Below are 141163 nucleotides of genomic sequence, written 5' to 3'. Positions count from 1 at the left end.
GATTGAGTGATGGCGTGTGTCTTTGTGGCTATGCTGTGTGCACATAGCCAAATGTACTTCTCAACGCTCACTCTCTCCCTACTCCTCAGCTCAGGCATCCGAGCTGGTTGCTTGGATTCGTTCGCGTACACAAGGATAACGTTCAAGGACAATCCTGTCACTATTTACACAGATAATCAATATGCGTTCGGTGCGCCCCCGGACTTCGGACAATCTGGTCACGGAGAAGGTTTAAGGCGGCAAGACCATGTCATGTGTCACTCTCATTGCAAGCTTACTGCAGGCATGTACGCTTCCCAATCATTTAGCAATTGTCAAGGAAAAGGGACATGACACCCCAACTGTGAGCGACGAAGCAGCGGGTAACAATCTAGCTGATTCAGCAGTGAAGCGTGCTGCTATAGAGTGCTCAGTCTGTCCTTATCTGTCTGAGAATAGCTGCATGTACTCACTGTTTTTGCATGAGCTCAGTGAGACTTTCAGTGACCTTGTTGTGCTACAATCGTCTGCATCAGGGGAAGATAAGGCACTTTGGGACTCACAGCATTGTAACAAGGGCACAAACGAGTTGATCAGATGTCCACAAGGCTGGCTTGCTCTGCCTAAATCCTCGCTCCCTTTTCTTGCAAACCATTTTCATAGGGTGTCCTCATGTTGCACAGGGTGGATGGATTTCTGTAATACTGTCATATGAAAATGCATGAATTGTGGGTCTAAGAATTTTGTCAAAGGAAATCTTTCTGAGATATGGAATACCAACTTCAATAACCAAGGCCTTTACTTCAAAGCTCAGCAGTTATTGACTGGAAGTTCCACATTCCTTATCACCCACAATCCTCAGGTACTGCACAGTGCAGTAATTGCACACTAAAGTACAGACCGAGCAAAGCGGCTCAAGAAATGGGAAAGAAACGGGTCGACTTGTTGCCCGCTGTCCTCGGTGAAACACACACGACTCCCCGCGCAACCACAAAAATGTCCCCATTTTGATTGGTTTCCCAGCCCATAGGTGAAGGACTAGCATAGAACATGAGTCTCCAACTGAAGAGTTTAATAAAAAAAAGCAAAAAAAGAACATAACCACACACAAGACTAAAGACTAAAGACAGCCAAAATAAAACAGCGGCAAATAAGACTCGACCGGCGCCACGTGAGGAGGGTGTGGCACGGAACCAAAACATACAATGCGTGCATTCAACACATAAAACACATAAAGAACAGCAGGCCTTGTGGACGCCATCACCACGAGATGGCAGCTGCAGGTGGGAGCGGCACGGAAACGAAGTGGAAGTGTGTTATGACTGCATGGAACAGATCAGTAAGCTGCTTGTTGCCAACATTGTTACAGACAAACTTCCATTTGCAAATATACTATTATTATTATTATGTCCTTTATTAAAGCCTCATGATTTTAAGAAAGATATGTAGTTCAGGTAGGCAGGTGGAATTCGGATGTTTATTTCTACTCTAGACATTGTACTGAAATTTAATTTTAATGAGTATATCAGTAAATAACATTAAATACATAGATGAATGGATATTTGTCCACATTAAACGCTCTGTTGGGGGTGAATTCAAGGGTCTTCCACATCACTGTCTGGAGACTCTGGTTCAGATGTTATCAGTTGTGGTCTTGTTTCTTCCTCATTTTTTTGGGCCTGAATTGTTTGTTCCGAGGTCACAGGCGTTGGAGTTTTTTGCGTTGGAATTTCTCGTTCAGTAGTTTCTTCCGGCGGAGATGCTTGCTCTGGATTTTCTCGTTCTAGAATTTCTTGCGCTTGAGGTTCTTCCTCTGGACTTTGCTGCTGAGCTTCTTGTTCTGGATCTTCTAGATCGGCAGGTGCTTGTTCTAGACTTTCTTCTGCCTTCATATTTCCCGCCATGGTCTGCTCAGGGGTCTTCGGCGCACTTGCGGTTGTGAACATGCCTTTATATTTCAGTCTGTCCTCCTCTTTCTTCTCATCCATTCTCATGGCGAGAACCGCCAGGTCCTTCTTGACGATCTTCTTCATGCCTGGGTCCAGGTCCAGCACCCGGTGAAAGTCAGCTCTGGCTTCCGCCTCGTTCCACACCTCCATGTGGGCTTTCCCCCGCAGGTAGAAACCCTTCATCAGTCCTACACAGCATTAACCATTTTATACCGGAGTGCTTAGTATGCCATTCTGAAAACACCCAGAGTGTCACTGTTACTCCACACGATGCCTCAGCCAAAATTACTGTGATCAGCCATCAAAATTAGTAAAGAGTGTACATTTGTATGCTTTTGTACACTTCATTTCATTTCAGGGCAGTGGTTAAAGTGCTTGACTTGTAATGGGAAGGTTGCTGGTTCAAACCCCACCACTGCCAAGTTGCCACTGCTGGGCCCCTGAGCAAGACCCTTAACCTTCAATTGCTCAAGTTGTACTCACTCATAATTGTAAGTCGCTTTGGATAAAAGTGTCAGATAAATGTATAGTTTGATATTATAGGCTGGGAATAAAATTCACCAGGATGCTGGTTAACGATGTCAGATGTGTGCTCGATGACCTCATAGTATTCGGCCATGCGCAGCAGACACTGGCAGTAGTTCAGCGTGAGAGTGTTGGCCATTTTCTCAAGCTTCAGCCATGGGGCCTCCCAGGCCTTTTCCTGCGAGAAGACACACACGTACACACACAAGCAGATACATACAAAAATACATCTGAATGCACGGCTGGAGTCAATAAACTGTGCCAGTGTCTTCTGGAGAGAATTTAGTTTGAAAACAACATATCCACAAGTGCTGAAAGTGCATATTGTATTCCATGGCTATTACTACAAACTGATCTGAACTTGACTGCTAGACATAAAGGTTTTTAAGAGCACTCATCACCTTTCTTCCAGTTATGTCCAGTTACCGGCTGGTTTACCTTTGACTGCACATTCTTGATGCAAAAGATGGCTTCCTTGTACTTCAGGGTGGCCTCCTCAAAGCGTCCCTGTTTGTAGAGCTTGTTGCCCTGGTCGTGGCGTACAGGAACAGCTTTCAGCCTCTCCTCATCACTCAGAGCCCACGATTCCCTCTCATACTCACTCGGCTGCTGCACCTGAACGCCGCACGCAGTCAGGCGCGTTAAACAAACCTCACGCTCGAGCAGTCTCGGGGGAGCCCGAGACGCCTGGTGTGTGCGCTCTCAGTGGATCTTGCTCTTGGGGACTGAAAACAATTCCATAGCTCGACCTAGTGGCCGTTCGTGGGAAGTTTCACCGTTGTTATTACTGGGATATTCTTTAGCTTTTTTTTTTTCCTTAGCACACCACTTCCTTCTACTTTTATTATAGTGTGTGTGTGTGTGTGTGTGTGTATGTGTATTTTTACGCATGACTGCGCATGTGACAGATTGTACTGGAGGGAAATGAGTCACACGCGCCCTCTAACCTTCAGTAGCTCCAGCAGAAAAATGAGTGGCTGGGGTTCCTTCTGGAGCTCGTCCAGGTCTTCGTAGCCAAGACTGTGGTAGGCGAACATGTTGGCCATGCCGCACGCGTGTACGTGCCAGTCTACTGGGTCTTTGCCCTCAGCAATGCGTCGCAGACTCTTTGCAACCATGGGGTACAGGCCAGTGTGCTGGGCAGCGACAGAAACAGCCCACCTTTACACAGGCAACGCTAAAGACACGAGCGGGTACAAACCCGTGCAACAGTGAAACAGTACAGTCAGACAAAAGCTGCACTCAGAGTTCACTATTCTCGGGCGAACTGAGATACTGGTATGGTTCGCACTGGTAGTGTTGCTAGGATATTTTGGAACTGAGAGTGAAAAAAGGAGATGTGATGGACTCCCTGTTGCTAGGGGAGGTAATGTGCCTCAGGACGTGCAGGTCAGGTGTACAGGAGTACATAACAATTGTTACATGGAGGTGGAGCAGGTTCTTTAATCCACCTTTAAGTCACTCAAGTTGTCAGTCTGGGTAACCCTCAGACGGCCCCCACCGGTGTTGAATAACGCTGACATTAGCTGATTAGACCTGCGTCCTGGCTCATGCGTAAGGAAAGCTGATTGAAATGGTAGCTGTCCTCTGTTGCCATAGCACCTGCACTGAAGCTGCACAAATGTTAGTGCGTTTCCTTTTTGGCTTTAATTCAGTGCAGAGAGATCAGCACCATAAGGAACTCATACATGAACAGAATCGCCATGCCCCTGTTGGCACACAATGAACATGATGACAAATCTGTTTGTGCAGAGACTTTGGCCCTGGAACTGGTTTTTGGGGAGGCTAGAGTTAGTCAGCTGGTATTTTGTGTTTGCCAAAGGTGGGCCTAGTGTTACTGGTAAAGCCCACCTGGCACCTGCAGAATCAATGTGATCGCAGTTACACAGTGCTGTTCGCTTAGACCTCACCAGTGCTACTTCACAGCTGAGGATACTCACGATGACATCGCACCAGAACTCAGCCACCTCTCCTACACGCATGGATCTGAGTAGCGTTTCCCAAACGTCCAGCTTGAACATGTTCCCGATCACCAGCTCCATGGGCATGCCCACCTTTCGGCTGTCATCCAGTGCTGTGCGGTCGTCGTTGCACAGCATGGTCCGGAAGTGGAATGTTACCTGTGTGCCACAGGGGAAGGATACAAGCGGGCACCTGGCGCAGTGGGCACCTGGCACCTGGCGCAGTGGGCACCTGGCACCTGGTGCAGTGGGCACCTGGTACCTGGTGCAGTGGGCACCTGGCACCTGGCGCAGTGCTTGTCAGTCGATATCTTGCTTGCAGGTCATTACAATTTGGAAACCGCTGGCAGTGTAAGATGAGTGAGATGCTTTAAGCTGGGGTATGAGAGCCTCTCAGTGTATCAGTGCAGGTCACCTTATTCTAACACACAGGTCACGAAGGGCTTGCTAATAAGATGGCTGAGTTAAAAACAGAGGTGTTAAATCAGGCCACTTAGCAAACTGCGCAGGACTGTGGCTTACGAGGACTGGAGTCTGATATTCCACATGCATCACAGGTTTGTGTTGCACAGGAAAAAATAGTAGTTAAATTAGTCTGATGTACAGTCATCTATTTAACAGTGCTAATTTTACCATGCAGAATAAATTTGATTTGATCAGTTCATTTGTTGTCACATTTAAGAGTTAAATTTATATATTTTCTCTGAGCTAAGAGCTGAATGAAAACATGATCATTAGTTAAGATTATGTAGGTAGTACATTCTTCCTGCAGGGTTCATTCAAAGAGATCAGTACATCCGATGCAACAAAATTCTATAAACAGTTGGATGTCTGTGACAATATATAAATATGCTCTGTGGCAATATATGGATTCCATGGAAATAAGAGCATGACAGAATTGCCTGTATACCCGTCCGAAAGCGAAGCCATACCTTCGATCCTGTGATGAATTTGGGAATGTCGTTTGTTCCTCCGTACAAGATATTTTTTTTGATCCCTTCTGTGCCATGCAGCAAACTGTTCTCCATGTCAGCTCTTAATATGTATGTGTTTGCACACGTGTGGCTGAATGTGTCTGGATAAGTACGTCGGTAGACCCAGCAGGCAGCGTCGATGTGCCGCTGATGGTTACTGCTCACGTCTTATAAAACAGGGATGACAGGATTAAAGCAGACAGCCCCGTCCTTGTCATCAAAACAAGGGATTTCCTCAGCACCATTAACCCCCATCTGCGTCAACCCAAAAACGTCCGCAGCGTGTCTGAACGCGCCGCCCCACACCAAGCGCTCGCGCGCGTCCCCTCCGTCGTTAATTGCCTCGAGCAGAGACGCCGCACAAGGGCGCGCGCGTGCACTCATCGACCCCGCCGCGCACATGTGGCCGACAGCTGCAGAGCGTGCCGGGCCTGCGCAGCTCCCGCTGAGAAAAGCGCTCCAAACAACACATCTGCTTTACGGTTCCCCAGTATCGTCTCCGGATCACAAAGAAGGGCCGCGGCAATTAGATCCGTGCAGTTATACTGGTTGGGCTTTGACGCTGCGTACAAGCCAGCAATTGAACTGATCTTTTTCAGAGATATTATTAGAACAATACATTTTGAACAGGGAAAAAAGACGCAGCAGTGTGTGGAGGGAACAAAGAAGGATCCTTCCTTTGAAAGAAGGTCTACAACGCTTACTAAGTTTACAAAGTATACTAAAAATTCCTGAAATCATGTGGCCATTGGGATTGCACAACCGTTCCCAGTGAGAACAATGAGGACTTGGATCTGGGCCAACCAGAAATTTGCTGCAGCGTTGATCGCCCTCTGGTGGCAGTTATTTGAAACTGCTATTATCACTACCTCAGTTTGTAATTTGCCCAGTTTCATACACAAATAAGACATTTAAAGAGGATGAAGCAGTGTAAATGTACACAGGACACACTAGACTCCATTTTGACTCATGAGCTACCTAGATTGATGTGACAGAGCTCTGCCTTTTAAATGGCTTTTTACTTCCCTAATTATTTTTGTCCTATTCTAATATTCTATTCAATCTCCTTTCCTTTCCATGTCTTTTATGCAGAGGATGAACCTAAGACCTATTATGAGACACTTTCTGTAGTTGTACATATGAGATCAAAGTTGCTGGTCTACTTTCAAAAGACACTTCAAAAGCCAACTTTTTTCATCATCAGAATGTTGCCATGGGTACAGCAATAAAAAAGCATATTTGGTACCACTTGTTTGACAAAATGTCTAATATGCCTGCTATATTTCAATAATGTAACCCACACTGTACCAACACAGGACAAATGAATTGCTCTATTCATTCTGGGCTGAGGGATTCACATGTAGTAACACTTCAGTCCTCGAGCTAGTGCTTAAAAGAACATTTAATCATCAGGAACATTAAGAGATTCTGCTTAAACGTCAGGCATGGTATTACAGTACGAACATCAAACACACTTCCCTACCCATCCAGGGAGATATTTAATGGCCTGAATGATCTGGCGAAGGCGCTGCCAGCTCCAGGAACGGAGCCTTTATATAGAGCAGCTGCGGTAGAACGGCCGTGAGCGGGTCCGTGTCCGTGTCTGGGTCCTGGGCCAGAGCGACACGCCACCTGTGATACACGCAAAAGGATGCAAACCATCCTGTAAGTCAGCTCTGGTGTCAGAGTGACTCATGGAGACTGCGTCAGCATGCCCACGTCAGCGGATCCGCGTGCCTCTGAGCGTGTGTGTGTGTGTGTGTGTGTGTGCGCGTGCATGCAGTTTGTGCATGTATTTATCAGACAGGGAGCACATTTTCGAGGAACATCCTTCACATGATGTCACGGAACTCTGACTAATAATAATAATGCCTTGCGGTGTGTTTGCGGAACGTGATAGTTGCTAGGCTTTCCAGTCACGGCTGGGCTTGAGCACAGCAAAGCTCTCTCATTCATAAAGTAATGAAGCTACACCCCAGGAACACACAGGTGCTACAGGGACGTGGTGTTGGAAACTGAGCTGAGGTGACATGTTCCTGTGGTGCATGAAGGTATCTGTGTGTGAGAGTATGAGAGAGAGAGAGAACCCACACTCATGCTGTCCATTTCCAAACTGTTCTGCTCATTGGCATGTATGTAGTGTGCCGCTATACACACTAACGTGTTTCGTGATAGAACACAAGAAATTACATCTCGTTCCAGTGTACACAAACTCTATGGGGGAATACCAAGAAAACCTGACCTGACTTGAATTTGTCGTGTGTTGTCCAAATGTGTGCCTCTGTACTGTCCCAACACTGCGAGGCGGTGCAGGTCAGGCAGGGACCTGGGCCATCCTGCCGGGAGCTGCTCCTCCCTGCAGTCACACAGCAGGACACGGGTGCTCATCCATGCCCCGTCTGCCTGGGCAGCCCTGGAGCTACAGACAAGGCTTTCAACCAATCACAGTGGAGCTGGACACACCCATCCCCTCCCACCCCACCTATCCAGAGCACGGCCAGCCTGCTGTACGCAGCCCGCTTGCCACAGGCTACACACACGCGGAATGAATGTGTTGTGTTGTGTTGTGTTGTGTTGTGTTGTGTTGATCTGACGGTAGATAAAGTGTGCAGTGTTTTAGATCAATTGTGCCATCTGCATAGAGGTCTACATGGTCTGAACCTGTGACTGTGCACTGATGTGATTCACTTCCAGCTAAATCTAGATGTTTCTTTCTATCTAGATGATGTAAGATGTTTTTCTGAACAAATTATTTTATGCATTATAATATCTATAATACTAATGATGACGATGATGGTGGTGCCTTATTGTGATTTACTATTATTATTATTATTATTATTATTTGCACATTGGGGCATTTTTCTGATCTTTTCTATTTCAAACTTTCCCCAGCAGTCCGGCCCATTGGTAACAGTCTCTATTAGCCTGGCAGGGCATTTGAGAAATTATGATTATTATTACAGATTGAGCAAGCAGCCTGCAGTGCTGAGTACTCGCTGTCCTTCCAGGAAACCGGCAGCATGTCGAAGAGCTTTAACGCAGTTGTTTCAGCCCTGCAAAATGGTCAGAAAAACCCAAGTAAAGCACATGAGGATTCTGAAGTTTTTGAAGGTTCCAGGACCAGGGCGGGGCAGGGCGGGGCAGCAACATAGCAGACAGACAATCTACCACAAAAACTACAAGCGCCTCCGAGTATGGCTTCTGACACAGGATCAGTCATGATCCTAAAAGATTATGTGGTGTGTGGTGAGAGCTGACTTCAGACCAGCTCTCTCCCTCTCAGGGGTTACCCTTAGAGACTTAATACTCACAGCCCCAAAGCTTCCGGGTCATCTGGAGGAGACGCTGGTTCAGGGCAGATGTCTCCAGCCCGGCCTTCCTCGAGTGCACGGGACCTGCAGCTGAACGCACGGGAGCGCAGTGAGCAACAAAAACTGGATGAGCTGAAAGACGACCGAAAGCACCAGCAGGCAGAGAGCTTGACAAACAGAACCCCTGTCAAACAGCCCAGTGGTGTGCCACAAGGTGCATAGCCAGGAGCTCGAAGCCCTTTGCCATCAGCAAGGAACAGAGCGTTTGGAACAGGCTGCACGGGTGACCTTCGGCCACAGATCTCCCTGCAGGAGCCTCATGTTCCGCCTCTCCCCTGACCTTTAGTTACGTACCAGTCCACATAGCAAGCAGTACAAAGGGCATATGCGCACTCTCTCTCTCTCACACACACACAAACACAGTCACATGCACACAGATAAATACACATGCACATTCACACACCTACACAGACACACACAAAGACATATGCACATTTGCACACAAACAAAGACTCACACACAGACAAATACACACACACAAATACTAAAACAAATGTACACACACAGGCACACACATACATGCGCCTGCTGACACAGCCACAATCACACAGTCATATGGTCCAGGCTATTGTATAAGGTCCGTCACCCAGGGAGACAGTCCAGGTCAGAGTACTGATCACTGTTTAACCTCTCTGGAACTTCAGCCTGTAAGAGAAAACTGAAGACACCTCCAGGATCTTAGCACTGAGTCTGGCAAACAACAAGAACAACATCAACAACAACAAATTTAAAGCCTGCCATTACTTTGCACAAAGCCACGATGAGAGACTGATGTAGACACACAGCCCATTTCGCACACGGAGCCCTCCCACCCCATACACTTCAGATGGAACTTGTCTGCCAAGAATTCTTAACTAGCTGCAGTGACTGGCTTATTTACAAAATGTCACCAGTCGTGTGTTAGGGCGTAGACAATGGGAGGGAGGCATCAGAAAAACAAAAAAAATACCTGTACACTGAATAAAAAATACGATAAACCGAAAACAAATAATTTATACAAAATAAACCTAAATGAGGAAACATACTCAGCTCAAGTTTAAAACGGGGGGAAAATACCTTGTAACTACTTATAAGCGAAAATATTTGTGCTAATTAGACATTGTAATCCAGCACGTACTACTTTCAGTTTCAGCAGGGCAGAGATTGCTCATTTTGTCTATGCAATGTCTGTGCAACGATGCAGTCCCGCTGCCTGAGCCCTGGCAATCGTCGGCCAGCAAGCAAATCCCATCTCCAGCCCCAGAGGAGGCGTCACTTGCACTCGTCAGCCAGCCGCTGGAGCCAAAGCAAGGACGCTGGATGGGCGATCTGGCCCCGAGACCCTCCGAGGGCAGCACGGCGCTGACGTGGAAGGACAAGGTGGGGAGGTGGCCTCCAGAGCAAAGCCACATGTCGGAGGCTGTCAGCCCCGGAGGCTTAGCCAAGGCTGGGCCACATTACCAAATTCCTCCCTGCAGAGAGGCAGACACAGAGGGCCATCAGGCAGACTCTCATGGGGATCTGGGCAGCTGTGGAAAAACACGGCATCTCGAGTTGTTGGGTGTCTTGGTGTATTTTAGAATGTGGGATGCGGACCTTTCGTCCAACCTTGAACCTGACACTGGTGTGATGTCCAAGTGGCTAAGTTTAGCAATGACGAACATGTGAAATGATGAGGTCATGCTGGCATCAGTTCTCTCGTTACATAGCAACGGGAGGGACGCTGTAAGTGCCTCGTGACGCAGGGAGCTGAGAAGGACCCGAAGCGACCCTCCGCTCTGCTGGAATTTCAGGTGCGCCTCGGATCGCTGCCAGGATTAGAGGACGTTTTCTACGAAGAATTTGGAGCTGCTGCTCTGGCTTCCGCTGCGCCTTCCTGACCGGTTGCCGTCCCCCCCGGGGGACGTCACTTTCCTCTCACCCTTCCTGCCTCCTCCGTGGGAGCGGGTAAGGGGCCCGCTGGGCTGCACTAACGCTCTGGGCTGCTCTGATCGCCAAGAGGCAGAGCCCTGGCACGCTCGCGTCTGCATGTCGACAAGCAGAACGGCCCCCGGAGACACTCACTGAGCCCATCCAGCTTCATTCCTGAGCTCGGACCTGGGGGGATCTGACCTGTGACTTTGTCGAGCAGGGACGGAATTTCCTCCAGGATGCACACGCGCCATCGCTGCAGGTGTCTGGCAACAACGAAGCAGCCGAACGTCCAGTTACACAAAAGGTGGGCTGCTCCCACGAGGAAGAAAACGCGTCAGGGTTTACTCCAGGACAGCAGTGAAGCTCCGCCCCCAAGGAGACAGAGGGGAGAGAGCCAGATTTCCTGACCTCTTGCTAAGCTCGCTCAGTCGCCATGGACACGATTACATGGGCATGAACAGCTCCTGACAGGAACATCCTACACACAATATCCCCTGGTCACGGCGCTGTAGCCACACAAGCATGTGTGTTGTGTCTGTGTGTGGCTCCTTGACAGCAACATAAAAGAGTAAACATCAGATGTGTGTGTGTGTGGGCAGGTCAAGAAAGTATGAGTGTCGGTAAGCATGTGGACTTGCGTTACATGTCCATAAGAATTTGTGAATCCGACTTCGCACAGGCATGCTGAGTCGCCTTCCTGACAGAAGTCTCCGTATTCAGAAGAGGATGAGAACTGTCAGGTTACGCTGCTCACTTAGCCACTGAAGCCAACAATGCCTCGAAAAGTGCGGGAGGCTAATTTTATCTCCGCTGAGTAATGTTAGCCTCTGCTTAACAAAGCTGGCACCAAACGTTACCATGACAGACTGGAAAGTCTCTAAACATGGCCACATAAGGCAGATACAGTAGCTAATTAGGCTCAGTCCTTTTGAAAAAAAAAAAAAAAAAAGTCTTTGAAAGCGTATTTCGATATGTCGGACTGAGCTGTATTGTGCTCCTGGCGAGTTCTGAAAAGGCTGGACTGAGCTGTGCAGGCCTGCGTGCGGTGGCTTTGGAGACAGGCGTGTGCTGGGCACTGTGCCCTTTCAATGAGACTGTCTGGCTCGTTCGTTTCTCCACTCAGACTTTCCGTGGAATTACATAATCCGACTTCGGCGGTGGAAGGGGAACGTGCCGCCTGACAGGTCTCATCCCGCCGTTGCCGGTATGATCAAGTAGGGAGAGAGAGGTGGCACATTTATGGCGAACCCTATTTGCTTCCGGCTTCGTCCCCCGCCCCGCCCCGCCCCGCCCCGCCCCCACTTCCTTCCTCCTGCTGCCCTATGGCCCTTAAGCGCTACAATTTCTCACCTTTTCATAATTTCTCACCGTTTCTCTTAATGTCCTGCCTTGCAGTAACGACCCCTCATCTGTCTCCAAGCCGTACGAGTCTTGCAGCTTGGAAGGCGCTTGGCTCAAACAGGAGGCTGGTTAGTCATTCCGACATGGCCAGAGAGGTGTGCAGGCTGAGTGTCACCAGACAGCCTGCACACATCCACACACGGGATTTTCCAGCAGTAATTCTAATGAATTGGCCCGACTGAGGGAGAGTGCTGCTATAGCCCCGGAACCGTGAGCACAGCCACGGCGGAGGTGGAATCCCTCATTTAGCCCAGGTCTCAAATGACCTGGACTCAAAGCAAAAAAACAGGCCAGATTTACACTAGTACTGCACCATATTGGCCCTGCATTCAGAATTTAATAAACTACAATAGTCCAGACAATGTGACTCCACAATTTGCTGGTGCTACTAAACTTGTATGTTGAAGTAACAGAGTGAAGGACACACAATATCTGCTTTAATTTGCAAATAGCTGGTTTGAATCAAAACCCAGAGGTGTTAGAAAAGAGGTGGTCTGGCCCACCTACACGCTGTGTGTGTGTGAGTGAGAGGGCGAAAATAAACGAGTCCCGTGTTCCTGCTCCTTCCCTCCTTTGTAGACTGCAGTTCTCCCAAATCAGCCTTAACCCAAATCAATCGCTTTATCGCTGTAAAGACTGCAGACTTCGCCAGAAGCTTTTCCGCATCACTTGTTGCTTCTCCTAGCAGACACGTCTCCTCGGCCACAAGTGTCGGGTCCAATCAGCAGCCTCGAGTCGTAAGCGGAACGCTGTGCGCCATACCACTACGCACATCCACCCAGGTGAGGGAGAGAAGCAGGACCACAGCTGAGTTTCCTCAGTGGTTGGGGGGGGGGGGGGTTTCAGGAACAGTATTGCAACATTGACGCTTCATCCGCTACAATGATCTCCTGCTGGCTGGAACTCTGGGTGATCCAGGTAAGCAGCCTTAACCCGATTCAGGGAGTGTTTTGCCTGATCAGAAAGCGCCTGGGTTCCGGGGCTCCCAGCTCTGCCTCCAGCCCAGCATGACAACACACATCAAGCCAAGTGGCGTGATCAGATCTGAGTGTGTGTAGACACAGTGTATGTATGTATATATATGTGTGTGTGTGTGTGTGTGTGTGTGTGTGTATATACACACACACACTATATAAACTACAGAGAAAAAAATTTAATAATAAAAAATTATTTTTTTTCTCCCATGGCCAGTCTAATCTACCTTCCAAAAATAAAGGAAATCATCACTTACATGACATCAACACCCTGGCAAGCCGCCTTATCAGTTCTGACTACATCCAGCGGCATCACTGCATGTGTGCCTTGGGGTTCACGACTCCTTTCAGTGTGAATATTATCTAATGTGTTGAAAGCAAGGGCTTTGAAATGGCCCCACGCTCTGTGCTGGGAGCGATCGATAGGAGCCTTCACTGGGGCAGGATCTGACCCTTGCCATTAGGAGTTATATTGCCCTTCCTTGTGACAACATGAAGTGCTTTTAACCTTTGGTTAACCTTTAGTTCAACCCAGAGCTTTAGAAGTCTACTCTACTGCTGCCTCATGGACTTTTTTGGTATCATTCAGGTTGTATTTTTCATAATTAAAAAAATGTTTTGACCTGTGAATGAAAAAATATGAATGACTAATTACAGAGTCATTACAATCGAAATGCTAATACATTTACAATTTAAAAAAAAACCACACCCTCTCAGTAATTTTATTATTAATTAATATTTATTAATATACACTTAAATGAACATCAAATCATATTTTGTACATAGACAAAAAAATAAGTCAAAAGCACACAAATATCTGGAGTAAATTGTGTAAATATCTCTGTCAGCATTACAACTTCCGACCTCACGGACATAACCCACACTCCATGTACACACTCCAACACAGTGATTCTCACCTGGGCGTGTCAGAAAGGGTTGCTTCTGGGACTGGCCTGACCAAGTCAAATTCTCAAAATATTTGTTCATTATGCTGGCATTTGACTCAGAGTATTCAAGTCCATAAGAGCTATAATTACTAACATTATAACCATGAATAAAACAAAACTAATTCTAGACTAATTCATCATAAATGCATGGGGTATCTCCAAGTACCCTCGAGTCCAGATGCCTCACAGTTGTCCAGTCCACATGGCCGCTGAAGCTTGAAGAGCCAGTGACACCTCGACAAGATGGATTATGCAACATGGATTACGCAAAACAAGTGGTCCTTATCCAAGCAGACTCCACACAAACGACATTATGACGACAAATTAGAATGTGGAGCATACTTATAGCGACTTATGAAATGTAAATTATTTTTAATGCCTCTTAGAAAGGTGTAAAACGGCATTCTATGTTAACGCAGGTTGCCATGGGAACTAGGGCTCGGCCTCACGTCCCAGCAGAGCTTCTTATGGGCTTGCAGTTTGCATGCCCCGTCTTTAAGAGGCACAGGCTACCCTCTCCCTTTGTCTTTTGTTTCACAGGGGGCCTGCTGAGAGCCGAGCAGGCAGGCCGTTTCTGTGCCTGAAGCCACCATGAAACTCCAGCCAGACAAAAACAGGAGGCTCGTTACATTAAGTTGCATCACATCCTTGTACCTGCCATTCGAGGTTCGGACATGTTTAAGTGCATATACAAGGTTAACAACCAGCGGCGCCGTCTCCATGCTGGCCCAGAGACAGGGCCCAGACGCTGGGTGGAGGGGGCACTGGTGCTTTTCGGGCCTCGGGTTCCATGCACTTCCTGCATCTGGTTCTGCATTAGTTTTCATCTGGCTGGGAGGTTTAAGCGCGACACATTTACATATCCCGTTTTTGGCACCGCTGCCGCCCTTGAAGTGAGATTTATTGCTTGCTGAGGATGTGAGTGAGTGAGTGAGTGTGTGTGTGAGAGATTGAGTGAGTGAGAGAGAGAATGAATATATATATACACACACACACACACACACACACACACACACACACACACACACACACACACACACCAAAATGTGATGGTGGTCAGACTCATGCACAGTATGCGTAAGCTGAACAAATAAAACAAATCTGCCATCTCATCTCGCAGCATGGCCTGGGGGAGCGCCGAGGAGACGCAGACTCAAGTCCAGCCCGCATTCTCTGGAAGAACCCGATGACTTATTCATAAACAAAAAACACATGCAACAGTCTGGGCCTCTCCAGAGGACGCAGGGAACTGGAGGAATTAATAGTTCCTCTCCCCGAGCCCTCCACACAGCTCATTTCTGGTTCTCTGCCGGCCCGTCCCAGATGCCGGGCTGTGGCCCCTCCCCTCTGCCCAGCGAGCGCTGTACTGGTGGGGTTGTGGCTGGATGGGGGAGGGGAGAGAGCAGCGCCACACCAACTCCACACCCAAATAAGGGCAGGAGGACCTCACCGGGCCAGGAATGTTGCTGAGTCAGCACAAGTCCTGCCAGGAGCCTTTGTTTATGCCTGAAGAGAATGTGCAGCTAGGCTCGGACATCTCACATGCACGAGCCTTCCAGGGGAAGGGGTGGGGGGGTGGGGGGGGAGGGGCAGAGCATTTGAATAAATCTGAATAAAAGTGAATAGACCGGACCTGTCTGACCTGAGATTGGCTGGGACAGGCGTAGCACGAGTCTCGTGCCACCACCCGTCTGAATCTTCTCCTTGGCGCCTGAGCTGGGGTAGGGCACCCAGGAAAGAGCCAGCCACAACAGTTCTTCAGCTGGCAGCTTTAGCTGATGCACTAGGACATAAAGCTTGCCAGTGAAGAACTGCTGCGGGTCAGCCAGTGGGCTACTGGGCGCACTCTGCAGCCTCTGCCGGTGGAGCGAAGGGGGTCAGACGGGTATTAACCTGCAGAAAAAGAGAAAAAGAAAGAGAGAGAGAGAGAAATATATTAGCACTGGGGTAGCCCAAGTTCTAGTCTGAGAAGCAGGTCCAATTCCACTTCCTCCCAGTACTTGTGCTGAAAGGGTGAGCACAAGTACAGTTGCCTCTGTAAGAGCTGGACTGGCGCTTAACACTAAAACGCCAGCGTTGCTAATAAAGACCGAAGACTAGTTGACCAGACCCCTTCAGGCATGAACAGTTGAAGTTACACATTTAGAATATTATGTATTAAATGTCATGTTTTAATTTTAGCCATCACTTTCATGAACTTTCTAGCAATTTAAATGCTCTTCATCACCAAGACAAAAGAGCTCTTGTACAGGCATCTCTGTGTCCCAAGTAGATTTATAAACACTATAAGGGCTTGTGTATCAAAAAGGTATAGTTCTGCATCCATATTTTGAACACAGCACTAGTTGCATCCTTGTGACAGAAACCTCAAATAGGCCAGAGAACGAACACACACACACACACACACACACACACACACACCCCGTGTGCCTTTGTTGCACTGCACTCTTCCAGCAGTACAAGCAGGAGAGTGGTAAAAGTTCGACTGTGGCCTCAGCAGAGCAATGAGCCCTGCAGCCCTGTAGGCAGAGGCAGTCTGCAAGGGCCTGACACCCACACACATTTACTACACCTCTCAAACACTCTATATGCTGATCCCCCCCACACACACACACACGCACACCCCTGCCCCAACCACTCACAAACATATATTTTCCACATCACACCCACACAATCATTCTACATGCTCATCCACACAACACACATCCTCCCAAACACACGCACACACATACCATGACACGGAAACAGCAAGACCTTTCTAATCTGGCCATGTCCGTTTAACTCGCGGAGGTGAGAAAGCAAGCAGGCTGTCAGGCACCGGAAATCTCACACGGCCGCCAACCCCTCCAATGGCTCTTAAGCAACTCAGACACCTCGGCAGTTCAGTCACAGTTTGAAAGCGCAGACGAGATCGCTCTGCATGCAGAGCAATGCTGGCAGAGAGAGGGGGATAGTTGGTGGGGGAGAGTGCGAGACTCAGCGCGCGAGAGAAAGCACACACGGGTTACCAGCACAGGACACACTTTGGTTAATAACGTGAAAATACAAGGTCTCACTAAGTGCAGGCCAGCTCCTGACCAAGTCTGGGCACCAGTGATAATAAGGTAACCCCCTGCTGTCAGAGCTAAAGGCTTTGTTCACAAGTGGTCTGCCCTGGAGACAAAAGGATTGTGTTTAATCATAGGCCACGCCTCCTGTCTGTCTTGCACTGTGACTCATTGACAGCTCAAAACCCCATCGTGTGGAACACTGTGTTCACGGAGAGCGATTTACTACACGGCAGTGGATGTTTCCCAGAAAAATTACGGCCGAGCTGTTCTGCTGACTAGAGGGGACGGAGTGTGTACCCTCATAACTCTTGACAACACACGCACACACACGGCCCTCTCTGTTTGTGCACCAGCTCATCCGTCTCAGGCCAGGTAACCAGTTACCAAAAGAAGCCATTAATCACCAGCCAGACTGTCTAAAGGAAAGCAAACACACTTCCTGCACTTCACCCTCCTGGGGTCATTAGGCAGCTGTGGCCTGACTGACACCAGGTGTGCTGGGATGTCTTCCAGGAGTGCTACAATTCGCCCATGTCTCTATAAAGCCCTGACAGCACACACACGAGGGGAGACTAATGCAGAGGTGCCTCAGGTAAGGGTGCAGTGGAGGAGAATGGTGTGTTGACTCCCAAGGATCAAAACCTATGCACAAGCGCCTAAGAAAAACAAACAAACAAACAAACAAACAAACAAACAAACAAACAAACAAACATCGCCACTGTAGGCCCGCTACACGCCCACTACATGCCTGCTCCAAGTTGGCCATGTTTCTTTCCCGTGTCTATCGATTGTTAACAGCCTCTACACACCGTCCTGCCATAGTGATGGATGCCCCACATAAACTGCTATCAGAATGAGCTACAGATCGATGCGGAGATCATTCCCTTCGACAGGCTTGTGGGGGGAGAGGGCACAGATAGTTGGAGGGATTTTCTAATTAAATTCCAGGTCTGCCCTTGCTGTTGTTATCTAAACAGGAGGTCTCAGCTGACCCAACAACATAACGATTGTCAAGAGTGGACGTGTTGGCAGAGGCGAAACCCTGAACTCCCCCCCTTAGTGAAGGGCACAGGTGGAGATGGTACGTTCCAGCCATATTTGGCTCGTTAGGAATGGGGGAAGCGAGGGGGGGGGGGAGAGAGAGCGCGAGAGAGGACACACCCAGTGGTTGAAAAGCTGGAACTGTGCTTCCTCTTTTGGTACTCTGAAAAATGTGAGGTTCTCTCCAGAATGCAGCACAGACCACCAAGCAAGAGAGCCTCCCATTTAGTTCTGAAAAGCCCACTCCATGCAGCACACGAGACAGAGGCACTGGCAGAAGAACTTCTTTAAATTCAGAAGTGAGAGCTCAACCACCACCAGATTATACATACAAAGCATTATATCCAAATTGTTCTCAGTAAACAAAATGCTTTCCTTAGCCAAAGGCAACTCTGTACCAAATCTCTAGCCTCACAGAGCTTGCAAGGAGTCACAAGGACGCACAGAAGACTCCACATGGTATTGATCTTTCAACATCCGGCCAAGAGATAAAGCTTGACCCTCTCCCTCAGTCTGTCCTATCGCACACGTGCCGCTGTGTCAAGCAGCACCGAGGTCATGCATTATTCAAGACTCATACATATGCATGAAGTGGTGGGTCCACTTACAGCCCAGCCCCTGCCTTAATTGCACAGAGAGTCACACGCGCATCGTTTTCACCGAGCCGAGCCGGTTGAACTCGGACGCAAAGCGACTCCAGCTGCTTCTGAGTCATGGCACAACGTGGAGAGACGAGGGGGAGAGGGCAGGAAGTGCCATAGCACACTCAGGGCATTCACAGAGAGGAGGGGAGCTACAGGGAAACAGGAAGCGGACCGTTATGCAGAAGGATGAGAACTTAAAAAAGAAGCTGCATAGGATGAGAGAGGCTTAAGCTCAAATGGTGTGTTGGTGAATGGGATTGTGTACGCTGAGGGTAGGTAAACAAGAAGACGAACAGTGTGCTCATCCGGCATGCCCACGCGCGCGCGCGCACACACATACACATACCCCTACCTCATCCCGCCAGCCTAATGATCTGTGCTGTGAGCTTCCATTCAGCTGCGGGGCGGGACATGGACTAACAGCTGTCTGTACAGCCCCTGTATGGCCACACTGGTCCTCCAAACTCCTGCCACCATCTCCTCACCAAATCCAGCTGCTACGTTCTCCGGATTCTGTACTATGGAATTTCATAGAGCAAACCCGACTGGTCGCGTATGCCGCAATCATTAGAAAGAAGAACCTGGGCTGGCAGCACCGAATGCCTCCTCCTCAGGCTTCCACAGCTGCTGGGATTCTACTAATAAGATCTGGAGCATGCTCTCCTGTGAGCAGAAGTAAGACTAAAAGGGCCTTTACACATAAGAGTCGCCAGATCTAGTCCCCTCAGGATCTCCCAATCCCAGGTTTTAGCTACAGAGGCACAATAAGCTGAAATGCCATCTACACTGCACAATGAAGGCCAGGAAAACCGAAGGACGAGAGGAAGTTGGAGGAGAAAAAGCCAAGAGCCCTGTCGCAACACAGGCGCTCACTGGAGCCCCCCCCCCGCCAGTCATGGCTTCCCCAAACTGGGGTATACGTGTGTGCATGCGTGCGTGAATAAAGACTTTTATTGTGCAGGCTGTCGTTTTGACGTGCCAGCCCCTCACACTCGCCTCTCTGTAGCCCTACTCTCCGGGAGTGAACTTTGCCCCCAATGCTACACGCATTCCTTCTGCTGCTTGCTAAACAGACAAGCAAGCAAACAAAACAGTTTGACAGAAAAGAGGAAATTCCATCCGGCTTATACAATGGAAATGACTGAGTTGGGACGGAAGTAGCAAAGCCATTTCAGGAATTCGTCTGATCTCACGCTAATATTGGAGCTGGGGGGGGGGGGGTGTCGTCTATCAACCACTGCAGAGATCTCCTCAGACCCAGGTATGTCCACAGACATCGCAAATTTATATAAAAGGCATGAGAGGAATGACTCACACACATGCACACACGTACAGGCTTAAAATAAAAACTAACCTACACGAAGGAAGCAAACAAGGGACCAGTTGCTTTATTAAGCAAAAAGCATAAACCCTTCATTAAGCCTACAGTATAAACCCTCATAAACCCTTCATTAAGCCAACAGTATAAACCCTCATCCCTGAATGCTCCCCTCAGCCTCACCAAGGAAAGGGTTCAGATCCCATGGTACTAAAATCAGGTCATTACTTAAGCAGATAAGGAAGACAAATTTATGTGGCATTCTCTGAAGCTACTGGAGGGATGGTTGTCTCGACGTTAGTCCGTTCACAGTAGAACATGCATCACTACAATATGATCACTACACACCATCAGTATGATGATTAAAAAAAAAAAAAAAAACTCCAAAAGCTTTGGAATAATTGTCTGGATTCGTTTTTATCATAAACCATTTTAAAAAGGTTTTTACCTGTGTATATTTGTTATTTGTGAGAGGGTGATAAGGATCTAAATTACTCATCTCTGAATATTATAGCATGAAACACTCAGGTAGAAACCTGCTATATGGCATTGTCGAGTTTATTGGCCATTTACTGAATACCCCCTTTGTACCCAACAAACCTAAAGCCTTTTATAAACCCCTAAGTATCCTCCAAAAATGAAATAAATACACAAAACTCTGGTTTTCCTTCTCATCCGGCAGTAGCATTTTCAGGTCATTCACTGAAAAGGGGAGACTGGTCAGGAGCAAGACCACACTGGTCAGTGCTCTTAATGAGAAACCTCAGTTCTGTGCCACAGCTTTGCTACCATGGCTCTTGAGCTTCAGTCTGTAATTGTGTATGGATAAGAAGCTCCTCACCTAAACAGTCTCTGAATAACAGATTATAACAGATTTCTCTCATAGGTTCCTAGCAGACCAACATGCAAATTTCAGCCCATGCACACACAATGTAGGACAAGCTGGCAAGAATCTAAACATTTTAAGATCAATAACCTCTGTAACTGACGCCAATCTCATTATTTCTTATATGCACTAAGGGGAGATGTTCCTTACCTACTGCTGATCCTGAGAGAGCCTCTGCTTACAGGGAAAAATTGCAAACAACCTGAGCAGAGATCAATGCCATCTCAAATTTGGGAGTCTTGGACAACGGTGTTAAAAACATGCACAGGTGAACACACACAAAGCGTAACAAAATGTGAGCTAGAAAATACAGTAACCAGGTAACCCTGCATACACTGTGAGGAAGCCCACCCTTTAAAGGAGTGCAACAGTCAAGATACAATAACAAGGACAGTATCTAGTCTCATAAAGGCAGCTATGTGCAATGTTATCCTCACACACATCAATTAGTACTTGCTTACTTGGATTATATAACGCCAACACACCGATTTGTCTCTTTGAAAATCCAAATCTTGCCAGGCTTTTTTTAAATGTCACTGTGACAATTTAGTGTAGAATTATAAGGATAAGAGTACAACTGCATTGTGTAATACAATGTACCAAGCCATTACCCATCTGTACCGTTCACTAACGAACGCTAAGCAGACTCGGGCACGGGCCAGCTCCGGAGCAATCATGCCGTCCTCAGTTTGTGCTGTAGAAATGCAGAGATCAGCACCAAGGAATGCAGAAGCTTTGGTCAGCTTTAATATTGGCTTTCAGTTTAGCGTTCAGCACAGCTGATGCGGCACAGCCGGAGGAGCAGAGCACCGAGAACGGCTACACCGGCTCGCGAGGCACGGGCAGTCGCTCGAGCGACCGTGCTGCAGGCTGAAGAAAATCTCAGCTATACAAACTTAGACACGTGCGATCACAGTGCAGCTTAGCAATGGTGGTGGAGGTGGGAATTGCTTCAGAACCCCCCCAAAAAAAAAATTTACTCGAGCATTTATAAGTAACAGTTAAAATTTTAACTATTAACATATTAACTAATTCGTTAGGTGACTTGTCCACGCTCGGGGCGGCGCGCGTGCGTTTGCTTGGACGCGACCTCACGCCTTTCTTCTGCTTTAATCATGGAATGCGCTGGCTGTGAGCGCAGAGCTACAGCGCAGTCCAGAAGTAACAGAGCTGTGATGATTATATATGTATGTGTGTGTTATTTATTTATTTATTTTTTTGTTTTTTGAAAGGAAATAAAGATTAGTGAAACTGCTGTTGCATGTCAGCTTTGATTTTAGCGCATTGTGACTAAAAGCCTAGCGTGTTAGCATTACACATGGGTCTGCCATGTTGTTTGCTATTGTTAAACTGGCCAGTGGATTCTTGCTTTTAAAATGGCTGAGAATGAGCCAAGCTGCCAACTGTCCTGTTACTTATGGTCCCTTGAGAAGGAGGAAGCACTAGGTATTAAAACAGGGGGTCACCCCATATGCGTTTACAGTCTGACATTACCTCTTTAGTTTGTAGTCCAGTGTAGAGGCATCACAAGCTAAGAGTGTTGCAGTGGTTTAAATGTATAGAGTATTTATCTAAGCCTGTTTAATGACCTTCATTTCTGTATTGAGGGAATTACGCCTTTTCCTTTCTCCCCATCCCATTCCTTTTTAGATCCCTGTTCCCCTCGCTCTTGCCCTCTTCTCCTTCTCTCTGGTGAATCGTTAGCTGTGTGTACAAGGCACAGAAGCAAGAGCTCCCACAGAAGCAGAGGAAGTGAAAGATTTACTGACCCGATCGTGCTGTGCATAGCGACGGAGGCTGAAATACAACTGAGAAGGGAGGCCTCTAAATATCAGTGCAGCAACAGTTAAAACAAATGTACAAATGTCTAGACTGCAGTGATTCCCCTTCATTCCGTGATTCACACGGCAGCAGAACACTACTACTAATCAAATTAATAAATTGGCCACTGCTGCAACAACATTGGCATTGCACAATATCATCTGGTACTGTTTTTCTTTGTTTTATGTGTGTGTGCGTGTGTTTTTATGAAACATCCACAACTCAACTTCTTTACCCTAAAGGCTAAATTCTTCATTGGAAACCAATCATGGAATTATACACCACAGAGCTGTTCCTATAATCCCCCTCCCCCAGTACCAAACCAACCAACACTCCCTCACCACCTTTCCATTCCTCTTAATTTGGATCTTTCCATTGGTCAGGTTACTCTTCCAAAAATTCCAGAGATGCCTGGTACATATGGTACAAATTCCATTTAGTCTGCAGAAGCCTTCCACACGTTTTGAGCTACTCTGCACTGGGCTGACTCCACCCTGCCTCAGAGTCAGGCCAGTGCACCCTCCCTCCTTTTTCCCCTCCGTACTCCTGCTGAGAGGCAGAAGGGAGCTGAGAGAGTTCCATAGAGAACCGCTGCTGAGAAGTCAAGAGGTTTCCTCCACATGGAATGAACAGAGCTGGGCTTTGGCCCAAGTGGACAAGTTCTCTGCACAAACTGCATATGCACAGGTCACGTCCCATGTTGATATATATTGAAGAACCACAGGACAAGATCCTCAGGCGGGTCAGTTAAATACCTGTGTAATACACAAACCCTAGAGACCATTTAATCAAACAGGAGACTACACCGGCTTCTGAGGGATAGTGCTGTGGGCATGTTCACGCTGGAAGGTCCATAAGCAACTGACACCAGCACAAACTGCTAGGCAGTAGTCAGTTCCAAGACCAGATAATTACATTGTTGGAGATAATTGGACAACTTCCTGTTCATATTCACCATATGTTGCAAACGTGTCGAAGTGCAACAGAAGAATGTAGACCGAGGTTAAGAACTAGCTCTGCTGTGGATCTGGGCTTCTGAAGAGATCAGGGCTCACTTCCAGGCCAAGGCTGTCTGAGCGTCCACGCTCGGACCCACGGGACCTCGCGGCTGCGCTGACAGAAAGCTTCGCCATCCCGGATGCAGCAGAGTGGCCAGCAACCATGCGGCTGGCCTCCCACACGGACCCGGCAGAACAGACATCAGCCAATCATGGAGGGAAATTATTTTTTTTCCTTTTAAATCACAAATAAAGGCTCACCCCCACAAGGCCCACTCACAGTCTGTTACAGCACACAGGATACAGGAACGGAAGGGAGGCAAGGATTCCGTGCTGAAATCCCATGCAGGAACCCCTCTAAACCCACTCTCAGACCCTTGCAGAATTTTCATTCCTGACAGCAAGACGGTGAGAGGACTCCACAGGTGTGCGCTCAGAAAAACCCTGCAGACTTGCTCTTCTCCTCACAGGCCAACCAAGGCTAGCCGCCATTAGAAGCTCATTCCCAGCGTTCGCGCCGAAAGCCGTGCCGTCGTGTCCTGGGCAAGGTTTCCAGATGCTCCGTGGCTCTGCTCATGCGAGCATGACAGGACCTGCACATTTCGTTTTGGAGGGGGATCAATAGCGCTGTTGGAAACAAACGTTGAAAATGTCTGGAGTGCTCACAGAGCAGGTCTCTGTGCTGAAGGAAACTCACCTCCGGTAAAAACCAGACGGAGGAGAGCAAGCACTGGTCGAGTGTGGACCTTGAAAAACAGACATAACGTCTCTTCACTGATTTCTCCATTCAGCCGACAGGCTGTCTGGGGACCAGGATAAAAAGGCACAGAGACATCGCAGCTAGATGTCTGCATCAAGCTTTCTAGGCATGCTGGGATTTCAAACTAAGAGTATCTGGTGAACTTAACTGCATGGCCAGACAATAGGATCACCCTGCAAACATTTATTGAACACAGAAGATGAAGAAAAGAAAAGAAAAAAAAAAGTACTTCAGCCTCCTTAGAGAGGAATTTTTTTGAAGCCTGCCACCATCTTGGAAATCCGGGAAGAAATTCCTCTCCAGTTTGCTTCAGTATATGGCAAACAATGTAAGGCTCACACACAGACGTTTAATGAATCAGTCCAGTTAGCATAGATGGGAGATGACCACTCTCCTGTGACTACCAGAGGCTGCTGAACAGATGTGCTCCGTTAAAATGCTCTGTGCTCTGCCTGCTTTCTCCACTTCTCTAATGAATTTTAGTAGAAGGTTCCCCAACTCAAGAACATTCTTATTATACGTTGCGCACATAAAAGATGTTTTATGTGTCATTTTTTTCAAGCCTGAGAAAGGGCCCACTTCTCATTTGCTCAGTAATAAAGCAATAAACAAACATAACACTCCCCTGATATTTCTCAATACCAGCATCTCATCGGTTATTTTATTATGTGAAAAAATTCCAATTTGCACAACTTCAAAGGAGACTATATCATCCTAAATAAGAGTAATTAGCAAACCAGCTCAGTCGCATGGGTTTTTCTCATCTCGCAAAGAGGATTTTAAGGTCCATCACCTGTGTTGGTCAACTCTCCATAATAGCAACTCGGAAACGTTTAAGTTGAAGTCAGACTGTGTCTTATTCTTCCCCAGGTTCCTCTGCTCCAGCACTTCAATTCCTCGTAATAAGAGTAATGCGTCCAGGTCACAAGGATGGATGAGACACCGGTCGGCTGATGCTTGGAGGCGCAGAGGTCATTTTAGAAGGCCTGTATTTGAAATTAACCACGAGTGCTCGACTCAGAGAGACACTTGTCACTGGAGTACTTTGGCTATACATAGGAATTCAGGCTCATTGTGTTTGTTCACCGGCGTAATTCCTAAAATCAGAGGACTCTCCACGTCCGAGCTCTGGCAGCCATATTTTTAAGCAACGTTTTTGAGTGTCGAAATACTTAAAGAACAGTTGCATAAGATCGTGTCGGGAGGCCTTGTAAACACCATCACTTAGCCTGCATAGCTCAAGCATAAGCAAAACCCCCCATGGAAACCGGCACTAGTGATTTGTTTATCGTAAAGATGGCTGAACCGAAGTTCATAATTCAATACTACGTGATTTAATGTCACTACTGCGTCCACTACATAGCTGGATCTTCAAATATTTTGGTGTACAAGAGAAGGTTCTCTTTTTTATACGGATATATTTCGATTTTAAAAATACCATTTTAAATCTTGTCATTTCTGAAGCATCAATACATAATTTATACACCGATTCTGTGTTATCTACTTAGCTTAGTAGAGTTTATTTTTCCACTTTTAAGCACTTTAACCAAATCACATTTCATACCTTTGCTTGTTGGACGTCATTCGGACGCAAGTAGAAATCCATCAAGCGGTACGCAGTTGAAAAGGGAAACACCGACGAGCATTTCCTAAACAGCCGATACTATGTAGGAGGAAAAAAAAGTAAGTAAGACCGAACGGACGCGGAAAAAGTTGACAAGACATGTAATAGGAAAAACCTTGCTCGTCCATATCGCAATGTACAGGGTGGGGCCATGTGAAATTATACCGTGTACACGCCCTATAGGAATCAGTGAGAATGCATAGGCAATTGATTATGTCGCACGCACTGTACCATAAAAGGAATCAGTTTACACTGCAAGTAAAAATCCTAAACCATTAAATCAGTGCGAGCTATATAAAATATTCTTCCCCCCACCCTTTTTTTTGCGACTGCAAACATCGGGAACAGTCATAACCTTTCAAGGCCTGGTTCTCATTCCTGTGTTCCTTACCTACTGAAAGCTCAAAAGGGCTGATCATACGCAACCATTAGTAAACAAGAAACAGGAATGAACTGCTGTTACATTTTGATTGCCCTAGTCGGTATCAGGTGGAAAAGACATGGGCTTGGCTGAATAGCTGTACCCCGGTGGGTTTTCTTTTCGTCATTTTCTTCAGAATAGGAAGTGTTTATATCTGTCTGGCATTTACGAAAGCAGTCTACTGTACTTTATAAATAGCGCAAAATCGATAATGGTGCAGTGCAACTTATTGGCAAGTATTTTCAAAACTACAACACGTCGTTCAAGATGAACCAATAACATTCGAGTTTTCCGGCCAACACTCCTGGCTGTAAAGTTCCCTCGAACATAGTCTGAATAGGGGAGTGACCGACAGCTACTTACTTTCACAAGCGGAATTTGACGATTTATCGGTCTTCGCGATTGATTCTCACGTTGACATTGGTGCAGGTCCAACTTCAAGACTTCACCTAAATATAGACTTTTAGTATCCTTAATTTAGGCAGCGAGATTTTCACCCACACACATCCGAAATGACTAGGCAACTCGACTACAAGCTCACGCCCTGTGTCGTTCAACTCTGAACTGTTCCGACTTTTAAGTCGCATTTCCGAAAGAACAGAACGATTTCACATACTTCCGAAAACGTTACAACCTTATCCTATATTGCTCAGCAACATTTTAACACTGATTACATTGTGTAATCGATTGCATTTTAAAAATAGCTCTTCCGAATCTACCCATAACAAGCGTCTCACATCCTCAAAACCCAAAATGAACCTTTCATAAAAACTATTCCGAATATAACTACAGTTCAGATAAAAATCGTCTTTTGCAGAAAGCCACACCTTAACCCTAAGTCAACGGTGACAGTTCAAATAGCTACGATTAAAACAAAATTATATGGAATTCAAATTTATCTAAAATGCAGTGACAGCGATAGTCCCAACACTACCTTGTAATTAAATCGATTAACTATGAAATGATCCCATTAGCCTATCGCCTTCAATTTGTCAGTCCTGCCCGAATAACATCGCCTCCCGAGTCTCCGCTTCAACTCCCCTCATACCGGCTTCTCCTCCCGATCAGCTGGCAGCGCAATGACGCCAAACGCAACAGCTGACCAATCAAACACTCACGTCAAAGAGCAGTTATGACGCCCACCTCGTATTGATGTTGAATGTCAGGTCTGCGCACCAATGCAGCGCTCTGAGGCAGACGGATAGAAAACATATTGTCCAATTAGGTTAACGCTCTCCGACAAGGCATTACGCACTTAATCTATGGAGTAAAGTACAGACCACCTCGCAAAGTAGCAAGGTAATAGTGTAAACTGGTTCGGATAAACTTTTTGTTATATTAGTTTTTGTTTTTACATAAATGGAACACGCGTAACTTATGAAATAGTCGGAGCAACAGAACAATACTATGGAAACAAATAAATAATAAATAAATCTAGTAAAATGCTAGAGAAGAGTACCATGTTTCGTCACTAAATGGATAATTGACAGTTGTGGTAAAATGTAAATATAAACTGCTATTTGTGGACAGAAACCTTATTTGGTAACGAGCTGGAATTATACGAATGTATATTTTTGAAAGAAATCCAGTGCTATGAAGATACAAGCTTTTATCTTAGATTTAAAATACAGGTTTATTCTTATGCTGGAATAAACTTATGTTGGCGTTATAGAGAGACCTCACCATAGGAAGCCATATGAACTAATCTAATATAGGCTCTCTCTCTGTCTCTCTCTGTCTCTCTCTCTCTCTCTCTCTCTCTCTCTCACACACACACACACACACACACACACACGTGTGTGTGTGTGTGTGTGTGCCATTGCTGGGTTATTGAGAAGAGACTGCTGCGTGCCATAAGCACCCGAGCGTCTCAGACTGTTAAGACAGGTGCGCTCAACACACTGGTTCATCCCCTCCACTTACTCCAGTTATATTGAGACAACTAGCAACCCCAAAACTGGCCACGCTACGTAACAAAAAATGTGTCAGCACGACGAAAAAGCGCTTACGATTCATAACGTATTTTAAGGATGCATAAGTCAGGAAGTGAAAACCAACAGAGTTTTAGCCATAAACCTCGCCACTGGCTGCGCAATTGCAACATAACGGCAGACTTTGGAGCGAGTGGGTGGTCGATCGTGTGTGCGTGTCAGAGCGCGACCGTAGGGACTAATGTTTGCTTCTTGAAGATAGGCCAGAGTTACATTACATTCTGCTGCATCTCGCGTTCCAGTGCAGATATGTGTAGCAGCGCCCATCCTTGCTGTAGCCTGCAGTCTGGGAATGGCCTACATGTTAACCGGTGCTTCCACGCGAACCCGCCGCCCTTCACGGTCGGGTAGGAAGGCAATGCACTTATTCGGTGCGCGTTCCGTAATGCTGCTCCGCCGTTGCTTCAGGAATGCGAAATATTTGCCGCTCTGAGGGTTCATAATTGAACACAGGAGGCTATAATTCTAGAGTCACAGCGGAGGCCCAGGCCCAGCCGAGAGGACTCTGGCTTAGGTTTATGCCTGAACTCGGACTGGGGAAGAAAAAAAAGTGGAATGATGGAGGTGTAGCTGTTGTGCCAACGCCCACATTTTGGGTAGGCTCCTGACTCTACCTGCTATGGGGTGTGAGATTCAGTCACATGTTCCAAATATTTGACAGCTACAGAGATGGGTATAATCTACAAAATGAAGGTCTTTGAAAGAGTGGCATAAACAAACAGTTTGGGAGAGGGCAGGGAATTAATTGTTTTGTTTGTTTGATGAAAATGACTTAACACATTTTTAAAGAAAGCAGTCCTACATGCAGTGTGATGCCAATTTTGCTTTGCTCACTGATGTACTTTTCAATACATCTACAATAATATTTGCAATACATAACAAAAAAGAGACACAGCTCACAAACAAAACAAATAAATATTTTTTTCCTTCACTGTCAAGAATTCAATTAAAAAATATTACAACATATGAACTTATCTAATTTCTATTACCTACCTAAAATCATAATGTTTTAATAAGGAAACCATTTTCTGAAAAAAAGTACTATAACAATTTTTAAGGCCTCAGTCCATCCATCACCTGTGAGACCTCAACTAGTTACTAGTTACTAACTAGTTACTAGTTACTTCAACTAGTTACTAAAGAGAGACTAAACATGTGTTTTATCGTGCCTTAGTGTGGGAGAGGAGTCTGATTAAGTTAATGCTGCATAGACTAACCAATAAACTGAACACAATTCATATCAGGTTTGATTTCAGTTTTTAATTCGTCTGCCATTTTGAACACTGAATGCAGATGTAGATATTTAGCAGCTCTTACACACAGAGCTGAGGACACATTAATCTGGCTCTTAAATGGATTCCAGGAATCTATCACTCCACTCTAGGCAAGTGCCGTCCTGCACGAGTGCAGAGAGGCACCTCTGCTGGGGGGGCACTTCATGTCAACGACTTTGCAGAGCAAGGGGATTTGTCTTCTCCCTGGTCTTTTGTGCTGGTCAGCCAAGTCTTTGTAAAGCTCTCTAATCAGTCATTTTCGTGTGGTATCTGCTGGAGAGACTTTTTTAGTTTATTTGCTTGTTTGTTTTTACACTTTATATATAAAAGTTGTGAATGTAATTATTTATATTTGTAATCCGCAATACGATTCACTAACTTAAATGCAACGTCTTTACTTTAAAATGGTCACATAATGCCTGATGACTAGTTCAGCCAGAGTTCAGTCAGTTCTTTTCGTATCATTTTTCAAGCAAGCTGTCATCACACATCACAATATAAATATGTTTTATTTTCAGGGGTTAAGCTGAACATAATGTTCATGGAACAGGGGGTGTAAAACTTTGACTGTTTGTGTTTTCTCATCTCACATCTCTTCATCCCTCAGCCCTTTTTCTTTCCTCTTTTCGTGGAAAGAAACTGGCCCTGCTCTGGCTGCTCTCGCCGCACCCTGTTTACTTGGCAGACAGGAGCATCCAGCAAAGGCAGCGTTAGCGTTCTGTTTCTTTAAAAGCTGCCTTATTCTGCAGAACAGAACTGATTAGTGGTTCTGGCAGCCAATCACACACACTGCTGCGTGAAGGCTAGGGCCAATGAGAGCTCCCGCTGGGCGGAGGTTACAAAACCAGCCTGAACCCAATGACTCAGCAGAGGCGAGTGCGTGCGAGATGACACTTAACAATGATTTAAAGAGCTAGCACTTGCTGTTTGAAAAGTAGGTGCGGATCGGAAAAAAGGCCAGGTTTCTCAGCAGCTATAGGTAGGGAGCAGAGCCTGGTGACACTGCAGAAGAGGGGAAGTTTGGGTTTTTGGAGCACTGGAACATTTTCAGAGAGGGCCACACCTTTGCAGTCTCAGACAGCATGACTCAGCATTGACATTATGACACGGGCCCACATGACTGATGGTGATGACTATATGAAAGCACAGACAAAGCAGTTTCGATGCCTTTTTGATTTCATAATATTTCAATAACATATTAACAGACACAGAAAGCACGGAGGTTTAACCTGTAGTTGAAGTTCAAAATAGGTACAAAGTCCCTTATCGTGCACAGCAGAAATTTCTCTTTTTTTTTTTTGTTGTTGTTGGTTTGTTTTGGTTTTTTGGCCAAAGTCACCGTCATCAAGGCGACACCTCAGTGACAAGGTCCCAGCTCTGTATGCATCATGCTGCATTGGGTCACAGTGCACATACTGGCCTGGCTGATGGGAGGGCGTTTAAGAAATGCCTCTTTGTTCAGCTGTGAGTCTTGGTCAGTCTGCTTCCTGCTTCGGCTGCCAGCAGGCCAGGATGTGAGAATCATATGTGCTTAGAGCAGTTCCTTTATACGTGTGGAGGGAGACGTTAAAATATCTCTCCTCTTACTCACCAGAACATTTCAGACGGATTTAGAGCCCCACTGAAAGTGTAGCTAAGTGCATCAACCCCCACGGTCCCTCCCTGTTATTTTATTTTAAAATTTGGCTAAAATAAACATGTCACTTGGTGCGTTCCCATCAAATGCATGCCAAACCCTGATTTCTATGCCTAGGAGATGTTAGCACTGGTACATTTTTGTTTTGTAACATTTAGAGAGCAGAGCCGGAGCAGTTGGTGTACTTGTCCGACTACAGCTGTGAATCCATCAGGACCTGCTGCTTCGAGCAGTGACGACTGTTAAAACAAACTGGTGACGACATTTCCCACTCCACTTACTCACGTCCTGCGCAGATTATATGGCTCAGGACAAGCTGACCTGTTCCGACAGTCTATCCACTCAGAGCTATGACTAGGAAATACTTGAAAAGTTCGGATATGTTAAATGTACTACTTCTGACTCCTCAGGTCCAAAACAATTTGATAATTGCATAAATAGTCCAATAGCTTCAACGGTACTGGCGCTGGACCATCTGGAACGCTGGGTCAAAATGATGCTTACTGTGGGCCAGGCTCGGAAGCCGCTGCGCCGAGCCAGCCGGAGCCCGGACGCAGACGTCTGGGCGCATGCAGTTTCATCTACAGCTGAACAAATCGCGCTATAAGGCAGACCCGAAACGGAATGAAATAAAAGACAAAACTTCATGCACATTGGTCTGAAACGTGGATTCCCTGAAGCTTGTCCTTGCTGCTCACTGGGAACCGCTGAGACAGGCAGACTAGAAATCGTCCTCAAGCTTTCAGCGAAGGCTCCGGCGGAGCTGCTGTGAAGCTGAGAGGAGATGTCACAGAATGTCAAAATGTCCGAGCCGACGGCTCACGTCACTCTGAATGGCCCATGCAACTCGCTGTGCAGCACCGTCCAGACTCACACGTGTTTTATGCTGCTGAGCTCGTTGCGTCGCACTTTTAATGATTGTTAGATTCTCTGTTGGGATGCCTACTGCATTGCCTGTGATGTCTTTAAGCATGTGTGGATAATCACACTGTGCGCACACACACACACATACACATCGAATGACCTATTTTAAGATACATTATTAATTGGAACTCAATACAGCATGTATTGCCTATATGGTATTTATAAAAATTCCATTGTACATTATTTTTTGAAAATATTCTACATTTTTATACTATTCATTACATTTCAATAGTAGTGATATATCTAATACTTTTACAACAAAAATAGCAAGTAATTTTTCTGGTTTTTCTTTATTGTAATTCCAGATAATTAAATGTTGTTTTATAAAACTTTAATTTATAATATATAACTAGTCATTTGTATAAAACTCACCATAATAACATAGAGGTTCCATATTGAAAAAGTCAGTAGCTCTAGTCTTCCAGTGTGTTGTCTTAAGACTGTGTTATCTGTGTTTGTGGTTAGTATGCCATCACATTTGCCCCAGTTGGAGCTCTAGTGCCAGGCGGGTGAACTATTGCCCTGAGCATATGACCAGGCCTGCCCCGCTGGCAGTGGGGATGAAGGTTTGAGGGGCATTTAGCTGCATTTTTTCCACATGCAAGGCCAAGGCCGAGTTACAGATATGATTAGCCTGGCTCACAGAATGGAACACTCTCTCCTTGGGTATGCGGAGGGACACTTGGTGCAGCCCTGCTCGAATGCAGTCTGCACCAGCTGTAGCACGTGCTCGCGAGACGTCCCCTTCCTGGATTTCATTATCAGGGCGTCAGCTTGATGTTAACTGAGGCAGACAACCCAAAAGAAATGTAGCTAGCACAAGCGACGATACGTAGGCCCAATGATAAAGCGCAGTGCAGCCCGGGGAGTGGAGCCGGGACAACGTGATCTGCCCTGACAGCTTATTTCCTGTCGGTTAGGACTACAGCAGTGCATTATGTTTTCAGTTCCATCCAGCGCACAGTGAAACGGTATTGATTAATCTACCATGAGTGATTTCACTGTCTGCATGAATGTGCGGACGCTGCAGGGGAGAGGAAAAATGAACCCGAGGAATCAGATCCGACCCCTGAGATCGCCCGGGCCATGTAGACCACCCTTTAACTGGCACCCTGAGGGGTTACAGGCCAGCGCTGGTACTAGGCAAACCATGAGCTGCGGATTCTGGCATCAAGGAAAAATAATCAACATGTTATGTAATGGCCCTGATTGCTGGAGGTGTGGTAGGAGCTGGCAGGGAGTGTGGTAATGGCGCCGATGTGTGTGAGCCACATTCCTCTACCCAGCATGTTCAACCCGGTCACAGCAATCTGTCGGGCAAGCCTGTGCTTATCTCTCTCTCTCTCTCTCTCTCTCTCTCTCTCTCTCTCTCTCTATCTCTCTCTCTCTCTCTCTCTCTCTCTCTTTCTCTCTCTCTCTCTCCATGAGTGTGTGATTGTCTGTATGTGTGTGACAGCAAATCCTGAAAGCATTTCAGCTTTTTTTTTTGAATAAAACTGACACTTGCCTCGTGCAAGGTGTCTTGTGCCAGTTTCATGCACATTCATTTTCGTTTAATTTGAGTAAAAATGATGTTTTGGTAATCTGAGATCCGAGATGACCTCGGAAGTGTCACAGGCACTGCGTCAGGCTACAGCACTGCTTAACCCCCCCCCCCCCCCCCCCCCCCAAGCTGGAGAAAGAACCCACTCTGCCTCTCACACCTGTCTGAAAACAGAAGCCCCCCCCCCGTCCTCTCAACACACACAGCTGACAATCTTACAGTCTGACACAGATCCAGCAGTGAAGCCAGCTGATTTTCCACAAATAGAACCCACTGCTGTAGCTATAGCACAGTGCTCCACTTCACACTGCACATTTATATAACCTGGTATGCAGGTGTAGGTGTGTGTGTATTAACTAATTCTCTCCTCCTACTGCTCACAATCACATCTGTTCCTTTCACTTGGGTTTCACTGCCCTGCTACAACCTACACAGCTTACACATGCAGCCTGTGATTGCTATGTAGGGTTACGGTGAAGTCACCGTTTCCTGGGTTAAGCCAAAGACTCTAGGAGTTCTGCCAAGTCATGACCTTTTGGTCCACATACCAAGCCAATATAAGGACCATATCGGTGTTCCTCTTCCTGTACTGGTCATGTGACTGACCCTGCAATGCGATCTGCTCCACCAGTGTGGCTGCTGATGGCTTATATGTGTAGCAGGATGTGAAAGCACTTTCTCCCCAAGGCGAAACTCAACCCAGGATGAATGCAAGCAAGTGCTCACAGAGATGCAAACCATTCGGTTCAGACTGCACCACACCGTAACAGTGAGAAGACTAAGGAGACTTTGTTCCCCTTTCAGTTAAGTAATCGTGACATAGTAGCAGAGCAATGCCATATGAGGGAACGTGAAACTCATATAATTCAACCATTTACCAATCAAGATTATGGCCAAAGAGTGGAGACCAGACCAGGAGGAACTATAAACTATGAGATTACCAGTATATGACAAAGCCATTTAAATAGCTGAGGCTTTGGCAGAGGCCGGCCGGTTCATTCCGGCATTCATATTGCTCTGAGGGTTTTTCTTTCAATTTTTTTTTTTTTTTTTTAAGAGCATGAAAGACAGGAATCTGGCAGCTTCTTGGTACTGCAGCAGGAGAAAGTTACACACCACAACAGTTGTACAAGAATTCAGTCACTCAACTGTTCAGTACATACTGTTTCTTTTGTTGCATCATCAGTTACTTAATACAAAGCTAGCACTCGAAGTTTTGCTGGTATTCTGACAATTTCCCATAGTAACCAGGTTGCCTTTATGTGCATGTTATAGATGATAAATAAAATGTATTAAAAGATCTGGGAGTCATAATGCAGTTCTTCTTCTGATGAATGTAAAACACTAGTTTATGATTGTAATTGTTACCTAGAGTTACAAAGATGACATTCTAAGGCCCTGTCAAATCTGGTCCTGGAAATGAAGTAATGCTAGATTAGAGAGAGGACATTGCAAGAGCCTCACAGAGCAGCACGGCAAAACCAAAAGGTTCGGCTCTGTCCTGTGGATTTAGCGCTTCTTGCCCTCCCATTTTTGGATTTGACGAGAGTCTGTGGGCCCTGAAAGGATTTGTGACCTATTGGTACAAAATTAAAACGATCTGAATGGCATCCATTAGCGAAATGATTGTGCCCTGTTTTCGCTGCAGCCCTGGTCTGAGGACTGCTGGAATGGTGTTGGGTTACACTGCAGTGGTTTTTGCAGGTTGCAGAGTGAACCGCCATTACCCTTGACTGTCTACAACACAACATTCTGTGGGAAGCACTGAACTCACATGGAGACATTTGTAATGAACATCATGAGGAGAATATGACAACTATCAATTGTCTCTGTTCCAAGAATGTGTTCCTTACATTTTTGCAGCAACTGGTGGACTGTTGTTTTTTATGATACAACCCTGGAAAAGAGAAGTGGTCTCAGTGGTCTGTCCCCTAATAAAGCAAATTACAATCACATGTATGAAGCTGGGCTTACCAACAGTTTGCTCAAGACCAGCACTCTCTATGTTGAAGGCTGCTATATCCGTAGTGTGTCAGAGAGGCTCCTGTATGGTGTTAACGGGAATAAGAATAGTAATATTTTCAGATTCCCAAGCTAGGTGGTTTCATTGTTTAGATTAAAACACCACCTCCCATTCTCAAGTCACCCAATCCCTCCCACCCTCCTGGATTTGTGCATGTCTACATGACATGCCGGGACCGGGGGAGTGAGGCAGAGTGCCGTCGGGCCCAGGTCATCTCACGTGCACACGATCGGCCAGGCCGCACTCCGTCCCAGGAAGAGGGCTACGAGGTGGCAGGTCTGCGGACCAAAGGCTGCAGGTGCCTCTGTGAGTTGAAGGTGGCCGAGAGCAGTTTCTTCTTCCAACAATTCCTCCCCGCAACAGGGCTCATGAAGCACTTTTTCTTAAGAACGCGAGGCAGGAGCCATGCAGGTCCCTGCATGCGCTTGAGTTTATTACCCAGATCAGAAGTGGGCTGATGAGTGAAATCTTCACGTTCTCACCTACTAAGACGACACACTAAAAGCGCATGTTAACGTGCGCCTCTGTTAAGTATCTGAAATGATGCTTCTGCAGTGGAGGCCTCTATGCTGCAGTCCTCCAGCATTCATACAGAAAAACCTGGTGAGCAGAGGGCACGGCATACCTGCGCGTTCTCTAATCTGTCAGCATAACCAACAGGCTGATCGTTAGGGCTAATTACCCAGGTGCGTCAGGGCAGGAGCAATGGGAGAGAGAGCCTAGGGTCCCCATGGCTCGCAGGCATCTCGGCCCCTGCCAGGCGTTTCTTGACCTCTAGCCCGGTGCCAGCCATGGCACTGCACAGTGGAAAAAAAGAAATGGCTCTGATGCAAACCTCTGCCAGAGCGAGGAACCCCCCCCTTCTCCCCACCGAGCGCGCCCCGAGCAGGGCGGATTGTTGAAGCTTCTGCGGGTCCTTCTTCTTCTCCCTCACTCACACTTGACAATCGCAAAGAACTCGATTCATCTGCTCCCCGCGGCAGTCAGAGGACGAATGTAAGATTCCAGCGCCAATTTGTCCACCGATCTGGACCCCTTATACCCAGCCAGACATGTCACATTAGATTAGGTCTCCTACTGTCTGTTTAACTCAAGTCGGAGTTCTGCCCAGGGGAAAGGAGTCAACCAGTTCTTCCAAAACATGAGAAAGGAAAGAGAGAGAGAAAGAGAGAGAAAGAGGGAGAGAGGAGAAATTTTAAGATGACCCCACCTATTATGCCCACGTCATGTTTGTGATGAGAATTTGCCGAAGGCCACAGCAAATATTTGTTGCTTCAGCTGAAAATGGTCACATCTGGAGAGTGGAACTACAGAGCAGGATGTGCAGCAAGTCAAATCGCTTAGGAGCAGTCAATGATCTGCACCTTAGACTCCAGAGCACACCCACACGGCAGGGAAGAAACCTGCAAACGCTCGCTCACACACACACTTATCTGTTTTGCTCATTTGTCATATACTTTTTAATAACACTTTTCTACGTTTTACATAAGTGTAATCATTTGATCAGTCTAGAGATTTTATAGCTCAAGTGGAAAGGCCAGATACACTCTCTATAAGCTTCTCTGCTGTTGATCCGAGGTTGATACTACATACAGAAGTTGACACGTCACCAAATCGGTGTAATTGTTAGCCAGATCCCTGAGGTGGGGTGACGTTATCTGCTGTAACATGCGGCAACTGAGCTCGCGATATCATGATAATGAAGTCGTACGACGAGCACGGAAACTCTGCAGCTGTGAGAAATTGCAGTCTTTCAGGCATGTCGTGACATTCGCCGCACGCGTTTAGAGCTAGTGTAGGGTTTCCACTCAAAATAGGTGCTAAATATAATCTTAAGTTTCCAAGCCAAAGGGAGAGAGGACTGCATCACTGCGCCTGTACCATGTTGGTTGGTTTCCCTCAGTCATACAGTGGCCTGCCATACTGCCCTCTACTGAGCCGTCCTGCAGTATCACCAACCATATTCAATACACAGCAATTTGCTAAAACCTTAGAACCATAAAAGTGATTTTCACTAAGTTGACTGGAGTAATCCACAGTAATTCATTTACATGAACTCACATATTGAATTGGTGTGTTTGTCCAGTATTTTAATATTTAGGTCAGTTTAGCCTATGAAGCCTGTCACATTTACTATATACCACCATTTTAAAAAGTCATTTACTCAGTCTGTGAGCGTCCTTCAAGGACAGGGAGCGGAAGTTTGCCGTCTCCCAAAAACGAGTGTCTGGAAAACAAAGAAAGTACAGCCAATAAGATACGGGATAGCATGTTATTTGATAATACGCTAGTTGTTTGGGTTTTTAAATATAACATAAAATATTCAAAATATAAACTAAACATAATATTAAAAATAAAATACAATAAAGCAAATCCCGGATTGTGATGATTTATATTGTTCATCACATTCTCTGGGGCCATGAGTAATACCACGACAGTATAAATTACAAATAAGGTCTGCCACGGCTTGTATAAATGGGTCTGATTATCCGCCGTATGCAAATGTTCCGCTACACACATTGCAGAGTTATCGCTCGGGGCATAAGTCTTCCTAACACGTGGATATTTCCGTCAAAGTAAATTTAACGCCCCTGGTTCGTCCTTTTTTCTGCTTTTATTAGTCCACTCTAGATTTCCACTAGATGGCGCTATTGGAGTTTCACATGATGCAAACGTAGTTTAGTGTTATTTATACCTTCTTTATCTATAAAACTTCTTAACGATGTGATTCATCAAGGCTGTGTCTGCCTACTTCAAAATTGCAGTCGGGATGGAGTTTGCAAATTAGCAAACTTATGTCAAAGGACGAGATAACGTTCAGTGTCTTTAGCTCCCAATGAAACTAGAACTGGAATATGAAAGTAAGCAATCACGTCTTGTTAGGAATTACGTGAACGTTACCTCAAATCAATGGAGATTTAACAATTACTTCTGGAAAAAAAAAAGAACACTGGGTTTACTTTAAAGGGCAATTCAATTGCACCAATCAAATTAGTGTGCTGATTTCAAAGACCTGTTTTTTTCCCCCCATTAAACTCCAGACCATGCCCAGTAAACCAGATTTAGGATTCTTACATAACAAATCCTTCAGTTATGAGTTGTGTTTATCATTACTATATCATTGACATACCAAATACTGCATGCCAAAGCATTGGAGGTGTCACATTCACAACATTTGGCAGAACAACCAGCATGTTCATGGGTACGAGTGTGTGTGTGCTCACTGGGACCTTTGCTTTACTGGCATCCTGCACTAGCTGCTCTGCCAGGTGAGCTACAGAAGTGTTCGGCAAACAGACAGCAGGAGCTGGGAAAGCAGAGGCGTGCGTGTGCCACAGCGTCGCCTCCACGTCCTCCAGTGCTGTGTCTCTGGCTAAACGTCACAGAAAATGTGTGTACAGACACACGTGTACATGCACGCGTGCACAGAGACTGTCACATCTACTCAGACACCCACACACTCGCCAGGCTCTGGCTGCAGGCTACGGCTATATTGGGGAATGTCCAATTAAAAAAAAAAAAGTTATGCCTGTAATGAATGCTGAAACAAAAAAACAACAAAAAAATGATGCAGCAGTGCAACCGTTATTTAATATCCAAATGTGTTCTGTTTTGAGTTTGATTAAAGAAACTCCATCTATTTAGGGTGCAGTTTGTAAGTAAATGCAAAACTCAAACTTCAAATACATTCTTTTAATTGTATACTTCATGTAGATAATTTAACAAATAATCATTGTAGCAGGCGTACCATCCATCCTGTGTTTTCAGTGAAAAGCCAAAGCATCCAGCCCCCACCACAAGAGAGCCATTTCCCTGCAACCTCGGTGTGGTACAAAAAAAACCCACAAAAAAAACCTCCCAACAGTTCAGACAACTTGCACACAACACACTCCATCATACAGCAAGGAGGCAGCCTTGCTCTACTTTGCAAATGCCTCTCAGACACTAAAGAGTATTACCTCATGGAAACTTCACGTCTATGGTCCCTGGGATCTTCTTTGTCTATTACACTGCGTGCAGGACATTTTTAAATGGCAAAAAGAACAACTCAAGACTGCAGGAGCTTTCCAGATGAACGTGAGGTCTTATGGAATGAGATACTGGAAGCACCACTTAAGGAACCTGGAAATCCGGGGTCCTTTTCAATGAACCCGGAATCCTGGAATTAAGCGCTCAGCTCGTCCATAGCTGACTAAATCAAATATGAAAAACCAAGACTGCTGGTACCGCAATACTGCACCATCGGACAGCTGCTCATGTGATCAATGCCTAGTCTGGTGGTCGACGCGCCCTTTCCATCTGAAGCCCACGAGGGGCCATGCCATCATCTGGTGTAGGACCTCTGCCAGTTGTAGATGGCATGGATGTTGTGTGAGCAGACGGGCAGCTTCTTGCATGTGCTGACGCTCCGGTGCCGGAACGCTTTGCCTCCCCCGCCCAGGCCCCTGCGCCGGGCCGTCTGCTTGGCCCGCTCCTCGGCGGCGAAGAAGTCGCTGGTGGCCCTGAAGAACTCCAGAAGGGCCCGGTGGCTCCAGAGTACAGGCCCCTCGTCCGGCGTGGCGAAGCCACAATGGCCCCCATGGCTGCTGAGAAGCAGGAAGAAGTGGGGGTTGCCCTCAAAGAGCTCCAGGGGCAACGTGGCTCGAGGATCGCCGCGCACAGGGTCGTCTCGGCTGCAAATGCACAGCACGGGGATGGCCACCTCGTCCACGTCCCTCAGCGGGTCGTTGCGCTCCCAGTAGGCCTCCCAGGCGCCCTCTGCTGGCGGGCCCTTTGGACCGGCCTGACAAAACAGCACCTCCTCCATGGATCTGAGCGAGGGGCTGGAGAACAGGCTGTCTGTGTGGACCAGCTCCGTCAGCACGGTCTTGTACCTGCAGGAATATCAGCATTGATCCTTTCCCGCAGAGACGCAGCTTATGCACAGTCGTTCCGACATAAGCTCCACGAGCCATCCCAACCAGTTACAAAAATCGATAGTCCTTAGACAAACACAGCCCGTCAACGCAGTAAGTATTGTATTTCAATTTGAAGAGCTTTAGGTTAATGCGTCTGAAAAGTGCTTTTGTCTGAAGAGTCTATTTTGTGTGTGTCTGTACCTGCTGAGGCAGAACTTCTGGTAGAGCAGCAGGGCTCGGTGGAAGAGCCAGGTGGGGCCGCTCTCGAACCAGCTCTGGCAACGGAACACAGGCGACAGGCAGGCGGCAGCGGTGACGTAGCTGGAGGAGCCGCACTCGCCCAGGTAGGAGAGGAGCAGGCCCGAGCCGGTGCTCTCGCTCACGGCATAGAGGCGGCCGGCCGGCTGGCGGTAGCGGATGTAGCGCACCGCCTCGCGCAGGTCGGCCGGGTCTCCGAACTCCTGCAGCTTGAGCGTGCAGAGGGGCGTGCCATTCTGGCTGCGGCGGTTGAACACCACGGGGAGGTAGCCGTGTCCCAGGGCCGCCTCACAGAGCTGCGGGGAGAGAGAGAGCGCGCACACACCACTATCTAGTGCCAATCACAGCACACAAGGGGTCAACTGGGTCACGACTGGGTCACGACTGACAAACAGAGATGTTTAATGAGCCTTTTCAACACACTCCAACTGTTTTATGCCCCATCCCCAAAAAAGAAACGCGTTGTTCTGGACAGCATATATCCACACCCCAAACGTTCCACTGCATTCTGAAGCACGTCAGTGACCCTGATCTTTTCATAATTGCAGCTCTGTATTTTTTCGCTTTTAAACGGCAGAGATGTGTGGAATTCCATCACAGGATCTCGCCGGGAGAAAACCAGCCCTGCTGCCATCCTCCACATTCCACACATGTTCGAGGAGCCCTCGCGACCAAGAGCTCGGCCTCGGGGGTCAGAATGAGGGCAGGGCAGGGCGGGGCAGGGCAGGGCGGGGCAACCATCTTTCCTCATTACTGGATAAGACAAACTGCTATTAGACTGAGAGGAAATGGCTGCACTGGTGGTTGATGCATCGCAGTCAAACAAAACCAATCTTGTCTCAGCTTCTTCCGTGACATCATGCGTCATATGGTAACGGCGTGTACGTCAGCAGCGTACAGTGCTGCTTTGGCCGACCCCTTTCTGGCACGCATCATTACTTTCGCATGCGTCACATGGTCCTGGGTTCTGGCTGGGGTTGGAGGGCACAGCTCTGACTCATGCACTGTCCAAGACAACTATGAAATAATATGAGCACAGAGGTTTTCATGCAAAAGCAGCCAACACTGATGTAAGTGTGTGCAGCAGCAAGGTAGTGCAGCGACAGGCATCAAGAACCTCGTACCTGCTTCACCACTGCAAAAGTCCCCCCTGGAGACCAGAATCAATGCAGTAAATCCCTCTGCCTTATGCTCAGTACAATATTTTCCATTTTATACTTTTTCTCATTATGTAAAGCACTTTGTCAACTTACTTTAAAAAGTACTTTACAAATCAAATGCATTAGTATTAAGTTCAGAGTGACTTGTGAATGCATTATTATTTTTCAGGTTTATCAGAATTCTGAAGTTTTTCCATGTCTTGTTTTGTCAAATGACCATAAAAACACGAAGAACTGAGATTTACGTCTTTGTTCCTGTGGTGCGTGCAGACAGCTAGCCTCGGCCGCTTTCCCCAGGGAAACCAAGCTGAATTCAGACATCACAGCCGAACCCGTGGTGGCTAGAATTTATGCACACAACACCAAATCTGTGAGGCTTATCTACTGAGCTGCAAGAATACTTTTAATGTCCTAAATTAATTAGCGTTTAACAAAAAACAAAAAATAAATCCACCACAACTGATCTGCTGAGGAACTGTGTCAAATCAGATGCAATGGTCATTGGGCCATTGGGCCAATACTTTTATATTTATCTTGTGGGCCCATATACTATAAGCATCCTCTGGAATATTTCTGCTGAAGTCATAATGTGCGGGCCGCCCAGGTGACAAAACCCCAAAGTCTTTCTAAATTCAGCCACCTGTAGTACATTGGGGATTTACCCAAAAACAGCGCAGTGTTTTGGTTAGAAGCTAAATGCTCCATGACCCCTATGAGCCAGCAGACATGAACCCGCAGCTCAGCAGGGCTGTGTGGGAAAGCTGTGGTCCGACAGGAGATGATTGGCCTCGAGACCTTTGTGCAGCAGTGCAAAGCACCCACACGCTGCACAGAAGCTCCATCGTCATCGTCATGAGATCATCAACATGCTCCAGCTCATGCAACATGCCTGCCACCCCAAGAATATAAGGACCCACAGCCCCATGTGAGTGAAAGCACAGCTCATCTCTGCAGCTTCATTCTTTAGAGGAAGACGGTGGGGCAGAGAGATCATTCTTCATAGACCAGAGCTTTAAGACAAAAGTCTTGTGTTGATATAAAAATATCAAATTAAGCTTTACACAGTCTCAAACACACATACATCTCATTATAGATAGATAGATAGATATTCAAAAATTCTAGCTACCTTGAATGTGTTTATATATTTATAGATATTTTAATTTAGAGGACTGTGCGTTGTAATGTCACACAACAGACAAGATTCTCTTCGTTATGACTACATGTCAACGACGTGCAGTGCCATTTGATTAACAAATGACACTGTCAATGAAATATTAAAAGAGCGATTCCTCCCTGTCAGGGGATAACAGACACTACTCACGCAATAGGCCTCAGAGCGTGTTTGGATAGCATTATCGATCTCTTGACCCGGATGATATTATTAAATACATTCTGTGCCACCAAAAATAAGACAGTAATGATACCACGCTAATGTAAAAAAAAAAAAAAAAAAAAAAAAAAAAAAAAAAAAAAAAGTATTACCTTTCGTACGTTCCGGGTGATTTTTCCAAAAGAGTTTGGGATTATTAAAAGAATGGGGCTGGTGGAATTACTGGAAGTCCTCCTCTTGTGCTGTGCTGCACCAACAGCAGCCCAGTCTAAAGCGATCAGTCCGTCGTCACTTAGCTGCAAATGATCTCGGACGAAATGAACGGCAGAGTCATGTGGCCAGAAAGCCCCGACAACAGTCTGCGCACACGGACTCGCTCGCCAGTCCCATGCCGGCGTCGACTCGCTTTTGCAGAAACTCGGGCAGTGTCTGAGGAGATAGTTTGCCAGTGCGGAGGGTTTGCATATCATCGCGACGGTAGGCGATTCAGCGGGTCCCTCCGGTGGCCCCTCCGGTGGCCTCTCCGTCCCCGTGCCGCGGTCTGACGCGCACCTCTTGCTCTTGCGCCGCGGAACTTCAAGCTCGCGGCACAGCGGAGGGGACCGATTCTCCGCTCCCAAATATTTCAGGACCGACCAGATTGTGGCCACCGAGACGAGGACGCAAACAACGCCAGTCCATTCCAGCATTTGGACCAGAATGTGAGAAGACCAGCAGTGGTGAATGAGGACGGTTTTTGTTTGTTTGTTTGTTTTTTAGCGGTCAGTTAAAATAGATCAGCTCGAAAAGAAAACAGACTAAATGAACAGAAGACGTCCTCTTGAAAGCGCACACCGTGCGCGCAAACCGCGCAAACATTTCTGGGAAGAGACGTGAACGCACCAACACCGGCCATTCAAAGTTCAAAGTAGTTTTAAAGACTGATGCCTTTTTGCTCTGGTCCAGCTGACCGCCGAAATCGTACAATCACGCTTGTTCATTTCTGGAGAAAATTATATTGGCAGATATGTCCGGTTAAAATTGCGTTTTAAAATGAAAGACAATATCCTGCCAGGGCGCCATTAGTTTTGAAATAAAGCGCTCCCACTTGCCTCTTTGTGAGCAGTGTGCTGCAGGTTATGCAATACCTCCCCTCTCGCCGGTCCCTTTGAAACGCCAGCAGCAGACACTGGGCAGTCCCTCCAGTACGCAGCAAGAACGGAGCGTTGTAAATACGTACGCCCGTGCCGTACAAGTGTCGGGTCGTTGTGTTGAGTACCATCCAAGCTCAGCTCATGGGTTTGCTAAAACGAGTCAGCACGCCCACCTGAATGGGGCTTTTGCTCTTCCGCGCAAAGTAGTGTCACTGAGTCAGTGGAAGACCTCTCGGATGAATTCGGCTCTGACTGTTGCCTGATGATTTAGTAGATGTTAGTTCCAAGTCGCTTCTGTATGTCGCTTGTGTTCAAACATCACAGTATTTATGTGCTTTGAAAATATCTATACCCTATTTTTTCTGTCAATTTTATATTTGTATGTAATGCCTCTCCAACGATTTGGTAAATATATGTATTTACACTAAAGTACAAGCACGCCCTTTACGCATTACTAATTTTCTAAAAAACTCGCGGACATGCTGCCATGGATTAATGCTAGAACCTGTTTGCTCTCCTTCAGTCATATCACAAAGGATATTTTACTCATAAATGCTAAACTGACACTGAACTGTAAACAGGGCTTTTAGTAGAAGTTCAAGCACATGCTATGATTTCAGTAACAAGCCTGCAGTGAGCTATTGCTAACATTTTCTAACTACTACACTAATAAATCTTCTCGCATGCATGTTTAAATAACTCTTAACAGTCAGGACACATATTGTATGTCAGGACATATATTGTATGTTTGTACACATATTGCATGTTTGACACATATTGTATGTTTGTACACTGCATTCAATCCTATGAAAAGCTTTTTAATCTGTGGGAATAGGCAGAGATTCACATTTCAATGTAAGAAATCAATTATTTAGTTAAATGTTCTGTACTGAATTATGACAGAATTTATACAAATGTACATTTATAAGAAAACAATATTACCTGGAAGGTAAAATTTTTGGACTGCCTATATGATATACTCTGCTTTATTTTGTGAAGAGAGAGTTGTGTGTGTGTGTGTGTGTGTGTGTGTGTGTGTGTGTGTGTGTGTGTGTGTGTGTGTGTGCGTGCATGCATGCATGCAGAATGCAGTGCTACCTGCTGTGTAGCCATAGCAAGTGATGCCCAATCAAAGCAAACCAAACTGTTTTCCTGAGTTTACTAAAATTACCATAATAAGCACCTGTGCAAACCTGAGCATGTATATGGTTGCAGTGTGGCTTGTCTTTTCAAATGAGTTGTGTATGCATGCTATTGTAGAGCTCTTTGTCTTACATTAGTCTTTTTTGTCAGTCAGAAATCTTACTTGTTCACTTGATTATCTGACTCTTGAAACTATATTTGCAGACACGGGATTTAATGTAAAAGAATTCTGCCATGGAAGGAGTTGCAGAAATGTGAAAATTGCAGTGTTTAATTCCACTGAAGCAGGTGAAAGCACAAATGAGAAAGTGAAATGTTTTGTTGCATTAATGCAGGCACCTCCATGCTAACGTGGAACAAACAGAAACCCTTTGTGCATTTAAATCTGTAACACTATGATCTGAAGTCCAAGTTCAGAAATACGTTTTCACAGACCTGCCTCCACCCTGCCTCCACCCTTCTTTAGCTTTAAATAAGTGTTTCTGTTTTTGTTTTTTGTTTTTTCTCTCTCTAATGTAATAAAAAGTTGCTTATGGGTGGGACTGGGCCAGACAGCTTTGTTGCAGAGTCCGAGCTGTTTGGCAGCCTCATTGCTATTGTTCTCCATGTATTATAAACACTTATAGAATAGATACCAAAATACCTCATATTCCCTCCCAGTCATTGTCTAGTACTAGTCAGGCAGTGGGATTGCTGAAATGGCATGTGACACTTGGCATTGTTCACTGGAAATTAGAGTTTAATATTAAAACTTGGTGGCGGGCGTTTTCTACATCTCTAATGGACACAGCATAACTTGCTCCTGTCGTTTTCGTGCAGAAAAGCATGAATGTGTATTAAAGATAATTGAAGACCCCGTGTTTGAGGTCTGTGTGGAGCGCTTGTTTGGATGTGGGACATGGATTTTTCATGGGGTCAGGGAGGGAGAGAGTCTTTGACTTATCGCGGTCATCATTATCCTTCACCAAACAGCCCTTAAGGGACCACAGCAGGAAATCTAAAATCAAACACGAGCCATTGTATTTTGGGGTGATTCAGTGACAAATATGGCTAGGCTGCACAGGAAAGGCTTAAGAATCGTCTTTGATTTAGGCTGGGCCTCTACAGACGACCTCGGGAGAAAAGTCAGGATAAACAAAGGTATCGAAAGACAAATGAGGAGAAAGGTCATCCAGAGGCCCTGACCATGAGGGTGACTGTGCAAATCCCAACGATTGGGAGTCCAGTGTCCTTTCCATCCACATCGAGAGAGAGCCTTTGGTACGCCCGTGACGTCTCGGGAACCCGCACGGCATACTAGGTCAGCTGGCCTACACCAGCTGGAAATTCAAAACAAATTTACCCCGAATCTACGTAATCATTCAAATGGTGGAGTGTAAGTATCACTGCATGCATTATAAATGAAGGCTGTCCAGGGCAACTGACCCGTCGTTCCAGAAAGTCATGCAGCTTTAATCGGCAGCGCTCTAGATTCTAGCTGCAGGCGCGGTCAGTGCTCCGTCTTTAAACTTCAACAAGCCTGAACATGTGCCCACCGACAAATGCCAGAAAGCCCTACAAAATTCTGCTTTCAGCCTTCACAGGGTTCAGTGTAGGCCGCTTGGAGAACACAGATTAAAGGTCGTAAAACGTATAGGGGTCTGAGCACCGCTGACGTACAGTACTTAAACCTGCACTTTTGGCGTGCGTAAAGGCCTGGCTTTTGATAGGTCTCAGAGCCTCCTGACTCCAAATGGAAACCAGCTGTTGCTGTCAGGATTAGTCAGGGGCCGTGAATGCATGGAGTGGACTCCTGCATCTGGGTTTACAGTAACTCACTAAGACCGCTCGCTCTCACCTTCTCTTGGCCTCAGTCACTCGCGTTCTCACTCGCTAGTCTTCGCAAAATGCTGCATCGACCGGGAAGTCAGTAGATTGTGCAGATTAAGAGAGGATAGTGCCCTTCTCTTTCACTCTCTCTGTCTCTCTCTGTCTCTCTCTGTCTCGCTTTAGCTCAGTCGCTGTGACTGTTACTGTACACTACAGACCTCGACACGGCGCACCATGTCAGCACGTAAGCCCGTCGTGCTTTCCTATAGCACAGCAGATCCTCGATCATCTTTCTCCTGCATCGGTCCCTAATGCTGCAGCTCTTTCTGTGCACACACCACCACTGTTTAAGCAGATTAGACAAAGCAGTTGCATAAACCTGCGAGGAAGGATGCATCTGTTCTGCTCCTGGCAGTCGTCTCCACTGCACACCTGACACTGCGTGGTTGGAAGCGCGAGGCCATCCACCAGACACTTGTCGACACATGAGAGAACCCTAAATCAACTAAACCCTACTGAAGCGCTGAGCAGAGGCACATTCGCCTCTGGCCCAAAGACCAGGCTGTGCAGAGCCCCACAGCTGCAGCCTTTGGTAACGCAACAGGCGCATGCACGAACGCACGGCTGGAGCATGGCATGTCATTGGCCAAACTGGCTCTGAGTGTGAAAAGTGACGCCGTGACTCATGAAGTGGCATGCTTTAATGCAGTCGACCGCATCCTCTGTGGTAGTCTTCCTGTCCCCCTTAAACTTCCTGTTTTAGAGGGTTTGCACTGCAAAAGATGGGCCGTGAGCTGAGCGTGAGTTTGGTTGTTGTTTTTCCCCACCTTTACCTGCTGTCTCACATCAAAGTCCAACTCCTCAAGTTCCTTTTTGATTCCCCAGCAGTGGGGCAATGAGGTTTAGCAATCTGCCTTTACACGGTTATGTTAATCATTACTAATGTTCCACAAGTCTATAATTCCTATGAGGCCTGTGAACATGTTCAGCGCTACAGGTCGATGGGAGACCTTCACGTCTGGAGCATTTCCTCCACTGTTTTCCTCTATAGGACTTTTGTTTTCCTTCTCATTACGCTCATTATCTCAGCTATTAGCAAATACTGAAATAGATCACAAACCAAAGAAGTTACACACTGATTAACAGAGGGGCAAGAACATTTGAACCTTAAACCTAAAATAGATCTACTTTATATTCAAATTTAGGTTGAATTCAAATCATTTTTTGGAATTTTTCTATAAGGCATTGTTTTTAAGTGACAGGGCAATTGTGTTTTACATTAGTAAATAAGGCTATTATTAAACTTAAAATATCACTTCTAATATGTACAATGTATGATTTGGCCTGATTTGGCCTCAGGAACTTTCCTCATCAGTGTGCAGCAGTAGTCTGTTAACATAGATGGGATCCACTTTCCTTGGTACAACTTTTCCAACCCTACATAATAACATGCAAGTGCAACAAAAAACTATGGGTGATAGAAAAATGTTGAAAATATATTTGGATTCAGCTTGCAAAAATACATATAATAACAGGTTTCAGGCTTTTAGATTTTTTTTTGTTTGTTTTGCGGAAGGCAAAATTATTGTTGACTAGTTTAATATGCAGCTCTAATCAAGAAGTCTTTAAATAAGATGTTGTATTTAACAGGTCAAGGTTACCATCATCATTCTCAGATATTAGCTTCATTAAATGAAACAGGATGGCTGTAGCTATAGGAATTCACAGTTAAAGGCTCCAACCAACTGCCAAGCATGTTCAATAAATCTGTCACTGTTCTCCTGCTCTGTGTCAGGTGCTTTTAAGAGGTGTGATGGATTACCCCTCGTGCACGGTGTCCCCGCCCAGAGCTCTGCACAGCCTGGGCTGCGCGTCAGCGCCAGCGTGCAGGAGAGATTGATTATGCCGCCTCCTGCTTTCCTTAATGAAATAGAAAGTGTTGCCATGACAAACCGCTGCAGTAGATTAAACAGGGATTAAGGGATCTTGGCAGAGTGAGCAGTGTGAAGGCCGCAGTGGTCTGTCTCCTCAGCGAACGCTGTCATGGGGGTCGCGCTGGCCCTTTGGGGTTCCTGGATGTCAGGTAGCCCTGTAAATTCTCGTACCTCCAGCAATGCAGTGTAGGCAGCTGCCCTGGGGTATTACTAGGGCCATGCGGTCTTGATAGATTCACATTCATAGCTGGAGGACGAGTGACTGATTCAGTGTCTGTGGTTTCTTAACGTTAATTTTAAATGAAGCTGGCTATGGTGCAGTAGCGTAGCTTTGGGAAAGCGGAGACGTGCTCTTGACAGCTCAGGGAAAGAGATACTGAAATAACCCACAACGGCTACTACTGCCCTGGCTCCTTCCGACTCATATTCCCACAATGCATTTCAATTCATCCCAGGACCTCTCTGTACTCCGTGGCTTCTAAATGTTTAAGCCAGCAGGGAAATGATGAACGCTCGCACCACGAAACAGCAAGGACGGACAAGGGAAATATTCTCGTCAGAATCGATCCACGGCGCCTTCAAAAGTCTGTGATTAGCACATGAACAAGTGCGCATTTTGCACGACACGCTAGACACTGGAGGCCATGAATGGTCCGCCGGCATTTTTACGAGACCACCAACTGAGCTTTATCTAATGCCAACGGCGAGTCACGGTGGCTGAGGAAACCCGGCCAAACCTCGCTGCCAGCTGGCCTGCCAGAAGAGGATGAGCTGCTGCACTCAAGCCTGTGTCCTCCAGTTCAGCGTGAGAAAATGAGGCACGAATAGACCTGAACAGAATAATCTGTCGTAGCCACCTAGCAATTTCTCATTGGATGTTTGACACCTACAATACAGGTAGCACAAAAGAGTTGAGCGCTGGACAGCCCATGCTAACCAGAGCAGGACCTAAGAGAGACAAGGGAACCAGTCAACTGGAACCATTTTAGACTTCAAAAACATCTCCCTGTGTGTTCTGATATGTTGCCGCTGTGTTCCTTTCGCTCTCTTTTTACCTTTATTATGAAGCTTTTAGAGGTGTGCAACTCAGGGTCTGCTGACATCTAAAGCTGACCAGTTAAACCCCCGATAGCCGCGAAGTACTGGCATAATGAAGGGGCAGGCAGGGCACACACTGCTTGGGGACTTTAAGATGAAAGTGCCACCCCCCCAAAAAAGGGATTGTAAAGGTAAAACATTTTAAAATTTTCAAAAGGATCTTCATCCTCGTTCTTGCTGATGGCACTAGGCAATGCTTTGACTGAGTGCGCTTGAATGCTTGTTTGGGTCTCATCTTTCTGTCATTAGATAAGTACGGGCATTTAACTCTCCCTCTCAATCGGAACCTGCTACTCTGAGAATGACCTGCTACTTCTGCGGGTTTAGCTGACCAGTTCACTCAAGGCCAAGGTCAACCTGCTATATTCTCTTGTACAGCTTAGCCCCGTTAATCTGCAAACACACTTTCAAGCCCGATGAACTCAAAGTAATGATCTTTTCTGACACGCCGATCTGCATGCCCAATAATGTCTCTTCATGCTGTCGTTTGTCTCTAGCAGACCAGAGACAAACAATGATATTGCGTGACGTGAAAGGAACAAATCAGATTTCGGTGGAGCAACCAATCATCTGCAGTCATTCCTCCCCCAATACAAACAAGCACATCCAAAGCTGTTCTTACCACAACCCAATGTCAAAGAAAAGAACTCCTTTTGGGTGTTAAAACAGAATCTGAGTTTAATGGCAATACTGAAACCATTTGCAGTGATGTACCTGACACAAACTCAACGAAGAGACATGCTATTACTATTCCATGTCTCAGCATAGCCATAGACTGCTGCCTCGGTGGAGTAGCTCAAGGTCATTCATCTTAGCTCCTGACTCTCTTTCTCTCTCTCTTTTTCAGAATACACAGAAAACCTTGCATGTCTACACTGTAGCCAAGAAAAAAAAATTGTTTTGGTTTGACCCGATCAAATCAACTTCACCATGTTTACACTTATGATTTTTTGGCTTCAGAGCTGCATGCTCCCATGAGGGATTACAGTAGAGTGTCAGCATTTAATTTATGATTAGATTAAGCATTAAAACTGTCAAGATTAAGAATTAAAACAGTTTTCTTGCAGCACAAACAATATGATTAATAGCATGTGCCTAACATATCTCTTCAGTGAATTTTTTTGAGCTGTCTTGAAAATAAATTTTCTGGGACTTGTGGCATATACCATATATCGTTTAGAACACGGGTCAGTTTCGCGTCACTTTCCCTGAGACCTGGAGCCAGCCCAGTCTCCTGAGAGACACAGCCTGACCTGGCTGGCTGCAAGCACTAAGGACATTGCTCAGTGGACCCACGTAGCTGGGCCTCTTCTGAGAGCCATCCCCTCTGCTCCAGAAAACAGACCCACCCACACCACAAAAACCAGTCCAGCAGGACATCATGGAATGAGAATAGCAGAGATGACCCTTACCCTTATAGCAGAGCACATCCTCAACGGAGAACGGTTTATAGTTTGCCATAATGAACACAGCCCACATCATTTACATCATCAAATCTGCAGGCCGAGCATTGTGCTTTGCACAATCTGGTGCACTGAAATCCCTGGGGAGCTCTGTGCTGTTGGAAGGAAACTGGTGAACTTCAGCTACAGGGCATGGTGCCTCCAGCTGGATACGTAATCTCTCCGTCCATCTCCCTGGCCTTTCTGTGGACTCTCAGACTGACGTCACAGCTGAGCTGCACTCCCCACCCTACTCATGGTAAGGCGTGTCTCTAAAAATAGCCTCTGCCCTGAGGAGCCACATGGGTTTACTCCAGTTTTTAAGGCAGCGTGTCCAGTGGAGCTGCCTGCTGAGGGGGCTCCTGCCTGCAGCCCAGTACATGGCTCATGGTCTCAGCACTGTCCCAGCATCTTCTCAACACCGTCTCAACACTGTCTCAGTTTTGTCTCAGCACTGTCTCACATGCAACCCCCACTGTCACATACGGCTTACAGTGGTGAGGCACAGCCATTACAGTGTGAACCCCCTCACCCCTCCCACACCATCTAATACCATAAGAATATTACTAAAAGGTGAATTATTTTTTATTTATTTATTGGATTTTGATTTCTTTTTGTTGTTGTTGTTTATCATAAATGATCATACATCTGTAAGCACAAGTACCATCTCGCACCTACACACGTGCACACACACTAAACGAGCTCCTGTTCTTCTGACTCTCCACCCATCAGCCCCTTGCCCTCTGCCAGAGTGTGTGACACACATGTGGGAGTGTGCCACGTCATCACACCAGAGCCACGCTTCTCACACACACACGGCAGCTGCTGCAGGACCCCCTGTGCCTTGACCAAGTAGAGAGCACAGAGTGGAAAAAAAACAGCCTCAGCTAATTTGGGTCTTAATTACAAGTGAAAAAAAGAACATTGAGTACGTTCGGCCGCACAAGACCCTTCCGGTCACGCCGGCCAGGTGTTTAGCCGCTTTTAGCTTGTTTTGTTCCGTTCGCAGCAGCTTTCTGACTAAGGGACAGTATGTTCGAACATGAGAGTAATCGTGTGAGCGCAGGGGTCATTGTTTCATGCTGTCATTATGAGAAAAGGAGCTTTAGGAAGTCCATAAAGCTTGGTTGAGCCCTCCGTATGACTTCAATTGATCTCTGTCTTCAGTAGAATCAGTCATGTTTACATGCAGAGGGTTAGCCAACCATCTACACCTGTGGACCATGCTGAATAATTACAGCATGCCAATAAACGCGCTGGTACGACCCGCTTAAAACGAGCTTGTGAGTATTAATAGTACAGAGACTTATACCTGTGAAAAAGGCACTGTGGTCCATCACCATGCTGCCTGCTTAGATCATGCTCCCATGACAGCTTTGCAAATTGTACTTCTGACCAAGCATTTCTGAGGTCCTGACCCTGAAAGGAAAGTGTTTGTCAGGCAGAAGATGCTTTGGCCAAGCAGTGATTCCATTACAAAGCTTTCACAGACAAGGACTTGGAAATAGAAGTCCATCTGTTTTTATTCATTCAAAAATTACATTTCCTTTGCATTATAATAGCCAGAGCTGGTTTACATTCTGCTAAAAATAGAGAATAATTACATATCCTTCTGTGTTGCAGGTGACAGTAGTCAAGATCAAGAGAGAGACAAAGTAACAGAAAGAGAAAGAGAGAGACACAAAGAGAGAGAGAGACAGGAAAAGACAGACAGATAGAGAGAGACACAGAGAGATACCCAAAGGGGCATTTCCCCTTTACGCTTGGCTGAAGACAAGACAAAGGCCCTCTAATGATGAGAAAAACAAGTCTCCTATTGATCTGGAGTGAAAAAACCCTGTGAGCATACCAGTAAGGTGGCCAGTATTCTCCTCTTCTGTGCTCATTAACTTTCCTCCACTGTTTCTAACCTGTGTCCTCCCTGGTTTGGACCAACTCATTACTGTGAGACTGAACAGGCGTTATCCCACTGACTCGTGACCTCCTTAATGAGCATGGAGTCCATTTGCACAGTGGGACACTAACATGGCCATTTGACAGTCCTGCCACACATGCTCACTATGGAATACTGTTTCATTAACTCGCCAAACATATCAATAGATTCATCAACGAGATTTCTTTATTGATCGCTCTCCAGCACGCAGATGAGTGCACCCACGCAGAAACATCTGCGGACAGAGAGGAAAATGTGACGTGTTTTTATCGTGCCATCAGCAGAAGGTGCCTTAGCTGCCTTCTCCACGTTAATCAGGGCTATTTTGGCGCTCACTAATGGGCTCTCCGGCAGAGACCGCAGGTGCTGCTCTCCCTGCCTCCAGCAGGTGGCACTTTCCCCGTCTCCAACACAGAATGACTAACAGCCCCTGGTGTTTTGTTTTGTTTTGTTTTTTTCCATCTCCACAAAGCACGAATTAGGTGGACCTCAAAGAAGTGCAGCAGAAAGCCTGCGGTAATATCCTAATTAAATAGCAGGAGAGGTGATCTGAACTGGTGCAGGGCTCCTGGTACTGAGCAGCTACTACAGGCTACTATAGCGAGGCCACTGGCAGATTTTCCCTTGTCTGCACTAATCCTTGAAACAAAGGAAGAATTCCCCTGTTAGAGCTTAGCAGGTAGTAGTGAAACTTAAAAGCCAGGTCTGTTCTGTGTAGTGCTTTTGTAGTGTGAGCACTGCTTATTATACATCTGTAGTCTCAGAGATGTGTATCTCTGACCTTAAAAATAAAGTCAGCCATTGTATTTTTGAGCTGCTCACGTGTCCCGATTTGCATGAACTTAGACAGCTGTTTGTGCTTTTAGAGGCATTATATCATAGCTGTGACCAAATATTTTCATCAATGATAAATTAATTTAACCGTGTCACAGTGCATTATCTTACAAAGGACAGTATACTTTGTCTGTCATCTCTTGTGGTATATGTAGTATATAACAGTCACTAATCACATCCTGTCAGAAGATTACAGTGAGTCACCCTCAACTCCCATAATATTTTAGGAAAATGAATTCATGTATGAATAGAAAAATATATTGAACACTTGTATAGTAAAAGAGTGGATATTGGCATTATTGTGTTTGCAGAAGAGCCCCTACCATTCTGAACACTAACATTTACAATCATGATTACTCCTCTGGCAGACACTGTTATCCGAGGCGACTACCAACCCGGTCAAAGTGCAAGGCAACAGTACAGCTAAGCTCAGGTCTCATGCTGAGGTTTTGTTGTTGTTGTTTTGTCATATGACTGATCTCAGCATGAGGTTGTGGCTGGCTGGAGGTCGTGGACCTCAGAGCCAGGGAATTTCTCCAGTTCAAGCCTGGGAGCTCACGGCTGGCTGCTCCCCAGGGGCCTGGACAGCAGAGTGGTGTGGGGATCTCTTTCTCTGCCTTACCGACTGGATGGCTGCATTATTATAAGGTCCAGCCTGACAACCACTTTGCCCCATTTGCTTGATTCGGTGTAGCAGTTTTATTTACTCCCCTTCCAAGGACTTGGGTCACATGCTTCTTAACCTTAAGAGCAGCTCATTCTCTTGTATTCAATAAATATTCCCAAAGGACCATGGAAAACTGTTGTTGCCATCGGTATGTCAACAGGATGAATTTAGCAGCTGGGATTAATGTATTAAATAATAATCCAAGACAGCACCATCCATTCAACCAACAAATTTCTGATAAGGATATCAACAGCTCCAATGCCAACATTTTGAAATCTACACAATTCACTTTACTATCTACCCCCACTTATATGAGTGATCACTTTGAGCATCAATCAAACTGTCCCCTGTGCACATTCCTTACCTTCACGCCACATTCTTTTTTCCAGGTAGATAGGTAGTATAAGACTGAATGGTGTTTGTAAATTGCATGTTTCCACGACGATTACGTTCGGCAGGAAGTGAGCTTTCAGACCATCAGCAAAGAGGACAAATAGTGTGTGAATGAGCTAAAGCCATTACCGTGGGCCGACCTGTCCGCACGGCAGGTAAGCGAGTGTTTGCGGAGGGTGTGGGTGAGGTGCCGGAGCCATATTCTGGCAGCCATGTGAGCCTACGACCTTTTAGGAGGCCCAGAGGAGAGGGTCATTAGTGCCCGAGAGCCTTCATTAGCGCGGCTGGATCGCGAGGCCTCCTGTTCCAACTGGCGAGGAGGCAACGAGGCTTTTTTTCCTTCTCTAACAGAGTGCAAACAGTGCAGGGGCCATTCTTGACTTATGGAGCCATAGATTTGCGTTGTTCCACCTCAACAGTGTGCCAGCAATGCCGCCTCTGACACTCCCTCTGCTGGATGTAGTGGGAGTCAGAGAAGAGCAGATCAGATACGGCAGGTTGGAGCAGAGGCCAGGCTACCAAAGCACTGAGCTGTTTCTTTCATGCGTTGATGCTTTATTCTATAGGCCAGTGTACAAAATGCCAATATACAGAAGACGATGTAGCCAACGTAGCAAAGCACTTATCTCTTTCTTTCATGTGTTTTATGCTTTATTTTATTTTATATTCTTTTTATGTGGGAGGCTTTACAGAGCTACATGCTAAATTAAATTATTACACTTACATTTCATCTTAATCACAACTGTTCACTGGAGCATTATCACCATCTAAGGTCATTCCCACATCCTACCAAAGATTGTCTGCAAATATATTATAGAGAAGCATGTTAACCTCAGTGTTTCAATTAAATTTATTACTTGAGTGCTTTTCCCTAAGCGTAGTCCCAGAAAGACTGTGATGAAGTAACAATATTTATGCTTTATAGTTCCTCAGTACACCACTGTGTTTATGGTATTGGTTTGGCCTTGAATGCATAGGATAAATGGCACACAGAAAGGAGTGTCTGTATCCTGTCCTTGTATGTCTGAGGCCAACAAAACAACACTAAACAGAGCACCTGTTTGAGCACCTGTTTACCGTCACTGTAGCTCACATCAGCTCAAACCCATACATCGTGATGTATTTTCTGGTCTTTATTACCTCACCCCCAAAAACCCCAACCCCTAGCCCAATTCAGCACTCTGTTTGGGAAATGAGCAAACTGATTTGGAGTGTTCATGTCTGTGCGATTGGACTGCAGATGATCAGTGTCCAGTGGGAATCTGCGAGGAGTGTTTTAATTGCCGGGCACGTGATGTGTTCAGCCCCTCTGTGTCCCAATAGTTATGAGAACATACTCTACAGGCCTGCACTGTGACACAACAGCGTTACACAACACGCTCCATCAAACACAGCAACATCGCACAACAGCGTTACACAACACGCTCCATCAAACACTGCAACATCGCACAACAGCGTTACACAACACGCTCCATCAAACACTGCAACATCGCACAACAGCGTTACACAACACGCTCCATCAAACACTGCAACATCGCACAACAGCGTTACACAACACGCTCCATCAAACACTGCAACATCGCACAACAGCGTTACACAACACGCTCCATCAAACACTGCAACATCGCACAACAGCGTTACACAACACGCTCCATCAAACACTGCAACATCGCACAACAGCGTTACACAACACGCTCCATCAAACACTGCAACATCGCACAACAGCGTTACACAACACGCTCCATCAAACACTGCAACATCGCACAACAGCGTTACACAACACGCTCCATCAAACACTGCAACATCGCACAACAGCGTTACACAACACGCTCCATCAAACACTGCAACATCGCACAACAGCGTTACACAACACGCTCCATCAAACACTGCAACATCGCACAACAGCGTTACACAACACGCTCCATCAAACACTGCAACATCGCACAACAGCGTTACACAACACGCTCCATCAAACACTGCAACATCGCACAACAGCGTTACACAACACGCTCCATCAAACACTGCAACATCGCACAACAGCGTTACACAACACGCTCCATCAAACACTGCAACATCGCACAACAGTTACACAACCTGCTCCATCAAACACTGCAACATCGCACAAGTTACACAACCTGCTCCATCAAACACTGCAACATCACACAACAGCGTTACACAACCTGCTCCATCAAACACTGCAACATCGCACAACAGCGTTACACAACCTGCTCCATCAAACACTGCAACATCGCACAACAGTTACACAACCTGCTCCATCAAACACTGCAACATCGCACAAGTTACACAACCTGCTCCATCAAACACTGCAACATCACACAACAGCGTTACACAACCTGCTCCATCAAACACTGCAACATCACACAACAGCGTTACACAACCTGCTCCATCAAACACTGCAACATCACACAACAGCGTTACACAACCTGCTCCATCAAACACTGCAACATCACACAACAGCGTTACACAACACGCTCCATCAAACACTGCAACATCGCACAACAGCGTTACACAACACGCTCCATCAAACACTGCAACATCGCACAACAGCGTTACACAACCTGCTCCATCAAACACTGCAACATCGCACAACAGTTACACAACACGCTCCATCAAACACTGCAACATCACACAACAGCGTTACACAACACGCTCCATCAAACACTGCAACATCACACAACAGCGTTACACAACACGCTCCATCAAACACTGCAACATCACACAACAGTTACACAACACGCTCCATCAAACACTGCAACATCACACAAGTTACACAACACGCTCCATCAAACACTGCAACATCACACAACAGTGACCCTCAATCAAGCTTTACAACACTGACTACCAGCTCAAATATACACTGTCTGCACCCCCCTCTCCAACAGACAGCGACACTCTGGCCCTCAAAGCCGCAGCTGCCATCACAGTAAACATGTGAGACTTATTGTTTAAGAGGAATTTAATGTTAGCAGTAAATGTCACACAAAATCAATTTTGAGAACCTTTCCAAAGACATAATTCTACAGGGATAGATACAATAATGAACCCATATGTAGTCATCTCAGAAGGCAGGAATGCTGTGGGTTGTGTAATATCACAGCATCTTATTTGTCAAAGAGTTATATGTAGGGAAAAACCTAAACAAAAACATTAGCCCCATCTAAAGGATAACATTGGCCCAGTACTAACACATAAATAGTGAAAACAAAGAAATGTCCTAAAGGAATATAGATTTGAATTTTTTAAAAGAAGAACAAACAATCCATAGCATACATTTCTTTTTGATTTTTAGCACATTATTTCACAGTTATATTCTGGAATGCTGATCATTGTAAAGTGTTATTTGAATCATAAGAAGCACCATAAACAGATCATTATGAAGTCTTTTACGTAAAAACAGTAGTGTAGCATATTACAAAGTATATCATCATAAAATAATAAAAGTCAGTCATCTATAACACACATTATTTCACACTCATATTAGATAAGTGAGAGTTCATTTTTTAAGAAGCTTTTGCTACTGTCATTAGACACAGAGACAATTTCATATAAAAATATATGTGTGTGTGTGTATATTTGGGGTTTTTTTGTTTTACTTTTTTTTTAAAAGATTATAAAGTTTTTAAACTTTTACTAATTTTTAGTTAAACTTCCAAAGATCATTATGATTTTATTCTTTTTTGCCTTTGCTGTTCCTAACCTGAGTTATCATGCACTTATAATCCCTTCTTATCTAGAAATATGCAGTATCTAAGGACAATTAAAATTGTTCAGGCATAACTGATTATGCTTGTTAAGAGTAAAAATAAATAAATAGATGGGAACTATTGATTAAAAAAATGATATATAAAACAATTAAAAACCATAAACATACGCTAGTGCTATTAGCATAGCATATGAGCACAGCTCAAAACAACAAATCATGGTGTGTCAGTTAATTTGCTTCTTTTACTGGCATGAGGAGTGTCAGGGAGTTGGTATCCACTCTTTCTCCAGGCACAGATCTCCCTGTGAAGGCAAAACCTGCATTTCCAGGCCTCCTCTATATCCACTCCCCTGGACTCCCTCTGGCCTCTCCAGTAGGCCAGGTAGTCCCGGAGATCGGCCCGCAGCTTTGTTGCATCGAAGGAGGCCACCCTTGTCCCGATGAGGCCACAGGAGGCCTGATGCCTGTATTCCACCTGGAGGAGGTCAATGCATGGGAGTACAGAGGCAGACAGGCTCTGCAGGAAAGCATCTACCATCTCACCGAAGGTTGCTACCCGGAGCCCAGCTTTAGCGGTGTGTGCGAGGACTCCGTCCCCGAGTCCCCGAGAACCACACAGCTGGGGGTTGTCCACCAAGTGCTCCCTCCTCAGCTCCCCTCGGACCATCGCGTCAAACAGAAGCTTATACAAGCCCACCTGACAGACAGATTTAGAGAGGAAAGACGTGAAACACAGCAAAGCCGAGTGATGTAAGCAACGCAAAGTTTGTGCGTTTACCTGAAAGTTGTGGCATTCCGTCTGGGCAGTTCTGGGCAGAGAGTCGTCCCTACGGGTCTTCAGCTCGTTCAACACCAGCTCCCCCTTCAGGTTATAACTCAACTCGTCAATGACACCCATTACATGCACACCTTCCAGGACACCAAACACTGGAAACTCACGCACACACTCACCTGTAACCACAAAAAGATACAACACAAATAATATCGAGCAGGTAGAGCATGGTGCTATTAACACCAAGGTCATGGGTACGATTCCCATACAGCACAGCCATGGCTCTGAGTGTAAGGTTCTCTGAATAAGAGCAACTGACAAGTGCTGTAAATATAAACACTTCTGTATTGACATACCTGCCTCTAATAGTGGAATCATGTGCAACATATTGAGAAGTGCAACGGCAACAAAATCTTCTCTACTCTGGGTATTAATGGAGATGACTTCTTGGATTTCCAACTCTGTGTGGGAAGAGGCATAATAACATGCAGTATGATTTTACAAAAAAAACAAAACAAAAACTAGGGCAGTGAATTTCAGAAAAGCAGACTGGACCCAAATTCAGGAAGAAGAAAGCTGAATACTGGCAGATGACCTCACCTCTGACCAAGTGAATGGTCGCGCCAGTCTGCACCTCGGTACGCTTCTGCTCCTCCCTCCTGATGTGAGGCTTTTGAAAGTCATACTCAAGCTTCATCTCACACCAAGCCTGTTGACACAGTGTGGTTACGCTCAGGTGGCGCTTCCAAAAGCGCAGCTGACGCCTACGACCGCCCTCGGGACGGCACTTCCTCTTCAGGCCCCTCTCCTCGTCCATTTTAAAAGGACTCTGCTCTGATCTTTCCTCGGTCTTGCAAGCCCTGACAGAGACCCACCAAATGCTATATTAGTACTGCACATTGTAGCCCTATTCTTTAGCCGTCATCCCACACCAGCCAGTATATGTAGATCAAACTGTAAAAGTGCATTTTTAAAATAAGGTGGACTTGCCTATGCAAAGACTCTGGGACTGTAACTTGATTACTATTCCTCGTGTCATCTTTCTGACATGTGACCGACTCATAGGGCTCTTCTGAAATGATTAAAACACACACAATCATACGTGAAAGGCGGATTCACGTCATAGTGACGGATTTCAAATCAGCCGATATTAATACTGTTATTTACTATGTAAATTGTTATATTTCTTTTTAAATTATATTCAGTGCTGTCTGTTTTATATGGCTTGATTCTATACTAAATCTATTTTAAAACATGGACACCTCCATGTGAGGGACCCACTCTAAGGACCATACACTTCATTCGAGGACTTTACAGAACACTTTATAGGGGAAAACAAGGTAAAAATGAAAATATTTCATATATATTGCTTGCTACTTTATGGTGGTAAAAATTAATGTATTCCTATTAGAGGACAAGGTCCCGTTAGACCCTATCTGTCTACAATCAGGTAATTAGTTTCACAAAACAATGCAGCAGTGCCACCTAGCGGGATTTAAAAGTCTATTCAAACACATGATCTATTAGCAAACTATTTAGCCAGAAAAGCCATAGAGCCTGTTAAATAGCTGAATTAGACTCTTATTAAATGTTATGATCCGTATCTTAAGAGTCCTCTTACGTTTCTCTACTTGTGCAGCGGAGTAGAGGAGGTCGGAGTCGCTGATGTCGCCCCAGTCCTCAAACGCCCGCTCCATGAGCGAAGGGCAAGAAACGCAGTATTCACGGAAATGCGTCGTATGACATGTTCGTGAAGCTCCTCACATCCAAATTGCTTTATTTATGGCGACGAGTAAGATGTGGTCAGCAGGTTGAGAGGCATTAAAGAAGCATGAACCATCTCGCGTTTTCAGCGTTTCTCCTCTTCGTTGTTTATGGAATTTGCCCGAACTTGTCCGCATTTAGGCCACGCCCTCGACTCATTTCCTCCAAGGGATCCGGTCGCATTTCCATTTACTGTTTGTATAGCCTAACCCATATTTATCATGCTTCACTGTTTGTTGCTGCCGATTGACTCTTAAAATAAGATTTCCTACTACACTGAAATGAGTTAATTCGCAGCTTTCTATTCATTTGGCTATTCCCAGGTGCGTAGTCGAAACTACCAAGAGTAAAAACATGCTGTTAGACCGCAGCTTGTAACTGAGAAATTCACCTGTAGCCTACTTGTGAGGTAGTTATACCACCAAGCAGTATGAATACCATCAAACGTGACGCTAGAGCTGTCTTTTCAGAGGTTAAAGTCCCTCAACATTTATTACTAGATTAAAAAAAAAAAAAACCTAAAATAAATACAACGAAAAAAAAACATTACGTCAAGACTACTGAACGGAACTCATATCAGACCATCACAGTCTGATCATTCAGGTTTGTAGGCGTCTATAATGTCCTATGCAGAAGGAACCCGGGCAATGAAGAGAATATAGTGAAACACATTGAATTTTCATGACACAACAGAATCCACTGAATAAAAATCAGCTCAAGGTCACACTGTCACCCAGGTATCCAAGGAAGATTATCCCCCGTACGTTGTTCATCAAAGCATTACACAAAGTCCAGACCCTGTGGTATCTGACTCACCCAGGGGGTAAAATTGAGGACATTAACTACAATATACGTTCAAAAGCAGCAGCTAGTAAATTGAAAATAAATGAGCAACCAAAGACAATTCTGAGTCAGAATGCTCAGTGCATGTTATTAAACTACTGACAGCATATATAATTAAAATGTTATGTTCTGTTTGAACTAAAAGCGTAAGAGGTTAATTCTTTAATATGTACGTTAGGAACGCATTTGTAGGCCTAGTACCAGGAGAAGCTCTAGCAGGGCTTTACAGTATAGAGGAGTGTTTTCCTCACCTGAAGGGGGCCTTTGAAAACCACGAATAAGTTCAGAGCTTGTAAAATTGTCCTTTTGTTGGCTTGGTTATTAATCTCTGCAGAGGTGGATACAGTAGCGAAAAATTGCACTGAAGTAAAAGTATTGTTGATTTAAAATAATGATTACTCTAGTAGAGGTAAAAGTAGTCATTTAAATGACTTAAAAGTAAGAAAATATCTAGTAAAAAAAACTACTCAAGTAGGAAGTTGCTTCATTGGAACTCATTTAATAACACTGGGCAAAAAAAAAAAAATTTGTCCCACCTGTAAGCCTTTTAGTACTTTTTTTTTTACGCTGAATTCGAATCGGTTTTTAGATTTAAAAAAAAATCTATTATGTATACGTGGAAGTAACAGCAATTAAATTTGATAAGTACATATTACTTATTCACAAATAAGGATATTATACAAAGTAGGTTCAAATATACAGGTGTATGATTTTGCCAAGTTTTAAAACATTTCAGTGCATAATTTGAGGCATATTTAATCATAATAAAACATTTAAAAAACAGCTATCAACATTTGTTTAAAAAGACAGTCCATGTTTATTTAAATCTGAAACTGCAATACCTATAGGTATCCAACTTGACATCAAATCAAAAGCAGTGGACTTAAATGCAGCACAACTGTATTTCAGTTGAAAAAAAGGCATGAAATAAATATACTGCACCAGTGATTTTCCTAAGAAGGCTCACTGTGGCTAAGGTGAAGTGTCTTTGGAAAGCTAAATTAGGTTATTACATAAAAACAATGTACTGCCCTACAAGTGCTGACACCAGTACACAGACATTCACAGTTCCTACTCTCAGAAGCACACTGTATCTTACTTATTCTGTTTACAGCACTGTTTTATAGTTATATTTTTATTTGGTATAAAAAAGAAATTTGATATTCTTGGCACAAGAACAAAATGTCTGAAAGAACAAAGTGGGGGAAAAGTTGTGGCTTATGCCCAAATGTGGACTTACAGTAGTACACATAGTATGCAAAGAGAATCCGCCTCCGCCATTCTAGTTGGTCTTGTGTTTCAGGAACCCATATCCATATGGTCTTTTCTCGTCATCACTGTGCAAAATATCCAGCACTTCCCTGTTTCATAGCGCTGTTACCAACCTCAAAGTGAGCACGCAGATTTTTGAGCCCTGCGATATGTCAATTGGAAATTGGCTATCCGTCAAAGAAGCCAGAATGAAAGTCCTCCAACTTAAATCCTGAATTTGGCTCATTTATCCTTTTCACCAGTGCTGCATAAAACCAGCTTGCCTCCATCGGTTGTGTCTGCGCGGTGTAACATATGTAACATGCAGCTGTATGCTGTTACAGAGACAACACAACCAATAACTCCTTCAGTCAGCACAGACGAACGTCGTTGTGCAGAATCTTAAACTCGTTAAAACCACAGCAACCAAACATCTGCGACAGCATTTAAGAACCCACAGCAATACAGTCTGACAGATCTCGAGTCACTGAGGAGGCTGCAGGACTTACTTAGAGAATATGATACACTGGTGCACCAACATCATTACAAACGGCCCAAACTTCCAGACACTTGCTAAAACTAATCTCTACACCAGAGCAGTACGACACTCCATCTCTGCTAAAACAAACATAAAAGCATGCTTTAAAAAAAAAAAAAAAAAAAAAAAAAAAAAAAAAAAAAAAAAAGTTAGGAAACCCACCCACTTGCATTGAACCAGATCTGATCAGCCTCACTGTGGGCAGTGGTCCATAATGGGTAACGCGGACATTTTGTCGTAGGGATTCTCTGATGGGCCAATTCCCCTTCAACACTGAGTGGCCCTACAGTCAGACGCCTCTAGCTCCACACTGGACAGGAAGCGTTTGGCCAGCTTCCGTCCATCATAACTGAGCTGGGTCGTGTAGAGGGTCTGAGCGTATTTGGGGTACACTATGGTGGTGCTCCGGTACCGCTGCACCCGCTGACGAGGCTGGAACTCCAGCTGGGTCTTATATCGTCTCCAGGTGCTCTGAGACAGAGCCAAGACGGTCTGGCTGCACGACTCCAGACCCAAACCCTTCGGCTGCAGAGCCACGTCCTGGATGAAGTGGCGCTCCGAGTCATAGCGCACGGAAGACGTGTATCTGCCGCAATTACACGTAACACTTTAATGTGTTTAACTGGTAACAGCAAAACAACGTGCAAAAACGAAACGTGTGGCGAACATCAACATTTAACTTGAACAAACATTACCTTATTTCTTTTGGTGGTAGAGGATCGAGTTCAATTCCCTCGCCGTAGGAGAACGGGTGCAGCTGGGGAATACCTTTAACCTGCTTAAAAGGAACCTGCAATAAAAAAAGATTAGAATTTGTTTCGCCAGTTGGTAAAGGCAAACGTTAAGTACTTCCAGATAAACAGATACAGTTAACTATTGGTAAACTACAACCAAACATATACATGTGGTTCTTATCATTTTTCAAGCTCCACTGTCAACCTAAGATACATTTGAAGTTCGTTCACAGCCCAGATTACTTTTGCCTCTTACGTTCAGGGTAACTGTCAGCTACAGATAATGAATAAGGCAGCGCCTTTACACACAGTTGAGCAGCTTCTCCCCTCGTCCTCCGAGACAGCGCTCCCGATGCCCTTCTCACTGCTGACCGGCAGGAGCCAGGGACTTGGACTTGGACTAGGTGGCAGACCGGAGTCTGGGCTGTCAAGCGCTCGCTCAGCTGTGAAATTCATATCCAGCAGATGGTCGTCAGACACATTGTGCAAATTCAGTCTTCCCACCATGTCCCCACAGCGCAGCTTGAGGAACTGTAGGTCCTTATATATATATGCAGCAAGTGTCCCAATCAAGAGTGCCAATCAGTCGCCTAAACGCGACTCTGTTTGCAGCTCGACAACACAGGTTACGATCGTCCGGAATCCGCTAAACGGCACTGCATCACTGCTGTCCGTCATGGTCCTTTTCTATTTCATGCAAAATTGAAATGAATTTCTTGATATCAGTCTGTTTAGACGCCGTCTGTTCATAAAAACGTGAACGAGAGTAAGTTCATTTCGCTTTGCTCTAGAGCAAACCTAGTAAAGCGACAGAGTCGCCGCCGAGCGAGGCAACTAAACTGCCTGCTCGCCTGAATTTAAAACGGTCTTCAGTCAAAGACGTTCATTGTTTTACAAGAAACTAGAAAAAAGCAAAGCCTTTATTACTGCCTAACCCACTGCTGATTGGAGTGAACTTTAGAAAAAGTGCTCCGGTCATGAGTACTGACTCCTCCTCCTCCGAAATATATTCGCTTAAAGACTACATTACTACATTTGCTAGTGCTGCAAGGTTTTTCGAGCGACATTTTTATTGAAAGAACTGCATGATATTCGGGGCAACAGATGTCGTATTAACAGAAGGCAAGAAGATATACAGCAAGTCAAACAACAAATTAATCACGAATAAGCAGAACTGCAAGATAGCAGCCCCACACCAACCACTCCTTCAAAAATAGTACTTCACACATCCACATCCTGCATAACGAACCCAGAGTAGCGTCAAAGCACGAACAGAGACAAAAACTAAATTTCACCGTCTTTTTTAGATAAAGGTCAAAACCGATAACCTTACAGTTCATCCAGAGCCCCTCCTGAAGCTCTTTAGGACACAATGAGACACACCATTGTTAAGGTCTAACCACACAATGAAAAACGTCTCCAACATTCAAAATATGTTTTCTAGTTGTACCCACTCAGAGGGTATGTTTAAAAATACCCAAGGCAACTGGTTTTGTCAGACAGCTGAACAGGAAAGTCCATGTTCCTGTGTGGTACAGTGTGCCCGAGGCTTCACTGATGAACCTGGAGAGTGAGTTACAGACCTAACCCACTTACTCCCTGACTTCCCCTCACAAACACACTTCAGAGAGTTTCCATACAGCCATTTACTGTAATGGTGAGGGGGACATTCGGAGAAACTGCTGCTCCTAAATCATTCGGATGTTCTGACTCCCAAGGCGGAAGAATTTGTGCCAAAGCAGCAGCAGGTTATCTTTATGGATCATTCTGCCATCCATTTCACTTCAAGTGCAAACATTATTTTTTTTGAGGGAAACGTGCAAAGTAAATGGCATGCAATCAGATTATTGGGAGCCAGAATATTAGTGTTACAAAGAAAAAAGGAAATAAAAGGCAGCAGCACGCAGGGGAAATGTGTTACAGTCGCAGAAATTTCATCACCGTCTTAACAACCCTACAACCATGAGGTTCGCATTAATCCACTGAAGAAAAGCTTCATCCGTTTGAAGCAGCTGGTGCAAGACAACTGATTCATATTAGTAACTGGCGTGTTCTCTTTTGCCATATTTTACATGTGCGTTCGGCACTGATCTCTGAACGGGTGATGGGGTGGGGACATCACAGGAGGGCCGAAGCACAAGTCCCACGCGTCACGCTGATGGTGGAAAAGTCCACAGTGAGGTCACTGAATTCTCTTCTTGATGAGCTTCTCCAGTTTGCGGATGCGCGAGGACTCTTGCTCAGGGGTAGGGGCACTGAAGGACAGTGAGGGCGCGCTGTCTGGCCCGGACGGGGGAGTGGGCAGCCTCTGTCTGAAGAGCTCCAGCATGCTGTTCTGCTCACTGCGCTTCAGACCCTGAGGATAAGTGCACACACGTCTTACTTTGCATATCCTCAATACACCAGTAAGGAAAATGTAGGTAATACAAAACTAGACAATGAAGACATTGAATAACTAGACAATAAACTAAAAACTATGACACCTGTAGAGACCTACCGTACAGCAATGCATAAACAGGGGTAAAAGTGACATCTGCATGGCTTACCTTCATGTCTAGAATCTTCTGGAAAGTCTCAGGGTTGCCATCAGCAAGGAGCTTGATGTAGTTATCCACAAAGACCACCAATGGCTCATGAGGGGCCATGACCACCTGAGGGGTTGAGAGAACTAGGTCATTCAAACTCTAGCACAGACCTTATTCCATCACCTAAATACTCCCACATGAGGCTACATTAGTGAGCAGGGGCGCATTAGACAGTCACCAAACGGCTGAAGCTGCAAACAAAGACCAACACTCGAGGCTTATATTCAGGCCCATGCTTTAACAGAGCAATTAGTGCATGCTCCAATGGAGCGCTACCTTTATCTTGAATTACCTTCACCACTAATTACTTCTGCTATAATGAGAGTCTGAGCAAATCAGCAGTCGAAGAGACTAAATGGGCCGTGGGCCCATATTGTGGACAGTTTTTGAAACTTCTGTGTGGGATTGAAAAAACAAAATCTGCAGTTTGTGACTATTCATATTTCTAACAGAGCAGGAGAACACATGGTTGACAGACGCAGCTGGAAAGAAGAAGAAAAGAGAAAAAAGGAGATGGATGAGTACCACCAACATTTCTCCTCTTCTCCACACACACACACACACACACACACCACACCCACACCCACACCCACACCACACACACACACACACACACACACACACACACACACACACACACACACACACACACACACACAGGTCCTATCCCCCACCTTGAGAGACAGGGCTCTATGATACGCATGAGTCAAAGATGGAAAAGCAGCCTGTTACGCCGTGGATTGTCTGGAATTTTAATGACAATCCCTCCCTTCAACAAAGTGATTTATTTAGCGACGGCCTGGACAAAGGCCAATGAAAAGCTTCGAGGGGCCCTTGTAGTCAGCATGTTGTAGAAGAGCAGGATGGAGAGAAAGTGAGAAAAAGAAAGTGAGAGTGAGACAGCACCAAGAGAGACAGAAAGACAAAGTGAGAGAGGCCTTAGGACTGCCTTTCCATGTATTTTCCAGAAAGCGCCACAACAGGATGGAGAGAAGGGGAGTCAGTGTGGAAAACATCCACGTCTCACGGGCTGTGTGCATGGCCTGCCTGAGCTCCTTTTAGCTTCACATCTCTCCTAGGTGAGGAGTGAGCCAATTCCCAGCAAAGATAAATGAGGACACCTTTAACAAATTGTTCTCCATGTTTGCTCTGTAATGAACGTCATGCGGACAACCAAACGTTAGCCTCCTTCCGCACGAGAGGTCACATTTGACTTGTAAACCAATGAACGTGTTACGGAAATAATATTTTGCAAAAGTAACTGACAGGAAGGATTCTGACACTGTTTGCAAAATAAAGAAAGGAAATGACCCTGACAGCAGTCCACCAAGCACAATATAAACATCAACCAAGCTAACTCCTTGGGTTTTCGAAGTGAACTTGACTAAAGGGCACTAGCACAGGGCCCAAGCGCCAGTTTATCACACGCTCATCTTGCTCTTCCGAGGGGCTCGCCAAGGGGTCTGCAAAAGCAACGTTGTGCTAAAACATGGAAGCAATTATCTGAGCAGCACCTGGGGGCAATGTCAAATACTACATGCTAACCGGGACTAAAGACCCACTGTATGCAATCGTTCAGCCCAAGGCCAGGTATTATGCAGCCCTTTGTATGGGCCCTGAGCAGATAATGCCCATGAACACATCTGACACATTGCGGCAGCTGGCCAAGGCGTGCAGTGTCCACACACGTGCCCATAAGTGCAGACCTGGGCATCAATAGCTTCAACTGTGACCTGTTCATATTTTAAGTGTAATAATAGCCTCATTTATAATATACACTTATTGTTAAATTAAATTGCTTTGTCACTAAAAAACATGCCTGATTCGAATTCAGTACAAACTTTAGTTTGTGGGACCAAAAAAAAAAAAAAAAATCTCACCTTGTATAACCTATAAATATATGAGAAATTGGCTTAAATTTAAAGTATGAATTGCAATGCAAAATAAGCTGCAGAGAAGATAGCATTATTGTCCAATGTTTACTTCAAAATCAAGGCATCCTTATGTCACAAAAAACCTGACGCGTTAGGAAATAACCTTCGCTGCGGTCTTGCGTGATTAGAGTTGGTCCCAGTTTGAACATCAGTGAAATTAAGGCTGAATACCAGGCAGCTAAGAACAAAAGCAGGAAGGTCCTGGGGAATCTGGGAGCGTTGCTGGAGGAGCAGGGCTGGGGTGTGCACAGTCACCTCCTGCACTACACCCACCCACCAACCGAGGAACTCTGCCTTTCCACCACACCTTCCGTTTACGCAAAGGGGTAAAAGCACAGTGTGCGCACGAGTGTTTACGATGCAGAGTTGGGGCTGGTGTGAGAAGCTGCTCCCCTTCTAGCAGAGCAGTGCTTCCTGCCGTGGGGACAGACCTCATCAAAACAGAAGGGAAGAGCTCGGCTAGGTGCTTCTAATCCGCACACATTTAGCTGCTCATAATAACATTTCCTGCACAGGTTCGAGCAGGCAGCCTGCAGGGTACACTAGGTAAAGGGGAAATCTTATAAACTGTACGTTATGGTTGGATGGACGGACGCCAAACAGATGGTGTGCCCACCTTCAGGATCATCTCTGCTCGTGTCATCCCTTTGACCACAATTTTAGTGTAGCTTGCTGGAGCCTTGCGTAGCACCTGCGAACCGATGGAGGGGAGGTCTAGCAGAACCGTCTTCAGAGAGTGTGTGTCCAGCAGAAGCTACACGCACGCACACACACACACGAAATGGAGAAAAATGAAAATTACTAAAAGACACCTATCTGACTTACTTAAAAATGCCTGTAGGTAAGCATGAATAAACTATCAATCATTACATGCAGGTGATTATAATCACGTGTTTATGCAACAACCAATATAGATGAAAAGCAATGCATCGGTCAGAAAGCCACCACGCGCCTCGCGGAGCTTCAGCGCCACGGTGCCCTTGTGCTTACCTGCTCAGCTCCCACCATACTGATGGGTTTGCACCTGAACAGGTGGTTGATGAACTTTGGGATGAAGGAGCTGAAGACACAACAGAGAACAGCAGGAGAGTTAGAAACGCTCAGAGCACCTGGGTGGAAGGAAAAAGCCACACGGTAAAGTCTACAGGTAAAGCTGGTTGGGAAAGGCTCTAGGACAGACTTGGTGAACTTGATGCAGAACTGGGTGAAATATTTGCGAGTGGCAGCTAGGTTGTCTCTGATGATGGGTACGTTCTGTTTGATGTGCATGATGACAGAGGTGACGTAGGGGCTCTGGTCACCCACGTGCTCGACACTCTGCCATGGCATCTGCAGGAGTGCGCATGCGCACACACACACACACACACACACACACACACACACACACACACACACACACACACACACACACAAAATCAAACTGATAAAAATGCAGCCATTACTACATGTTACACAGCTATAGCAAAAATAATCTTCAGCACATGTCATGGTATGAGTCAGGGGACTTTCAATGGAAGCCACCCACCTTGCTCATAGCAGTGAGGGCTGGGTCGCAAGCTGAGTCCAGGTCCTGAACCAGAAGTTGGATGCTGTTGGAGATCACACTGCCACAAAGCAGTTCACACAGAGAGTTGGGCAGTTAAAGGCTGAGAAAAGACTTGAAGAGATTAACAGCAATATCTACAGGGGAATGAACATCAAACAAACATGCTACTGCCTGCCAAAACTGATTTGCAGAGACTGTGGTGTGCGGCGGGGAGGCTGAGAGTTACGTGCTAAACGTGTCCATCTCCCCGGTTAGGTTGATCCTTTCCATGAGGGATGCGTCCACCTTCTCCTTCAGCTTCTCCTCCAGCTGTGGGCAAACAGCAAAACAGAAGAAACTATTGCCAGTAAAAAAAAACTATTTTTAAATAGTGCACATATGAATAAAAGTGCTCTGTGTGTGCGTGTGTGTGTGTGTAATGACCTGCTGTGTGGTAGCAAGGCAATATTCTGCTGTGCTGAGGACACTACAGATGAGACAGAGCTCATCCATGGTGAACTTGGCCACCTCCGAACCCTCTTTTTCCTTCAACAGGCTGGTGATGGTCAGGCCTCCACTGTTAGTGCTGGTTCTGCAACAAACACACACAAGGACGCACATTTACCATAACGATCCCTAAACTGAGGAGTCCCCAAACAAACTCCCTTGTTTAAAAGTTGGGGAAACCAGAGAAGCCACAACAGCCACTCCAAAAAAAAGCCCCCCTTTAGTTTAAAAGAGCAAGGCCCTTAACCCTAAATTGCCCTTGTTGTACTTAGTCATAATTGTAAGTCACTCTGGATAAAAGTGTCAGCTAAATGTCATAAATGCAAGTCAGCGAAATACTGTAAATATAAGACAATACAGAGCAAGCCACCCAAGATGGCGGGTGGTGCTTTTTCTTTTCCAGCAGAACGCAACGGAGAAACTCTCTGAAACGGGGCCGCACAGAGAAGACTTCTCCAGCGATTGCGAGGATCAAAAGGCGAGTCACTGAGGGGTGGTGGTGGGATTGAGAGGAATGAAAAGCCCCTAGAAGTCAAACCACATGGGGGCGGGGGCGGCTGCAGGGCCGTGGGGCTACACTCACTTGGGCAGGTTCCCAGAGAGGATCTTCCAGGCGTACTCGCGCAGGTACTTCTGGAAAATGGTGGCGAGGGCGATCATGGGTTCGCCTGTGCTCAGCTGAGAACACTGTACCATGCACTTCTTGTAGTACACAAAGAGATCGGCGCAGCTGGGCAGCACGGCTCCTCCCTCCTCCGTACCCGACTTGGGGGGACCCTGCGCTCGGAAATCGGCCACGAAGCGGTCGATCAGCTCACCGAGGTTCCTGCGGCAGCGGTGCAAACGTCATCCGTTAGCCATGGCGGCCCAGCACTGAAATGATACTTAGGAATGCGATTGGCAACATACAGAGGTGTGAGAACTATTTGGGACTGGGTGCGCGCTGTGTGTGCCACCGCAGAAGGTCTTCCCTTTCTGCAGTCAGTCACCAGATACCAAACGCCCAAGTGAAGAATGTGGGCACTTTCATGCCAAACAGGTCATGTTGGACTGGAATAAAGGAAGCCATTGTCAGGAAAAGGTCAGTCTACTTTAGCCAATGGGCCATTACAAGACTGGAGTAGACCCTCTTCAGAGCCCCAGTTTAAAGAAAGCAGGAGAGGCAGAACGAGAGAGAAGAAGGGAGGGGAAAAGGAAGAAAGAGAGAGACAGACACAGAGCATTAAGGGAAAAACAGGAGAGCAAAGGGTTTTGCTGCTCTAGCATTTTTTAAGCCATCTGCAGACTGCAGAGGCTGTGGTTAGTGCAGCTAATGGGAAACATTTCTGCCTCACTGGAGTGATAGAAAGGGATAGAGATCAAGACAGAGAAGCAACTGATGGGGCTGTGCTGTAGGAGACACCCACAAACCACGTGCACGCCACGCACACAGAACTGGATACACCAATCACGCACACGCGTATGGACACACACACACACACACACACACACACACACACACACACACACACACACACGCACACACGCATCAAAGTGAATCTCTTTCATCACTTCCCATGGTTGCCATGTTCACACTGTCAGAATGGTCCCCTGTGGTGGGTGTTTTTGATCTCTGTCTTTGTGATTGTGTAATTACACAAACATTCCACTCACTTGTCCTGCGATTCGATGTACACGTAGAGATGAGGTTCAAAGCATTTGGAAATGATGCCGTGGAATGGGTTATCCGGGGCCTTAGGCTTCTTTGGCTAAAACAGGAAATCATTAGTCAACTAACGCTTTCTTAAGAAGTTTCTTCTTTGAGCTTCACAGAAGATCTGATGAGACACACAAAGGGGAAGGAAATTTCAGTTAAAACTCATTTGCAACTTTTCTCTGTTTTGCCATACCCAAACATGACATTTAAGAAGGTGAAACTCAGAAAAAAAGGTAAAAACCATCTATTCTGAATTTACATATTTACATTCAAGTGATAGTATAAACACAGGATTCACAGCCCAAATGAATATAAATTGTAAAACCAATGTATTTAAAATGAGCTACATAGACTAAGTGAACTGTTAGCGAACTTTGAGCTGTGAAATTAAACAGGCCTGCATAAAAATGTTTATTGCACAACACAGTGGTAATGAAAAAGAGTATCAAGTTCTATCACGCTTTGGGTGGGGTAAGACTGATCCACATATGGGGTCACTGGCTGTGGCAGGGTTTTTTTTTTTCAGTACATTCCTCAGCTCCATCTGCCCTTCACATAAATGTTTTAACAACCCTTGTGAAACTGCTTCAGCTCTCTCTCAGAACCTTCACTCAGGCTTAAAAAGCACCCAAAATGGCTTGGGATGTGAGAATGTGGACAAAACCCTGTCCAGATCTTCCCACCCTGTCCAGATCTTCATCTTTCTCAGAAGCATTGTCGTCCCCGGACTCATCCTCCAGAAACGGGTTAGTAGGCTCCAAGGGCGTCTCGGGTCTCTTCTGTGCACAAAAGAAAGTCGCTGGAAGTGGGTAGGGCTAAAAGGTCCTGACATTTTCACCTTGCAGCTTTGTATACGGGCACAAAGCGCCCAGCTGCCCTTACCCCGGGAGAGGCTCTGCTTCCCTTACCCCAGGGCTGTCACTCAAGGTGCTGCCAGTGAAGCGCTTAGCCAGCAATCCTTCAAAATTGGTGGTCCTCTGAATAGCGAAGAGAAGGAGCTTGACCTCAATCTCCCTGGCTCGGGTTCGCATCAGCTTGGCCAGCTCTGTCCTGATGAGCACACAGACATGCACACAGAGGTCAGCGAGACCTCACAGGCGTGGTAGGAGGCAGGGCCGAGGCTGGGAATTTAAAGGGGTTAGCACACACGTGCCGTCATGAAAAGCACAACGGGCCACATTTGTTTTCAAAGGTTCCGATCGATCAGGTCAAAATGACCTCCACCTACTGTGTGCACAAGAATGCAGGGCTAACTAAGACAGAAATAAAAAGATCCAGGATATAAAGACTCATCGTAGAATCCTGTTTGGCTCAGATAGTCAATCCTTCAGCTTATGATGAACCACAATAAGATTTATCTGTCATCTTACTCAGCCTGGAAGGTTGCACAAACTTTAAAGAAGTATTAAAGAAATACTGCAGCACATAGCAGTTGAGTAATTCCAGTTAAATTACAAGGTATTTAATCAATCGGTTTGTTAGGTCACAATATAAAATTGAATTAATGTTACATTTCTACATTAGAAGTATATTAGAAAATAGCCTTAGATTGCATTAGCAGTACATTTGCTTCTAAAATAATATTGAAATTATCGCCTGTGGAGGTTCATGGGAGGTTTTTTTGGCATTATCAGCAGTTCTACAACAAAGTATTTGACTAATAAACACTGAAAACCAATTTTAAATGACCATGTATGCAAAATAATTTTTAGGTGGTCATTTGAATAGTGCTTAATATTGTTTTCAATGCAAGATTACACTGGTTTTGATGGTTTGTCAGAGGTTAGAAATACAGGAGCAGGCCTGAACAAAAATACCACACTGGGACCAAGACTGGGCCCCAACCCCAAAGTTGCTCCTGGATTTTACAATCATTGGTAGTTAACTGAGCAGTAAATGTGACTGGCGGGCCTCTGTGTTTAGCACTCATGACTCCTAGGTAGAAGGAGGGCGGAAAATCAAAAAGAACTGGACGATGAAATAACAGAACTGTGGTTTTAAAAGAGGACTGTGGTTTTTAGAGGATGGCTGAACCTACAAGATGTTTCTGATGAAGTGGCTGATGAGTGTAAAGCATAGCGCTAAAGTAAACTAAAGGACCATTTTTAACCACTGGAACAAATGCAATGTAAAACCATGCATTGAAGTACACGCGCTGGCACCTGGTGATATGGCAGAACTCCACGGCGATGCGCTCCGTCATGCACCACTCCTCGGGAAACATGCGACCATACTTCTCCTCGTAGTCCACCAGTTGCCGTTTGATCCACGCATAGCGCCGGTCTATCTTATCCAACCATGCCACCTGCATTCAAAACGCACGCAGCACTTCAGCACCACTCTGACAAGGCCGATACACCACAGTCCCAAGCCTGGGTTTCTAAAAAAACTTACATCCTGGTTCTCCTGAAAGAGCACAAGGTACTCAGAGAGGTGCTGTCTTATGAATTTCTTGATGATTTCCTGTTTGATGCGAGGATCCAGGACATTGGCCACCAGACAGGCATCTCTGAGGACAATACTGGGGCCTCCAGTCCTCTGTTAAAAACGCACAGCCAAGCATAGCAGCAGCTTTATTGCTATGGTACCTTCTATACATGCAGTCTGAAATCCATCACAACGAGCTTACTAATACAGATCATGTTACTAAGAAACACAGTACCACAGACTTTTGGGACTTTTTTTTTTTTAAATAGTGCTTCACCTTGGACCCCTGTGAAGGAAACGCCTCTTCAAAGTCAGCCAAGATCTGAGTGCCAAGCTCACTCTGTGCTGCTTTCACTCTGAGGGAGGTGGAGGAGAAAAAAAAGAAAAGAAAAGATGTGCAGTGATGAGTATCTAGAGGGTTAGGGTAGGGCAGCTGGGGTGAGTTTTTCACTCACCATTACCAGCCACTTTATTACAAACATCATGTAGGTATGCTGGAAGTGTACAGTAGTATATAGCTTTTCCGTTGCAACGTGGTTTGCGTTAGCCACCCGCTAGGCCCCCATCCGTGGTGGTGCCTGACCGCAGGACTGCTGCTGACTGGAGGATTTTCTGTGATGGACCCTGGAAACGCCAGGAGCAGCACAGACAGATGTAAAATCCACCCAGCAACCGTGCTGTGCCTGATGAGCTTGTACCAGCTCAAGATGTGTGACCATCGGAGTTAAAGCTGTATTGAAAGTGCTCCGCCACCCATATACCTGGTCACGAACTGAGCAGCGACGAACAGGGTAGAGTTGAACTGTGTACTACAACAAACAGGTTACTTACTGTAAAATGTACACCTGTAAATCACCCCTGAGAGTGGTGTGGAAATTAAGTGAAGGGACAAGGAAAGTGTTTCCTTTAAGTTGGCTGGTAAATGATACAGCACTTTTGTAAGTGGCAATGGGTAAGAGCGTCGGCTAAATGCCGTAAATGCAAATGTAAATGAGGGTGCATACAAATATTCATGTTGTTAGCAAAGTAAGAACAGGGACATATTTAGCAGACTTTTTTGGGTCCTGGCACTCAGTAAAGTAAATCTTGACCAATAGTCACAGAATACGAGTCACGCTGTGATTGGTAATATTTGTATTAAAAATCACCCAGCCCTGCTAATACCCATTTATTACCCAGGCAAAGGGATAAATAATGTCCTTTGCCCCTCCCTCTACTTTTCACTGCAACCCATAAAACAAATTACTATAAGTATGAATAATGTGCAAAAACACCAAAAAACAGATGGGTGCAATAACCTTGCTATGACACTGTTTATATATCAGCGTCTTCGCATTCGCGGCTTCTGTTAAGTTTCGCAGCTCCCACCAGCGAGCAGGTTCATGGCAAGTTGAGGGCGACACTAAAGAGATGCGGGAGCATCACTCCACAGTAGACGTGGGGATCCGATTTCATTTCTAAATTCACAGTTGGTGTGAGATGCAGCCAGATCTCATCACTGGAACAACAAGTGCCTTCCAGATTAAATAAGGATGGTCAGAGGAAGAGAGGAGCCCACACAAGCTTGCCAGACGACCACCAGACTCCAACTGGGCACAAGACTGCTCGTGCAAGCCTCTCTCGTGCACTCTAAAGACCTAACGGTTTCTGAACTGTGGCTGCACCCTCAGCTGCTGTCTCTGATCAAATGTCTTTGCCACACCTCCCTAACTGAGCAGATATTTCTATTTAGGACGGTCACACCTAAATGTGAAAACATTTCACTTCTCCTGTGCTTGGCATGAGCTAAAATGACACACTGTGGTGTCCAATCAGATATGATCAACACAGTGTTTCAATATGCTTCTGTGTCTCCACAATGCTCAAAATAGGAAGTCCTCATTGTGTTAAAACAAAATAGCCCACCCAAACTCCAAAGGGGTCCAACATGTTTACGCACCAAATTCCAAAGCTTCCAAGGCCCACAGTCTTTTTCCACAGCTCTAGAAGAAGTGAGTCAGACCAAGGTCAGAAAGAGACAGGCAGTATTTGAGAAATGCCTGGATGATTAGCCTAATTTGCACAAGTGCATAAAGCATTTTGGCAATCATTGTTCCATGGTGCTGCTTCAGTTCCAAATCAGGTCTGTGCAAAGATGTGAATTCCACTTAGCTGAAGACTCCTGAGAGAGGATGGGATGGAAAGGCCCACTGGGAGCAGAGAAATGTAACCGCCGCCACAGGCCCTTCCAGATAAACATTAAGGCCCTGGAACAATCTGGGGAATAGTTTTCCACATCAAAACACACCCTTCCTTGCCCTTTTCATATGAACCACCAACTTGATTGGAGATTCCAATATAAATAAGAGGTGGGAAGAACAGTTATGGGGACACGCCAAGTGAGACTGAGGGCCTCTCTCAGGCCTTACAAAGAAACCAGTCTGTGAGCCTGCAGGGACAGGGACTATCCTATGCAGCAAGAGACAGAGCTCCACTGCTGGGGACAGAACAGGACAAAGAGCCCCTCTCTGTTGGAGGAATGTGCCTGAAAAAGCACTTGAATGGAGAAGAGGTTCCTCGGCACAGATTTCCTTCCTGTGTTGCATCTGTGGTAAACATAAACAGGATCCTCATCTCCTCAGCGTTATTCAATTTGGGGAATTACTGCAGAGAATTAGTCATATAAACACTGTCTGCGCTTATGCAGTTCATTCAGGCAACAGGCAGACCGCCCGACTATACAGTTGGGCCACGGATCACTTCACATGCAGAAACATACATGAAGGGTCTAGACAGTTATGATTCAAGCCAGACTGCAGCATTTTGTGTGTGCATCGGGGTATGAGGAGGGCCTTTGGAGTCTAAAAGAGGTTGAGAAGAGTTGGAAGGGATCGTGGGGGGGGGGTGCGATCACCTCTCGGAGAGCTGCCGTATCTGAGGGATGCCCATATATTTCTGGAAGTGCTCCAACACGTTCACCACACCCTGGAGCAAGTTGGCCACCTCCCCGTACTGCCTCTTGCGTGTCATGGCCCTGAAAGGGAGCTTTATCAATAAACAAACAAAAATACCAAAACACTCCTAACATTTCCTAATGTACTAAGCCAATTACCATGCCATTACCATTACCACGCCTTCATAACCAATCCCGCTGGACTGAGTTGACTGACTGCAACTATCTCTGCTCATCAGATACCGAGAGGGGTGGCCACTTACTCCAGGGAGTCCACGCCGCCAGCCAGCATATGCAGGTGATTGAGAGTTGTGATGGATGTGGTCAGGTGACGCTTAGCATGGTCCAGCTGCTTGATGTCCCGGGTGATCTCTTTTACCTGTGCAGGGAAACAAACCTCTCAGGTTGGCTAATGGTTCCAGCGGACCGAGTTGGGGGAGGTTCTGCATTGTTCCCAACATTGTCCCACTGCTCCAGCCAGCCAGCCCCTGCCCTTCCTGTGACCCGCCCGGCACCGCTAGCGTGCAGATGACTAGCGCATTACCATGGGCTTAAAGGGCTACGGTGCATGAACACCACAGGATGTCACAATTTCCTCCTGCCCAGTTAGCTGGCATTGAGGAGTTTGTTCAGGGGAGTGGAGACTCCTATTTGCACTTGTTCCGACTTTCAGGCTCTAAATGACAAGGTTCGTGTCTGGACAGCTTATTTTTACTCACCATTTGCTCGGATTTCTCCGCTTTGTCCTTGATGTCTTTAATTTTGCCGAACAGTTGCTGGATGGCTTTCTGTGCCTCCTCCAGAGCCTGGAATAGAGGCAAAAGTTCAGAAATGCTGCATCTGTGTTCAGCCTCACAGACTCGCTATAACACTCTCATACCGCTGTCAGCAAGATCTCAGAATTAATAACTCACCCAACTACTCTAACAATAGCCTCCACAGTTTATAGACTTTCAGACAGTTTATAGGATCGCTGGTCATAGAAGAAAATAGATCCTTTACTTGACATTTGAACTTTTTTTTTTTTTTTTACCAACATTCCTCTCACCAATTAAGTGCCTCTAATGTCAGACAGTAAACTTAATCTCAATATAAAATCAAAGCAGTGTGAAATTTTAGCAATAGCAATTTAAGTGAATATGAAAACATGGGACGGGTCAAAGGTCGGCAAAATAAAAACAAGATGATATTCTCTCTGGCATGCGTTTCTCCCTCATTCTGTATTATTTCTACTAAGTGTATGTCTGTGCCTCTCTCTTGATCAGAAAAATGAAAACCAAATGGGTGGGCTCAGCGCATAACCCTCGCCCACTGCTCACCCTCGCATTCCAGCTAAGTGCACAGCAGCTGTACTGAGGCCTGCCACGTTCGCCCACCTGACCCCCATCGCGGCGGCCCGGTTCTGGCCGTGACCCCAAAGTGACTCGAGGATCATGGGCACTGTCAGATGCTGCTAATGTGATGGCGGTAGTGAAGGTCCTCTCAATTTTTTTTGATACTGCATAACAGCCATGCAGTGCGTCTTGCGGCTGCAGGCGGTAGACTCTTCAGGGCTCAGGGCTACGCCGAGCGAATGCAGGAAGGCTGGCTCACACTCCCTTTCACGGGAAGATGGAATGCTAACAGCCGGCACCAGCTGCCGCATGGAATTTACCACTTTTACAAGCCTCCTCAAAACACAGGAGGACGCTCACCGGCTCCATCAATCTGAGGCGCAAACACACCGACTGTGACACACAAATCCTTACGCGTCTGAGAGAACTTTCCAAAGAGAGCCACTGCAAACCAAATTTTACCCAAATTCTGAATTGGCCCTGGGCCTCTCCTGGGCCTCTGCATGCATTTCCTGAGCAGTGTTGTAAGGACATGGTTCTGTGCTTACGCTGAGAGACCATTTAGCAAAAATGGCTGGGAAAACACTTGATAGGGTTTAGCAATGCAGATATGCAGATAGTGGCATGAGGAGTGGTTAGGCATTCCAAATGGTTCACTTCCGGAGTTCCGAGGAGTAAGAGGCTAAACGCTGGAGGAACAGCTCCCTGCGTTATCTCTCTCCCTTCCCTCCCGGTCGGGGAAAAGGGGCCCAGTCTGGCTTTGGTGGAGAGGTGTATGGCTACCACACATGTGGACTCCATTTGTAGAGTGGGTATGTCTCCTCTCAGACATTTATAGCAGGCCACAGACAGCAGGACGACACAGGAGATGTTGACAAGGTAGCATTTCTGCTGCACTTCCTTGTCTTTGGCCAAAATTAGAGACTGAAAACAGTTTTACTGGAGAAGTGAAAACTGAGGATTTTGGTTAGATTATAATATCAGTTTATATGATTCCAAATAGCAAACTGCAACTTACAGACTACAGAAATATGACAAGCTCCTCCTCAGATAGATCTGCAGTTTTTGCTGTTTACAATTAGTTTTGCAATGTTATTACTTCAGGGAGCTTCAACTCTTAATTCTTTCTGATTTCCTTGGGCAGTTAATAATGCCAGCATGCTACGTAAACTGAATTATATACCAACTCCCGAGCAAATTGTGACCCCTTCACACAGAAAACTATAAGCAAGAACATCACAAGTGTTAAGTGCAACTCCAAAAAAAAAAATGTAAAGGACACGTGTGCAAAGAAGCATTGAAAGCCACACAAGCTGCAAACTTCCCTTCCTGTATATAGATTAAATATTTATGCTCGATTCTTAGGGAGGTTCCTTCTAAGCGTTCCTAATAAGCAGCTCCAGATGCCAAAAACTCCACGAGACATCCTGATCCCAACTGCCTCCCTGACAGCCATAAAACGTTCATCTGAACTCCCATCCCCCTACTCCATCTGGCAACCCAATATGGCAAAGCTTTTTATATGGAAGTTTTAGCTGCATCAAAGAAAATAATATACATTACAGCGAGAGTGACCCGGAACACTGATAAATGGTACCAAACGGTTTGGCCCATTATTGACTTTCCGCTCTATTCTATGTCGAATAATGTTTAGCATATTGTAAATCTCTTTTCGCACTACAGAAAATATTCTGAAAAGGACTGTATCAGTCAGTCCATATAGGCCATACCCACCTCTTTAAATTCTGGAAAAGTGCTGAAAAATTCTTAAAAAATATATATGTGTGAAGGAAAAGACTCATCAGGGACAGGACGACACATGGCCTTTCACAGGAGGGAAGAAAATAACATGGCAGTGCAATTTGACAGATCAAAGGAGAGATTCCTCCAAAACAAGGTGCTGACCTGGGCAATGACCCAGCCTCCTCCTGGGCTCCATTCCTGTCCACGAGTGGATCCACTCAGCAGACGTCAACAATGCTTTTCTATTTTGGGTTGTGTTTTGTTTTGATTTTTTTTTGGGGGGGGGGGGGGGGCTAGCGCAGATTTTTGTCTGCAGGGCATTTTAGCAGAGCAAACGTGTGCACCATGACTGCTGTGCAAAGTAGGAGACAATGCAGCTTATCTGAAACATCAAAGGCCGCTGGCTGACACACTCTCAGCCCAACAGGACAAAAAGCTAACCCAGTGAGGAACACTACCTTTAGAAGTTCCCAAAACACGAGTGAGCTAGCGAGCGAGAAGACACTAGATAAAAACACCAAACCTCCAAACAGCTAATCATCATCACGCACAAGGCCCTGACACAGGCCCAAAGTCGCATTCCTCCACCCTAATGATAAATACTACTCAGACATAAAGCACAAGCGGTACGTTTTCCAGCGTTAGCTGTCACTCCTCCATCAGCCCCCCAGCCTCTACATCTTTAACCCACACCTCCCAGCAATTCCATCTGCAGAAAGGATTTTCCTTCGATCCATGGAAATATCTCAGAGGGAATTACAGGCCGCGAGACTCCCAGCCTCAGCCTGGCTGCAGCCGCTCTGCCCTGTTCCAGGGTAAACTGGTTAGGGGAGGGGCCACAGGACCCCTCTGAGCCCTTGCTAGCTCCAGACTCGCAGCTCGCAATTAGGTGTCACATTTCACCTCTGCTTGCCGCCCTGATTGAGCATGGATCTGTGTTGAATCAAGGTTTTCCACCAGCTCCAAGAAGCAGCAGGACACCAAACCACAACGCCGAATGGCACCACAGCCGAAAAGAGGGAAATCCAGGGGAATGTGCCGTCTTTTCCAGAGTGAGAGAGGGGGACAGTCTGGGGCTGAGGAGGCGATGGCTCGGACTAATCCCAGCCTGTTCCACAGCAGTAAATTGGAGGAAGAACACATATTGGAGGAAGAACACATATTGGACATAATGGACCGTTCTTACATGTTGCTGAGAGGCTGGTGAACAAATTGCAGTGACTGCATTTGTGAATGGCCAGTATGATCTGATTGGTTAGGTATGAAAGCCCAGGAAAGATTTGTTTTTTTCTACGCAGGCAAACCGTGATGGAGTACAGCCCCCACAGGGTCTGGTGCCACATCAATCACAAGAGAGTCATTCTAAAACACCTTACTCCGCCATCGTGCTGCGGCCCTGGGGCCAGGCCTCACTGACAGTATGCTACTACTCTAAATCTTCTCACTCCGGTACCACACATCACGCCCACACTTGCCCTGCACATCCGCCCAGAGACTCGCTCAAATTATGGTGAAAGTGCACCTGTACATGAATACAGCATATATTTTCACCATTCAGGAAACATGCACACAGTCTTTCATGTCTTACAGGAATGTGAGGCACCGTGCAACAGGAGACTTGGTACACTCACCTGCCTGCCATCCTGTCCAACGTTAGTCTGTCCTCTCACCACAGTTCTGATGTTGTCATCAAGTCGTCTGATATAAATAAGTAAACAAGAAGAAAAAAAAACAGCATTTAAAAATGTTCAAACTTATTTAAACCAATGTTCAAACCATTCTAACCAATGTGCAATGCAGCATAAAATGATATTTATATATCAGAGGCTCACCTGATTTTTAATCGTATTTTGTTCACTACTTCATCTATGTTTGCCAGCGACTGTTAAAAACAAGATGTAATTTATATCATGACTTGCAGTAAATGATCATTCCAACACGTTCTCTCCCAATTTCCACGGGCCTTCGTTAAGCCTAGTGTTTAAAATAGGGCGCTGGTGCTTCATTAAAGAGAAACGGCACTACCAAGTGGTCAACAAGGGAAATGCAATGCTAAGATGGTACAACGATGAATAGTAAAAATGACAATTATTGCAGTTTTATGAGTAAACTTGCAGAATAACTCATTTTCAATACCTTTTCAATCAAATATTTATCAGAATACATTTTCTGCTCCAAAGCTTATGAGCGATTTAATTTCATGAAGTGTTCATCGATGCATTTAACATTAAATGTTAAATGGTAACCTCTCGTGAAATTTACTGCTAAAGAAGTGGAACTTCAGTGTCATGTTGCTTTTCGCTTAGATTATTGATAAATAATCGGTTATTGATAAATAACCCAAGTACCGGTTACTGAAGGACACGCCTGGGATACTGACACTGAGAATATGATGCTTAAGGCGAGATAAAGACGCATTGAAGATTCTGTATATTTCAAGTATGCAAAACAATATGTTGAAATTACATTACAACGTATTAAAATAAAATATATTTCAATACATTCCATTTTCACATTGGCTTTAGTCCTTAGCATGTACAATCGAAGCTGCCACTTGACCCACCTGCTCAGTTGGAAACAAAGTGTTGATATATTCAACAGCATTAAAATCAGCTCGATCAAGTGGATCTTGACTGGGGAAAACCTGAAGGTGACGAGATCATGGAAAGACAAAAGAAAAGCAGAGCCTTGTGTCAACAAACAAATACTTGCTAACGAAGCTACAACAAACAAACACTACAACAAACAAACAAACAAACATGAGCTAACCTAGCTACAACAAACAAATACTACAACAAATACTAGCTAACGGAGCTACAACAAACAAAACACTACAACAAACAAACAAACATGAGCTAGCCTAGCTACAACAAACAAATACTACAACAAATACTAGCTAACGAAGCTACAACAAACAAAACACTACAACAAACAAACATGAGCTAACCTAGCTACAACAAACAAATACTACACAAATACTAGCTAACGAAGCTACAACAAATACTACAACAAACAACTACCAGCTAACCTAGCTAACAAAGCTATCTGTCTAGCTATGATACGTAGGTTAGGTTAGGTTGGCTGAGCTAGCTGAGATAGCTAACGAGCTCACAATTTAACTTAAGCTAGCTAACCTAGTTGTCTCGTAATCAACAGCATTTCGAGTATGTTTTGTCTAATTTTCTGTCTTGGTTTCCATGTAGCCTTCACAGCCAGATACCTCGGTTATAGTTTATTTCGTATTTTGTTTGGGGGCCGGTCTAACTGTAGCCAGTTAAAGTAGCACTGAGGAACGTCTCACACTACCTAGTTAGCTATCTTAGCTAACGTAATATGCACATCGTGCAATTTTATTAACACTCGACTACTTTTTTTCAAATGAATAGTCAATACACTGTAGTATAGCTGTATAATGGAAAATGACAGATTGATCAAACTTGCGGAGGCTAATCTAGCTATCTAACACTAGCCAAGTAGCGATAGCTATTGCAGCCAATGACTGTGCTAACAGCTAACCAGCTAACCAAGCTTAGCCAGACAGTAGTTAACTAGTGTCAATTCCCGATCAAATAACTAAATACCTGCTCAATAGCGAGTTGTACTTCGGGGCTAAGGTGTAAAATGGCGTCCAAATCCTCCACAAATTCTAATTCATCCTCTTCCATCATGGTACCAAAACACCCAGTTGACAGTGGACTGGTACTCCACGCTGACGACACCCAAATCCCTTTGTGCAGAGAGCAACAGCAGCCTTTACCACCACCACCTGGACTGGAGCACCAGCAAGCTCTCACCGTTAAGTCGCAAGCACATTTGAACGAATAAATGCATTAATTTAATTAATAAAAAACTAAAAGATCGATCGATCGATCTCTCTCTCTCTCTCTCTCTCTCTCTCTCTCTCTCTCTCTCTCTCTCAGAGATCATAAATGTGCACAGAGAGAGTCGGGCTATGTAACATTAATATCCATCCATCACCATGTGTTATTCATTAACAATGCTTTACACAGTGCGGTCTTTTAATATATTACAGCATTGTAAAATGTGAACATCTTTCCGTGCTTTCATCTTTCACACCCCCCCCCCCCCCTTACACACACAAACTTGCAGGCAATGTTGTTTCGCAAACTGTCAAACTGTAAATGATTGACCTCCTTGGTTAAGATGTATAGTTTGAACCATTTCATCGTATTCAGAGGAACACTGGCTAGCTGTATATCAGTTCGGATGAGGAAGAATGAGACATAACAAGAGAGAAACGGCGACATGAGTCATGTCCAACGCGAATCCTTTTGCGGGAAAGTATCCCAGAGACTGCGCCGCTTCAAAGCGGGAGATGTTTTCACATGGTAAGTGAAGAAATGCCTACCACCGATGCCTTAGGTCTGTGGCCTGTTGAGCACGTTTACTGTTTCAAATGTCTAGTAACCTGCAATGCCATATGTGAACAACCAAGTCGTTGGACAAAAGAAGGAAAATGTACAGGACCAGGGAAAAGTGGTACAGACTTTTTTCTTATAGCTTTAGTGGATGAAGGAGTAGCATGAGTAGACATAGGATGTGTAGTCTTGGTTGTTCTCAATGGAACTCATTCTGCGTGTTTGTCTTAGGTCATTACTCAAAACTGTGGTGATGGGTCAAGTCCTGTCAGCACTGATCTGTGGCACCGCGGTCACATCCCAGTACCTGGCTTCAGACTACCGCCTAGACGTGCCCATGCTACAGAGCTTTCTGAATTATGCTCTGCTGTGTGGCACCTATACTACGGTGCTCATTTTCAGAACAGGTCACCAGCCCAATTTAATGCCCAAAGTTTCATCATTTTCATTAATAAAGAGTAATTACTGTATGGTAAACTTGTAATGATCATTTAGTAAAAACATAATCCTACACAGTTTACAATGTATATTTCAAATACTTTGATAATATATAATGTTTGAAGTGAATATCACTATCTGTATTTCTTATATGTAACATTCAGGATGCCTCTTTTTTAATATAGGTGATGGAAATATTTTGCAGATATTAAAGAAAAAATGGTGGAAATATTTCTTGCTCGGAATCGTGGATGTGGAGGCAAATTATGCAGTGGTGAAAGCCTATCAGTACACCACGTTAACCAGTATACAGGTGAAAGCCTTTTCTCCAGACACGAATGAATCAGATACAAAGCAATGTGAGAAGCTTTTGCTGCTGCAGATGACCAACTTGACTAAATGACTGTGTTCCAGCTGTTGGACTGTTCTGTTATCCCTGTGCTCATGATGCTATCCTGGTTCTTCCTGAAGACGCGATACAGAATAATTCACTACGTGGCCGTGTGTGTGTGTTTGGCCGGCGTCGGAACCATGGTTGGAGCAGATCTCCTCGCAGGCCGCGATCAAGGATCGAGTGAGGACACCATGCTTGTCTTGGACTTATCTTCCAGATAAAAATATATTGACTTCCTTAGATTCCTCTAAGCAAGGAATCGATGTTAAAAGGCAAAACCCAACCAATGAATAACTTTTTGGCATTCTTTAGAAATGCAAAAGGACCTGTAATGAACTGTAATGAAAAAAATACAGTTAATTATTGCAGTATTTCATTACACTATAACTGTATAATAAAAATTCTACATAGAATGACTTTCCTTCACTCTTATGTCAACAGCCAGTAACATCCTGTTGGGAGACGGCCTGGTTATCCTCAGTGCAGCTTTATATGCCATCTCCAATGTGTGTCAGGAGTACACAGTGAAGAACAGGAGTAGAGTGGAATTCCTGGGAATGCTGGGTCTCTTCGGAACACTGGTCAGCGGAATACAGCTGTAAGATTCTCTCATGTGTATATCGGTTTGCATGTCGATTTGCATGTTGTGTGTCTTTCAGCTGCACCTGCTGGAGCTGTCACTTTTTTTTTTATTACAGAGCTGCTTTAGAGCACAAGGCTGTGGCAAAAATCCAGTGGAGATGGGAAGTTGGTAAGGCAACCTACACTGAGTGAGCATGTGTTTGTAATTCACTGTTATCATGGCACTGTCAGCGAGACATCGATGTTGGAATGTCACGCCCATGGTTTGAATGGCGTTTGCGTCCCTCCACAGCCCTACTCCTGTGCACGTTCGCCGTGTGCATGTATGTGCTGTATAGCTGCATGCCCGTTGTCGTGAAGCTGAGCAGCGCCACGGCCGTCAACCTCTCCCTGCTCACGGCCGATCTCTTCAGCCTGTTCTGTGGTCTCTTCCTCTTCCAGTACTCGGTGAGTTGTTGTGGTGACACTGACCATGGTGGACAGTGGCACTCAGGCAGTGTGTCTTCAGGGTGGATGAGGGAACGATCGGATATGTTCATGGAGAGACGGATTTTAATGGTGGCGGGAACAATAAGAACAGTGTGCTTGCATTCTTTTCAGACTACTTTTTTATTTTAAGCCAACCTCCCAACTCCGTGTCAGGACATTGTGTCCTGCTTGCTGCTGATTAAATGTTAATGTATAATCTCTTTTCTGAGTATCTCTTTTTATCTTAAGGACCAGTGTCCCGACTTTGAACTTTCGCATAAAATTACTGAACTTTATCTGTGCTGTGTCTGTACCACAGTGATTGTATGAAAGGGCATGCTGACACTTCTCTGAATGTCTTCTTTCGCAGTTCTCGGGTCTTTACGTTGTGTCATTAGTTGTGATCATGGTGGGCTTTGTCACGTTCAACGCAATCCCTTCGCCACTACCACCTCTGACTACTGAAATGCAGTCGGAAGAAGGGGGGTATGACAACCAGGCTGCTGAACTCGACCACGAGGGCCAAGCAGGTTCAGTGGCTGACATCATTTGTGAGAAAGAAAAGGACGAAACTCAAGGACATTCAAGGAAAGCCATGACTGTAAACGGTCAAGGACGTGTTATAAGCAGTGCTAGGGTGTAGTTTGCAAACACCAAGGCAACATTCATACGACTTTCCGTTTTAACTCACTGTGACACTGATGTTGCCTTTGATGTCTACATCTTTAAAGCAGCGGTAAGTAGTTTTGCGGTTTTTCGTAACTTCTGCCAGCTACCGCTGGCTTCAGCTACCTCCCTTCAATCCCATGCCCTCCATCCAACACTGCATCTAAATCTCTGAACTGCAGACTCCTGCGCGCCGGTCTCACGGACTTTGGACTTATGCTGTGTGACGTTTACTGAAGTGACCGATGTCATGTCAAATTTGCGAGGCCTCCTGGCTGGAAGTATATAAAAATGTAAGGAGACTTCAACATGACTGATAACATTGATGCCACTATATGATATCGGAAGCAAGATGAATGCAGCTGACACTGTTGCTGTTGTTTATGTTCTTGTTGCTTCGATAACCACTTGCACTTAGAGGCAGAGGAGGTTATTTCCCTATACTATCCTTCAGACTAGCCCTCCATTGGTATGTCATGTATCTTAATAGATTACTGAATAAGTTACAAAACTTAAAAGTTACAATTAAACACACCTATCATCCTATATGGAAAATCTTTTAATTAATAAATCTGCGATCAAATCATTCCTTTTTTTATTTATGTCATCACATCCGTGTCTGAGTAATTCCACAAGCAAAGTGTCGGTGCACAGACCCTCCCTTTGCATAACACTCTATGTGTCTCTGGGCACATGAGAATCCTGGACAGACAGGCACATCCGTCCCCTCACTCTACCTATATTTATTTATCAAGACAGATAAGCCAGAAAAGACAGCTTCAAATTTGAGTGTAAGAGCATTTTGTTGGTTAAAACTGTAGTAGGATTAGAATTTCAAGTAAAATTTAAAGCAATTCTTAGCAGACTTGGTTTATATTGAATATATATATATATATATATATATATATATATATATATATATATATATATATATATATATATATAATTTATTTATTTTTTTAATATAGGAGAGTAAATTTTATAATCATGTGCTTTATTTCAAGCACATACAGGGGGTATGACAATAGTAGAAATACAAACAAGCTCATATCAGGAATGGCCTAAATGTTTTAGTTGTGGTATGTGTTTGTATAATGCAATAAATTAATGTACAATCATAGTTAACCTTGTAGCCTTTATTTCACTAAGAAACACTTTGTAGTACTAACCTTTTGTTTTAGCCATTTGACTATCTTTCTTTTTTTTAACTTGCGTTACAGAATAATTTACCGTGTGTTCGTGTGATTAGGGGAAGTCTCCAGGTATAATGGACACCACACTTGCTGAATATAAGGCCGCCCTCTCTCTGAGGATCTGCTGCCATCTGCTGGACATAGTGTTAGTTACATCATTGTGAGAGGAACGAAAGAGAGAAAATTCCACCGCTTCAAAAAGCGAATAGTGAGTGAATGCAGCTAATGCAACAACATGAAATCTTAATACTAATAAAATAAGCTTAAAAAAATATCATTTACTCGTTCCCCTACTTTGGCTCTAATGAGAATGACTGTATGGTTGAAATGAAAAAGAATGAAAAACATGGAAAGACAGGTGTAAGCGTGCTAGTAGTGAAAAGGTTGGAAACTTTTTTCTTTAGCATTTTAGAAGGACAGCGATGGTATCAAAACAAGACATAACACGTAAATATTCAGTGGCAAAAAAATATTATATACTTACCCTCTATTTTGGTGAAAACTTTGGATACTTTTCCATCAGTCTTGAAGGAATTTTTTGTGTGCTTCTGATTTGTATTTGAAATTAATTCAAACATAGGCTATCAACAAATTAAAAGCATAACCCATTAGATTAAAATGACGTTAAGACTATGAAAAACATACATTCAGTCAGGAGTTTCCAAACGTTTGACTGGTAGTGTATATAGCCAATAAACTGTCACTCTGGTACAAGATTTTTGTAAGCACTGGTAATTATCAGTTACTGTAACTGGCCAGATTGTTTTGACACCTGACTAAGGAAACATGGGAGATCTGCCAGTGTAAACACACCAGACGCCTTTCCATACACCGTTTTCTCCACTGTTCTTCCCAGCACTAGATTTTGTGTTGCTGACAGTTCCTCGGTGACCACTCTACCTGGCTGGCATGCTTAATGCAGGCCAATTCACTTTCCTAATGACCACATGCGGAGAGCACTAAAGCTGCTTTGTGAAGACACCTACAGTGCAAAGCACTGCATCAAACAGGACACTTCATAGTGAGGAAACAGCAAGCAAAGACTGCACACGACACAGAGCTCTGCACTCTGGGTAACGGTTAAACCTGATTGTCGCACATTTCCTTTTCATTGCTGTTTTTATTCGGTAATATATTACACAGTCTGTTCATATCTAAGGAGTTTCAGCAGTGTGACGGAGAAACACACACACACACACCATGAAGGAGACACCTTCTGTTTAACACTGAAGTTATTGGAATGATTTGATCATTATACTGCAGTGCACACCACAAAGACAAAAGACGACTACAGGTAACAATGTAACAAGGATTTATTTATTTATTATTTGTTTTCCCACCTCATTTATATACCTTTAACACCATGGACAGTTAGATCTCTGCAGCCCCAGATTTACAGGCTATGTACAACATAAACTTTCTCCATAGGGAAAACACACTTTTTGTATATATAATATCAATGTGGAAAGAGGTCTGAAAGTTTGTCCCATAGTATCCACTAGTGAACATGTGGACCCCTAACGTTAAAACAAGAATCGTTCATCTACATGCAAAACCAGACCCGGCGAACTGGGCAACGTGTACTGAGGTGAAGATGATGTTTACCTTTAACTAAATCAGCTACTTCAGCGCGAGCGAAGTAACGTTCTTCTCACACACAACAAGTGGGAGGGTGCTGCTCGCTGGGGTGGTCAAACGGTCCGTGTGGACCGTTCTGTAAACTTGGGTGACCTCGAGGAGTGTGAGCAGTACCACAGTGACGGATGTTTTTCAGATCAATCCTGACTGGAGGTGGGGGCCGGATCCATCTGCCAGCCCCCCGGACCAGTCGCTGCGTGCTGCTAAAAGGGTGGTCAGGCACCTGGGAACTCCTGTTCCAATACTTCACCAGGAGAGGTTGGGCGCCACTGCTGGCGAGACGTGTGGCATCTCGCTCTCTCTCTCACACACACACACACACACACACACACACACACACACACACACACACACACACACACACACACAACCCTGCCTCTCCTACAGGAAGGTAAATTAAGGTCATGTAGCTTAAACATGACTGGAGCTTTGGAAAATGCTCTGCTACCCCATTCCTTATTCCCACTGAAAGTACTAATCTTCACAAGCCCAAATCAAATACACTCGAACCAGTCATTAGTCAAACAGGAGAAGAAACTTTGAAAGTTGGCAGAACTCTGGAATACATGCACTACACACACAGCCTACGTGCAGAGCATGACCACACACTACCAGATTTGCTCCTGTCAGGATAATAAATTCACATTTATTAGCAAGGACAAAATGAAGGCATTGAATGTGTGTGGCTTCGGGAAAAAGTACATTCACAATGGAATTCAGAATCTCTGGACGGGCTGTGCTAGCTCAATTTGTGCAGCTTAGTAGAATTAAGGTTATGCAGCTGTTTATTTGGCTAATGGCTGTTGTGGCGGATGAGTGCAGTTACAGAAAGAGGACAGCAGAGGGCGTCTGTGCAGCATTGGACAGGGCACTGCTAAAGGCACCAGCGAGGTTTTCACTCCAAAGTCTCTTGGTCCAAAACATCACAATCACAGCGCAATAAAGGAGCATGTTCAGTGCCAGACACAGACTCCCCAGTACAATTAAAAACACAGTGGCAGAAAACATCCAAATGCTCTGTTAAAGTTCTCTAAAAATCCATTACAGAATTATTCTTTTGATATGGGCGCATCTCAAGTAATTTATCATGTCATAAAACACAGCTAAAGGCATGACAGCAACTCATTACACCAACAATCCAACAGTTAAACCACCACCAGGTCCTATGCTGGCACTCCTGATTTAAATAAAGCATCAAATGAATCTTGGGAAAATAACATCTACACCCTCCAAAACAGGGTTCATATGAAGTATATAAAGTATTCATATGAAGTAGAGAGTGAGGTACAGGTTCCCTTGTAAGCTCCATCGACACCATCAGTCACATGCACGTGCGTGTGCGCACACACACACACCAGCACGAAAGAACACCGAACATCACACTCTGATTTTTATCCACACACAAAAATGCAAAATCTTTTTTGTCTTATATCATTACATAGATATAGATTGTTATAAATTTATATAGATTTTTTTTTCTTCTTGGGAGTCTTTTGATATATTTGTTTTTATTTTGGAATGTGCCGAGTCATCTCCCGTAATGCTGCATGTGACTGGTTTGTGGGGGGGTTAGTAGTTCAGAATCCATTCCCTGCTCCGCACTCCTTAGGGTCGAGGGGCAGGAGTCATCAGGCTATCACCTCAGGCCAGCTTCAGTGTGCTGACAGGGAAGGCAGGCAAGCCCACCATGGTGACCGGGTTGAGGACAGTCTGGCCCACCAGCTGTGAGTGATGGGTGACCACCTGGGATGTCTGCTTGGCCACCAGGGCGGTGGCCTGTGCACTGGGTGTGGAAGCCCCGTTCACATGCCCGTGGGAGAGCGCGCGGGCCATGGCGGCAGGCTGGGAATAGAGGGTGGGTAAGGGCTGGTGAGCCACCGGGCGCACCGCGATGTGCCCCACGGGCTGAGGTCCGTGGGGCAGCAGGGCCGGGCTGGACGGCGACGGGGCGACGTGCTTGGCTCCCGCCAGGCCCGCGTGGTTGACGGCCTGGATGACGGAGGCGTGTGCGATGACGCCGGCCGCGGCCACCACGTGGGTGTGCGCCTGGGGCTGCTGGGGCAGCGTGGCGGGTGCCTGGGCTGGGGTCGGGGACAGGGAGGCCGCAGACGGCTGGGCCGGGGCAGAGCCCGCGGGCGCAGGAGGAAGCGGAGGCTGCGAGGGGTCGGGCACGCGTGGGGTCAGCTGGGGCGTCCACGTCTCGGGCGGCAGGGCGTGAGGCGCTTTGGGCCGAGAGCCAGGCGTGCTCAGACCTTCTTGGTCTGCGTCCTCGTCCATGTTATCTTCACCTTCTGTGAAACCAAGAACCAAGCAAACACCATCAGCGACCGTGCCTGAGGAGCAGGGGTGGCGGACCTCCCGCTGCCAGGCGGAGGTGCTCTACCTGAGGCCGTGGAGGTGGACGCCTGGTCGTCTTCAGGCTGCGCGTTCTGGCACATCACTCGGTCCATCTCCAGCACGTCCATCCACTGGCTGAGTTCGTTCTTCAGCTCGGACAGCCTCTGCTGCATGGAGATCTTCTCGCGTGCCAAGCGCTCCATCTCGTGCTCGTATTCCTTCTCCTTCCTCTTCAGAGTCTGCAAACAGAAGCGACGAGGAGTGAGCACTCCCGTCCAACACGCCCTTGCACGCCCTCAGTTGGACTGCACAGCGTCAAACTAATCCTACATTAAAAGCATTTTCAGGCAAGCGTCCCCGCTGAATGTAATTCGGCTCTAGTACTGAGTGTATCTCCATTAAGAGCTCATTTCGCAACCGTACGGGACAATTTGATAAAGGATTTTGCAGGTTCCAGAACAGAACGGACACGAGCCGGCTGGCGCTCTCTGACGTGGAAGCAATGGAGAGTGCCGACGTCACGGCTGGCGGGAGGACAGAACTCCCTGTTCTACGGCAAAAACAGCAGGGGAACACAAAAAAAAAAAAAAGGATGAAAGGAAGGGTGTCTTGCCCCGGTGCCTAGCAACCCCTCCTGACCCCTGCACTTCTTACTGCCTCCAAGCCTGTCCAAAAATCTGCATTAGAAAAATCTCTGTGCCACCTCCATCAGGGCCCGGGGACCTTATGAGTAAATATAACCGAGTTCAGGCCCAAGACCCGTGGCTACCATATTCTGGGAGCCAGTTCTGGTGCGGCTGGGTTGAGACACTTTGACTTTGGCTCTTTGGGTATTTCTCAGATTCATGAAGTGATGATAAAAATATGCTTCCTTGTGAAAGCCCCGGTGTGTTTGTGATTTTCACAAAGCCCCTCCCATTCCCGCTTCCAACTGTATAAACTCCCAACAGACCCCGCCCACAGCTGGGAACGGAGGGACGGCTGTGGGGGCTCCGTGCGAGTAAACGGGCTCAGCCGGTGCGGAGGGTGGAGCTCGTGGGAAGCCGGCTTAACCAATTACAGATGGACATCTGGGCTGAAAGCACTGAATCAGAGCCTCCCCGGCATGCTAGGGCCATGGCTCCACCCCCTCTCCCACAGACGCACTCTGCCTACACAAACACGAGTCACAGTCACGCACAGAGAGAGCGAGAGGGAGGGAGTTATTAGACAACAGAACTGAGCCTTGGTGACCTAGTTTCCCCTGCTCTGTCAGCCGATGAAGGAGAACCACACAGCCAATCGGGAAACGTAGCTAAGGCCTTTAAGAGCTTTGAAGTGGATGGATAAAGATTTCAGAGTCCGTACATAGTGACGACTCTGGACCTGTGAGCTACACACAAGAGATAACAGAGTGTAATATGCAGTCACATGGAAGCTGGAAGCCAAAGACACAAACATGGCATGTCAACAGACGTGACTGCTTAAAGAAACATGTTGTGAAGAGAAAGGAAACTTGAAATGGATGAGATTTTAGGGCTGCCGTACTTGTTTGGACAGGCTCTTTGTATGACTGAGCAGTCTAGGGTCCATACGTGTCCCTTCTAAAGCCACACCTGTCTAAAGCAGGTTTTTACTCTGGATCAGGAATCCGGTCTGTGCCCAAAACCGGAGAGGATTAGAGCCACACAAGCCCTGCCTCACACTTATTCAAGAATATTTCCCATGACATCCCAGGAAACACTCCTAAATTTTATGCCTCGACGATCACAAGGCCTTCGCCCAAACATCTTGTATCGCTGGGCTTTTGCGAGCTACTCCTGGAACACAGTGACCCTCCAGCGTGATGTGGGGCTTGAGTTAAGCCGAGCCCGTACCCCATCACAGCCAGGCTGATTACGGCACTCATCCCGTCTGTCGCCACGTGTTCCTGGGGAGCGTAGCTGTGGAATGGCAGCCAGTCCCATCAGGAGAACTGTCTGGACCACGCAACAGATAACACATTCACCTCCACCCCCAGGCTATAAGGGGGGGGGGGCTTGGTTTTCAGCAAATGAGATGGAGGGTCCCTGCTGTTGTCGAGGCAACGGCGAGTCGGTTTCCCTGGGAACCGGATTCCCAGGCAGGCAGGCGGAGATGAGCAGAGTGGCTGAGTGTCGCGTAGGCAGGCCTGAGAGATTCAGAGCCACACCATAGCTCTGGTTCTGCCCCGCAGGCCCTTCCACTGTACCCCAGGGCCTCGAGGCACCGACAGCACAAGCATATGGCAGAGCAGCACCGCGCGCGATTACCTGCTCCTGTTTCCACAGACCTACCCTGCACACCAGTCCCAAGAGCAGAATAGACCTTAAAAATGTTCTAGGATAAATGTAGTTGATTTAAAAATTTTATTTTTTTAAATCATTCCTTCGATATGTACAACATGGATTGTGGAACGAACTAAACACCCAGAGGAATAAATTAACATCCACTAACCACGCAAGAGCCTTCAGTGAGCTGAAAAGAGCGCGCTTGTGTTTTCATTAACACTTTTCACAAGGCCGATCACCGCACTCGATGCTTACTCGCACGCGAGCAGCTTCACGACAACAGAGTCTGCTGCTACCGTTCTGCCAGATCTCAGTAGCTGCAGGAATCTTGAAACCCAGTGGCCCAGCACAGCCCTCCAGGGGCCTGGCGCGGACATGGGTGCGCGGGCCTGTCACATGCCATGCCGGCCCTGGCGGAAGACACTCCGATGGGCTGGAAATAAAAGCTGCAAAGAGCTCCGATGGAAACGGAGTTAACGGCGAATCCTGCTTACATAAAGGAGCTTTCAGACAAACAGAGAGGCATGCCGGTAAAGGAGAAGCCTCGTCACTGCTCAGGGCCAGAACAGGAACGCGATAATTAGGATACGGGAATTAGGAGTGCCGTTTCCTGCTCACTCCTGTTCGCGTCCCTCCATTTCCACTTAGAGCCCCACCCGTGCACGGGTGTGGGTGGAAGCGGAGCAGGCCAGGCCGACGTGGAGCAGGCCAGAAGGTAAACACGTTTCGGACGCCGTCACATGCAACGCGAGTGAAAAGCACATGGCAGAGCCGAGGGCAGCAGGCAGGGTTTGACATGACTCAGTGACTCAACTCTGCAGCACAGAGAGAGAGAGACAGAGAGAGAGAGAGAGAGAGAGAGAGAGAGGGTGAGTCAGTAGACAGTGTAAGAGAAAGGTCGACAGAGCAGAAGCAGCAGGAATGCATGTGCGCGTGCAAACATTGAAGCCATATTCCTCTTCTGGGTGATTTCACTCGTGCTATTCTCTAAACATGTTTATTCCCTGCAGGTTTGTGTGAAGAAAAAACAAACAAACAAACAAACAAACAACCCCACCACGCATACTTCTCAGTTAAACAAGAACAAAATTGCTTCATGAATAAAGGACAGGCAGTGTAAAAGCTTGACTACCAAAGTAAACAGTGGTGAACAGCTGGCAAAAAGTAAACAAAGCCAGCAAAGTGAGTCTGGCTGACTTGTCTCGATGTTTTTCTTTGCAGGTCAGTTACCAGACAGGTTTCAGCAGGCATTCTGCACCAACACCTTGAGCCCGACAGCATGATTAGGCCAGATTACATCTATTAACATTCGATGTGAATTACAGACGGTGCGATGCTCAGCCAATCGGCACGCATGCTGCTGTTATGAGCCACTAAAAGCATGAGCTAGGGCAGCAATTACTGTCTGGGGTGAGCTGAAAATGGCAGTGTTGGGAACAGAAAAGTTGACCCAGACACCCCCCCGCCCCCAACACACACACACACACACACACACACACACACACACACACACACACACACAGCTCCCTCCAAGCCTTTTGAGAGTGCACAGCTGTTGGAGCAACTCAGCTGGATGGCCTTTTGTTGGTGAAGAAGACCTCCAGGGTCAGATCCTGGCACGACTAAACACGCGAGCAGCGGGCACACACTGTGCAGGACGGGAGGACGATGCTAAACGCTACCAAAAGCCCAGCGAGGGCGAGCTGGGGATCAAACACCTTCGCTCAGAAGCTCGGAATTACTGCCGATTTTGCTTAATGGACTTAAACTGGGACGCTACCATGGGAGAGCTGACTTGGTTTTGGTCGATCTGCATTCCTGAGTGGTTAGCTTCATTGTTTGGTGCCGTGAAGCCCTAGAGACAAGCGCAGAGCAGGGTCAGCAGACAAAATGCATTGTTGTAAGAGTACAAACACTGTTGTAAGAGCACATGTTTAACCATGACCAGGGAGAGAAAAAAAAAAAAAAAAAAAAAGATAAGTGTTGTGCAATGCAAACAGAAGAAGGATGAAATGTTCGGCAGTCAGCATAAATAACAGAACATTAACAGAACACTCAGTGACTCACACTCGCAACTGGTCAGTGTTCTCACACCACATAATGGAAATCTGGGAGTTTTAGAGCCTGTATTTTTGCAAAATAGCCCTGACTTTCATACCCTTGTGTTGCTACCAATGTTACGTATACATATGAAATCACAAACAAAAGCCCTCTCTGTGGCTTCCATAACTGGAAGTTCTTCGGTGGGTGGAGGAGTGCGCTGGGACAGCACAATCCGACCACCCGAGCAATGATGACGTACCCACTCCAGAAAAAGAAACCCAGACACAAATATGCACATCTGCCAGCATAGCTAATCCCACACATCCCGGGAACGGTTCATCTCAGCTTTTGTGTTTTCTGTTTATGCAGGTTGAGCTGTGGCTTGGTGAGTGAGAAAAGCTAGGGGTCGCCGCGGGAACGCACCGGCTTCCAACCGAACCACTTGGGACAAACCCTGGATCCAGCTACCCAGCACTACTGAAGCGCCTGTTTGCTGCGCTAAATGCAGGCAATCGTCGACCAGCTCTGCAGGGCGATGAGCAAAAAGTCCCACGGGGCGAAACTTGGTACGTGCCTTCGCGTGCTGCGAGATGTAAACCACAAGTGCGTCGTAATGGTTCGCAGGATGTGACCCCTCTGAGAAGCAGCAGTGCAGGAGTGCACCCGCTTGCAAAACGCTTGAGGAGAAACACAGGTCCGGCGGGGCGGAGGGAGGCAGTGTGCAGTGTCAGGGCAGTTGGGGTGGCGTCACATGACTTGAGATAACCACGTGCTCCACGTTCATGTGTAGGGGGAGACCAGGCAGGAACAGGGCAGGCAAAAATGGGGGAAGAGAAAGCGAATGAGATGAAGGGAGGTCTGTGTGTGTGAGTGAGAGAGAGAGAGAGAGAGAGAGAGAGAGAGAGATGGTGGAGCAAAAGAAAAGCAGAGGCTCTGCTCTGGAGTACTCAGCCTGAAGTACCATTTTAGAAGGATTCAGGGCAAAGCTCTTTTTTTATTGCTTATTAATTGCTGGAAATCAAAGATCAGCATTTGGAAAACTGCTGTGCAAGGGTGAAGAAAAAGAGAAAAGCCATGCGTGCAATCAGCGGTTACAACAAACAAGGGAAAACCAGGCCCTCAGTTGCCTTGACCTGACTCCGAAAGAAAAGAAGCGAAACAAGGAAGTGCGATTTTCCCAGAAGCCCTGAGGCCCAGGTCACATGCCACTGAGAGAAACGCACTGGTGGCAGCAGCTGGGACACGTCTGATCTCCAGGAGCGGGGCCGGAAAACTCCAGTAGCGGAATGAGGGGCTCATGCTACACGTGACCTCACAGAATTTCAGTCCGTGGATCACAAACGTGAATTAAATAAACCGTTTCCAGGCCAGCAACGCCCTCGTCCCACTCCGCTGGGGACAGCTGGCTGCGCAGCTGCAGGAGTAGGAGAGAGGGGTTGAGAAATGAAGGAGGAGGTGTACAGGCAGGCGGGGCCTCAGGGGCCAGAATCCACCCATGCCCCACCCTAGTACCTCACCAGCTCGCTAGGCTGCTACACCTGCTACAATGAGGTCATCGTCATCATCGACTGTCACAACAGCAGCAGCAGAGCCGTGCACGTTAAGAGGGCTCCCTCCTCACATGCGCACACAGCGCCCGCCCTGCTACTGGGAATGAAGGCTGTGACAACAAACCCAAGGAAATGGATCTCCCTCACCGTCCTCTACAGAGCAGTAAACAGTGGGTCAGGTGCAGGCAGTCCGGAGAAAATAAAGCTCAAATTCTCTTCTGTGGGACGGAGGGACCAATCAGATTAACTTCCCAAACGGACACAACCCACTGTAGACTCACTGACAAGTGTCTTGACTGAACTGGGAAATGTCTTTGTTCTGATCAGACCGCAAAGCCTTCGGCGTGACTTTCACGGCTCTCTCTCCGATCGGCCCGACAGGCCGCCGGTTCTTTCCTCAGCCGTGTGCTGCGCGGCACGTCAAACACACCCCGTGCCTCTCGCCACGCATCACCACCCATGAAAACTGCGATCAGTCCACACGGGTGCCAAAGGTCAGACCAACAACCTGCCTCACTGCTGCACCGCCATGGGTTTGTGCTACGTAGCATTACACAAACGCAAAGGCCTGCAGTCAGGACAGTAAAAGACCAAGTGACCGCAAAAACACAAGGCAAGCCTCTACCTGAATGTATCTTAGGGCACTTCTCAACACACTCAGATTGGAGGTCTTCTTTTCATCTACGTTGGGGATGTTCTTCTTAAGGGTCTCGAAGCACTCCTTCAAGTGTGCGCGTCTGAAAGGCAGACAGTTTTTGCTTACAAAACCCGCAAGGCAACGCGTCTATGGGCATCATAGTCTCCGAGCTCAGTTTACAACTACTCAGTTCAAACTGGTGCAACATTTTTTTTTTTGGTGTTTTCTTTCCTTCAGGTGTATATGAGAGGCCATCGTAATAAAAAATGAAATGAATCCTCTGTTAAAAAAAAAAAAAAAAGCTTAAACATGAATCTCTAACCACGTTATGAAAACGTTTCCCAAAGACCGAGATTAACTCACCTGTTTTTTTCAAGCTTGTTATGCACTTCCCGTGTGCCCGCCCTGAAAACACGGACCGCACAGAAATATTACTGCCAACTAAATAAGTGGTCCAATAGACTATGACTAAATAAGAGGTCTACTAGACTATGACACTCCTGATCTGAAATGACGCAAGTAAACACTAAATTTTGGCTTATAATCATGAGATTGTTCTCATGACTATTTTAATCATTATAATCAATTTCACGCAGGTTCATTGGATTGCTGAGCTTGATCCAACTGGATGGCATTGTCATGACATGACACGACATGGTATGACATGACATGACATCCTCCCTTCCCCCAACTCACCCTCCAGGTCGTTTCTTGCTGTCCAGGCAGCGGTGGTCATCGAGGGGGTTGGTTTTGGTTCCAGGACTGGGCTGGGCTGGCGGCGGACCTGCCTGGGGAAGCAGGGCATGCTGGGAGGCTGTGACCACGGAGCCGGGGTACGACTGCAGCGGCTGGGCACCACTCAATTGGGACAGTGATGTGGGCGACATCTTCGCCTGATTGGACAGGAGCGCGCCCTGCAGCAGAGCATGATGGGCCGGGGATGAGTGGGCGTCCTTTCGGGGAGGGGTGAGGCAGGCGTCAGGCTGCGAGCTGAGCGCCTCTGCGGGGGCCGTGGGCATGGGGGAGGGGTTTGAAGACACAACGGGGACGGGAATGACCGCGATGGGAATTGAGTGGGCAGGGAGAGGGGGAGGTGGGGCAGGCGCCGAGGTGTGCCGATGTGCCGGAGCCGACCCCTCCGCTGGGGCCACGTGACTGGCACGTGCTCGGTGAACGTAGGAGGCCACCTCTGCTCTCCGCTTCCCGGCCTCCTGCTCGAGGCGGAGCCTCTCCTGAAGCTCATTCTCTTCTGTGGGACGGAGGCACCAATCAGATTAACTTCCCAAACGGACACAACCCACTACAGACTTACTGACAAGTGTCTTGACTGAACTGGGAAATATGTCTTTGTTCTGATCAGACCGCAAACATCCACACATGATCCTGGAAGAGGAGTGGGAGGGGCTACAGCTGCAGGAAGGAACTTTAATTTGACCTCTGACGTTTCCTATGAAGTCATAGGTGGCATATATGCGGCAATTGGGAGATGGAAATTTCCTGACCGAGTTTTACTAAAAGAGCTATCTGCATGCACCCCCAAAGGAAATCAACTAATGAACAGAAAGAAAAACAGCATCTCAGTAAGCTGAGTTACTTCAGCTAAAGCACATGGTGTACAGGCCACAGGGTAAGGTTACTCCAGCTTAGAAAGGAAACACGATGCTAGTTCTACTACTCCCCCATCCTGCTCCTCCACGACTATTCCGACATCATCTTGCAGCACAAAAACACACGCCTTCAGAGGTCCGCCTAGCAAACCTTTACCAAGCCCTGCGAGAGAATAAATAATGCAGCTTCACACTTCACACCACTTGAGACCAAACAGAAGAAGAGTTACTACTGGAAGAGGATGCACATAAGATTGCTACCCTGGATCATCAACAAGGAATGAGAGACAGACAGGGGGGGAAAAACCCAATTACCACCAGCCTGAAACCGAACCACTTAAAGGAACCGATCACCAAAACCTCTCATTTGTACTTCTATTCAAAGGCAGTCAACTGAAGAAATTAAGTGGTCTTTTTTAAACGCATTTTCTATCCCCCCTGCCTTAAACAGAAACGTCAGACCGTTCTCTTTTAGCCTAACAACAGCAGAAGGCCATGGCACAGCCATTACATTCCTGATGAAATTGCCGCCTAGGCAGAGATGCATTAAAGTATTAGCTACCCGTTACTGGGGCTGAAGGGAGAACAATCGTGGGCTTGTTTTTTTCCCCCCCGAAAAGTCCTTTTTTGCTACAAGTCACGTCGTAATGTCAGAAGGTGGCAATAGGCTGGCTACAGCCCTGCTAAGCCTCGTACTTCAGGACAGACACATGCCCACGGCGTCCAGAGTACAGCCATAAGGGCTTCTGCAGCTACAGGGTAAAAAGGGAAATGGAAAAAATTTAATCTGTCGTCAGACTGCTCAACCCCTGTGCAACAGGCAAAAGAAATCTAGTTTAAAAGGGATTGCAAGAGTATGACATGCCATCGTCTCCTCCACCGCGCGCAAAACAGCGGGAGGCAGCCCGTCTGGCCTTCCACGTACCACCGTCCGACGGTGCGTATGCGATGGCAATGAAAAACTGAGCCGCTTCCACCAAGCAGTCGGAGCGCTTTACAAACAAAAAACAACCCCCCCCCCCCCAAAAAAAATCAATTGTTGCACGCGACGAGAGGGCAATAATTCACTGATTTCACTGGGTCATCATTACACTTCAAGGAAGATGCTACTGTATTATTGTGACCCCGCTAAGGAAGGTCTGCCAGAAAGGCACGCTCACATTTCGCTGCGAGACTGCCAACCAAATGTCCTTGCTAGTTTAAATGCACGCGTTGCACGGGGGGGGGGCATTCGTGATGCCAACCCGGCAGCGCACGAGCACAGCGACCTACTATGAGTCAGTCGTAGCCCAGCCGCCCAGCCCAAAGCATGCAGCACGACGCTGGTCTCCGGGTAGAGGTGGAGGGTTGTCCAGTTACTATGGCAACGTACTTTCAAGAAGCACAAGGCACAAAAGGAACAATCTTGCACATCAGCACGGGTGGAATCATGACCTCTCAAACACTCTCCACGATCTTCCCCGACGCGCTCATACGCCTCAAACCACACGCACGGGCCGGATCGGAACAAAGGCTCGGCAAAAAGCGATCCCCTCTCAACCGCTGTTAACAGAATGCATCCGCGTTACCGTTGCTGGTAGACTGTAACCTCTGAGAGGGAGGGCATGTCTGGCAGCATTTAAAAAAGAGGAAACTACAGTAGCAGCGCTGCGACGGACACCACTGAAGAAAGGAAATGTCTCAAATAAGCAGCTTTACGCGCGATGTCAATCACCATTATAGTTAAGGAGATCGCCACCGCTCATAATAGTTTACTTAATATAGTGAAGGGTAACTGCGCGCCGGTAAGGAGCACAGCGATCCATTTACGGTACAATAAAGTGACGACTTTATGATTTTGCAGTGTAATTGAAAAATCAGCATGATGTGAGACAGATGAGACTCCAACGAACGATCCTAAACACAAAACCACAGACATAGGTTACCTTGTTTTGGACAAGAAGTTCCTCACAATCGTTCAATATAAACACTTTGGTACCCTAATAAGAAATACCATGCATGTGACCTCTGAAACGACACTGGAGAGATCTAGCAAGGGCAGCCGATTTTGAATAAAGCAGTTTGGTTGATCACTGAAAAAAGTTAATGATCTTTTCACATGTACAATTCGCAGGAAATGAGTATCGCTGCTGTAATATGTAGGCATTACGTAACTAAGATTTTCAGAAGCATGTGTAATGACGTGGAGGGTTTCTTGGCCCTAGCTTCTCTCCGCGCATGCAGGGTCTGGCGTGCACATGGCAAAACGGGGAGGGGCTTCTCGCCACGCGCTTTTTACTACAGGGCGTGCTTACTGGACACGTCACCAGCAGGGACACCGAGTCAGTGCGGACCAACACGTAAGACGAGGAGGCGAAAACCGGGATTTTACGCTTAGGACGAAGTTTAACGCGAAGGAACGTGGATGCACTGCGAGTGTCACAAACACGACACGGGGTATAAGATTGCTCTTCCCCCGGAAAAGAAAAGGCAGCGCCAGTTCTCGGGCACGCAACACGACACCTCCGCAATGTAAAGGCAATTCTGTAGAGGCGCAACTGGCTCTGGCGCATGTACCAAGTCGTCGCCACCGCCCTTACGAGCATGCACGTTCGTTAAAACCGAAACCTTGCGTTACGCTACACGATCAAAAACACCCCAAACTCAGCTCATATGCAGTACCGTGCAGCGTCGTGCATATCTGTCAAAATTCCAGAAGATAAGCGTATAATAAAGTTGAAAACGAGTCGCAAACAATATACTCTGACTACAGAGAATATAACCAATAAGACACTGAAGTACAGAATGCATTGTGGAACGTCTCGGATTAATAGTCCATTTAATTTCTGTTAAAAACAATTTGTAAATAGCATATACGTTAATAAATGACAGTAGGCTATCATCGTGGTTTCTTCACAACCAGTTTTGTTGATGCCAAGAAGCGGAATAACGACTTGTCAGCGACTAACTTCACGGGTTAAATCCGCTGTATTATCAAGAGTAGTTTTCAATCGAAACAGTTGCTTTGCATACACACACAAAGTCATATAATCGTACTGTCTTACCACGTGTTTTCTGTTGTTGTAGGGCTTGTAATTCCAAAAACTTGGCTGCCTCTAAAAGCGTTTCGATACTCATCTCTGCTTCAAATCTTACTGTTTTACCTACGTTCCACACACACAGCTAAATCGTTTTTGCCTTGCGTCTATTAAAACAATATCGCCGGTGGAAGAATATAAAAAGATGTAACTAGATTCCCCCTTGCAGGAACTCTTCCACGCACGTAGATCAGACCCAACAAGATGGCGGTGCGCGAGCTTCATGCAGCCTATTGCTTCGGTCTGCAGGTCTGGGAAGCGCGCGGCGCGCCACGAGCCGCCCGCCTGCAGCTCCGCCCGGACCGACGGGCTTAAAACACGGACACTCACAAAATCCCGCCGCCTGAAGCATCAGAACACTTCGACTCAACGACAAACCGACCAACCTCGCCCTCAAAAAATATCGCGACACAGTCGAGTGAAACAAACGCGGTCACTGAAACAAGCAAAAAAAATTAAGTAGCGGCTCTGCTTCTAGTTGGTTTAACTATTCACGGTTATCCGTCCACTCCGGGTTTTACGCGAGATACTCCCGGACTCGAGGACGTCCTTCATGCATAAAACATTAGTGTCGCGCGGCCAATGGGACCGGAGAACGGGAGCGCGTGGCAGCCGCTCACGTGGGTGTCATTCGCCGCGTGTTGTGCGCGCGGATGCAGCCCGTGCCGTGACTCGGATTATTCGTCCATGTGTCCTGGTCCATTAGAGCAAGACAACCCAAACGAAAGTTGCTCCTGACTGGTGAGGTTGCCTTCGTAGCATCTGAGCCGTTTGGAAATTGCAACAGTTGATAAAAGAACACCGCAATTTGAAGGTTACGCCGCCCATCAACGAGTTCGCATGTACTGTCAGTCATTCTCGGCAGGCTGATGACCCCTTTCAATTGAAGACCAATCAAACTAGTTTCTGAGCCAAATAATATTTCTGCCGTTACATGCACACACTGCACGTAGGGCTGAATCATCTGGCTGTACCCATGGAAGTTTATGGAGAGATACTGTACAGCAAGACAGCAGGAAACCTCAGGAGCAGCAGTGTGGCATGGTGGGCTGTGTTCAAAACAGGCCTGGGGGCACCCTGAACTGCCTAGCAACTGCTCCCTTTCAAGGAAGAGTACCTGTTCCTGCTGTAATGCAGCATTATGTCTCAAGTGATTTAGTGGAGGTCAGAGGCACTCTACTGTCAAGATAAAGGTGAGCCATTTTAGCATTTCAGTGTTCGGCTATGACCAAACATGAGCCCAGTAACGAGTCTTGATAAACTGGCCTATCAATGCTCAAATCCTCAGGAGCATACATCAGGACATATGTGAGTTTCTCTACATGTTTGTTAGCAGACCATTAGTGTACTGTTATTCAACTCCCCTACACAGTGAACTCACTGCACCCTCAACACGCGCACACACAGTCAAGCAAACTCGCACTCCCAAAACAGCCACATGATTCTCACATGTACTGCAAGTAAGGAACAAAGTCCATACTTGAGTGTCTGGCGCAGCTGTGATCACAGCTGGAGGTTCATCTCCAGGTCTGGAGAGAGAGCTTCGCATGAACCCCCACACTAGCGCACCCCCCCCCCCCGATTTCCTGTTATCCCTGTCGACTCTATACTGGACCTCAGTGGATGATTTCAGACTTCCGGCAAGGAAACCAGAGATGTTCTAGACAGGAAACACACAAAGAACAAACATCCTCCATTATTAAAAGGTGTAGTGCTGCCCAAAGAGCTTGACCATTATATTAATACGTCACCACAATTACTGATCCACGGGGTGCTACCTGTGCTACATATCAAAAACTCCAGATTATACATCCTTTAGGAAGGAAACCTGTTAAATGAAACAGCAGACAAACAATGAACATCCACTCAAGTGAATTGCTCTCATGACAAAATATTTTGCACTGCTGACCAGCGCAGACAGTGAAAGCTCGAGCTACTGACGATCCTGTCCAGTAGTATCCCGACATCCCAGTGCTTATATGATGCATTAGGCTAATTACACCCCAGCATGAAATATGAAATGTGTTTTGTGTTGGCCTTTCATCTCAATAGCTCACAGTAAATTCCTTTCCATCTCCCAAATGGCATGAACACACCAGTTTTCATACTAACAGGACAGGCTTAGACAAGACAGTGAAAACTGAAATTTCAAAGAAAGCAAGATACTGACTGAAAAATGTAATTAAAATATTTATTCCAAATGTATTAAAGCCAACAAATATACTCAGTAAACTAAACACTCATTACAAACACACCGGTAGACTTACAAGAAGTCAAATGGCTCGAGTGTGGCTCACGAATCATTATGGGACAGCACTGCGTGGGAGGCGGAGCATTGGCCGTGGGAGGCGGAGCCTGGAGGAGACGTCAACAAGCAGGGTCATGCTCATATGGGCTGGGCTACCTGGCGTAAGAGGAAGTTCTTTAGGCATGTGCACAGCTGGTTCATCAGGTCTTTGTTCTGGCCCTCCACCCAGTGCATCTCCACCACCACGTTGCTCTCCTCCAACGTCACGTTCAGCAGGCACTTGAAGAGAAAGCAAGGGGCCAGACAGGGGCCGAGGGAGACCTTGGGGCTGCTGGCCCCTCGCACATGGGCACTGGGCGTGGCAGTGCTCGGGGACTCCGTACAGTCGCGTGCACCCCTCTCAGGCTCCTGCGGCCTATCTGGTTTTTTCCCGTCACCGTGGGGCTCGGGGGCGTCGTCTGCTGCAGCCTGGGCTGAGCCGTCATCGGTGCTAGTGGAGGCGGGGGCGAGCGCTGATCCAGGCTGTGGGCTGCCCCCTGGGAGGGGCTGGGCTCGGGGCAGCTCGCGGAGCTGGCGTCCCTGCTCGCGGCGCTTCTGCCGGACGTGGACCCAGGTGTTCTCCACGGCCGTCAGCAAGAGGCTCAGCTCCGAGTCGCCGGAGGGTACACGCTTGTGCAACACCTGCAACACAAACGTGCACCCACACGTGACCGCCTGACCGGCCATTGCTAAGGAAAAGCGGAATGAGGGGGATGACAGCAGTTTGAGTTCCAACATACTACGTAGCCTGCGTGCGTGCATGTACCTTCAGATCTGTGAGAATCTTCTCCAGCCAGGCGGCGACGCTCTCTGCTGGGGTAGCTGGTGCGCGGCCGATGCTGGCGGCCTGGGCGTGCAGCTCTGCTGCCGTGGGCCCCTGCACAGTAAAGGTGAGGGGCCTACGGGCCTTCTCCAGCTTACGCTTCTTACACGGTGGAGACTGAACCACAGAGACATGCAGTCAGCTTTTAACCCTTAGCTGACTGAAAAGTTGATAAGAATTCATCACAGACATACAAAAGGTGACCTCATTAAGAAACTTTGAATCACGTTGATCAGAAGCGGAGTTGCCATAAGTTGCCGCAAAAAAGAAGCAGACATCCAGCACACAGCTGTCCATTTTTGTGTGCCGTGGTCAGCAGAGGGCAGTAGCGTGCAAAAAAAAGATGTCAAAGGCGTGGCTGTTCCAGCTATCTACGACCTTGGTTTACATGGTAGTAAACAGGGTAAATATACCGCGGCTGTCCCGAGTTGCATGGTTGTGCCATTAATTTGGAGCTCGACACACGCGGAGATGGACATACCAGAGAGCAGAGGACAAGAGTATGGAGCATAAAAAACGCACTCCTGTAATCAAGAACACACACGTCTCTCTTCAGTGAAACATGAACTAAAATGCACACACACACGCATGAATGTTCCTGGTCCTCTGATGCATTTTTGAAGCTTTTTTTTCTTCTTCTTCTTTTTTCTTTTAAAAAGTCTCCAACGAGAATGAGGTCAGGACAGACGCGACGATGGGACCGTCATCCTTCTTCAAGCCTTGAGCCTCAGATCACATTTCTACAAAGCCTACAGTGTGCTCATATGGGCACGCACACACGCACGCATCCACAGGCATGGCAAGCATTCCACACAGGCCTGTCTCCCTCACGGCGAACCCAAACCGAGACACCCCCAGGGCTGAAACCCACAGACCACATACAGTAAAATGCCATGAAGGGAGAGGGGAGTGGGAGAAAGCCCTCCACCTCTTCATTGCTCTCTTAAATGCCAGCTAGCATCATGACTGAGGGCTGAGTCACTCAAGAGCAGAGAGAGGGACGTGTGTGTGTGTGTGTGTGTGTGTGTGTGTGTGTTTGGGGGGGGGGGGCTGAGTTGGAGAGACAAAGAGCTGGCTTCACTAAGCATCCCTAGTCGGTACAAGAAAACACTCGAGTCGCTTGCAGGACACCTCGGGTCCTGCACCGTCCTGAAACACAGACCTGCACGAGTGCTGGTGTAGGACAAGACCTTCAGAGTCTCTGCCATAGGTCTCTCCCCCACCCCCTGCTCACAGAGCGTTTGTGTGAGATCACGCACACGCCACAGCAGTCACACTACAATGTGTAATCTTTAAAAAAAAAAAAAAAAAAAAAAAAAAGGACACCAGGGGGAGCCATTTTAAGCCTTTTTGTAATGCAGTGACAGTGTTCTTGATAAATAAGGTAAAAGACAATCTAACTGCCCATTTTCAATTAATCTACTAGACGCCTCATACTGGCTTCAACAGAAGCTGCTTAATATAACCTTGCAGTCATTTTCAAAACTGTCCATCCCCGTGATGTCACCCTCAGTCCACAAGCTGGCGTCTGGAGCAAACCCAGCAGTGTGCGCGTTACCGACCTGCAAAGTATCAAATGGAGCACAAAGCATGACACTCTATTGATTGCTCTGTGTTATAAAGTGCTTAAGCCCGGTTCAGTGCTCCTCATGATAGTCTCAGTGTTTGCCAGTCATCTTGAGTCTTCTGCTATATATATATATATATATATATATATTTTTTTTCCCCCCCCAAGAAAAATCAATAAAACCCATCAAATCGGTGTGCTTGTGCAGAGCACACTGCAGGCATGGACTTCTCTATTCCTGTGTGGAAGACACGGATTGAGGTCCTCACATGCCCACACCACTCTGGCAGAGCGGCTAATGCCAGCACGAACCCAGAGTATGCGCAGACAGACGGCCGTCACACACACACACACACACACACACACACACACACATACACATACACATACACACACACACACATACACACACACACACACACACGCCAGTGGCAAAGCGATCATTAAACTCAGAGCTGATGGGTGGCTCTCATCCTCCTGAAAGTGCTGTTCTGTTCACTGGCTCCGCCCCCAACCTGACCTTTCCACCCTCGCCATACATCAACTGCTCCAACAGCTCGCATGCCGGACATGTTTGGAGCAGTGCAGGACCACACGCACACTCGGCGGGTGCCCTCATCATGAGCACCTTGCCGGAGTGCTGTGCTGTTTACTCAAAACTCATTTAATCCATGATGCCTGTAAAAATAAGCCTAAATCTTTAGATGACATCAAATTACTTCACTGCCAAAGCCACAAGCATATCCAATAATAAATGTAAATATTCTAATTATTATTATTTTTGTAATTAAGAACTGCCTTCTGTAATTAAGAACTCTTCTGATCTGAGACATGGTGTGTAAAAGGAAGCTCTTGCTCCTGGCATACATCTGACACGTGGATTATGGAGCAACCTGACATTCAGATCGATCTGGTTTTCACACAGTCTGCTAATGGGGCTCAGCTGGCCTCAGGAAACGACCGTCAAGCGCCAACGTGAGAAGCTCTGCACGCTGTGTTTGCGTGGGTGTGTGTGTGTGTGTGTGTGTGTGTGTGTGTGTGATGGGAGGGAGGTACAGATGGGTGCAGATAATACTGAAAATGATGCAGATAAGAGCCCATGTGAAGCTGAACATGTCCACACAGCTCCAATGTTTTCTTATTCACAGGGTGTGTGTGTGTGTGTGTGTGTTTGTGTGTGTGTGTGTGTTTGTGTGTGTACGTGGACTTGCATGCAGACAAATGTAGGCCAATCTTTCTGCTCAAGTGCCTTCGAGGAGAAAGACATGTGGGACTCGGGAGTTTTATATAAAAAAACAAAAAACAAAACACCTGAACAGCTCCCCCCCCTCTCTCTCCCCCTCCCTCTCCCCCTCGAAAAGCATGGCTCCACACATCAGCCCTGCTGCCCTGGCGACCGTTGCCAGGCTACGACAGCCGAGGAAGTCACACGAGCCTTAGAAGCATGCCCGACGGAATGGGCTACGCCCGCGTTGCTCACACAGGCGCGGCACGGCCAGAAAAATTCAGCTCCGGCTTTCCCTTCCGCCGAAGCAACACTCATGTGCACCAAGCTGCCCGGTGCACCGCAACTACGTCTCCCAGGAACCTCTGCCAGCGGCGCGGAGGGAAGGCAGAGGGAGCCCGTCGGTACCACTCACCGGCACAGTCACGTCCTCGTAGAAGCTCCACGCCAGCGCCCAGCGCATGGTACGGCCCTGGCAGAACTCCGTGTGAGTGACTTTGGGGACCTGTTTGGACGAGCAGGAAAAGGAGCAACCAGCAATGAAATCAACAATCCGAACATGAACAAAAATGTTAAAATCCCAGCGAAGCACCGCTTCGCCGTCAATGAGGGATCGGGGCTCGACTCCGTTGGTTTTCGAGTGCGACTATCGCATCTAACGAGTTTACAGGGCTTCACTCAGTTCGTTTCCACCTGATCTGAGTCTATGCCCAGGTGTGAAACAGCCTCTTCTCCAGGGGCACGGGAGGCCAGGTGCTAGGGGTGCGTCAGGTTTGACACACGGGTGCTGGAGAGATCGTACTAAATCGCACACTCCTACGGGCTGCAACCTCACGCATCTCCTGCGCTACTGAGAGGTGTGGAGGAGTGCCCCCCCCCCCCCAATACCCCGACGAGCGAAGGGCTTTTAAACAAAAGACAAGCAAAAGGAAGAGATGAAGAGGCAGCAAGGATAAAGGGGGAGCATCATTAGCATATTAATTAGAGGCCCATTAGCAAGGCACGGGGGGGGCGGCTGTAGCAGAACACCCCGTTGCTCTGATGAGAGGCGACAGCACCCCGACACCTCCAGATGAGCAGAGGACGGGAGGAGGCACATGGACCGGTGAGTGACACCAGCCTAATAACCTGTGAGCAGAGCACAGAGCTCCTGCTCCCTGGGAGAGGGGCTTCCCCCACACGTGGGGAGGCATGAGCTAATAATGGCTAATGAGCTAATGAAATTTAGCCCGTCAGGGGCGCTGCTGTGTTGGACACAAGGAAAGTTGATTCAGTTCAATTAACCTGAAGTGTCAGTAGTGAAGAGAAACTGGATGAAGCTGTAGGGAACGAATGAGAAAGCCATGCGGGCGGGCGGGCGCGCACACACACACACACACACACACGCCGAGTCTAAAGCGCCACTCACCCCTTGTTTTCTCAGCTCCTCCTTCAAAGGCGCCAGGCTGCACTTCTTCCCCAGCATGCAGCTGTACCACCTGCAGCAGAGAGACAGTGTCAGCGGGACATAGAGACAGCGGGACACAGAGACAGTGCCAGGGGCACACAGAGACCGCTCTACCGCTCCACCGCTCCAGCCCCGGATGCAGACCCGAGCCGGCTGTGGGAACGAAACTGATCTCACTTCCCCCAAGCAGGTCGAGAGCTTTACAGACGCACGGGAGACAAAGAAAAACCTAAAGTTCGTCTCTGGGACCCAACACCTGGGCCTTCTACAGACAGAGGTGGGCGTGAGCAGACAACAGGAGGACGAAGGCAGGTTCCTCCCTCCATCAGCAAACGTACAAGGAGAAAGCCGTCGTAAGTTCCTGCCTGCCCTGCCCTGCCTGCTCTCCGGCAGCAGGGGGGCACCCGTGCCAGGGAAGCCCGAGGGGCCTCCAGAACTCGTTTCATTTTGATGTATGAAATATTAAAGAGTCCTAATATGCACAGATGTTCCCCGCTCTGTGGAGCAGGGGGAGGCGGGAGGAAGGCTGGAACAGCCTCCGCTGATGGCGGCTCGGCGAACAGCGCCTAGACTGCAGTAAACAATCACTTAGTGACTGCTCTCGCCTTTAACTGACTAGAAGGAAGCAGGATAATTATAGTGCCGATAAGATGCAGCCCTTCGCACTGTGTGAAATCAGGGCTGTATTTAGAGTGTGTGTATAGGGAATGTGTGTATGAGAGGACGGGGGAGCCTGGATGAAGACCTGCACTAATTACAGATGTGCATAGTTAAAGAGGAAGTGTGATTTTAGACCAATCAGAGGGTCTGGCTCAGTCTACAGGCACCTGCCAGCACTCAGACACACACACACACACGCGCGCACACGCTCGCTCTGAGATATGCTGACACACACACACACACACAAAGTTTATATGTGCACACGCAGTGGTCCCGCCGGAGACAGGAGTCCTGAGCGTACACATACTAAGATGAAGAGCAAAAAGCCCCCTGATGGAAGTCGCTCACTCGGCTATACAAGCTCGACCCACACAGACCATCAGACCATAGACCTGCACAAAGATAAAACCCTGCAAATCTTAAAACAGTCCCCTCTTGCACGCCAACACCCTCCAGTCTACTAGGGGTCCCAGGTGGGGCTTTGTTAATCAGGTCTAATGTGCACTGCCACACTCCCCCCTCCCTGCTGGTTGCACTCCAGTGCTCTGCTGACAGCTCTGACACTGAGACACACACACACACACACACACACACACACACACACACACACACACACACACACACACACACACACACACACACACACACACACACACACACAGCTGCTCCTGATGGGCTGCATGGGTAATTGTTTACTTTGTCTGCCAATTAATTAAACAAACTCTGGATGACGGTATCGTCCCAGCTTTGGGATGATCTGGGATTAGCCCACCCGACCCTCGTGTGGCAGGCCCATGCTGCCCTCAGCTACTGCTGCTCACGCCGGGTGGAATCCCATCACGGATCACTCCACTGAAGTGCGGCAGGTAGCGGAGTGTCCGCCGTGTGCAGTTAAGTCAGTCCTGCCCCTAGCTGCACTTCCAGTATGCATGTCAATTTTACTTATAAAGCACATTTGAAACAGTTGGTGACAAAACTGCTATACAGCTTATCTGACAGCATACCTGACAACAGCATATAAACACACAGACCCAAAGAAAAACCACCATATTTACATATGTAATGTACAATGTTAATGTATAAAAGCATTAAGTCTTGATGTAAAGACATCGAGCAGGGTGTCAGCCCACACTGGTATACATCGCTGGGTGACTTTCTGCGTGTCCCATTACAGACCTAAATTAGGAGAGTACACGCCTCTCAGCACAGAAACATGCCCAATTTAACTCCATCGGAGCCCTCGTCATGGCTGGCCGACGGCGCCCCCGAGATTCGAACACGGGTCTGTGTGTGTCTGTGTGCACGCGCTCACGCATGTGTTTGTCTGACCTAAGCCTCCTCTTGAGCTGCAGACTGTCATGGATGATCCTTTTCACAAACTCCAGCTCTCCGCCCTCTGCCATGATCTCCGTCGCTCCGCCCGTGTTGACAGAGCTGGGCGGAGGGCGGCGAGAGTTCCTCGAGTTCACCCCCTGATCGGGCGCATAAAACACAGCCTGAGAACAGCGTGACAGCCCGCAGCCTGCAAGGCAGACCCGTTAGGCAAATCAAGCTTGTAGTGGGAAAAGAAAAGAAAATCGCCTGGGGGCACCCCAGAGCTGAAGAAAGCCGTGCGATCTGAGAAGGCGGCGCGGTACCTTGGCCTCTAACTGGTTAGCGAAGAATGGAGGGTTACACATGCAGAAGTCGTAAACTATAGACTCCTCTCTTAATGCGTCCATCAGCAGGGTCTTCTGGGGTACCTTCACCACTGCAACATGTTACACGGCACCATGGTCAAAGTGCACAGGAGGGGGGAGCAGACTCCATACAGGACACTCATCACCGGCTTACGCGCACGGGGACGCGCGCCCTCGCACACGAACGCACCTTTAATGAGGTCCGCCATGTTGTTTTGCTCAACATTCTTCTTGGCGTAATTGTAGCAGATGTCATCCACTTCTGTGGCTAGAAAGTACCAGCCATTCATAGAAGCTCCCAGCAGGGGGTAGATACAGGAAGCGCCCGTGCCTGCACAACACACACACACACACACGAAGACAAAGAGACAGAGTGAGTCCAACTCGCACTGCTAAAGACATTACTCCTCCTTTAGCTGCACAGAATAACCTTCAAATGTAACTACACTACTCTGTGCTAACTGAAGTTCACTGGACCAAAGAAATGGATTAGTCACAGATGTCATCATCAGCACTAACATCCACGTCAACTGTCACTTGTAGCCAGTATACAGCAGTGTCATCACAATAAACCACATATAGAACAAACAAACTGACAAGCAAAAAAAAAAAAAAAAAAAAAAAAAAAAAAAAAAAAAAAAAAAAAAAAAGCATGAATAAAAACAAATATTTAATAGCACCGTTTAACAAAAGAGCAGAATTTGGTATTTCACTGGTAAAAAGTCCTGTTGATGCACTAGGAATATAAACTGAAATATATACAAAAAAAAAAGAAAAGAAAAGAAAAAGATTTTAAGGTTAATTCACACTTTACAAGCCTAATGGATGTGATTCATTCAGTACAATGAGCTGTCTGAATGGACAGAGGTGGACAAAAGTTTGACAGATCATGTCTGTAATGTAATAAAGGGAAGGCAGACCAGATCTGCTCATCCATTATCTAGTCACCCACGCTTCAAAAGCTTCCTGTCAGGACAGCGAACATACAAACAAGGCTGTGTGGCCAGAGCCAAGCAGCTCCCCGGCGCCAATTCATCACGTGTGACAGTAAACCGCAAATAGATGCGGAGGTCTTCACTGGGGGACCTAACTCAATATAAAGTTACAGAGAGCCTCGCGTAATAACGGGCCGAGAAACTGTGATAGGGAAGACAAACACTGGGACAGCTGCATGAGGATTTGAGCTGATTCCCCAGACAGACCCAGGAGAGGACAGAGAATGCCGGGTATGGACAGGGACGAGGACCTGCTGGGGGGGGGATTTGGCGGAGCGGTTTTGTCTAGACTGAAAGAACCAGCAACCGCCAGCACAGCCAAGACAGCCCAGCTTCCCACGCGACGCCTGCCTCAGAGTGAACCCACCAGCGCCTCGGCCGAGGCCCGATGAGCAGGATTAGCAGGGGCGTGCGCGTTAAGCGCGGCGGTAGCGAGTACCGATGTCGATGCCACTGCGTGGGCTGCCCTGGCCCCCTGTCAGGTCCTCCACCCAGTGGATGTAGTTGAGGCGCAGCGGGACGGTGGGGATGAGGCGCTCCAGTGGGACGTCGATGGTCAGGCCAAAGTCCTCCTTCAGCAGGGTGCATGTCAGGGCGCGCACCGCCTCGGGGTCTTTGAAGTTCACCCTGCGGGACAGCGGACAGGGAGAGAAGAAAGAGGAACGAGAGAGAAACAAACAAACAGAGAGAGAGAGAGAGACAGAGAGAAAAAGAGATGGAATAAGTCCTGTTCTAAAACACTGCATTATGTCCACCAGTGAAACGGCCTGACGGACGCACACACCGACGGAGAGACTCTAATGCCCTGCGCTTCTCCATTTGCACTGATTCTATAATGGCGCGAACGCGTGCATCATCAACACTGGGGAGTCCTCAGCTTACACCCCCGGCTCAGTCACTAATGCTTTCTGCAGTGCAGGGAACACGCACCGAGCAGAGAGGGAACGTGGGAAGGTAGTTATAATTAAGGCGTCTACATTCACACCTCCCAAGATGCAATTAGACGGTTCCTAGCGAGGTGGGGTGGCTGGCACCTTTGAAAGAAAAGGCTTGTGTATGCTCTGTGTGTGTGTGTGTGCGCGCGCGTGGGTCTCAGCATGAAAGCATGGATTCAAGTCATGGCATGTAAAACGCTGTGGTCTTGTCTAGCTGCCAGCCTGTTACATTCCCCTAAAACACATGCAGAGATGAGCTTATCAGCCCAGTTCTCACTCACACAAATCTCAAAGAAAACAGGAAGGGGCTTGATAACCACCCCCCTCCCCCCCAAAAAAAAAACAAAACAAAACAAAAAACACCACCTTTGAAGCAACTGAAATCTTGGTTCACACATGCACATCATCTTTTGTCCCCATCTTCAAATTATTTAAACAATTGACATTCTTCCAGCAATAAAATATTATGAGAAAGCAAGAAACTGTCGAGGGTGCCAGCAAGCGGAATTCCAAACCGGAGGTGTTGCAGCCCCAGAAAAACTCTGAATGTGTCAGGAGAGGCGTCAGGAAGAGCTTCCTGGGGAAGTGGGAAAAGGGGCTGCAATCCATGGATCACTGACAGGAATATTCACTTAAACAGGAAGGTTTCTAAAAACAGACTAACGTGGAAAACAGACTGAAAATGGTCACGGAATGCAAATTAGACCTAGCTACACCAAAACTATGCACAATTAGCTTCAGAAAGGGTGAGATCTACAGCAGGGTTTCGAAGCCATTTCTAACCAACAGTAATGTTTAAAGATGAAGTATAATGTACATAAAGATAACTTTACAAGAACTGGAAAGTGGGGTAATATGTTTTCCTCTTTTACTCTCCCACATGGGAAAATGCCTTTTTATTCCTCAAAAAGCCAAAGGACGTCTTCAGTCAAGATTTCCTTCTCTAAACTCTATTGTGTGTGTTCTTGTTGGTTAAGGGAACCATGTTCCCTTAGAAAGTGTTCAAAATACCGTCAGACAAGACAAACAAAATGTACTGATTTAACTTAATGTCTTATCATTGGGATAGTGATCAACGTCAGCATTCTGTCCATCCTCCCTACAAGAGCCTCTGGATCATTCTTCTGTGATCTCAGTCCTGATAGCAAAAATATAAATATAAAAGGGATCAAACTAAGGAGAAAGACCAGACATGAGCAAGATAACCACCCACCCCCATCCTCCGCATCCCAGCCAAACACCCATCTTATCTCATCTGGGTGAACACTTCTCTGGCAATCTGACCAACTTTAAAAGCTTTACATTTTAAAACACATTCCTCTGGCAATTTCAACAAACAAATATTCATCCAAAAGTGGCAGCCAGGTTAGCTCTAATTAATTTAGTATTTTCGCCACGTCCATTAATATATGAATGTGACCCTGGAGGTGACCGTTGTATTAAATATGAATCAGGTGGTCATTAACGGTTGCCATGGTAACCGCTTAAATGGGCCACCTACACCGGCAAGAAAAGCAGGGGGAGGAAAGTTAAAATACAGAAACAGCCACGTGGGCATCAGACAGAAAAGGCCTGGTGAAGAAAAGCGAGAGAAGGAGAAAGAGAGAGAGACGTTAGACGTGACACTTGGTCCCCATGTAACGTACAAGCGACGTTCAGCCCAGGTCTTTGTTCTTGTTGTGTTACCCGGGCAGGTCGTAATGTGTGGTCGGAGGTGACTGCCGCCTTGCTGCCCTCTAGTTATAGCCTGTAGTGAACGGAGACGACCAGAACGCTGCGGCGCCTTGCTCGGCGCGCCGTCTCCACGGTGACGGTTGGCCCGCGCTGGAATGAAGCGGGCGCGAGCGCCGAGAACGCGCGTGGACGGCGTGCGACGCCGAGCCCGCCCTGCGCTAGGAAAGGCCAGCGTCTCCTAGGCGACAAAGCCGGCTAGCCACGGCTGACGCCGGCCACAGAGCACTGGCCCCGCGGTCTTCGCCGCGGCGCGAAAAGCTCCGGGTCTGCAACGATGCCGTCTGAGAGCGAGATAATAGACGTTCCTCTCAGGCTTTCACCGAACGGAGGGGTGCTGGTTTACAAACAATAGCTCCGTACTCTGTCACCTTCACAACCCCTCCAGAACCGGAGGCATTCTTAAATCTCAGAACAAAAGACGTGAGAATTCCCCACCGTATAACCTGCAAACTGAACGCCAGGCCGTCTTGCGAGCAGCCAAGTTACGTCAACCGTCAGTTCTAGACCCAGATAAACTCTAAGCACCTCCAACCTCTGTTCAAGATATCGTCTCAACCTGCAACGAACATGTTCCAGTTTCCGTTTTTAAACTCAATTGTATTTAAAGTGTTACAAAACAGCAGGCTATTATCCACGCGGAAAGAGCGAATCACAGCTAATAGCCATTTAGAGAGAGGGTGCCGCCGACGCTCGGGAATAATGCTAATGTGGATTTAACCAAACAAACAAGTCACGCCTCGTCTAGGCAGCTACGGTGTCGGGAACGTCCAGGAGCTGTGGGGTGTCGCCGGCGGAGAGGAAGGGGGCAGCGCGAAGCTCCGGAAGAACCCAAACTCATCCGCTCATCCCATTCGTAAAGTGAGCCGAGGCTGAACGCCTCAATTATGCCCCTGGTTTCGAGACGAGAGCCCTCAGCCGGGGACGACCCTCCTCCGCATCAATAATGCAGCCCTCCACGGCAGCCGCCTCTGGAGATTAATGCTGCTCTATTCCAGCCCGCAACGGCTCCCGAAACGTTCCGCGTCTCTTTCACGGGAGAAAGCAAAACTGAGCGTTAAATGTCACCAAGAACTAAATTTTTAATGCTCCCGCCCGCCCGTACGCTCGTGACGGACGCGATCTCTCCGCTTTTGGCCTCTTAATCTCATCTCGCCCTTATTTTTTCCCCGTGGATGACATCTGTGGCCCAAAACTTCCCTCTCTCCCCAGCTGAAGTATGAAGAGAGGGCTGAGCGGATATGCCTTCTGTCTCCCGTGCTACCCTTTCCATCCCCCGTAAGAAGTACCGTCTCTGCAGATTAACCCCATCTTCCCAATGCCTGCTGGAGACACTTAGCAAAAAAAAAAAAATGCAAGGAAGCTTATCTAAGAAGCACAGCCAAGCCCGTAGTGGAAGAGGACTTACTATCAACTGATAGGCTAATGATACAGGAGTGCAGCTGAAAGACTTATTAGCTGTGTAAATCCCAAAGCTGGGAAATAACTTGTGCAAATGCATTGCGAAGTCCTGGTTAGGGAAAGGATTAGTTAAAAAATGATTTAAAAAAAAAAAAAACAAAAAAACATTTTTTAATACAAGTGTGTTCATCTGGGGAGAGTGAGCAAATGGGAATGTGAGAGAGGGGAAGTGTGTCTGAAAATGAGAGAAACAAACAAAGACCTAGACAGAAGGGCGGTGTGGTTGGTGGAGGGGGAGTACTGTAACTCGCACCTGTTAAGAATGCCGGGAGCATTTAGGCAGCTACACTCTCGCTGAACGCCCACACATCCTGACACACTTACACACCGACAGCTGCCGCGGACGCCGGCACACTGAATTCATCTACATTTACACAATGCCATTTTCTGCACAAGCAGACCGCCCTGACAAAGAGACGGACAGCCGCGTGCGTGTTTGGGCTAGTTCAAGCAGGGAAGCACGTACACACTGCAAAGTGCAGATCCAACAGGGCCCCAGCTGCCGGGGCCCTCTGTGACAGCCTGCTAAAAACCATCAGAGACGTGTGAACACAGCCAGGCTCCCCCTGCCACGCTGCAGGAGTAAACTCAATCAAAGAGACGCTACCCAGAAAGATGCCTCATACCAGGTTCACATGCAAATGCACAGTGCAAAACAGCTACTTTGGAAGCACACATTTCTTTTAAAAAGTATAAACGCATAATTGTATGCACTTGTAACGCCAATAAATATGAGAGCAACATGATCTGTAAAACTGGGGTTGCACTGGCAATCTGCTAAGTAATACGCCCCTTCTAGCATAATGATATCAGAAAAGATATGGAATATATTTTTATAATAAATGCATCTGACCCAGATCTGGGTCAAGACCATCAGCCTAAGCCTCAAATGTTCGAGGCTTGCTGTAGAAATAGGTGACGTGGATTGTGGGAGCTTGGCTGTGTGCTTGCATGCATTAAACATGAGGAGCTGATGTGCATTTCAAGGACACCAGGTATGAAATCTCCATCTCCAAGGCCTGCGGACTGAGAGATCCTTGCTCGGACCCAGACATGCAGGTGCCGCGGCCACGCGTAGCCGGTGGTTCTTGGAAAGAGGCGACGTCTCCGAGCCGGAGCCGAGCATGGGGCGAGCAGCGGTAGCCGCCCCGCTAATTAGAGCGTAGCGCCAAGTAGCTGCAGGGTGCTGTTTGAGCTTCCAAAAGCATCGTTATTAGGGAATCAAAGGCAGAGGCCCGCGATGCGGGGCTCTTTTCATGCTGCATCATCAAAAAGAGCCTCCACAGCCAGACCTGACAGCGCAGCTGAAACGGAGAGAGTGCGAGAGACTGAGATGAAGAGCGCGCAAGAGGGGCAGGCAGTGCTGCACAGCAGGCGCTCTCGGTTGGACCTCTCCAGGTGCCCAGTTGTCTGTGGAGAGCTCCACAGCACGGCTGTCTATTTATCCCCTTGACCGTGCAGGGACACTTTCACGTGTCTCTTCGTCCCAGAAGAGACTGAACAGAGCTGAACAAAAGAGAAGCGGGTTTCTGAGGGTTGCGCGGTATGCCATCAAGAACTCAAAGATGCCCTGAAAGAATTTTAAAAATGGAGGCGATGTAAAATTGGGATTTTAAGATCAGTGATTTTTTTTTAACTCTTGAAAAACTACTATAGGTAAGACATTCAGTGCAACAATCTCTCCATCCTAATTAAACAATAGTGAAAATTCCTGACTGGTTATGGTGCACAGATATCCAAAATGAAGACATGTTCTTGTGCAGATGTTCTCACAACTGTAAACATAGCATGACAGTTTTATGAAATATTCTACTTTTTTACAGCTTGTACTGCTACCACAATATTTTTCAAAATAATTTAAATTTCTGAGTTGTCAATTACACACACAACACAAATATGCCATTTAGCTGCACTTGAAACCACACCTGAACTAGGTATTAACATAAGAGGGACAACAGAGAATGACTTTTTTTTTTTTAAATTTCCAGCCCGTAAAATCTCAGGTCACCCCAGCTGTGACACCACCCTGAGGGAGTGGGGTTTCTCTGAGCCTAACAATGCTAGCGGACAGGGCACACACTGTGTGAGCAACATGGTTCTGGGTATTCGATATCACTTGGTGTCCCAATTATCAGATCCTTTCATCCACCTTTCGAAGCTTTGTGGCAGTGGGTTTTCTCTTCCCTTCCAGTCACTGTGGGGCTTTGTTGAAGGCTTTTACACAATAAAAGACAAAAAGGAAGCCTCGCAGTGTTCAAAAAAGAAGCAGTGTCTTCAATTTCCACTAGTCACAGAAATAGTCATCTTGCTGCCAGTCAAAAGCAAGTAAATAGCCTCACTAACAACCATACCTTTTAAAAAAAAGAAGAGCACATGCGCACGTGTGTGTGTGTAAAAACCCTAAGGCTAGGCAGACGGTGTACTCCAGACAGAGACAGGCAGCTGAGCCAAGCCCTGGAGCAAGAGAGATTCCCTCATTGACTGACACCAGCACTGCAGCTGGAGTAGAGGCCCTTACTCTCTCTCTCTTACACAGTCTGGTTGGCCAGGTCAGAGATCTTCAGAATATACTCTTCAGAAAGGTGTGCACCTCTTAGTACCAGAGCAAATACCAAGAGGTAAAGAGAATGGAAATACTGAGGTGTTTTGAAGGATGATGTAGAGTTTGATTCATGACATTTGAACAAATGACCAGCCTGAAGAAAGAGGGGAAAAACCTAATCTTGCAGAAAAAAGAGCTAGAAATAGAGCATACAGAACTAAGCGTTGCTAGCCTTTTTTGTATAAGCCCTCAGATCACTGCTACTGCCAGTGTCAGCAAGAAGCTTCACACTGCAGACTAATGCAACTGTGGAAATTCAGAGTTTTGATGCTATAATTCATTATCCTCCACTACATACAAAGGTAAGCGATGAAGCAGCCACAGCATCACCGAAAAAATCTTTAACTGCCACTAAAACGAGCACCAGTGAACAGTGGCTCAGCCACATCAATACATGCTTATGAAGGGAGATACGGAGGGAAGCGTTTACTCACGTCGCCCGGCCGACCAAACTGGTCTGCACATGCTTCTGAAAGTCTGGATATTTGGAGGCAAGGTAGGTAAAGTCTGGTGGCTTGTCCTTGTAACGATTTCGAGGATGCATGGATTTATTCAGTGCCATTCCTCTTGACACGCTGTCGAAGCAGTTTACAAACAGTGCAATACATTAGGCCCGCAATGCACTCTAATACAAACGCTAGTGAACACTTCCATTTAATCAGAGGAGGCAAGACAGTAAAACGCGCGCTTGCAATGTTGTTGTAAGATAACGTGCTACGTCCAACACGCTAAACATGCATTCACAAAGGCGTAGGAACCAACCTAGCTAGCAAACTAGCTAATAAGATGGGCTAGCCAGCTAAAACATGCACAACAACTATGCTAGCAAGCTGAGGAGCATGGCTTAATGAGACTGAACGTGTAAAGCAGCGCTACAGTACCCTGCAACCTCTTTTGGGAAGTACTGTCAGTAATGTATTAACTGATTGCGTGTCATTGATCTTCACTAGTTCTACCTGCAGCGTCGGGCGTCTGCAACCCACGTTGTTTCAACGTTGTGTCGGTTCCGTTTGTGTCACAAATCTGCGCCGACAGCAAAATATGACGTAACTCGCCCCAACCACATTGAGGCTCACACGAATGCATTTTGATCTATAGATGTAATATTTAACGATTTTTAATGTCAAATCTGCATATTATGCAGACTAATTATGTATATTATAAGAGGAGACAGAAGGAACTATTTTTCAATAATAGGTGTTCCAATCCAGCCCCAGACATAACTGCACCAGAATGGGTCGTTTTTATTTTTCGATACATTTACTATTCAGCTCATCTGAATGCTTCCTTATGAAGTAGGCGCATCACTGAGTATCATTGTCAGTGTGCAGGCTGGGAAACCCACACTACTGTGACACTATCAAATAATCTCTTTGGTTACTCATCTGAAACGTAGTTCTCAGTGTCCACATGCAGTGCATTGGAATGAGAAACTAAAGTAACTGAGTTAAATACTAGATTACAAAGACCACTGACCAAAGTCATATTTTGTTGTTTGCCCTTCACAATGATAAGCATCACTATAAAGATAGAGACACCACTGACATTTTTTTTCCCTTTAATTATGTTGCAAACAATGACAACCAGATATATTGTTAACAATTGGCTGTGTGAACAGTGATACCAAAGCAAAAGTCCAGTTAGAGCTTTGAAGGCTGAAGCCTCCGACCTATTCACAAACAAGCAGACCTGACAGGTGAGGTCTTGGCTGGAGGATGCACCCACAAACATTATATACATTAGTCCATCCAGCAAGTGCAGCGTTGGGATTGCTTGGGACCTGTGAGTGGCAAACGTGACTTTTTTGTAGGGCACATAGAAGCATTGTAGCCGATGTAGCAAGTGTTCGCCGCAATTGTGAACTTGTAAAATAAACTCTTCTTCACTTTCCCTTGTCAGACCAGGAAAAGTAGCTAGGTGTACGTTTGAAAGAGAGAAGCCCATTTTTCTTGTAGTCTTGATTTTGCATTAGACCTATGGCCCTATCGAAACCTTTATAGTCTGCCAGTCAAGAGGGAGTAGTGCTTTTGAAAGATGGCTTTTATTTTTGAGGAGCATCAGCAGCTGACACCATGAGCAAGAGCACAATAATCTGGGAGACTTTTGTTAAGATTACTTCCAATGTGACCTGGTGGTATTTAGCAGTGCAGGATATCATGCATCAGAAGAGAGGTCTGTCCAACGAGGACGTTCCCTCTCAAAATCCCTGCTTTTTGTGGTTTAGGTCCAACCCCAGTTTAGACTAAACCTGTACAGAGAGTCCACCCTTTGGTGTAGTTTCAACTTGCTTTAAGCACAAAAAAAGCCCCAGCATACCAGGGCCCACTTTTCTGTCCTACTGAACAATACAGAGATACAAGAAAGCAAGTCGATTTAACTATTGTAATCTCTACCATTTTTCCCCTTTCTTTGTAAGAGGCATCAATGGTGTTTGTTTTTGGGTGGACACTTCTCCCTCAGTCTGCCGCAATCCCATCACTATGTAAAGACAGAGTCAACCTCCTTCACAACACACACAGATCAGTCTGCCTACAACCACATACTGAGTTCTTCAGTTATCATGCCAGCTGACCTATCTGGTAGGGTGCCCGTGTCTGGAATCATTAGTTAACTGCACTATATACTATACACAGATATTCCCTTCTCCAGTCAAGAGGTGAAGAAATGAGTTTTTTCTCTTTTTTTTTTTTTGCCATGGAAGTTATAGATTTGACAGATTTACCTAGTTAAGACACTGCAGGACAGCCTGAGATTATTCATTAAATTCAGTGCTACCTGGACCTCCAGACCCCACCAGACAGCTCAACCTTCAGTGCCGTTACATGCAGCAGTGCTATGTTGACAGGTACATATCTCAAACTAGTTACCATCATTTTTTTTTCCAGCAGCAGCAGGTACATCCAGTACACACACACACACACACACACAAACAGGAAATCGCTAGATAACAGACTGGTTAAGCAGTGGAATTCTTTATTATATAATTGCATTGTAATGAAAAAGCTAATTAAAACGATATGTTTATGCATTTATTAATGTCTTAAATTGCTTTAACCTCCAGTCAGGTGGAACCAAAGGTCTAACGAGAGAAGGGATGTGCAACTTTTTTTTTTTTTTCCTTTTTCAATTTTAAATTTTTCTGCCAAACATAGGCAGGCTTCTTTTTTTTTTTTAAACAAGATATGGAATGGTTTTTCTCCATTTTTGGGATGTATTAAATCATTTCCCATAGTGTCTGTTTTACATTTATCCACACAGATTGCAAGATGAACAAGAGAGAATGTGCTACTCATAAGACATCAGTAATAGCTTGAGAACTTGTGATGTTTTCCTGCTGGGATGCTCACAGAGTCACTAGCGCTCTGCTCCTCTTTGGGCCGATAGTGCCCATGTTGGGCCAGAGCAGCTGTGGTCTACCACGTGAAAACCCCTTTACAGTAGAAGCTTCCATCAAGCCTTTCTACAGAGAGCACAGCCAACAAATAGCATAACAGTTGCTAGCATTTTGTTAGATTCCTCTAACAAAAACAAACAAACAAAAATTACCATTAACCTGTCAGTCAGTACGGAATTGAGTTTCCTACAGTGGCAAACTTAGCTCTGATTTCAACTGGCTTTCACTTTCAAGAAAATCTTTGCTCATCCCTTAGACAATGCTGGGGAATACTTTGAGCCCTTGTCATGTGTCTCTTAGGTGAAAGCTGAGGGCTACTTTTACATTATACAGGAACACCTGCTATTATCTGCCAAAAGGGGCAACAAGACAATTTAAATGTTAGGTCTACATGATTCTTGCAGAGTAGAAACACAAGCCAAGAATACATCAACTCAACTCAGTGAGAAGGAGGTCTTTAAAGTCAAGGAGTTATTTAAACACATCGTCAGAGCACCCAATGGCCAAATTCAAGCACTTTCTAGACATTTTTGTTGTTTGTAAAGCACTTGTCAAAGTGCTTCTGAAGACAAAAGCTAACATGGGTCAAATCTTCACAAACGTTTTTTGCTTACTTATATACATGCCCTTTATTTTTTAAAAACAAGAAAATAAAGAATATATCTTGCTGCCCACTATTTAGCCTGGCATGTCTCTGCAAAAAAAAAAAAAAAAAAAAAAAAAAAAAAAAGGAATTTTAGTCTGCAGACTGCCAAGTAAGGTTCTTCTCTCAGCCCTTCAGATCACATGTCTAGGTTTTTCTCAGTAGGACATTTCATGACAAGTATACAAAGATTTATTCCCTAATATTTCAAGACAACAGTTTGAATCACTCTAGGATGCAGCTGTTAAAAGATCTAGGTCCACAATAAGAGAATGGTAAGCACACTTCAGAAATGATGTTACAAAGCTACAGATTATTCTGAAAACAAGCCCCATAGACAAGTCGCCATCTAAGGATTATAGGTATTCCTTTTTGTTGTCTTTCCCCCTCAAAAGGTCATCAAGCTAGGCACCAATAGACCACAACAGTGACAGGTAAAAACAAACAACAAACGAAACCAAACAAAAAGAAAGGTATCCAAAGTAAAAAAAAAAACTAACATCAAAAAATAAAATTCGGGAAGGGAAGGAGAAAGAAAAAAAAAGACGACAAACAAGGACAACACTGTCATAATTTATCAGTATAGCGCCCTACATTAACCCCGTCAGTTTATGCCTTCAGTAGGCTGAATGAAAGTTCAGCCTGTGTTAAACCTATGGTACTTCTAGACAACGTTATGTAAATTTACAGTATACAATTTTGGATTCACCATGCAAGAATACTACTTGTGTGTGTGTGTAAGTGTGTGTGTGTGTGTGTGTGTGTGTGTGTGTGTGTGTGTGTGTGTGTGTGTGTGTGTAACATTTAATAGCTCAATCAACATCCTGAATAATTTACATGAAAGGACAAGAGTTATTGAACCAGAGCCATTAGGTCGAGTGCATCCAGAGGAGGTGGAGTACGGGGTGGAATGGGTCAGGAGTAAAGGAGGCATGGTAGCTGTGGTGTCCTGCAGGTAAGATCAGCGACATTCCCACACTTTTACTGTCTGATCTACACTCCCGGTGACCACATACGGAGCAGCCTTGTGGAAATCTGTAGAAAGAGGCAAGATTATGTAGATAAGTGTTTATAACATGAAGCTATTTTTTTTGGGAAGCAAGACATTTATTATGTGTGTGTAAAAAATGTTTCACTGTTGAGCATTTGAAAACCACATATTAAAGAACAGTTGTTAGGAATTTAAAAAAAAGTCTGCCGTAACGTGAATGTATTTGAAAAGATAAAGGTGTATTCAAGTTTGACACCAAAACAAATGAACACAACTGCAAGGGGTAGACTGAGGCTTTAGGCTGCCTCCTAGGAAGCTGGTTAAATAGGCTGTGAAGCATCTCTGAAGACTTCTTCAGCCTTGATCCACTAAAAAGCTCTGCCAGTTGAGGGCCTGGAGAGCTCATACACTCAACCCCTCCCCCTCGCCCTCAGGATACTGCTGTGTGACCAGGAGATGCACAATCCCCAGCTCACACCCCCAGTAGCACCTAGTCTACATCTAAGCGCCACAGTAAAAGCTTTCAGGGGGAAGCAGTTTATATTGCCCAGAGGTGTCTTGAACAAAAGGCAAGCATTAAAAATAAATAAATAAATAAATAAATAAATAAATAAATAATCACCACTAGTTCGACAACAATGAGTGACTGAAAGTTGCTCCAGAAACGTACCCAGAGAGGTAACAAAATGTTCATGGGCACACAAGGTCTTCATGCAGCGCTTGTTTTTGTAGTCCCAGACCCTCAAAGTCTTGTCATCGGCACAGCTCACAATAAACTTTCCACCAGGGTGAAAGAGCACTCCACGCACCCAGTTATCATGGCCAACCTGTGCAAGACACCAGTTATCAAACGGCATGCACAGCTCAAAGAAACGTACAGAACTGAGAATCATGGCATTATTCAGCTGCTTCACTCACCAGAGTCATAAGGCACATGCCAGTGCTGACGTCCCACATTTTGATAGTCTTGTCTCTGGAGCCGGACAGCAGAAAAGGTCCAGGTTTCCCACTCTTCTTTGTCTGGCAACAAACAAAAGTAGTAAGAGGCATGGAGATGACTACGCATGTGTAAAACACAGCTAGCACAGTGTGTGGGGGTATTCATAGAGCATGGTAAAAGTACTGTGAGGAGAGCTGACTCTCAGCATCAGAGCTAGAGACTACAAACCGCATTATTCGATTTTTTTGAGACAGAGGGTGTACATTTCACATATCCAATTAAAACTCCCCATTCGACAAATGAGTTGTTGATGCAGGGTGTTCAGAATCCTAATGTTCATAAAGAAGTCAAAAACAGCCAACAGTAAAATAAATAAATAAATTTAAAAATAAATAAATAAAATAAAATTTAAAAAAGATAATCTACTGAAGGTCTTGGAGATAAAAATATTCAAATAGTGCTACAGTTAGAGCATCGCCGAGGAAATAAAGAGGTCTGGGATTCGTGCATAGTTCATCCAATACAGACTAAAATATCCTGAGATTAAAGATGAGACGCTGCACTTTAATCTTTGTTACTGCTTCATATCAAATCCAAAGCTGTGGAATGGCACAGATGGATCATTCCATGCCAACTCACCTACTCCTCCCAGTTCATGTCATGGATTTTCTTGAAGAAGAAAGAAAGGGGGGGGGGGGATATAAAAAATAAAAAATAAATAAAAAAATCAAAATCAATCAAAAGATCAAGTTTAGCCCACTCAGCTAAATTTAAATCACTTTTTATTTCTTTGTATGTGTATTCTAAGCCTTACCAATTGCCCATTGTTACAGTGGATTTGGTTGAAATTTGTACTGAACATTTGAAAAACCCTAAGGATAATTTACAACACATTCATATAAATATTTGTTGCTGAATGTTTTACAACAAATCAAATTTAAAAAAAAGAATTTTTAAACAAAGCGAATCTTTAATTTTCACAAATAAATCTCCACTAGGTTTCACATTTTTTGCAACAAAATTTTGTTTCTGTGCAGTATTAATAAGTTCTGACACATCTTGTTATTTAGTGCTGTATAAAACAAATATGATAAGCAGAGCTTTGGAGCTGAAAACCCCATTTAAGATATTTTGACTGTATATTTTCCCCAAGGATTACACCAGTTTCCTGGAAGCTTTTGAATGTAAAAGAGTTAATACTTCATTGCTAATATACAAATATTACTCCATTATTTAATAATTTTTGGAAAATAGTTTTCAGAATTTTCACTGGCTGTAATATTTTGTCGTTTTATTTCATAGGGAGATATTTGTACTACATTAGGTTTTCTATCTGGGTGATACCTACTGAGCCTGTTTTTCATTATAGTCAAGAAATTAACAAGTTATGTCTTAAATGATTTACAGCATAATTTAGTACAACTAATCCAATTTCTTACATCACCGAGTACCATTAGAAAACAATAAAACATGTCTAGGCTAATACCACTTGAAACAAGTTTGGCCTGATTGCCGAATGGATTGCTACATACCCAGCAGTATATAAAGGAGTGCAATCCAATTTAATTAAATCATTAACCAGTTTGATGTGACAGTAACCTCATGGAGCCCTGCTCTATCAGAAAAAGCTTACAAGAGAAGGGAAACAGTCACAAGACAACACTAATGGAAAAATTTGTTATTTAAGTTTGGCTGAATTTGGAACTGACAAGAAATGAATGAAGTTCAGAAGTGGCTGTTTTGACTTGACAGAAAATGCCAGTTTGTTTGCATCACTGGTAGTGCTGACTGGTGAAATATAGTTTCAGATTCTACATTTTGGCTAAATGTTTATTTTTTATGTATGCTTATTAAATGTTTTTATGCATGATTTATTTTTTTGAAATGTTACTACTGTAAAACATTCAGCATCAAATTTGCATAAATACATGTTCCTAATTATCTCCTTAAGGATGTTCAAATTTCAAAAACAATCCTGTGAAAAGTAAGCAACTAGTGAACCTTAGAATACACATCCACAAAGAACTGCAAAAGTGATTAAATTTAGCTCAAAGTGCCAAACTTAAATTCATAATTAAAAAGGTATTTGGAATAGAGATATGATTTTGCAAGTTCTCATGAATTTAAAGAAGTAACACATGGGTTTTTCCCCCAAGAAAATACATGCCATGAACTGGGAGGTCTTGGTGAGTTGGCATGGAATGATTCAGACATAAAATAAAGTTGAAAATTGTCACTGTCCTTTTACTTACACACACACACACACACACACACACACACACACACACACACACACACGGCATGAAAGCAGAGACATTAATGCTGAAGTGCTCACACTAAGCAAAGGAGGGGCCATGCAAGTACAAACAAGTCTGATTAGTAGGACTAAACCATTACAAATCTACTCTTATATTATGTAAGACTGCATAATTACCAACTGTGAAATTCTAACTGATGTCAAGAGATCCCACAATTATTCCACCTGAACTGATTTGACAATGCCAACCTGCTAGGATTTGTTGTTGTTTTGTTTTAGCTAGAAGGAAGCATAGAAGTTCTCTTCATATGATAATAATCAAAAATTATTGTGAGAATTCTGGAAGTCTGATTGAGCCACATGCTGTGGGGGCAAATGTTATATCAGATAAAGTGGAAATTGGATATGGTTGGTCACAAGACTGGCAAGAATTAAAATAGCCTAGGGTGAAGATGGGACCATCAACTCTTAATCCTTCCAATTTCATTTCATGGTCTAGTACAAACTGGTTTTGTTCAGCTACGATAGTTTTAAGACTGATTCTTCGTTGGACATCAAAAAAGTATATCATATTGCTTTTAGAACACAGAGGAAAAACATGTTTAGACATGTTAAGAATAGTATGTACACAACGTCAGTGGCATTGTTTTTGTACTTATCCTGCCTATTAACAAACATTATTTGTGGATCCGAGCCATCTGAGCACTCAGGGGAGCTTCTCTCACCTCAGAGCCAGTGGCCTCTAATATAGTCGGGTGGGCACTCTCAGGAGCCCAGGAGATGCACTCCACCACGTGTTCATGCTCCCTCAGCTCGGCTTTGCACTCCTTCGTGGCTACCACCCACACGCGCACCGTCTGGTCATTGGAGCTACTGGCAATAAGGGAGCCGTCTTGGTTGGGCCGTACCATGCGCACCCACTCTCTGTGGCCAGTAAATGTCTTCACGCAGTACCTAAGGTAACAAAATCCCCCCCATAGACACACACACACACACACACGCACGCATAAGGAGATAAGTGAAAGAACCAGATATACCTGAATTAGCCCTGCATATCAGCTTTTCCATGCCTTATAAGGAGAGGGGTATGTTCTAAGTGCTACTGTAACACACCCCCCCCCCCCAATCCCCAAAAACAAAGGTGATTAACATTTGCTTTAAATAGCAGCTTATAATAGTACTTACCCTGTGGCCACCTCCCACATTTTAATGGTTTTATCCCTTGAGGCAGATACTATATGATCTCCATTGGGCATTATAGCTACAGATGAAACATTATGGTCATGTCCTGAAATAAGAGACAGAGTTATAAGCTTAATTCAAGCTTACATTTTTGGTGACTACTGAATATATACCACACAAGTGATTTCAGACATCTAAATGAAGATATTTGAATATCATGCATTATGAATAAAAGAAAACAAATTATTTTCATAAATACTCAGCAGTAAATATCCACATTTCTACCATGCAAATGAGATTGTTACAGTAATGTAATGAAGGGTGTTTAATCTTTACCATGCCAAATTTTAAAACACATTAAGCAATACCATAAAGAGAAAGAGACAAGCAATTTGCCTTGGGTGGCTTTGTGCTCAAAGAGCATGGCAAGGCATAGAAGCTAATTACACAGTGCACCGTTTTAAAGCTGCTAAAGGGATGACGAAACAAAATAGCATAAAGACCAGGCTTAAATATGGGAAGAGCCCCATGAAATGATATCACATCTTGGGGATGATAATTAAACTGCTGTCCAAATCTCCTAATTTCTTGTCGTATCTTGAGAAAGAGACCGAGCTGGGAGGGAGGGAAGAGTAAGATGGTGGGAAAGGGAGCGTGCAAGTGAGCTGCTTTGCACCCAGCCAGGAGGGGGACAGGCAGGGGAAGGGGGTGGTCCCTGTGCCACTTTGGTGAAGCAGCACTGTCGGCTAGACTGAGGGCAACCTGCCAGTTTAACTGACGGGGTGTAAATTACAAGCCACCGGATCTGACCATATTAAAAGCTGCTGCAAACATGCCATTTGGTTTATTACCACTGAGAATTTACAAAATTTTGACATGGATTAGAAATGACTAGGAGCTATTCTGATGCCAGTTTACTAGTTTATTTTCCACTCTTTGGTACTTATCTGTTGCTCATCCAGCACAAAGGACAGAAAATGTCCTGATATAATACTGCCTGCCGTTAGTTGAAATGCAAATTTTATCCATTTCTACAGTGACCACCCATCAGAGACGCCTGCAGGCTCACATTAACAGATATGCTACTGTAATGTACTAAGCAATTTGGATAAAAAGAGGGCACAGCCCGAGGACTGCGTTTGCAGGGACAGAACACTTCATGTTCATGGAGGGAGGAAAAAAAAAAATTTCTGATTACATTCAATGTCTCATCTGAATGCCCAAAAGAATAGATCTCATAAGCCTAGAGGAATTGAACTTTGTGATGGGTAAAAAGATAAATGCAGATAAATGCAACTGTAATACTAGAAAGGAAATTACATTTACAGGGTCATATAATGTTGACCCGTTCTCTACGGAACTGAAGACCAAACAAATGTGCTAATCAGAAGGGTTCAACACCCGCGTCTTAATACCCTATTCCCCTCTGAATCACCACTCCTGCTCCAAGCAGTGCCTTATATCGGTAGAAGGTCACACACACGAACCTTCATTTCAGATATTCCACACCCCTGCTAATAGTGCACTGTGCTCACCATGCATGGTCCGGATACACTCAAAGCCCTGGAAGTCCCAGAGTTTGATGGTCATGTCTGCTGAGCAGGAGGCCAGCAGCTTTCCAGTCTGGTCAAAAGAGATGTCCTGCACAGAGTCTGTATGGCCCTTCAGGGTACGCTCAAAGTCTCCAGTCTCATAATCCCAGACCTAGTGGGAAGAGAGAGAAGCTATGGTTAGTGTCTGGCTACCCAATTACAATCAAAAAGATACACCACTACCCCTAAACAAACAAAAACAACAAAACCAACCAACCATTCCCCCCACAGGACATATTTAGTCTTATAGCTGCCTGGTTTGATTAAATATAAATCACGTGATAGAAACGTGATAATTAACCACAGTTTGAAGTTTAAAGAACTTGTGCAATGAAAGCAAAAGCCAAACAGGAGGATAAAAAGGCAAACACCATTCACTTTAAATAGACATTACATGGAGAATATGTAAATTCTTAATGAAAAGGAATAGAACATTTGGCAATAACCTCCCCCCCTAATAACAATAGCAAATATCTCCTGCTGTGTTTTCATATCAGAAAATGGATGTAAGGAGTGATGTATAAGGCTCCTGACAAACAGCTGAGAATACAAATGCATGGTTCTAACATACAGGGTGAGAGTAAAATTGAACCAGTTCAGTCTTTTTAGCCAAAGGCACCTGCAGTCCTGTGGAATATCATGAGATGAGAAAACGAGAAAAGCTTTTATGCCACAATGGTAAAAAAGTAGGACACATGAAGAGACAAGAGGGGGCTGAGCGCAGTCACACTTGCCCGGGTCAGTGGCCATGGCTGCTAGCACTTAGGCGGAAGACAAATTAGTTGAAAGGCTAGTTTCTGGGAATATGGAGAGACTCCTTGTGGGATTCTCTCTTAATGAAATAGAATATCAGGAGCTTGAAGTGATTTTTTTCTACAAACTCTGCTTTTAATGTAGCAAGAGAAAAGAACTGCTATGCAGCTACAAATACCACACAGGACAGGGAGCTTGAGACAGACGGAGTGCTGGTGCTGCATGCAGAGCCACTGAGCTGAATAGCTGATGCCAACCTGATGGAAATGCAGCACATATTTGACCTTACATCTTATCGCTACAGGAACATCATTCTACTGGCTTTGCTTGTGTTCAGAATGCACAAGCAGACAATCGAAATGCATAACAGAGGCACAGCAGAACTGAATCTGATCCTCGATGAGATAAAGTGGGAAGCTCCGCAAGAGCCAGGTGATTACTCTGTGGGTCTTAGGTGGTTATATTATCAGCAACAAACAAAATAACACAACGACCAAACATAAATCAATCAATCTTCATTTGAACTTCAAATCCCACAGATCAGCCACTTATGTTTCTTCAGTACTCTCAAGCAAGCAAAACACATCACCATATCTGTCTTATTTTAATGGGAGCAGAGGTTACATGGAGTTTGTTTTTATGAATAAGTTTAAACAAACTTCTGAATTTGTAAATATTGTGTTATTGAATCACATTTTCTGTTAGATATTTTTTGCTCCACTGTTAACAAGCCGCTCTATATAAATTTAATAAGAAATAAGAGCCTGTTGCTGGTCTGTCAATGCTAGTTTTAGTAATCGGTCAGTTTGCATTGCATCAAGTAGGACTTGCTGTTAAAGATAACACATTTGGTTCCTAACCATAGATAAATGAACTCAGAAATCAAATGTGACTGCCTTCTAATTTTCACTGCTCCAGTTCAATCTGTCTTATTTTAAGATTCATTAAAAGAAACGCCAATGAAGGAAAAAAAAAAAAGCAATAAGCACTTAGTATCAACATTTATGCTGCTCACATTTGCATTCATATCTACTAGTACATTTCACAGCCTACTAAATATAATCTTTTGTATAGCTTACTAAATATGTTGTCCCAGTTTCCTTATTACTCATATGCATATTTTATTTTTATGTGATACTGCTAAAAGAAAATAATAAATATGAAAAGGCTCTTACAGGCTTGAAAACTGACACTCAACAACCCCAATGCCCCTTGTCCCAGCAAGTAAAATATTAATGTTTAGAAAACAAGGTACTGCCAAACATGAGTATGACAGATCCCACCGACCCACAAAATAAAAGAAGTGCTACCTTTATTGTGGCATCCTCTGAAGCAGACACCATAACACTGAAGACAGGGTGGAAGATGACCTTGGTGACAGGACTCCTATGGCCACTCAGAGAATATCTCTCTGGGGGACGGGGGATCCATTCTTTGGGGTCTCGTTTCTGTCCTATAGGTCCTCCTAAAGTGATTTCCTCTTTTGCTTCATTAAGCTTTGATTCCAATTCCATTACCTTCAGGATAAACAGCAGGGTCAGGCTAAACAGGGACCGCTAAAGAACCACGCGTGAAAAAAACTATCATTACTGGTACATGCTATATAAGAAACAGAAAAAACAAATGAGCATTAGAATGCCAATGCACTTGCATGTTACACACAAGTTGAATTTCACCAATTACATTTTGCACATAACTTTGCTTCAAATATGTAACATACAAACCTTCTTCTGCAATCTGATGACTGAAGTCCATTTCTTTTCCAAAAGACCAGCATACTTCTTATCCAATTCCTCGTTCTGACAAGATAAAAGGACCAAGATACATGACATCCAAAGATTAAAAAAAAAGATAGATAAAATATTTCAAAACAAATTAACCAACCAAAAATGTTGCTTTGTATGAGAAAGTCTCTAGACACAATTACAGCCATAAACCCAACACCCCTGAAGCAAATATAAATTCCCTCTGAATCCCTTCACATGGGTTAATCCCCTGCAGACAAAGACAGCTTACCAAGATTACAATTACAGAAACAGAGCACTGTGAAAAATTAACTTCAGGGTGCCTGGCACCAAATCCAGCCTTTTGATTTCAGCAAGTCACAAACTGTTCCAAGATAAGCCCAAGACACAGACGACTACAGAAGCTGGTTTTTGAAGTTCTCAATTCGAGTCTGAATATTATAGGAAAGAAAATGTGCTTTCAAAAATTATCAGTGATATTTCTAATGATCTGTGAACAAGCATTAAATCATATTACGAGAGCACCGATGGCCTGATGCAGCAATATGAAAAAATCAACACGGTTAATTGCATTTGCTCTCAACCAAGACATTCCTCCCCATGTGTGTTCTTAAATATGCACTACTGTAATGTGAGCTGGGGGTAACGGGGGTTCTGTTTGAACAAAGACGTGTACGTCTTGTTTTATGAGGGAAAACGCCATCTCGCGCATCTAATGTGTATTGATATACCCTGATTCAATACTACACACTTGCTCACACTTATCAATAAATCCCACATGCACGCAAGATGGCTACTATTTCTGACAAAACGCAAAGCAAGCACATGAGCTAAAATCCTGCAGTAGATTAAATCTGCAATCAGAGGTGTCCAAGTGAACAGTTGTTGCCACTGTGATTGGGTGGGTGGGGTTGGGTGGGGGTGATGGGGATCATGTCATTGAGAGTCTTGGGGCTGGGGCTGGGGCGGGGGGGGTGTTCCAAGCCTGTGCCGGGGTTTGATCTGCCATCTGCCTAGACCCTCTGCCACTAATTGTGGCCAATTGCTAAATATGAGGCCTGGCACCACTGCCAGCCTCTAATCACTAAAGTGAGACAGACCATCAGCTCAGATCTGACCATCAACTCTCTCCACGTCCTATTCCAGATTGCTTACACCTTTCACCTACAGCCCGAACAAACAAATTCCTAATGCTCCAAGTGGTTAAAAAGAATAAACCATTGCAGGTGCAATGACAGGCCCATCTAAGCTGAATGAAGAGGTCTTAACAGCATCCTGGCTAATTAAAGGTTTTAGCCCAGCACTGCCAGCAGACACAAGCTTGTCCGATGGGGTGCTTTTCCATCAACAGTTTCTATCAATTATTAACCGCGTTTTCTCTGTGAAGGAAATAAAAGATTCAAAAACCTACTGCTTTGACTGAATAAGTACATAAAAATATCCTTAATAATAAGAAAAGAACATCTTGGTAAGGCTGTTCTAGGCATCAAATAAAGAACTGCAATATAGAGTACTTTCGCAAGGGACTTCCCTCTGCAGCCATACAAGACTAGAAAGCACTAATTGAGAAGAACATCAGTGTTTCTCATCACTCATTACCATCCCTTTTCTCTCAGGGACGAAGAAGCTTTGCTTCCGTCAGGCTCCAGAAATATCTCTGCATCTTCTTAATTCAGCACATATGCCTTTAGTCACACCTTCTAATGATGGCATTAATTAAGCAAGGGATGCCACAAATTAAACAATATTGTTTTGGCCTTGGCCTGATAACGCTTAAGAGGCGAGACTGGTAGGGGTGGTGTTCTAACATACTCACCATGTCTAATTCCGCCTCCTTCTTGAAAACTGAATACGCCTCTTCATATCCATTGGAACGAAGGTAATCAGCTATCGCTCGATTTCTGAACAACAAGAAGAATAATTAGTCTGGAAGAAGCAGCCTTAGTCTATTTAAGGCTATCTGGAACTGGAAAAAAAGGCTTTAGTAAATGATTTTCCCCTCACTGATAAAGTAGAAGGGGGAAAAAAGAATATCCATGCCTGAGAGCAATATCCAGAGCTACAATATATACATTTTGCTTTGTTTCACTGAAAGAGGGGAACAACCAGACAACATCCATTTTCAGGACTAACGCATACAATAAGCACAAATTGCCTGTGGGATAAATAATGGCATTTTAATTGTTCACACTATGGCAAAAGAATGGGAACCACCTACAGACAGACTTCAAGTGCAGACTGAAAGAATTCTGCAATAAGTGGGAGGGCTTTTATTTTAATGGTAAAAATTAAACATGATCATGACCAGCCCCCATACCCAATAACCAGCCTAATTAAGAGAACCTGAAGAAACTGGCTTCACAATCAGCATTGACTAAAGCAGCCTCTTTGGTATGCTGCGTGCTCCTTAAAGGGAATCTGTGCAATGCAGAAAATGTGGCCCGATCTCAGAGATAGCATAAACAAGACAGGTTGTCTGAGAAACATCTCTGCATTGACTCTTCCCTGGCAATGCATCAGATGGGACACACAATGAAAGAAACATGGAGCCAGACAATAAACTGCAGCTTCAGTACAGCAGGTTTATCAGGACTTATTAAAATCTTTTTAACTTAATTATTATATATTAAAATGAGTCACATACAAGCAAATGAAACTCCAACAGATAAAATAGCAGCTCTTCCTTTGCATATATACAGATAAGCCATCGGAAGAAGGAAGCAGAGTTCAGAGGTTGATCCATGTCACCCAAAGCTGATAAAGTGATTGGTAGATAGATTCCTGGGTGGGGCTGCTCAGAGGCAGGGAGGCGAGCTCCACTGTGGGCACCAAATCACTGCTGCTGCTTTGAGGCCACTCATTAAAGTCAAGGTCAGTACGGAGTTATCTTGCATGTGACAGACTGCAGGAACACACTGTTGGATGCTGGATCATACAAGCGTGTGCACGTGTGTGTTTCATCACATTAAAAATGCAACACAGATTATTACAATGCCTCTTTGTAAGTCTCAGTGACATTTACTCAGTTGGAGAGAAGAAAAAACACTGGGTAAAGACCAAAATTATTTAGTTTGATCCCATTTTGTTTATACTTTCATCCTTTATCTTAACTGTTCTAAGTAACAATTTTAATCTGGCATGAAAAGGTGTGTGTGTGTGTGTGGGCGGGGATAATAACCAACTGGTTAACATGTGTATGCATAGAAGTTAGGTTTATTGCATAATTGTTCCTAAAGGTACCCCAGTTCCAGAATATGGGCTTCTCCTGGGGTTCTTCCATCTGGTCCTACAAACAGAGCAACTGCTAATCAATACAGCTAAAAGACCAAATTGGGATAAACTTAAGGGTGACTACCTATTTAACTGAAGGGGCATTTGTGCATTCCTGTCAACATACAAGAATATGGCTTTAAAATAAGCAGGCACTAATACATGAGCACAAGCATGAGTTGTTTTGCATTAAAAGTCTGTATTATTTTTTTTCTACATGAAGAATAAGCAGGAAGCTTTTTCGCAATACCAAACCATATTCTGAACAAGAGTAATTAGAGCATACCTACTCTAGGTCTGGTTTCAATTCCAATTAAAAGGCAGGGCTATAATTATAAGGTTCAGATTAAAGGCAGGGCTATAAAATCATTGCCATGTTTGGAGTTATTGGGCCAACCCATTAAAATCTCACTCACTGATCTCATTGTATGAACAAGGTTTAAAGAACATGAGCAAAAAAATGTATTCCACATAAAGTCAAATGTCTAGCTTGCTGCAAATATATTGAAAAATTGTCCCATTTCCATCTCTATAGTTTCGTAATTCAAAATATGGCCTACTGAAAGGCAGTAAATAGATAGCATTCAAAGCACATGTGACCTCTGCTTTGCTAGGAAACGAGACAGAAGATGGAAGGTAAAAGCGGGGGGGGGGGGGGGGGGGGGTGTGGAGTGTCCACAGCTTTAGCTAGTAACCATGGAAACCACCGAGAAGGCAGACAAGGGGAGAAACCACGATGAACACGAGTGGGCAGAAACCAAGGATCTAGCAATAAGCATAGAAGTATGAACACATGCCTCTCTCAATTCATTTACACCTTTACTTTAATGTCTGTACTTTTCTCGAGGTCAAATAAGGAGCAAGACAAGAATGACTCACTTCAAAAGAGCACTGTTTCCATGCTACAGCTCAGAAAAATAAACATATGATTTACAAAAAGTAAAGGGTGTGAGCAAGAATGAAATTGTATCCATACCACCTCTAGGAGAGAAAACATGAATGTTTCAAACAATGCCACATCCTCATATCGTAATGGTAGGTGGGGAAGCAGTATTACCTTTCATAAACTAGGACTGACAGTGTTAAAAACACTAATTGCTAAATGTCCTCATTGAAGGTAATGCTGGCCTCACACCCATGCTGTCACAGACGAGCTCTCTCTCTCTCTGCATGGTCTTCCACATATGCCGTCTCTGCATAGAGACAGACGGCATATGTGGAAGACCACGCAGAGAGAGAGAGTGCACTTCGGTGAGTGCGCGGCCAGCATTACCTCATCTCCCTAAGAGGGGCGCGTCTAGCACTCATCACTTCCCCTCCTTTCCCCACTCACTTCCGCATCCACATCACCATCTCCAGGCAGGCAGGCGCCATGCCACAGCCCTTCATCTCAACGCTGCACAGGCAGCAACCTGCCC

The 141163-nt window shown here is 45.7% G+C and overlaps 9 protein-coding genes and 2 long non-coding RNA genes across 19 annotated transcripts in view; 2 read left to right on the top strand and 9 right to left on the bottom strand.

The window, feature by feature from the left end:
* Positions 1-1339: 1339 nt before the first annotated feature.
* aipl1 (aryl hydrocarbon receptor interacting protein-like 1) lies at positions 1340-5462 on the bottom strand. Its single transcript, XM_026997729.2, has 6 exons — positions 5347-5462; positions 4394-4573; positions 3401-3589; positions 2892-3068; positions 2490-2631; positions 1340-2116 (listed from the first exon to the last, which is right to left on the bottom strand). The coding sequence occupies exons 1-6, from the start codon at positions 5440-5442 to the stop codon at positions 1575-1577; spliced, it is 1326 nt and encodes a 441-aa protein (XP_026853530.2). The 5' UTR covers positions 5443-5462; the 3' UTR covers positions 1340-1574.
* An 8282-nt stretch (positions 5463-13744) lies between these two features.
* Positions 13745-27592, bottom strand: LOC113569764. Of its 2 annotated transcripts, none has more exons than XR_003409829.2 (3): positions 26901-27592; positions 26057-26155; positions 13745-15867 (listed from the first exon to the last, which is right to left on the bottom strand). It is a non-coding gene; the product is annotated as an uncharacterized LOC113569764 (long non-coding RNA). The 2 variants fall into 2 exon arrangements; XR_003409830.2 differs by lacking the exon at positions 13745-15867 and adding an exon at positions 25122-25478.
* LOC113569765 lies at positions 19906-22891 on the top strand. The gene is made up of 3 exons (XR_004776911.1): positions 19906-19970; positions 21048-21181; positions 22564-22891. It is a non-coding gene; the product is annotated as an uncharacterized LOC113569765 (long non-coding RNA).
* A 12014-nt stretch (positions 27593-39606) lies between the features above and the next one.
* Positions 39607-45017, bottom strand: abhd15a (abhydrolase domain containing 15a). The gene is made up of 3 exons (XM_035534479.1): positions 43727-45017; positions 41028-41380; positions 39607-40802 (listed from the first exon to the last, which is right to left on the bottom strand). The coding sequence occupies exons 1-3, from the start codon at positions 44261-44263 to the stop codon at positions 40253-40255; spliced, it is 1440 nt and encodes a 479-aa protein (XP_035390372.1). The 5' UTR covers positions 44264-45017; the 3' UTR covers positions 39607-40252.
* A 13902-nt stretch (positions 45018-58919) lies between these two features.
* On the bottom strand, positions 58920-63531 carry exo5 (exonuclease 5). 2 transcript variants are annotated; one of them, XM_026997769.2, is made up of 6 exons: positions 62078-63531; positions 61447-61528; positions 61057-61316; positions 60813-60917; positions 60463-60635; positions 58920-60381 (listed from the first exon to the last, which is right to left on the bottom strand). In XM_026997769.2, the coding sequence occupies exons 1-6, from the start codon at positions 62151-62153 to the stop codon at positions 59899-59901; spliced, it is 1179 nt and encodes a 392-aa protein (XP_026853570.2). In that variant the 5' UTR covers positions 62154-63531; the 3' UTR covers positions 58920-59898. The 2 variants fall into 2 exon arrangements, with proteins under 2 accessions (XP_026853570.2, XP_026853571.2); XM_026997770.2 differs by having other exon boundaries at positions 60463-60546; positions 60817-60917.
* A 221-nt stretch (positions 63532-63752) lies between these two features.
* rflnb (refilin B) lies at positions 63753-66523 on the bottom strand. Its single transcript, XM_026997775.2, has 3 exons — positions 65896-66523; positions 65548-65642; positions 63753-65438 (listed from the first exon to the last, which is right to left on the bottom strand). The coding sequence occupies exons 1-3, from the start codon at positions 66091-66093 to the stop codon at positions 65120-65122; spliced, it is 612 nt and encodes a 203-aa protein (XP_026853576.2). The 5' UTR covers positions 66094-66523; the 3' UTR covers positions 63753-65119.
* A 97-nt stretch (positions 66524-66620) lies between these two features.
* vps53 (VPS53 subunit of GARP complex) lies at positions 66621-86041 on the bottom strand. 2 transcript variants are annotated; one of them, XM_026997751.2, is made up of 22 exons: positions 85851-86040; positions 84833-84913; positions 84102-84151; positions 83901-83967; positions 79912-79998; positions 79456-79571; positions 79154-79273; positions 76538-76616; positions 76228-76371; positions 75996-76138; positions 74742-74883; positions 74517-74612; positions 73791-73885; positions 72721-72963; positions 72075-72222; positions 71878-71960; positions 71631-71709; positions 71286-71434; positions 71096-71165; positions 70722-70859; positions 68133-68237; positions 66621-67942 (listed from the first exon to the last, which is right to left on the bottom strand). In XM_026997751.2, the coding sequence occupies exons 1-22, from the start codon at positions 85935-85937 to the stop codon at positions 67769-67771; spliced, it is 2496 nt and encodes an 831-aa protein (XP_026853552.2). In that variant the 5' UTR covers positions 85938-86040; the 3' UTR covers positions 66621-67768. The 2 variants fall into 2 exon arrangements, with proteins under 2 accessions (XP_026853552.2, XP_026853551.2); XM_026997750.2 differs by having other exon boundaries at positions 71096-71434; positions 85851-86041.
* Positions 86042-86477: 436 nt separating this feature from the next.
* Positions 86478-90548, top strand: slc35f2l (info solute carrier family 35 member F2, like). Of its 4 annotated transcripts, XR_004776905.1 has the most exons (10): positions 86478-86618; positions 86880-87055; positions 87272-87399; positions 87501-87660; positions 87922-88078; positions 88179-88231; positions 88355-88509; positions 88901-89266; positions 89379-89489; positions 90417-90548. XR_004776905.1 is itself a non-coding variant. In XM_035534300.1 (8 exons), exons 1-8 carry the CDS (start codon positions 86536-86538, stop codon positions 89171-89173), a joined length of 1185 nt encoding a protein of 394 aa, XP_035390193.1. In that variant the 5' UTR covers positions 86478-86535; the 3' UTR covers positions 89174-90052. The 4 variants fall into 4 exon arrangements, 1 of the variants encoding a protein (XP_035390193.1); XR_004776906.1 differs by lacking the exon at positions 90417-90548 and having other exon boundaries at positions 87558-87660; positions 89379-90052; XR_004776904.1 differs by lacking the exon at positions 90417-90548 and having other exon boundaries at positions 89379-90052.
* Positions 90549-91684: 1136 nt separating this feature from the next.
* On the bottom strand, positions 91685-106141 carry mnta (MAX network transcriptional repressor a). 2 transcript variants are annotated; one of them, XM_026997779.2, is made up of 6 exons: positions 105534-106141; positions 101579-102131; positions 101246-101287; positions 100871-100982; positions 94411-94603; positions 91685-94318 (listed from the first exon to the last, which is right to left on the bottom strand). In XM_026997779.2, exons 1-6 carry the CDS (start codon positions 105604-105606, stop codon positions 93669-93671), a joined length of 1623 nt encoding a protein of 540 aa, XP_026853580.2. In that variant the 5' UTR covers positions 105607-106141; the 3' UTR covers positions 91685-93668. The 2 variants fall into 2 exon arrangements, with proteins under 2 accessions (XP_026853580.2, XP_035390079.1); XM_035534186.1 differs by lacking the exon at positions 101246-101287.
* Positions 106142-107736: 1595 nt separating this feature from the next.
* mettl16 (methyltransferase like 16) lies at positions 107737-123990 on the bottom strand. 2 transcript variants are annotated; one of them, XM_026997761.2, is made up of 10 exons: positions 123935-123990; positions 123413-123553; positions 116689-116876; positions 115445-115585; positions 115213-115325; positions 114905-115047; positions 112877-112946; positions 111884-111973; positions 108620-108793; positions 107737-108495 (listed from the first exon to the last, which is right to left on the bottom strand). In XM_026997761.2, the coding sequence occupies exons 2-10, from the start codon at positions 123538-123540 to the stop codon at positions 107953-107955; spliced, it is 1590 nt and encodes a 529-aa protein (XP_026853562.2). In that variant the 5' UTR covers positions 123541-123553; positions 123935-123990; the 3' UTR covers positions 107737-107952. The 2 variants fall into 2 exon arrangements, with proteins under 2 accessions (XP_026853562.2, XP_026853563.2); XM_026997762.2 differs by lacking the exon at positions 111884-111973.
* Positions 123991-125931: 1941 nt separating this feature from the next.
* The window catches only part of pafah1b1a (platelet-activating factor acetylhydrolase 1b, regulatory subunit 1a), a 39844-nt gene continuing 24612 nt past the window's right edge, over positions 125932-141163 (bottom strand). Inside the window, exons 3-11 of the mRNA XM_026997768.2 lie at positions 138292-138376; positions 136455-136529; positions 136041-136247; positions 133921-134089; positions 132389-132491; positions 131929-132157; positions 128925-129026; positions 128677-128833; positions 125932-128050 (exon numbers count right to left, since the gene is read on the bottom strand). Of these exons, the coding sequence (XP_026853569.2) occupies positions 127977-128050; positions 128677-128833; positions 128925-129026; positions 131929-132157; positions 132389-132491; positions 133921-134089; positions 136041-136247; positions 136455-136529; positions 138292-138376 (1201 nt within the window). The 3' untranslated portion in view covers positions 125932-127976. The remainder of the gene's footprint in view (positions 128051-128676; positions 128834-128924; positions 129027-131928; positions 132158-132388; positions 132492-133920; positions 134090-136040; positions 136248-136454; positions 136530-138291; positions 138377-141163) is intronic.

The sequence above is a fragment of the Electrophorus electricus genome, chromosome 15 (assembly GCF_013358815.1).
Source record: "Electrophorus electricus isolate fEleEle1 chromosome 15, fEleEle1.pri, whole genome shotgun sequence".
Classification (NCBI taxonomy): domain Eukaryota; kingdom Metazoa; phylum Chordata; class Actinopteri; order Gymnotiformes; family Gymnotidae; genus Electrophorus; species Electrophorus electricus.
The sequence above is the reverse complement of the archived record's forward strand: the minus strand, read 5'-3'. Positions and strand labels throughout refer to the sequence as shown.

What these genes read in the sequence shown, in the direction of transcription:
- aipl1 (XM_026997729.2), bottom strand. Translation starts at nt 5,442, where the DNA reads ATGGAGAACAGTTTGCTGCATGGCACAGAAGGGATCAAAAAAAATATC. An exon ending in AATTCATCACAGGATCGAAG is followed by an intron (nt 4,574 to 5,346) that starts GTATGGCTTCGC and finishes TGTGGCACACAG; the next exon opens with GTAACATTCCACTTCCGGAC. An exon ending in AGTTCTGGTGCGATGTCATC is followed by an intron (nt 3,590 to 4,393) that starts GTGAGTATCCTC and finishes GTCGCTGCCCAG; the next exon opens with CACACTGGCCTGTACCCCAT.
- abhd15a (XM_035534479.1), bottom strand. Translation starts at nt 44,263, where the DNA reads ATGCTGGAATGGACTGGCGTTGTTTGCGTCCTCGTCTCGGTGGCCACA. An exon ending in TCACCCGGAACGTACGAAAG is followed by an intron (nt 41,381 to 43,726) that starts GTAATACTTTTT and finishes CTCTCCCCGCAG; the next exon opens with CTCTGTGAGGCGGCCCTGGG. An exon ending in CAGAAGTTCTGCCTCAGCAG is followed by an intron (nt 40,803 to 41,027) that starts GTACAGACACAC and finishes ATATTCCTGCAG; the next exon opens with GTACAAGACCGTGCTGACGG.
- exo5 (XM_026997769.2), bottom strand. Translation starts at nt 62,153, where the DNA reads ATGGAGCGGGCGTTTGAGGACTGGGGCGACATCAGCGACTCCGACCTC. An exon ending in CGCTGCACAAGTAGAGAAAC is followed by an intron (nt 61,529 to 62,077) that starts GTAAGAGGACTC and finishes TAATCATTTCAG; the next exon opens with AAGAGCCCTATGAGTCGGTC. An exon ending in CGGAATGCCACAACTTTCAG is followed by an intron (nt 60,382 to 60,462) that starts GTAAACGCACAA and finishes TCTGTCTGTCAG; the next exon opens with GTGGGCTTGTATAAGCTTCT.
- rflnb (XM_026997775.2), bottom strand. Translation starts at nt 66,093, where the DNA reads ATGGTGGGAAGACTGAATTTGCACAATGTGTCTGACGACCATCTGCTG. An exon ending in AGGGGAGAAGCTGCTCAACT is followed by an intron (nt 65,643 to 65,895) that starts GTGTGTAAAGGC and finishes TTTTTATTGCAG; the next exon opens with GTTCCTTTTAAGCAGGTTAA. An exon ending in CTACCACCAAAAGAAATAAG is followed by an intron (nt 65,439 to 65,547) that starts GTAATGTTTGTT and finishes TAATTGCGGCAG; the next exon opens with ATACACGTCTTCCGTGCGCT.
- vps53 (XM_026997750.2), bottom strand. Translation starts at nt 85,937, where the DNA reads ATGATGGAAGAGGATGAATTAGAATTTGTGGAGGATTTGGACGCCATT. An exon ending in TACAACTCGCTATTGAGCAG is followed by an intron (nt 84,914 to 85,850) that starts GTATTTAGTTAT and finishes CGTCACCTTCAG; the next exon opens with GTTTTCCCCAGTCAAGATCC. An exon ending in AGAAGATTCTAGACATGAAG is followed by an intron (nt 67,943 to 68,132) that starts GTAAGCCATGCA and finishes ACTTATCCTCAG; the next exon opens with GGTCTGAAGCGCAGTGAGCA.
- slc35f2l (XM_035534300.1), top strand. Translation starts at nt 86,536, where the DNA reads ATGAGTCATGTCCAACGCGAATCCTTTTGCGGGAAAGTATCCCAGAGA. An exon ending in CCACGTTAACCAGTATACAG is followed by an intron (nt 87,400 to 87,500) that starts GTGAAAGCCTTT and finishes ACTGTGTTCCAG; the next exon opens with CTGTTGGACTGTTCTGTTAT. An exon ending in CTGGTCAGCGGAATACAGCT is followed by an intron (nt 88,079 to 88,178) that starts GTAAGATTCTCT and finishes TTTTTATTACAG; the next exon opens with AGCTGCTTTAGAGCACAAGG.
- mnta (XM_026997779.2), bottom strand. Translation starts at nt 105,606, where the DNA reads ATGAGTATCGAAACGCTTTTAGAGGCAGCCAAGTTTTTGGAATTACAA. An exon ending in AGCAAGAAACGACCTGGAGG is followed by an intron (nt 101,288 to 101,578) that starts GTGAGTTGGGGG and finishes CCGTGTTTTCAG; the next exon opens with GGCGGGCACACGGGAAGTGC. An exon ending in GTGCCCTAAGATACATTCAG is followed by an intron (nt 94,604 to 100,870) that starts GTAGAGGCTTGC and finishes TTCTGTTTGCAG; the next exon opens with ACTCTGAAGAGGAAGGAGAA.
- mettl16 (XM_026997761.2), bottom strand. Translation starts at nt 123,540, where the DNA reads ATGGCACTGAATAAATCCATGCATCCTCGAAATCGTTACAAGGACAAG. An exon ending in ACGCAGTGGCATCGACATCG is followed by an intron (nt 115,586 to 116,688) that starts GTACTCGCTACC and finishes TGTGTTGTGCAG; the next exon opens with GCACGGGCGCTTCCTGTATC. An exon ending in CAGCTCAAGAGGAGGCTTAG is followed by an intron (nt 112,947 to 114,904) that starts GTCAGACAAACA and finishes TCTCTGCTGCAG; the next exon opens with GTGGTACAGCTGCATGCTGG.